The sequence below is a fragment of the Diadema antillarum genome, unplaced genomic scaffold (assembly GCF_040938485.1).
Source record: "Diadema antillarum isolate AM-2024a unplaced genomic scaffold, OU_Dant_1.0 scf00000071, whole genome shotgun sequence".
Lineage (NCBI taxonomy): Eukaryota > Metazoa > Echinodermata > Echinoidea > Diadematoida > Diadematidae > Diadema > Diadema antillarum.
Window position 1 is genome coordinate 1,075,982 of NW_027270960.1, and position 114,019 is coordinate 1,190,000.

Consider the following 114,019-nt stretch of genomic DNA (forward strand, 5'->3'; position numbering starts at 1 on the left):
GTAAGAAGAACAAACAGATCCTGTTTTATGAAGAACGAATGATTGACACGATTATAAACAGTTTAAAAGTAGTCATTAGCCTCTAATAATCATGCAGTTGATCATTGTGCCTGTGATACTCCAGTTGCAATCAACATTTCTTGAACAGTGCAATGCTTTGAACTTCATTCATTTATGCACAAAAAAAAATTAGTGGAGCACCATTTTATGCTGGAATATAATCTATTCAGAGAAATGCATGAGAAGGAGTGGTTTATCAAAAGATGTACGGAAGTGTGTGTTCATCGAATATATGCCAGGTTTTTTGATTGAGAAAACTAGCAAACATTGGCATCTATCTGTCTTGGAAGGCAACAATGTTGTGCCTGGTGTGGCCAATCTGTTATTGATTTGCTTCACCAAGCAGGCCAATCCTCAAGCAACCGCCCAATTATCAAGCAGCAGACCCTGTTGCTGGTGCTGCAGGTGACATCAGGGTCTTGGTTTCTTGGGGCCACTTAGCTTGCTGGTGTCACTATAACCACATTTCCTCCCACCTGGCCTCTATCTATCTCTCCCCAGCCAGGGTCCCTGTTCTAGTGAGGACTTGCTGTTTTGAAACAGGAATGATGACATTCACTGCTTCTTGTAGATAAGTGATATTTCAATGAGTTCTGCAACATTTTGGTATCATAGGGCTCGCCTTCTAGCCAGAGTCAGTTTGAACAAAGCTGCTGCTAATAAATGCACATAGTTAGATATTCTTCTTTGTCAGTTTGTTTCTAGTGGACTATGCATCCCAGTTGCACGTACATACATACATACAATGTATGTGTCGAAAGATACATGGAAAATGAAAAAGGTATTCAGTGTTTGTGATAAAGTTTGTTTGAGTCTGTTGCCTGATTGCCTTATACTTTAAAAGTGATTTCTTAATCAACCCTCTTTATTCCAGGAGTCTAGCTTGTACATGTCAAGCCAATCAAGAACATTCCAGGTTGGTGTTGCCATATTTGACTGGTGTCAGGTCTTGCAGTAGTCACAAAGATGCTGTGGCTTCTCTTCAGGAATGTGAAGGTATCTTGGTCTAGTGGGTTGCAAACTATGGTTTCAATCAATAAGGTTCTAGGTTCAAGCCTTCCAGTAGCACTGGTATCCATGAGTATGACACTTTATCCAAACTCCCCTCTTTGCAGGTGTGTAAATTGGTACCTGGTAGGAGAGTGAATGTCATTGTATTTGGATTAGTCTGTGTAGGCTTGAGAGTAGTAGCTTGACTGGGATGTTCTGTTTGCCTGTAAATTTACTGTAGAAATGTCAGGTGGTACCAAGGTTGGAGTTTCATAATGATAATACTACCTAATGTGTGCTTCTGTAGTGTGCAGTTATCAGTCCATGTCAATAGGCATACAGTGACTACAACAATGCAAATTCAACTATAATTGGTGTGTACAGAGTGCATTAACATGAGAGAATGCCTTCTTTGGGACATGCAGTTTGATGAGTTACATAGTGTGAGAAAAGTGTGATGATTGGACCTTAAAGAATTCCACATCATCCTGCAAATGTAAGGGATAGGCATTATGTCCATGGATAGGATCAATGCCACTGCAAGAAAAAGGTTGCAGAAAAGATTGTCATGAAAGTCATATACTGGTAGATATACAAGCATTTATAAGCCTTTTTGGTGTATGAAGTCATACATGCCTGCATGTAAAGAATGTCGAAGTGTCAAGGAAAGTTTACTCTTTATGCCTGCTGTAATTCATGCTTGTAACTTCTGTAAAGTAAAACAGTATGAATATAAATGCAACTCATGAGGAGGAATAAAAAAATTAGTGCAACCTTGTGTCATTGCCATGATATCTCTAACTAGCAAAACATTACACTTTTGTCTCTACATGACACCAAGACAAATACTAGCATGATTTGATTTTTCACTTTCGTTAGGTCACATCATTTGAAAGGTGAATGCTGCTGAACATCAAGGTTTTTCTGTCATGTGTTACCTTGTGGGATTATATATAGCTATTACTCACGTAACATGCTGAATGATTTTTCCAAATGCTGCCCTCACTTGTGCTTCTCATTTAAACATCTTGCAATCAATGAAAGGACCAGGTATTTAGTAGCTCCATATTGAGAGTGCCAATGTGTTTTTATTCTTTGTGTATTTACTTCCTGTCAGCACAGTGTAAATATGAATCTGAACAACAAGAAAAATTGTGCTGTGTGATATTAATATATCATGATGCTTGGTCTCTCCCTCTACCCTTTTAAATCATATATATCTTTTCATGAAAAGAATAGTTTTCCAGTCTGCTGCACAGCTCAAGGCTTTACTTCAAAGTAATGAAATTCTTGCATTAATTTGCTTTTGTTGTTACTGATTGACAAATGGCACTTTACACTGATGTAGGGCAATGTGTCAATCGGTTGCAAAGGCTTTTCTTGTGTCAAGCCAGTGTGGCGTATACATTGAAAGTACGCTATCTGTTATCCCATTGTGTCTTACTTCCATTATCACTAAGTAATACCATCACTGCACTGAATTCATCTTAGTAGAATCAAACACAAATAATTGCAACGTACGGTTGATTTGTCATTTTCAAGCTATCATGCATAGCAATTGCTCTCTTCCTATGGTAGCCCCATATACTAGAAGAAAAGTGATTAGAGGGGCTCTCAATTCATTGTATCCTATTTCTAAAAATTACACAGTATGAAAGCTTGAATGTGCAACAGTATATGTAAGACAATGCAGTGCGCATATGTATGAAGTCTTTTGGATGTAGAAACTGTTTTGCCATTTACTGACATTTTGAATGAATGGTGTCAAATTAAATTATTTTCTTATCAGAGTTATGCTGTGGTTGATTCATTCCAGCAGCTGCAAGATACAGACACACATACCCAACCCACACTCCTACCCGCACAAATGTTTTGATATGGATTAATCTTTTAAAAAGATTAACCCATCAACCATAAAAATATACTTACTTCCAAAAGAAGGAAGAAAACATTTCCCTTGTCCTATAAATATATTTTTTGCAGTTATTAGTTTTATCACTATTGTTTCTCTATTGTTTTGAGAATTAAGAAACTGCTACACATGGCTACATGCATGGGCATATGTGACCCTGCACCTCAAAACAAACAAAAAGTCGCCAGATATGAATTTTTAGGTAAGACCATATTCTGAAAGAGCAAACTTTAAGCTTTAAAATGATGTATAACTCAAATCAAATGGACTCTCCTAACCTATATAAATATTGGAAAGAAAGCACAAACTCAGGAAAAGTGTGAACTGAGAAAAGAGTCTCTGAAGTACAGTGTCTATTCAAGCGCTTAATCTTTACCAAACCGTGCTGGCTGTGCGATGAATGGGACAAAAAACAGGAAGTAAACCACCAGAGTAACAACAATGAAGGAATTATCAGATTAAACTAAAATTAAGCATGCCTCATTAACACATTCTGTCCATAATTAATGCTAACTTTCAAAGCAGTAGCACTATCCTTTCAAAAGTAATTAGAGTTGAAAGTGAAGAGTGTGGACAAGGTTTTTCAGAAATGAAAAAGGGATTCTAAAGACACACCTAATCACACTATTCTACCAAAAGTGTTCGAGATAAACTGCAAAAAAAAAACACACTTTCCTGCCCGTTTTATAATATCAAATTCAAGCATAATGTAAAAGAAGACCGGCTAGAAGTTCGGCTAGGTTGACCCATTTCACTTATTTTCAGTCCTCATGCAAAATCAGTGTGTGCGACTTTATGTTCGTTTTGAGGTGCACGGTCACATATGAAAGCTTATATAAAAAGGAATTACTGTCTGTAATGTATGATAATATGTAGCAGTTACAAAGTCTAATTACTGTATAGGGCAAAAGTAAGATCCAAATACACTTGTCAAAAAGCAGTGTGGTTTTTAAATTGTCAAACTTGCAAAGTTAAAATTATCACTCACAACCCACCATAATCTGTACAGTACATCTTCAGTATGTTGTTTTGTAACATACTGCTCATAAATGATTTTTTTTTTTTTTTGTATACGACTGATGTATTGTTATAATAATAGGTAAATTATATCTTACAGAAAATGACCAAGTTCTCTATGCCTGTATGTGAGGTTGTTTCTAAAATTGTCAAGTTTGTATCTGGTTACTGTAAAAGGGGATATTTTCGTGAGACTAATTTTTCACACTTGGCTGGGTAAGATGAATTACTGGAACATATGGCATGCAAAAAAAAAATTGTATGCTTTTATATTTGCTTCTGGTTGTGTGAAATGTGCAAAAATTTCCACTTTTACAGTATGTTTTGCTTCTTTATCTTTAAAATAAGTGCTTGCAATTCTTTATATTTCAAACAGGGTACATTAGCAGATGAGTGAGGTATCAGTGTATTTCAGAAGATTAGCTTGTGAGTACATTACTCTCCATGCTCTTGTGATGACAGATTGATAACATTGTCTTTACTATGTTATTGATTGACAAATACTAAAAGCCATGTTGTAATTCTAATGACTCTGTTTCTGTTTTAATCTGAAAAAAAAAAACTGTTACCATGTATCAAAAAAGCTATCATCTGCTCCCCTTCTGTTAAATGTAGTTCAATGTGTATACCTTCATTACAGTCAATGCAGGTAAATGCTGAAAAGTTGATTTAGTTGTAATACATTTGATACATCATTTGAGGCTGTTAAAGCTAACTGCAGTTTCATGCTTTCTAGCCATATGTTTCATTATGTTCAAAACTGTATAGAAAGTGGTGTAAAGTTGTTCACAACTAAGATGTTTGTTGTGACCTAATTGTTTATAGGATATAGACAAGCTGCAGTCCCTTTGTCAAAAACCCACTTATGAAGGAGACGAGTTTTAAATGTGAAGGAAGTACTTTGTGATACCTGTGGGATTTTATTACCTGCTTGGTACAATATGAAGCTCATATTTTTACTGACAGCATGCAAAACAAAAACAAAAACAAACTATATTGCTGTAAAGGTGTCAGTTGTACAAGGATCAGTAATTCTGGATTTCTCATTTTCACTTCTTAAACAGCAGAGTAATTCAAAAGCAGCCATTACTTTTCCCTTAACCAGAGTGAAAGTGACATTTTATTGAGAGATTCTGTAAAGCACAAGTCCCTTTTAATGCATGAAACTCGATTGCAAAACCCCGAACTAGTCAATGCACTTTCATACAAACTATGACAAGCTTTTTAGTGTAATGAGTGGAAAGTTTGAGCCAGGGGGGAATTCGCTTTTGACAGTTGTCTTCATATTTTCTTGTGTTGCTCCAACATACTTCATGATTTAAAAAAAGAAAGAAATCTATTTATGGTACATATTTATGGAACATATTCGTGGTATGGCATGGTATGGTTTTTTCATATTTTGTTATTTGAATCATAAAATGAGCATGAGTACATGATGGCATGTGCCCCAAATGAGTGGCTCGTATTTTCATTATCATCATAAGAATTACTGTCATTACCATACAGTATATCTCAGATGAAAGAAACAACAACAATAACAACAATTATTTTCAAGCACCCAGGTTAGTGTCAATCATGAATAGAGAGTCACATGGCTATTATCTCTGTTCATTATTTGTGGTACAGTCAAACCTGTCTAGGTTACCACCTGCTTTATGCAGCCACCTCAAATACCCTAGAAATAGGTTATGTGTTAGAGCACAGCTGCTTCCTGTCTCACGTGGCCCGCTGTAGACTTTTTTTTCTCTCTCATGTGGGCAACAGTTTACTATGTAAAGCAGCCACAGACTCCAGATTGAGACCTATTTGTCAGTAGAATTGTTAACTGTTCTTTCTGAGTTTCACGTAACGGCCAATTTGTTATTAGAAATTAAATGAATTAGATGTGAAACATTTTGTTATGCTCAACTTCTGACATGGGTAATGTAGTCACATCTTATGATCGACTTTCTGTTGTCATCATGTACTGGACACATGGTTTCAGATTAGGATAAATTGGTTGCCAACCTGTCTGTGGCAGTCACCTCTCTATAAAGGCCCCCTTTTGTGTGGACTGTAAGTGGTTGCGGTATGAAGATTTTATTCTGTCAACGTAGAGAGTTGTGCTGGATAATTAGAATCAAGGTATTTAGTCAAATGCAATCTGTGTTGCCTTTGTCCATACACAATCAGAGGCAGCGATGATCTCATGTGACTGTTATATCCCAAGTGTGGCTATTTCAAAGGCTTGATTTTTATTTGCTTTGAACCACATGCTGCTTGCTTCCTAATTCCAGTTCCAACTAAGTTGTTATTGGTATTTCATAGTTTACAGTTAATATCAAGCATGTTCTTTTTATAGATATTGGTCTCGTATGTACACTGTTTCTACTTCTCCAATACCAGCCTCAGTGAAAACTCTTGATCTTCTTTCCTGAGGCTAGTTCTTTTTACAACCACTTCAATGTGTATTTGCATAATTGTGAACACTACATTCCAGTAAAAGTCATACATTGCTCAAATACCACTGCTTAGAACAAATGTTTTGTTTTGTTTTTGCTTCTGTGGAAGTAGATTTATACTATTTTTCAGTGGCTACTGATGGCAATAAGAGGATATATGTATACAATATATAAATACATCTTTGGAAATTATGATACTATTTTTGTGTGCATAGTGACTGAAAGGAATAGTTGGTGGTAAGTATTCTAGCATTTAGAATTCAGAAGATGTACAGAGACTTAGGTAAAAACACACTAATATTGAATTGTTTTATTCAGTTTCTTTTTGTAAAGCACTTTTAGATGGCGATAGCTTAAAAATCATTTGTAGTTTAAGAGAGTGATCCATTTTCTTGGACATATTGAAGGCTGATACAATATAATGAGTGAGAACTAATGCCTATTATTTCTGTTATTGGATACTATCTGCAATGAGTAAGTCTCCCTGGTTTGGGAATCTGTCTACAGACTAGGGATTGTGGTTGGTATGTACAGTCTTCTTTAAGTAACTATTAATATTTCACAAAATTCATATAAAATGATTCCACAAATCAGACTAACAAAGCCTCAGAGAATTGTTGGTAATATAACTTAAAAGAAAATGATGCAATTTCCCCCAAACAGTGAATAACTTGTGTATATATCAGGTATCCTGAAGTGTTTGAGCTAGCAAATATTACAACTTGCTGCAGATTATCAATGTGCTAAAGATTTTCCACATGAATATTAGTTCCAAGTGCTTTGACCTCTTGCATGGTTCCAAAGAGAAGTTGTGCCATAATTAAACTTTTAGAAGAAGAAAAAAAAAACAACAACAACAACAACAAAACACCGAAAGCTTCACAACGTTGTTTCTGTTGGTTTCCCGGTACATGTTAAAGTCTCCGTCTGGACTGTCTCAGTGATGTACCCCTCGAAACCTGCAGTAAGAAATAGCATCATAACATTTGATACTTCTATTTGAAAGGAATGCATCAATGGTGAAAATCATAGTGTACTTTCTTGTTCTCACTCTCAACAGGACCCCTTAAGCTTATAAACATTTCTACCTGATTCATCACAGTTTGATATCAACCGAATTTTTCATGATTATATTTAGTATTCATTTTTCTTTCTCGATATCTATATCCAAATATGCTCCTAACTTGAAACCACTTGTGCTTCTTTAGAAGCCCAGGAATTTGTTTTTGTCATTTGAAAAGTGTGTATGTTCTTTGTTTCAACCTATATACAACATTCAGGGGCGGATCCAGGAATTCTGTAAAGGGGGGCGTGACTAATATTTCTGGTGCCACTTCCGGGTTTCATTTCATTGTTTTTCTTTTTATTTCTTTTGTTTTTTACGAAAAATAAAGGGGGGGGGGTGTGCGCCAGTTGCGCCCCCCTCTGGATCCGCCACTGACATTTCTATGCCCTGAGAAGCTACTGAAACTCATAATGTTGTATAAATGCTTTGCCCTAAGCAAGGGCTTATGAAAAAAAAAAATCTTTGCATTTTGAAGTAAGAAATGTATTTGGTCTTCTCAATCTGATTTATTTTTGTATCTTGATGTGAAATGATAATCATATAGTTACCATGTTAATGCCACTTATTGTGTGAAGACAAGTAGGGTGTAGCACTATAAGGTGCTCATTCTCATATTAGCTTGTTGTGACTATGGTCGTGACACAAAACCATATCTGGAAATTTGCGACCTTGAAATTCTACAAGTCTTAAGCACTCCTATATAGCATTCATAGAATGTTTCAAAATCTTATATCCACATTGCTGAACATGATAATATGAAATTGCCCCCATGTTCTGATGGTAGGTTTTGTGTGAATCTAACTATTATCACCTGTAAGACATCTTCACATATAACTTTGTATGACCACTGTGTAATATGAATTGTTCTACTACTCAGACTGATATCATTTCAATATAACTACATATTGCCTGCGAGTGCAGATGGAAAGAAGGGAATATATACTCACACACGTACATGTAGGGTGTATATATGTATGCTTGTACATACATACATACATATTCCCTATTTGCATGATAATTCATGTGATAATGATGGTGTTTGAAGGAAAAGAAAATATTTTGACTCTTAAGGCAAAGGAAATGGGTGAGCAGCTGATTTGGCACTATTCCAGCGGTGTTACAGATATCAGTGGATTTTTGTATAGTGACAGTTAAATGATCATTATCAATTATTTCTTTAACTTCCAGTCGTGTTCACTGTTGCCACGTAGCCTCATTGTTGGATTTTGCTGGCCAAGCAGTGAACTACACAACTTCAGTAAATTGTATTTCATCCAAAGCAGGTATTACTTTTGTTTTGTTTTTGTTTTTTTCAACTAAAAACAAAAGTGTTCCATTTGACCCTAATCAAAATGTTTTGCCATTGCTTTGCATGAAGCATGATCTCATCTTTTTGCCTTATAAGCAGTGTTTGTCATCTTAAGTACTATAACTTTCTTTTGAAAGTGATAAACATGTTTGCTGTGCATGTGTGGAAAAACCCACAAAAACACTGCAATGGTGTCCATAACATACTGTCTTGTAAATACTTGCTTGATTTTGCTCAACACTTTGTTTCTGACAGTCTGAGCAAGTTAACACCAAAGGGTAGCATTTTCTTTGTGGAATTGTGTAGAATGTATTTATGAAGGCAATATACTGACTTAGTCATTTGCAGAAAAAACGTGCCTTGTACCTGTGATGATTTGTAGTATATAAGGTATGCTTTAGTCCCATGAGAATCAAATCAGTTGTTAGGAGAGAGAGAGAGAGAGGTGCAGGGTTATAATGAGATGAGAATGTGAGGACTCTTCTTTTGTCTGTGCATGCAATATGTGTGTGTGTGTGTGTCGTGTGTTCATGAGATGAAACATACCATGACCAATTAGGCGTCATGTTATAAACATGTTTCAATCCTCTTTCATTCCTAATCCCAATCCATAACTAAAATTAAAAGGATCTGACAATGCCAGAAATTTGACGTGTAAAATTCAAATGATCGGACTTTCCTGTAGTGTGCGGTGAGCTTATAACAAGTTTAAACTTCCCGGGTTTAGCGTAGTAATGATATTTCTTTTTTCAAACTTCTAGATCTAAACAGACATTCTGTCACCAACAAAAACTACTACTTAGTTCCTTTACCATTTCTGATAGTCACACAATGAAATTTCGTTCCGATCCGGTCACAACTTTTCATTATTATTATTATTATTATTATTATTATTATTATTATTATTATTATTTTATTATTATCATTATTATCATCATTGTTAATATTATCAATCTTATTATCGTTGTTATTTATTTATTTATTTATTCATTCATTATTCATTCGGCTTGCAATCACAAATATCAACAATAATACATAATCAAAACATATATACAATGAGGAGTTATGGGTGCGCCAGGTTGTGCAGCCTGGGTCTGCATAAATTTGCTTACAATTACGCCCAGACAAACATTACAAGCACAGTAGCAAACCAACGCCGACGAAAATATGAAGTCCGATTGAAGAAAAAAAGAAAAAAAAAAGCTGCCGTAAAATATTTCTTCAAACTGGAACCAAACAAGAATACGGATCTTTATAATGCATGTCGATACTCGTCATCACTCACGGATCTCATAATCATGGAATACAGAGTAGGCCTATCCTCTTTCATTCGAAAGTACATTCCTATAACTACAACCAAACTTTGCATGCTTTGATCTTTTCTCAAGCAGAATCACTGTTCTGCAACCTCTCAAAGAAGAACGTTTCCGAACGTTTTTCGTTAATCCGGATATGAAATAAGTTTCTTTGCTCCGATAAGGTTTATCAATCCTAAAATGAAATGAGTTTCGCTATTCAGAATGTTCTTTCATCCGGAACGTTCGGTATTCCGAAGGTTCATCACTCTGAAACTGAAGTAAAGGAAAGGTTCGTTTATCTGAAAACTAAAAGAAGGTGCGCACTAACCTTCGTTCGAAATTACGACCCTTATTTCATTCTCGGGTTAACGAACTTTCTAAATAACGAAACTTATTTCATTTTCTGATTGACGTACCTTCGGAATAACTAATCTTATTTCATTTTCGGATAACGAATCTTTGAAATAACGAATCTTTTTCTTTCCAATTAACGAACCTTTGGAATAACGAACTGTAACCGAAGGAAAATAAACTCCAGACTTCTGTAGTTCACCTTTTAACACTCGCTAAAAGTAAGAAAAATAATAAAATCACATTTCGCCACTGGCAAAGTCTCTTCACTGACTTCTGCAGGTCCCAGTTATAGACCCCCAAAATTCTTTTGCTCATACATCATGCTGCTGCTCATCTTCCGTGATTATACGAGTAAATCAATCATTAAGGTGTGAATTTTCTTCAATTTGTCTCCCCTACAAATGAAATTTGTGGGATTGCAACTGCTTATCTATAATGTAACAAACGTGTCTGAAAAAAAGGAACCACGGGACTCGAACCTGTTGCAAACTGCTTAAGATGACAGGTTCGAGTCCCGTGGTTTTTTTCCCCCGACATGTTTGTTAAGTTATAGATGAGCAGTCACGATCTTTATACAAATTTCATTAGTAGAGGGAGATAAAGTGAAGAAAATTTACACTTTAATCTTCACCCCGCTGCTTACTATTCTCTAGCTTTAAATCAATCATATTGCAATCATGTTTATCTCCTCAAGACTATTCTCCAAATTAAAATTTTAAACCTACTTATTCAATGTTTAATTATCCATGCCTTCATATAAATGCATGTATAGGCCTACAGGAATAGCTGCCATTATCAGTATCATTATCATAATTATTAAAGGATGGTGTGTCAGGATATTTGCAACAGAAGACGGACCCGTCGTCATTCGCTAATGCATTTTCATTAGTTTGTGGATGCATTTAAACTCAAGATGTCGCCATGTATAGGCCTATAGTACTGGAGAATCCAGTAAGTCGTGGTTTTAGCTTGTGAATATCCTGGAGATCACATGGAACAGAAAAGGCAAGCTCATTCGCCTACAATGGTCTAATTATTCCATCAAGACATTAAAGAAGCATAAATTAATACCTCGCTAAACGTGCCATGGGTGATCAAGGCGTTGGTCTTGTATCCTGACAGACGCATCACGGAGGTGTCTGCCTCTTGTTTCAGAGCGAGAAACCAGGACGAGCTATAGACATAATATACATATATATATATATATATATATATATATATATATATATATATATATATATATATTGTGACTCATCTTTTACCACACTATACTTAACTGCGATCTTCCCCAAACAAACATTATGTATTAGGTATATGCAGAAAGATTTTGAAAACACTCGTGAAACGTTAGAGGAAATCGAATACTAGTAATCCGTTCAAAACTTATGAGGTTTTTAGTTGATTACACGTGCTATCCTCTACAGATGAAAATATACAATTCGTGATGTCATGTAGTAAAAAGAAAGAAAAAAAACTTTCAGTAAAAAGTACACATTTCATTGGCTTGTTGCTGTGATGATGTAAAGGTAAACAATGCCTTCTGACTTATGGAGGAAAATATAAAATGCGACAGTAGAATGCCGTCTGCCGCTGCACTCGATTGCGCGGTCGCCCCTTGCATCGCCGTTTTCCGATCGTACAGAATCAAATAAGTAGGGAGGAGTGCATGGAATATCAAACCCCACGTATAAACCTAAAACATATATAAGGCCTGACAAATTTAATCATTTCAGACCTTCTGATGAAGCCCAGGGAGGTGGTTGAACCATTCCGGATAGGCTGCCATCAGATAAGATCGAACAAGTTCCAATTAAGCTGAGGTGTACTGGTCCAACAGAGACAAGCAAGGACTTTCAAACAACCTATTTTTAACCTTCAGATTGGTTTACCGCAGTTAAACCAGAAGTTTGAACCAGCTTCATTCTTACCAGTCAAGTCGGAAAGGGGGAATCCCGTGGATTCGACAGCGACATTGATTGGTCAAGAGTCAGGAAAGTAAGGAAGACAGTGGTCAAAGCAGTCATATAATAAAAACGTTATGTTTGAGAAAGCCAAACAAACTCTAAAAGCCATTCAACGTTCCATCAACCGGCGTAGAGATAAATTTTGCTGCAGTTCCAGTTTTGCTAACTTCTCATTTTCATTATATACCCACCACGATGACAGAATTTCCTTCATGTTTCTTGGTGATTCGAAAGATAACATACAAAGCATAATAGAAGCATTTTAGAGGGGAAACATCCAGCTAGTATTAAGAATCGAGATCAGATGGTAGAGCGACAATGGCCCACAGCTCAATAAGCAAACCCTTAAAGGACGTTGTAGAATCTCTCATTATAGCATTATCGTGCTAAGGCTGCTGCAGTGTGCATCACTAAACTAAACTTGTTCGAACAGAAACAGTACAATGTATTTAAAAAGATAGACGGACAGACAAGACCCGAGCATGGTGCCGAGAAAACCCTATATCTTCAAGCAACTCCTAAAGCAGTTTCTCTCTCCTGCATGCAGAAACAAACAAAAATAAACGACATTGTACTCGCGGAGATACGAGTCTCCCATCAAAAATGACCGACTTTAACCGACGGGCAGAGACACGTTGATCATCATTACCGCCATCAATTCTGCCCCTATACTGTTATACCAGGGAAATCACATAGGAGGTCATACCCCGAGAACATGAGTTATGATGATAAAGGTAAAAAAAAACAAAATAAAACAAAACAAACCACCCCAGAAGCTAAGGACATTTTAATGTCCTGAAATCTAGGAAGCAAAACAAAGAAGATCACGCATACCACGCCAGGAGATGACGATCATTATGGCGGTTCACTCAACAACCAGACATTGAGACATGGATTAGCACAAACTAACAATCGCACATCTAAAATAGGGTAAACACATTTAAAAAGGCAAACAAGGAATACATGCATTTGGTGTTTAAAAGAAGGGAAATATAGGTCGTATAATCTATAAAAAAGACGACGGATGGGCGGTGACACGACATTTTGCTCCTGCAACAATTTTGTTCCGATCTTATTTTCTCTATCTTAAAAGGTTGTGATAGGGTTTTAGGTGTAGTTTGATGTGAGGATAAGGATTAGGTATTGGGTAGAATTAATGTTTGGCTTTAACGTGCAAATATTTCATGGGAGCAAATGTCGCAGGAACAAATGTCATGGAACCATTATAGGCACACGTCTTTCTGTATTATACTGAACAAGAGTCTCCATCACTGGGTCTCCATCAAAGAGATGTTTCTCCTCCCCACCACTCGGGAAAATCTCTGTGGTCTCCATTATGATAATGTGCATGCTGCCCTCTACGATTTATATTTTTGATTTTTCTAAACATCACTGCTGATTCTGGGGGTTGGGTGTGAATTGTCATTTTTCTTCCTATCTAGTCCACATCGGCCTAAGACAGGTGATCTTTTGATGCCTTTACTGACGTGAATTCATCAAAATACAGAAGCAAGATAATTAGTGTGGTCGTTTAAAAGATGTCAGATATTTCCAGAGGGAGGTAATGTTTATGTTTGCAGACAGAACAGCTCCATCTGACGCCAGATGGCCACCATCATTATTTTGTTACATCAAGTTTTATCCATAGCAAATTATTTTGCCCATTAATATGGTTTTGATTACATTAAAATCAATTGCATAATAAAATGTAATAATTTAAATTTTATTAAGGTAAAAAAAATCATAAAAACTATTTTGGGGATATAAAAAGATATCATAAATATTTGATCACTGCAGAGGGGTGACTAATAAAGTTGGCAATCAATGAAATACTGCCTGCGATGTGGACATGGCGACGCTTCGACTGGAGTCCGTGACCATTATTTTTGCCTTAAAAATAATCCTTTTTGGTAAGTATTCTACAAGTGCGTGTGTTTTTCCGTTGATTTGTATTTTTTGGCAATGTCAGTCCATGGAGAGTAGTTATTTTGTCTTGATCATGAAAATGATAGTTGTTTTTACGAACACTGTTGCATGCATTTGTACAATACTGTGGTATTACAGCTGAAGTTCTAACAGTACCGTACTACTAGCTCGATGCAGGTGAAACGCACCGGATCGTAGGCCGTGCCTGCCCGCTACAAAAGTTATTCATTACGCCGACGCCACACAGCTAGCTGCTGCTGCGCTGCTGCTATGTCTACGAGCTACGGCTCCGCTTTGCGCTGATGAGAACTAGGGTTTAACTCCCCCCTCTTTCCTTAATTCCTTTAACTTTGGTTTGCAGTGTACAAATGACTTCTGTCACCCCTTAGCATGACACACTTGTAGGTGGTCTATTAATTATTCAGAACATGTGCATGTGGGTGTAATTTAGTTGGTTTGTGATGTTCTGCATTTGTGCGAGTGCATACGTGTGGAAGATGAGAAAAATTGTGTTACTGTTACTGTTTGGTTAGGTCACCTGTGTGGAAACCACGCTCAAAGGATCAGGAGAGGAGTGCCTGACTGAGTGATATGATGCTGTATTTGTTACTCTGCGATAATTACAAATACCGGGACACCTTTTTGTCTAATTAGGCCTAATTATATTTTTTAATTGATTTCAGTTTTGGTTACTGAAAAATGGGTGAAGTAATTTTTAGTGCTTTATGCATACAATACCCTAGCCCCGGAGACCGCGCCGCCAGGCGCGGTCCTGGCGGCTTCCCCGCAGTTTCGCTTATGTGAGAATATTATAGCTCCCCTATTGCCACATGCGGCGACTTCACAAATAAACAATAACTAAATTTCGATAATGAACACAGTAACAATCAAAATTGAAGTATAGATTACTTCATTGGCTTAGTTCTTCTCACCAATTCATCTGGAAACTGCAAAATTTTCCACATTTTTTAGGAGTAAGTGACCTGCCCCAGTGAGGAGAGCCTTGCTGCCATTTTGAATGTGTATCCATTTGCACGCATCTACGCATGTAGCAAGTAATACGTAGCCTTTTGTCAAGGCCCTCTCGCTGTATGGTGTGGAGAGCCCAGCCGAGTGGGGTAGTGCTGTGCGCTCGGATGGACTAGCTTCGCTCGTCCGTTCGCTCTTCCGTTACAGCGAGAGGGCCTTGACAAAAGGCTAGCAATACAGTTCAAGTAAATAAAATAACAACAACAACAACGTATTCTGTGCGCTTGTGCAAGTGATTGTGAATTCTGTGAACATCGGTGAGCTGCTTATAAGACATCATTTTGTGCATCACAAGCAATGAAATGCATCAAACAGTCGCCGATGATAGTCATTTAGGTTTCATCCACCCATGTAAGCATTCCTAGTAGTTTCTGTTGAAAAATTAAGGAAATATAGCGCCGCAAAGGCACCCGTTTGTTCAACATGAAGATCTGAATGGGAGCACGGCGCAGCCGCCACACTGCGTGTGGCGGCTGTCGCAGTTAACAATACCCATGCAAGACAATTTTATTGTGTTTTAAAACTATGCTTCTCATCTTAACACAACAGTAAATTAATGGTAATGCATCAGCCATCAAATACAGTGTAAATCCTGTGATTATTATTTTTTTTCTCTCGCGGGTTACACTGCTAAACAGTACAAATACTATAAAATGAGGAATGTTCGCGTGCATTTTGATTTCGTGAGCGCCAAGATTTGTGAAATTAAAATGTATGACCAAGCGTTGTGGGACCGGACACGTACATCGAGTCACTTTGAAGGGGAAATCCAACGATTTAGCAGGTTAATTTTCACGCCGTTTTCAGAGTATGTTGTCTAGTATATGAGGAGTCTATCAAGTCTTTGAGGTAAAGGGTGCATATTCTATGTAAAATAGGTAAGTTTTCACGCGCGAACGTAAGTGTCCGGAAACACAACCCCCCATCATACATGAAAGTTCTTGTCTACACTAAGTATATGCATTGAACGCCAGTGGCAATTCACAAAAATTCCATGCCACAAAAAAGGCTATTGGCTCCAATTCGCGAAAATTTCATGCCGCGAATACATGTACGTACCGTATTTCATGTTTTACAGTACACTGTAAAAGTGGGTGTTTTTGCAGACAGTACCAACAGTATACTGTAAAAGTGGATACTTTTGCAGGAGTAATATTTTGCACTGGGCTGGGTAAGATGAATTTTGTGTGTTTTTTAACATCAGAGATAGCATGCTGCCCAGCAGTTTATATCCTTTACCATGCATTTTCACGTCTGGCATATACCGTATTAAAAAATGGCCATGATTGTACAAAACTACTCCTTGAGGCATTGGTAAGATATGATCCAAATTGAAAATAATATGCAAAAGGTATCAAATGAAAGAAGGTATTTTACGCTATAGTTTCACTCGAACAGAATTCCAGTCAGTGATTAAAGTGTAGAAAATGTAAAATAAAAGGTTAACAGGGTGACACTCTGAGCTTTTGTGTCTTGTTGCATGTTGGTGTCCTTTTGGACTTACCTTGTACACGTAAGCACTTTCGATCGTGCTGAACAGGATTGTGCAATTGTCTTTAAACTTTTTTTTTGTAGATTACCCCCCATTACACAGTAATTACACTGTGATTCTACTGCTGTTGACCCCAGCGAACCCTATGGGCTTGATGTTGTGTGTTTTCTTACTTAACTACGTACATGTACAAAATGTCCATGCCCTGCAATTTTGTGACTGTGGAGCGAATTTCAGTGCAACCGCGATGAATCAAAGTACGAATATGCGGGGTCAATGGGCAACACATGCAATAATGAACGTACCTTGTACGTTGTTACATACAAATACATAATTTTAGGCTCTAGATGCAGCACTCACAGCAAATGCAGTTATAGCTTTCAAGCTGTGTTGTAAATGCACACATTTATTGTACCGTATGTGACTTGCCTTTGCATCAGGAGATTGTGAACCTTGGCAACCATGCGCAAATTAATGCTCGCCTCTGCTGGTCCATGCTCTCGGCTAGCTGTGAAAAGAAATGCGCCCATTTTATGCACTTCTGGAATGGGAAACTTTCATTAGCATTGAGCTGCAAAAATTTTGAAATAATTCCATAATTGCCAAATTGCGGCATATGTTCAAGCATCCTATATGGACTAAAATAGTCACTTTGATGATATTGAATTATTGTCCAAAATCATAACATTTTTAGAGAAGATGTATTGATTATGTAATGATAATGACAATTATTACTACTATTATTGTCATACTACATTACACATCTGACAGAGTTGAATTGGCATATAATAGGGTCGTTATCGTGGGTCACTAAAATTTGGCAATCATGATAGCTGTATGCAACTGTACATCTCAAGGAAACAAGGCGGCACTACAAAATGCAGTAACTTTGTTTACTTGGTACCCCAGGTTATGGCTTGCAGCATCATACTGTATAGCACTGTAAAAGTGGATATTTTCATGCAAGTAATTTTTCGCACTCAGCTGGGTATTAAAGATTAATTTTGTGTGTTTGTAATTTCGCGGAATCAGAACATTAACTGCTGGAACACGCGTATGGTATGTCATGCAAAAATATTCGCAAAATTCCCACTTTTACAGTACATTGTACATCGTATCTTTCATGAGGATTTTATTTTTGTGAATTTTGTGAGTCAGGTGCTGATCACTAATTTAAAAACTCATGAGAATACTGACTCTGACCCCAACTCGAATGTGATGTGCACACATACATTTCTCCATTTGCAGTCGCAAATTTAACCACAAGCAGAATTGTCGGGAAGTCTCAATTTGTGAAATATTAGACTCGCTAAATACATGTATATGGCGTGCATAGTATATTCAAGCTGATCTACCTACTTTTAAGGAATATTCATGATAAGTTCCTCTTAAAGTATGTGACACAGCTTAACTGCTTTGTCTGTATGTTGAGCAGGACACATTTCTAATCAGATATTTGTATAAACTAAGATACTGTAAGAATTAATCGTACTGGAGAAAAAAGATTTAATATTGAATATGGATTAGGTGTAGCCTGTTCCCATTCATGGAAACTGCATGTAGGAAAGAATCCTTCTATATCTTACAAGTACAGTAGGATTCATTGCTGAACAATCCATCATGTGGTCCACCAGCATGATGAGACCCCCATGTCCAAGGCACTTACTTTGGCCTACCACAATACAACTTGCACCCCAAAACTAGAACACTTTGCAAAGCACATTGCAAAACAACCCACATACATTGCTGATTGTAGTTATGATGCATTCGAAATTCAGTCTGCTGCCTACATTAAAAATGTGTACTGTACATGTACCTGTAGCTGTGAGGACAAATAATGCAACAAAGAGATTACTTCTTGTTTTTGTTCTATGTTTAGTAAAATATGATATTTTTTAGAGACTTTACAAAACCAAGCTTTCCTGTCAAAACTTTTCATGTATATATATATTTTATATTTACAGGTGTATATGAACATACAACTTGTATAATAATTTATACTACATACACTGTGCTGTACAATGTCTTTATGCACAAGTACGTAATATGTAGCATTGGCTTGTTGGTGATATCGAAGTGTGTGAAAGGATTGATGTAATATCACTCACTCATGTGACATTCACTCTGTACATTCAGGGTGCTACATAACTTTATTTATCTACTTGCCCGGTCAGGCAAGCAGGTTTCCAAATTTGCTGCAAAACACTTGCCCGAACATGAATTTGACTTGCCCGAAAAAAAAATCCAAAATATAAGGAAATCATATAGAAAAACATGTGCTAGTCAAGGGCCTAATAAAACACAATCAGTGGAATAAACAGCACACATTGATTGGCACGCCTAAACACAATGGAGTAACAAACTCTGTCCGATCTTGAAAGTGATGCCATCACATTGCATTGTGGCTTCTTCACGTACATGTATGTGTTGGAAAGTTGCTGAAATGAAATATAAAGTGTGTTGCATCAGTAAACTGCCAATATCTTTGGGTATCTGTGTGGTTGACTTTGTGGGTATGTTGGGGGGAATAAGTGAAAAACAGGTGGCTTCAAAACTTTTTGCTTGCCCAATTCGGGCAAGCATTTGTTCTTATTGTTCAAAAATGCTTGCCCGAATTTGATTTTCACTTGCCCTGGGCAATCGGGCAAGTGCTTATATGTAGCACCCTGACATTGTACACTATTAACTGAATACTTAACTGTCGTTGCAGCAATACTGAAATGCAAGAAATAGGTGGATTCTGTGATGCATGCATTGTTCAACCAAGGAGCGGTATATTGCAAACTACATTGTAACTTCCAAATAATGAAACAAAATGATGAGTGGCATATTGACATGACTGATTGATAATGAAATACTTGCACGGCTAAAAGGTGGGAGTGTAGGTACCGGTAATTAAATTGGTACTTACAGTATTATTTTGAATGGAAAATTTAACATTTATTTTGATTTGCTGTTTTATACTAAGATTGAGTCAGTGATGTGAACAAAGCAGTAAATGCGTGCAGACAACTGTGCTGTGCTGTTCAAAGTTAAACTCTGTTTTACTTATAAATTGTACATATTGTACTAGTCACGGCGTGTACAGTAGTCATTTTCAATGTTTAATTTCTCAGTGAAAATAGTTTTTAAAATTTGGTAACCATACTGTTTAGAGTCTTACCTACATTGTACATGCAGAAGATTTTTGTCTGCGTTGCAGATTGTCCAGAAATATTTTATGATGTGCTTCTCTCACAAAAGATGGATTGAATAGAATGTTTGTCAATATTATGGATGGGTTTCCGTTAATGTTCAAATGGTGCGTGGGCTTATGTAAATTTTGCAACTTCTTGTGAAAGTGCGTGTGTGTACCATCATCACTACCTGTGCCAGGCACGGTTCTGGCTGAAGTGCTCTATCCCTTAGCATATATTGTATTGTATTGTAGAGCCTTGTTTGTTAGGTTAGGGTAGTGACGCAGTATGAGGAGGACAGGTGTTCTGCAACAGAGCATGAAGCAAATCCTGGTTGAGTGATGCTGGGAGGGAAAAGTGGGACAACAGGAAGTGTGGGGAAGGGGATACGGGCAGAACAGGAAAAGGGGGAGATCTGTGGGCCATCCATCCTGGGGTCAAAGGCAAAGCTGTGTGGTGATGTGAGCTTTTTGTCACCCATCAGTTCCACCAGGAACAGAGAGAGAGTCCGGCAGGCCAGGCTCATTCAGTGGGCCCAGTCTTCAAAGAATGAATTCATACCAGATCATACAGGTTGCATAGCCTGATAAAGAGCTGATAAAAAAGGGAAATTCATTTTTGATCTGCACTCCAAGCCACATTATGAATGTTTCATTGGTAGGCTGTTACAATACCTTCAGACTTGTAGGAGGAGACCACAAAAACACATGCATTTCAGCTAAAGAGGTACAGCCCGCTGTTTCCTGTATTTAGTATCACAATGATTGGGTTCTTCCCAATCCCTGCTAGCAGTCATTCCCTGGAATTATTGATCAACAATATGTAGAACAATACCATTTTGAATGTGATTGGTGAAAAACTTTACTTTACATCTGTATGTGTTTGAATGAAAGTGTACAGTTGTATGATGTCCCAGTGTCTTCAACTGATTGAATTTGCCATACTCTATTCCACAAGTTCATGTATGTACATTGTAGGCTAATACTGTAATGTAGGGCCTAATTATAGATGTGGTAGCAGGATTGAAAAATACAGATTTACAAGTGTTTGATATCAGCAACAAATTGTGTGTACAGCTGTAGTTGTCTATGTGAAGATCCAGAAACTGCATTGTTACTGTACTGTAGCTTGTATGCCTTGCGTACAGTAGACGATTAATATACAAAGTTACATTTTACATGTAGGTATCAAGCAGCAGGTGAACATGAAGTAAGCAAGTTGCAAAGGAACTGAGTAACACACAATCTTATCCCGTGTGCAGCGGTTCCTGTACAGTCCATCTCTGAACTTCCAGCATATTTATTTAGAAAAAAAGAATAGATGATTACAGTCTAAAACCTTATCAAATGAACTGGGTTTTTTGGGGGTTGTTTTGATTTTTGTTTTTTAAAGATACAGGTAACAGGCTGAGCCACCTCAATACCTTATGCAGGGAAAATTTGATGTCTCGGTCAAGCACTTTCCATGACCATTAGAAAGTACTGTCTTCTTTATATCCCATCACCATACAACTTTGTATGTAGTGCTGACTTTGTGAAATGGATGAAAACCCATACACACTTTAACAACACCACAAGAATTGAGTAAGTCTCTGTAGTTTTATGATTATTATGAGAAGAAAAGTTATTAAGAAGCTGATTTATTCTGAGCCCAGAATTGTGATGATAGAATCATCAACACTTATAATCTATTTTGCAATATAAGTTAATCAAACCAGTCCCACACCTATTCACTGTATGTTCATTTTTCTTTCTAATTGTCTGTAACTCATTTTATGTTTTTTTCACCAACCCAAAAGATGCAGTGTCTTAAGTGCAGTGCATACATCAATGTACATATTTGTCTAGTATTGATTTCATTTTTCACTTTAGCAGCTGCATTGGGCAGTATTGACATATGCAAAGTTGAAACATATTGTAAGCAAAATGTCAGATTACAGTTTCCAATTAGTACTTGCATAATTGTTGTTTTCCATTGACCAGTTGAAAATATGTTGAGTAATGATCTTGGTTGAAAACAGAAGCAACCTGACCTCTAACCTACACATTTTTGTGTGCCGATTTACATCCTTCCATTCTACGATGCTGGCATTTCAATCATGACAGGAAACAGGTGCCGCTCCTAGTCATCTCTTGTTAGACCCTGAGGGGGATATATGGCAAGGCACATGTGTCCTCTTATGAACTGGATGTCTGCATTGTCTATGAACCCTTTCACACTCAAATTAAGAGTGGTCTCCTTAGGAATCAACTCAGGGATTTAGTAGAAGTATGCAAGGGCAAGTTTAGACACTTCCTTCCACCCAGTGCTCCCTCAGCTACCCTGACAAGAATGTAGGATTATCTCTTTTAGCGTCTCTGTGTGTAACCTCTAAAGGAAGAGATTTGCTGCCTAGATTACAAGGTACACTGTATGCCAGTCATATTTTATTAATGATGTCAGAGAAGAGTTTTTTGCCCAATACAGTCATGGTGCTATCAATTTTAAATCAAATCAGAGATAGGTGAATGACATTACTTTGTATCATGACAGAGACTCCAACCCCAAGCACCTTCTGATCTGGAGATTCTCCCGCCTGAAACCCCTAGAAAACGGGAGACTCCAAATGCGCACATCACGAGCACGAAGCGCACATCACGAGCACGAAGCGCGAAGTTCCTTGCGGCCAGGGTCCAGGGCACGCTTAAGGGCACTGGAAGCTCTAGGGTTCTAGATGCTCTCTCGTTTTATCTCAGGCTTTCAACATATGATGACACTAAGTAAGAAATCATTTCAAGCAGGAGACACAGAGCCAGGGCAGGAGAAATCAAATCTCAAGCGGGAGAACAGGAGATTTTGCAAAAATGTGCTTTCGGCGGGAGATCCGAAAGCGGGAGAGTTGGAGTCTCTGTCATGACATCATGAAGTAAAGATGAATGATATTGAATAACCAGATGTATTGTCTTGACAGTTTCTGTCCTTTGATCATCAAATTATTAGCATGATTCGTAGTCACAATCAAGTAATCATTTCCCTTAGTATGGTATTAATTCTCCCAAGGCACAGGACCCCTGAAATATTTCCAAATACTGCAAGCAGAGAGCTCTTGAAATCGTTTGTTTGTTTGTTTTTGACTGTATTCCTGTTAATCATGTACAGGACGTACTGATTATCATTGAGTCATACAGGTGAGTGTCTGTACCACTTTCATGTATAAACCACAAACTGAAGTCCTTGTTTCAGATTTAGTGTCACTTTGCTGAAGGAAGAGCCACTCATGACAAACCGTGCCAGCTGTAATCAGTGATGTTTATTACTGATCAGTTGCTTTTTATGTCATACATGTATGAAAATCTTAGGCTTTTGGTAATTCAGACAGCATGTCAATCTCATTACTAATTTTGAAAAATAAAAATATAACTGATATATCAGAGAAGATGATACTACAATGTAAGTATAGTGAAAGGAATGACTGAACAAGCAGGTCACACAGCAGGTATTCTTCAAAACCTCAGGTGTGTCGAAATCTTTCCTTCATTGTTGATATTTATGAATCAGTGTGTACAAAGTAGATGTGAACTTGTGATGGGAAAGAAAGTTGTGAAAATTTTGCTTACTAATATGTTCTTCAGTGATAACATTTGTACAGGTTTATTACAGGATACTGTGAGAGAGTGATAGAGTTTTACATTCAGATGTCACAGCGCTCCAACAAGTGGTGTTATTTGGATGTGACTATCCCTGTGGTGTCCAGTGTAATAGCCATCCAGAATACATGTAATAGCCATCAGTGGCACTCTGTCTTGATATAACCTAGTGAATGGGGCAGGGGAAGTGATGCACATAGGAAATGAGAGGCTGGGAGCTGCTCAATTAGCACTGTCCTTACCCAGCCACATTAACACGGCTCCAGTGAACAGACTCAATGGTAAGGCTTCGTGCTCAAAACAGCCGCCTTGCAGTCTGACTTAATGTCAGTTTCGGCTCGTGGCGCCATGAGAAGAGCCCAATCCAATGGGCATGTCTGACCTGCTTTCCCTCAATTAGATGAATTTTTAGTGACTGTTCATTGTATGCCAGAATTTCAAGCACATTGTCTGTCTGCAGGGCAACACAATGATTTCAGTCTTTTAAGAAATTGGAAATGAGAAACCAATGGTGTGCGCTGAACTGTAATTATCTCCTGGGAGTTCTTTCAATTATTTTGTTCCAAAATAGGGGTGACTATTTCTTATTTTTAATCTTCCACGTAGGAGGTATATGAAAGAATTCCATCACAATCCATCATCAAAATGAGATAAATGTCTTTTGCTGCATCGTCCAAATATTTTTTTTTTTTTTTTAAATTTCGAGTGGACTCAGTGAGGGCCATTCACACAGCCAGTAGAAAATTGTGATCATATGACAAAAATCGTGACATTTTGGTGAAAGTTGCCTGGAAACTTTGCCAAAAAGCCACTCAAAACATTGCCAAAACAATTACATAAGGGGAGTGTGATATTTGAAATTGACAATGAAGTTTGCAGTCACAGGCCTAATTTGTGGCATTTCTTCTATAATATTACTGTTTTGTACATACAACAATGCCATAAAATTCACTTTTTGTTTCTCCATAGAATATAGTGACTTCCTATTTGGGGAATTTTATTTTACACATCATTTTGACAGAGTGAGTCAAACCAACTCCCAATGTACAAATTACAAGTAATGATATACAATTTATGTTTGTTAATCTGTGCTCAGGTACGACAACTAAAGCAGTGGGCAGCATTCATAAGTATACATAAATGAAAGACAGCTGTTTGTGAGTTCTGACCCGAAGGACACCATGTGCTTCATAAATGTACAATGTAATTAAAATAATCATGACTAAATGTTTCTGAGTGTTTATGGCGATATGCTGCATTTGTTATGGCTACAATTAAAAATGACAATTTTTCAGGGTTGATTTGTATACACATTTTTCAAATTTTGTAGGATGTACAGTTGTATACTGTATCTCTACAGCCGAAGGGGTGAGGCTGTGGCTCCCTCCCTTCACCTTGTACATACATTGTACATACATTGTAGGCCTACATGAGTGCTAGTGGATCCATGATATCATTTATCAAATGTTTGTTGACATTTACAGCCCATTAGGCACACAAATTTGCTGAATGAATGCATTCATACCACTCTCTACAGGATGACTACTGGTATTTTTGTGATGTCTTCAGTCTCGCCAGCTCAGACCCAGGCCGCCCGGAAAATTGTCTCCCCTCTTCGCCTAGGTGGCTGCTATGAATGCTGATTCTAAGAGCCCTCACACACCATGGAAATATGTATTTCATTGTTCCCTTTGTATTCCACTGTACATAGGGAGACTCTGTGTTTATGCACCAATCTGTTTTCTTTTTGATACTGTGAACAACATTTCTGATGAAACCTGAAAAATATGAAGGTGCATGTGATCATGTAATGACATTTCATTGACTAATAATGACGGAAAATGATAAAGAGAACACATGATAGTGCTTTCAACTGTTATTATGCAGAATATTGATTGCTTACTTAAGAATCGTCAAGTGGGCAGTCATTCTCTCGAATTATTTTTCCAACCATGTAGGCATTTGAACAGAAAAAAAATCCAACTTAGTGATACTTGTCAGACACCCTTTTGAATAATTAGAATATTGCTGCCCATGAGCTGAAAAGAAAACAGCTGGTCATGCAGCGCGAATAGTTTTCTCCAGCTAAAGTCAAAATACTGTATGTACACTTCACAGACTTGGTTGTCTCTGCACATGTAGATACTCTTGTACACACATGTAGGAGTGCAATGCCCAGCGAAACAGATTTATAGTTTAGAATATACTGCCATGCCATATTCCAGTTGAGTTTAATAGACAAAAATCAGACAACCAGAATTGGTATTACATATGAGATACAAGTATCTATCTAAAGAAAGTTTAATACGATATAAAGTTTGGGGATAAATTCTGTCATGATGCAGTGTACTAGTCACTGCAACAATGTACTGTATGCAAATTGAATGGAGATAGAGATGTCCTACAATCTACTTGAACATGGAAATCAGTTGTGCTTAGATTGAGTATTTTTTTAATCCTATATCAATGCAAACAGTAAAATATACTGAAAATTAATAGAATTACTCAGAAATTATGTATAACAATTTGTATTATTCATAAACAAGCAAATATGATTATCAAACATAACAATGAAGGCCTTATAAAATAATATGCTAGTAGTGCTTGTAATAGGCCATTTTCATAATTAATATATTCAAATTTATGGATTTTTCATGGGGGGGGGGACAAAGAAATGAACTATTCCATTAACCTGCTAGAATCCAGTTTGCATGTATTACTTGTATGTTGGACAAGTCTGGGACAAGCTTTTAGGTTGTCAAGAACAAACTCTGTTTAAAAGATATTTATGCATAAGATTTGAATATGTTATGAAATCCACCTAGGCCTATTTCAAACTAAACATCTTTACCAAATCTACTGAATGGGGTCCAGGAAAAGCAAACAAAACAAAAACACCCCAAAACTTTAAATAGATTGTTGAGAGGAAACCAACCACTATTTTGTATCATCGAAATAGAGAATAGTGGTGATGGACTCTACCATTTATATTACATATATTAGTGGAAAATTGAGCAAAGAAAATGGGATTCCATCGGGATTCGAACCCGAGACCTCCGAATGCTAGCCCGGTGCTCTACCGACTGAGCTATAGAAAGCCCTAGTTCAGTGTTCGTCCCAGAATAAAGGTTTCTGGGACGAACACTGAACTAGGGCTTTCTATAGCTAAGTCAGTAGAGCACCGGGCTAGCATCCGGAGGTCTCTCGGGTTCGAATCCCGATGGAATTCCATTTTCTGTGCTCAATTTGCCACTAATAAATAATATTCATTTCTGGTCATTATTTTTTCCGTTTATTTATATTGCATGTGAGGTTTGATAAGTGAGAATTGATCTCATTCATGTTCTGTGTTTGTCAGAATAACATCCAATGCATCAAATAAGGAAAAGGAAATGAGGGAGGCATTTGTCAGACAACAGGCAAATTGTTTGCAAGCTGTGGAATCCAGAGGTGTGGTACATGTAGGGTCCATACACAGCTTCATGAAACAGTGTAAGTTTGGGTGCTCACAAGGAATAAAATTCAGGGACTTCAGTAAGCTGACGTTGAGGTTGTGTGTGATCAGTAGTTTCTTAAAAAGCCATGAAAATCCAGGGAAAGTTAGCATCATAAGAAATAATATCAAATGCATAATTTCTGTATGTTTAAGAGTTCAGTGAAAGCTGATACATAGCATTACATACTGAAAAAGGCTTAAAATAAGCAATCTGCATCAAATGATTACACTGCTCAGAGTACAAAGTTGCATTGCAGTCAGAATGCTAGAGCGTAGGAACACTGGATCTGACGATTCTGTCAAGCAATTGTCTCGACCTCTGATGGCATAGCAACGTAATTACTAGAGACCTTGCCCTTTGATATAATGGGACATCTGTAGTAGACCAAAAAAAAAAAGAAAGATGTTGTGTAGTATGGAGTGAAATTCAGTTTGACATTAATGCAGTCTTGGAATCTCTGAAGAAAGCCGATCCCGCGTCAGGGATAATTGGCTCAAACACTGGGATGTATACAGTGTGCAGTACATCTGTGAATAAAGCAGCCAATGATATTAAAAGTAAAAGCAAATGTGATAGCGTCGCCTTTCCTGTCTGCCTATCCTTGCATAGTATGCAAATCATGGCCTTTAATTAAAGAAGAGTGGGCTAATGGTCCCTTTCCTTTAGAACTTATAATCTAATGGAGCAGAGAGCATACATGTATCATGATTCATTTCTCCCAGGGCTGTCTGGATACACTGCCAGAAGAGGGTGATGAGAGCTCTGCACTTGTGATGAGCTTGGTGCATCTCTAGTCTCTATATTCCAGACTTACTTATCACTTTGTGACCACGAAGTCAAACAACAGAGTGACTTCAATGTTCAGCACAGAGTTGCCTGCAATGAAAGACACCCCAATCAAAATAAAAATGAGTTTGTTGTGGTGTAGGTGCATTAGGTTATGATGCTACATTGTATGTCTGAGAAAAACAGCCTCTCAAACTTACATTGTAAGCAGCTGTAGGAAGGAAATGGAATTCCAGTATGTAAGAAGTTTTAATCAAAGTGTGAGTGATTACTGGATATTTCAAGTTATTGCTGTGGCAGCACATATGCCTACAAATGTATATCCAAACACCCCTTGCTCACACTGTTACGACCAAAATCACTCCGAGAATGATCGCACAAAAGAAACAATCAACTGATGTTCAGGCGGTTTATTAACAGTGATATTGTAGGTACAGACTGGTAATCGGTTTCACATCAGTACAATAATGATCAATAGAAACAAATATAAGTCAGTAATGGAATCACTTACGTACGCATTACACGTAATATCCCTGGAAATGTCCAAATACGATGCTCGATGCACAAACGAATGATCCGCGATGCACCGATGAATGATTCCTCTGACGTAACTCCAGAGGCACAGGTTACGATAGTCCACGGTATAGATCCGGGGTAAAATCCACGATATACGTCCACGGCGAAACGTGCAGAGTCCAAATGTTGTGACGACCACATCCAGTTGATGCGTTGAATGATGATTCACTTATATTGTCCAGCTAGGAATCCAGCCCGTCACAGCTTTTCCGTAGCAATGTCCATTGACATAAAAATGGTGTCTATCCCCAATGAAGGCAAATTAATTATCTGCAGGCAAAATGTCTCCCAGGCCTTATCTCCACAAACATAACAGGTCAGCAGGTAACACAGGACTGACTATAACAAGTCGCTTCAGAGCCAGAAGTGACGTAACTCTCAGAGCAGAGGTGTTGGGTACTCTGCCTACTGCAGAATTTCTCTGGCTTATATACTATCCATTCACCCCCTTCTAGCACATTCTATAACTCTCTCCAACCTGCTAGCCAGTCTAAGTTCCAGGAAACCTGGATGACTCACTGCCTAACTATGTACAAAACATCATTGCCAAGAATAACTACCAATCACATTGGGCTACAGGGACAGTGCCTCACTCAGCCAAATATGTTAGCACTTCCCAGAACTTTCTGGAATGGGTGAAATCATTCTAGATTGAGTGAGCTATAATGTATTTCCTGCTACATGCATGTACTGTATAGCTACATTGTATACCACCTAGAAAATTCTCCACTTATCTGGTCAGCCTGTATGTACTGTATAATCTATACCACATAGAATGTTCTCCATTAATCTGGTCAACCTGTGTACATACACATTAAAACAACCACGCATACAGTACATCATACATATACACCTACTAGTGTGTACATTTGTGACACCATCCCCCATGGGAAAAAGAAAGCCTTGCCGTAGCAAGGGTTTCTTTTACCTTCACAATTTCTCATTATTATTTACAATGAATGTGAGGTAAAGTCCAAGTCAAGCAACAATAATCACATACTATCACATGCCTTTTGGATAGCTGTATTAATTCCATGTTCTCTTTCCATGGATACTATTTACAATGATATTGCTTGGATTCTCGGAACTTATACAATCATATCAAACTGTTTTGCACACATTAATGAATATGCTAAACACATACACTGGAAATGATTTGCGATGAAAGCTTTTCACCCTTAAATTCTACTGTGCTATCCTCTACTATGTCACACCAACTGACTTTCTGTCATAGCACTCTTTCAGCATATTGACATGACACATTCTCTGATCTTTGCGTCTGTCTGGCGTACTGATCACATAGTTCACATCATTGAGTTTCTTTTTGACACAGTATGGGCCACTGAACTTGGCTTTCAGTGGTTCACCTTGTATGGGCAGCAGTACAAGAACTTTGTCACCTGGTTTGAAGGTTCGGGCTTTGGCATTTTTGTCTGCCTTTGTCTTCATAGAGTCTTGTGACACTTTCAAGTGTTCCCTAGCTACCTCACAAGCCTTTGAAAGCCTTTCACGAAACTTTGACACGTAGTCAAGTAGGTGGACCTCATCATCCTCCGTCATGAATTTCTCTTTGATGAGCTTCAGTGGGCCCCTGACTTCATGACCGTACACCAACTCAAATGGGCTGAAACCCGTCGACTCGTTTGGGGAGTCCCTCGTTGCAAACAGCAGGAAAGGGATGCCCTTATCCCAATCCTCGGGATTCTCCTCACAAAATGCCCTGATCATTGTCTTTAGGGTCTGGTGGTAGCGCTCCAACGCACCTTGGGATTGGGGATGATAAGCTGACGACTTCAGCTGCTTCACACCCAAACGATACATCACCTCTTGAAATATGCCTGACTGCACTTCCTTGGGCAACCCATACCTAGTGAAAAACTGCACTAGAGCATCTACCACAGTCTTAGCAGTGATATTTCGCAATGGGATAGCCTCTGGAAACCGTGTGGACATATCCATGATTGTCAAGAGGTACTTATGACCCGACCTAGTCCTAGGCAAAGGTCCAACACAGTCAACTAGAACCCGACTGAATGGTTCTTCAAACGCAGGAATCGGAATCAATGGCGCCGGTTTCACTGAATGCTGTGGTTTACCAGCCACCTGACATGTGTGACAAGTCTTACAAAACTCAGCCACATCCACATTCAACCCTGGCCAATAGAAATGCCTCATGATCCGATCCTTTGTCTTTCTGACGCCTAAATGGCCGCCAACTGGTAACTCGTGAGCAATCCTCAAGATCTCACCGCGATAACAGGGAGGGACAACAACTTGATGGACCACCGTCCAATCCTCATCAGCTGGCCTATGGGGAGGTCTCCACTTCCTCATCAAAATGCCATCTTTGACATAATAGCACTCAGGGACCTTTTCAGCCTCAGCCTCAGAACACGCCGTCTGAGACAAGCCTTTCAACTCAGAGTCTGCCTGCTGTGCTTCAACCAAGGAAGACTTGCTAAACAGCCCATCACTGTTAGCCTCGGAGCCTAATACAGCAACCCCATCATTCAAATCCTTAAAAAAGGTTTCTGCCAACCAAACACCGGAATTCTCCTCCACATCAATATAATCCGCATCATCTTGAACAGCTCTACGAGCCTGAGACCTAGTCACAACACAATCTGGGAAAATCCCAGGAAATTCCTCCTGCAACTGCTCAGTTTCAGCAACCACCACTGGTTTATCCGAAACAACTGGAGACGCAACCACCTTGTCCCCAGCCAAGTCATTCCCCAACAAAAAGTCAATGCCTGCCATGGGCAACTCAGGAACAACTCCAACAGTAACAGGACCAGAAACTAGGTCACACTTCAAATCCACTCTATACAGTGGCACTGACATATAACTGCCATCAACAGTCTGAATCAAGACTTTTGCATTCACTGCACTATCTGGTGGAAAAATCATACCACCATCCACCATCAACGACTGAGAGGCCCCCGTATCCCGCAGGATGACCACTGGCTTACCTGCCTCACCAGAAGTACATGGGGTCACCTCACCATCAAACAAAAAGCTACGATAGCTCTCATCCACCTGTTTCAGCCTATCTTTGAATTTGGGAGACTGACTTTCAATGGCCTGTGTTTCACTGAACGGGACACTGTTTTCGGGTAGGACACTTTTTGACATAACAAATCCCAAGTCCTTCTTTGTTTTGTTTTGCAACTTCCAACACTGTGACTTTACATGCCCTGTCTTGTTACAGTGAAAACATTTGATGACATTTGCACTTGTACTGGACCCTTTGTCAGATTGAGGCTTTGGTGCCGATGAAGTTTCAGAACTCGTGCCTTTTTCAGGACCAGCATTCTTTGGATTGCTCAACTGATTTTTGTCTCTCTTGATTCCAGAGAAATTCCTGAAAGGTGGTCTGTTGTCATTTCTGTGGGTCAGCTCATACTCATCAGCCATCAAGGCTGCTTTATGCAAACTTGTCACTTTGTGATCATCCAAATGTGACCTCACACTGAAAGCAACACTCTTTTTGAATTCTTCCAAAAAAACAACCTCACATAGGTTATCAAAGTCCTGATCCACTTTCAGGGACCTGTACCACCTATCAAACATCATTTCTTTTTCACGAGCAAACTCAACATGTGTCTGGCCTGGTTTTCGGTACGAATTTCTGAACTTGTATCTGTACGCCTCTGGCACCAACTCATAAGCATTCAACACTGCTTTCTTGACTGTAGCATAGTCACGTGATTGCTCTTCAGAGAGAGATGAGTACACATCGGCTGCTTTGCCGACAAACACACTTTGAAGGAGGAAGGGCCAAAATTCCTGTGGCCAGTTCAAACTGTTAGCCACCTTCTCAAATGACACAAAATATGCATCAACTCTGTTTTCTTCAAACTTCGGCACCAATCGAATGTTCTTGGCCAAATCAAATTCAGAGGGAGCCCTTTCACGATTTCCAACAGTCTGTGCATGAGTCAATTCCATCTCACGCAACTTCATTTGCTGCTCCATTTCGAATTTCCTCATTTCCATTTCTCTTTGTTTTTCCCTTTCCTGCATTTCCATTTCCCTAGCCCTTTGCTCTCTTTCTGATCTCATCTTCTCTTTCTCTATTTCCAATCTAGCAAGCTCAAGCCTTGTCTGATCAGAAATTTGAGCTCGATCTTGAATGTCAATTTCTTCTTTGAGCTCCATGTGACCAGCTACTAAGTCAAGGATCTCTGCCTTTCTTACACCTTGTGGAACATCAACATTTAAATGCTGTGCAACAGCGGTCAAATCACATTTGCGTAACCTTTGCAAATCTTTGAGGGACAAATCTGTCCTCTGAACAAATGCCTGAACGTCCATTGTACTGACTGACATTGTCACACTGTAATACACACAATATGCAATTCAACAACCAAGTCAACCGGTATTTTGTCTGTACCAATATTCTGGATTCCGGAACGTTCCAAATTCTAAGTTTTGGCTTAAATTCACTTCTCGGACACAAGCCCCCAATTTTGTTACGACCAAAATCACTCCGAGAATGATCGCACAAAAGAAACAATCAACTGATGTTCAGGCGGTTTATTAACAGTGATATTGTAGGTACAGACTGGTAATCGGTTTCACATCAGTACAATAATGATCAATAGAAACAAATATAAGTCAGTAATGGAATCACTTACGTACGCATTACACGTAATATCCCTGGAAATGTCCAAATACGATGCTCGATGCACAAACGAATGATCCGCGATGCACCGATGAATGATTCCTCTGACGTAACTCCAGAGGCACAGGTTACGATAGTCCACGGTATAGATCCGGGGTAAAATCCACGATATACGTCCACGGCGAAACGTGCAGAGTCCAAATGTTGTGACGACCACATCCAGTTGATGCGTTGAATGATGATTCACTTATATTGTCCAGCTAGGAATCCAGCCCGTCACAGCTTTTCCGTAGCAATGTCCATTGACATAAAAATGGTGTCTATCCCCAATGAAGGCAAATTAATTATCTGCAGGCAAAATGTCTCCCAGGCCTTATCTCCACAAACATAACAGGTCAGCAGGTAACACAGGACTGACTATAACAAGTCGCTTCAGAGCCAGAAGTGACGTAACTCTCAGAGCAGAGGTGTTGGGTACTCTGCCTACTGCAGAATTTCTCTGGCTTATATACTATCCATTCACCCCCTTCTAGCACATTCTATAACTCTCTCCAACCTGCTAGCCAGTCTAAGTTCCAGGAAACCTGGATGACTCACTGCCTAACTATGTACAAAACATCATTGCCAAGAATAACTACCAATCACATTGGGCTACAGGGACAGTGCCTCACTCAGCCAAGTATGTTAGCACTTCCCAGAACTTTCTGGAATGGGTGAAATCATTCTAGATTGAGTGAGCTATAATGTATTTCCTGCTACATGCATGTACTGTATAGCTGCATTGTATACCACCTAGAAAATTCTCCACTTATCTGGTCAGCCTGTATGTACTGTATAATCTATACCACATAGAATGTTCTCCATTAATCTGGTCAACCTGTGTACATACACATTAAAACAACCACGCATACAGTACATCATACATATACACCTACTAGTGTGTACATTTGTGACAACACTTTGTGGAGATACATTGTACAACAACTCCCCAACGCTAGTGTTGGCACTCAAATAATTATATGATGTGTTATGGGTTGGCATTTGGTTCCACGGTATAAATAGAGTTATGTAACATCAGTGGGCAGAAGAACATTTTTTGCAGTCTGACAGGTGTATGGGGAGTGAAAATAGCCATTTACCTGATGTATAGAGGGCGCTGTGTTCTTTTTGGTGATAGGTTGATGCTACACCTTTTTGAGGCAGTCCCTGGGCACTGTCCCGCCTCCCTGGTCTCACCTTCCATCACAGGACCAAAGAGGACCGAAATGAGAGCTGGGCTGGGAGTGTGTGCACAGGTGGTGCCTGGAATCAGGAATTAGGTCATGTTTGGTCTGCAAACTCAGCACCATAAGCCTCTCTCTTGATGGAAGTTATGTTTTTGTTCTATCTCCATGGGTCTGTGTCAGTATGTTTTTAGCACCACATGAACCAGTTCCAACAGTTAAAAGATCCCTCTTTCATCCCAACTGTCAGTAGAGGTCTTTTTCCTCCGCCTGCATAAGTTTTCCTTATCCACACCGTTTGCTTGGGCATAGCTTTGGCAATTAATGGGGCCAAGCTTAGGCCTGTTTCTGTTCTCACTGGCTTTTTGGAGAGTGGGCTGTTGACCCCAATGGTACATGTAGTCTGGGATCACCAGCACCACACTCACGTGAGACTGGCAGTGAAAAAAAAAAATATGTCAAAAGCATTCATGCAGCATGGTAGTAAAGCATAACAACAACAACAACAGCAACAATCAAAGAACTAGGGTTGCCATCTCATTGTAGTTTTCTGACCTATTTTCAATCATTCATTGATGAATGGGTCATTATAAATCTGAAGAAGTAAAATAAGTAGACCTATTACAATTCATTGCAGGTGAATTGTAATGAATGACTTGTGGAATTTGCTAAGTTTGCACATTTTTGCATGAAGGTTGAGAGAACCAGAATAATGTTATGTTTAACCAGTTAATTTTCTCAAAGAAGCTGTAAATGTTGATTTTCTGTGTTACGTTTCTATTCATTGGATGGTTTTGAAAAGCCCTTGACCAACAGTGTTTCTGTGCATTATAACATTTTGCTGAGAGAACGAAAAGTAATTTGTGTGACTCCCTGTAACATTGCAGTGCCGCATGACTGGTGCATTGTCACTCTGCCATTATTATTTTTCCATGCCATGCGTTGCCACAGCATGATTGTCACAAACATATGTGCTCATAGCCACAGCAAGGTTGAATCAGAGCTTGGAAAAGTTTCAGGGGGCCTGGCTAGCAAGTGTTACATGTGACTCACTCTCACAATGGTCGTATGACAAGGTTTTATTAATGTTACTCCTTGGAAGTTTTCTTTGATAACGTAAGGAGGAAATTAAATCCCACATCACATAGATGAGTCCCATGTTCCTTGTGAAGAAGTAAATAGATAAGTGTTAAAATATGTCAATGAGAAATATATCTTTGACTGTTGCTTGAAAAAAATAATCTGTTGTTTATACAAGTCTTTAAAAATTGTGAAATATGTATACCTATGAGGATAGTAGAATGATATGTAAATTTTATTATTTCTTGGCATTTGATCATAAAGTAAGAAACACATACATGTACATGTGGTATAAAGTAGGTTCTTGGGGAAAAGAATGGGCTCTAGCGTAGAATGTAGGTGCAATAATAAGTTGGGATGAAAGCTCTTCATTTTGAAGAGTTTTCTCTTAATGAGCAAGGCACAAAGATGAGGAATCTCCATGGAATGTTTATTGGTTCAGTGTTTGGTCAAATCTCTGTCAAATACTTCTGTCAATACACACAAGATATAAACTCTTTCGCATACACAGCCCAACACAAACAGAGAGCTGAAATGGGGGTTAACAGAAGGGACCAAAAAAAAAAGAGGAAAAAAAAAGAAAGAAGAGAAAGCCTGAAAGGAAGGGAAAGAGGGGACAAGTTTGGGATGTTGAAATCTAGGCTTTAATGTGTTTGCAGGACCTTACATGGGTCTTTATATGGGCCACAATCATCAAATTTGAACTTGTTTGTCTGAAATTCTCATATTTTCCTCACACCTTGCCAGTTGGACTCCTGTGCAAATTAGCAAACTTGGCATTGCCCCATTTTTGTGGGTATAGATAGTCTTTGAAACAGACCAGTTCTGCAAATTTTGTTCTAGAAAGCTTACAGTAGGATCATCTACAAGATAGGAGTGATGACATAAAAGCATCTTTATGATAAATGTTGTGTGATGAACTGCAAGTTCACTATTAAACACTCCAGATTGAAAACACTCCTATATTTTTTCTGAAATAAAAAAAAAAATGCTCAGAAAGAACTCTACTTGGCAGTTATGACCTTCTGTAAATGTTAGAATGTAAACCACTAACCAGCCAATCTCTTTGTTATCATGCGAGTTGAGCATTTGGCTCCTAATAGAACACTCAAGCTAGGAGGAAAAGTCAAAAGCCTTTGGCAAGAGACTAGTGGTGCATAGTCTGCCGTAGGAAGGAGCTGTTTAACACCTAATTTCTTGCGTGTGAAAGCACCCAACATGCACCACTCTTTGCTGTGATACCTGGAAGTCTTGTCGTATTTGCTGTGCCTGTCCGCTGGGGCGCTGGTTGTTTTCTAGTGGGGGATGTCGAAGTTACTTGTGTTTTGTTTTGTCACAAGTGCAATCGCTATTGAAGGACTTGTTTGTGAAGATTAACGTTTGTGTTTCCTGTTCTGCATCATGAGTTTATCAGATCATCTTGGGAAAAGTGAGTTTGATAATTTTGTACAAATATGTATGTTTCCTGTTCATCGTTCTTTCCTTTGTTGAGAATGTGAAGTTGTATTTGGTGTGAATATGATAGACATGTAACTTCAACGGGAATGTGCTTTATGGTAGAAATTTGTGTACATTTGTACCTGTGTCGGAAATCATTTTCTATTTCGTGTCTACAATCAAAGTGATACTGAAGTGTCCTCAATCAACTTTATGCTTATATTACACAAATATTCAGTTGATCATGTTCATGGAATGTAATTTCTGTTTGCATCACTAGTAACATCTGCTTTATGTCGAATGGCCCATAATTTCTGATAGAACTTGAGAGATTTGATGCAGGACTACTCTGTTCACTAAATGTACCATCTACTGCACAGTAGCATTAAAATTCTGACATGCAAGTGCATTGTCAAGGGAGATGTTGGTGGAGTAGTTTGTTACAAGGAAATATCAAAAGTGTTGAGTAGATATGACATGAGGAAAACATAATTTAAAGGAAACTCAGAAGACAGTCCAAATTAATCTACAAAGGTACAAAGTGTGTACATTGTATGAGCTGTTACAGGTTAAGAATCATTGTCAACTGTTTTATGACATAAGACCAGTTTTCAGCAATATTTTCATATTCCCTTTCCAATTATCATAAGTATAAAAGGTAATGATTTTTATAGTGTCTCTATATTATTTTCTTTCTTGACAGCACAATTAAGGAAACCCACTAATATTGCACATCATTCATGATATTAACCAGTTGCAATGTTTGTCAAAAGTCAGTTTGAGGAAGAATTTTCCATTCTTTCAAGCTAGGTATTTGTCAGTTTGGTCTTTTGTTTTTCATCTCGTCAGAATGTTACAACATTTGTATGCAAACCTACTTGCAGTACTGGGTGTTATAAATCTGCACGAAAGTCTGGGGTCCCAGTAATACAGAACAAAACGAAACAAATACATGGAATAGCCCTTGTACTGTACAGTACATCATGTACAGTGTACCTATATAGCCTACAGCAAGTTGACAATGTCCCATTGTCCAGTTTGTTGCCAAGTTCAGACAAAGGGCAGAGGAGATCCTTGTTTTTTAAAGGAATGTAAAATCCTTCTGTCTTCCTGTACCCAACCACTGGGATTTTGGTAAGTCCTGTTAAAGAAGCCTGATTATAAATAGTTTGTCGACATTCCTGTGAAGACTGCTAGAACCCTGAATACTTGTGCCATTCCTACTGTACATGTACATAAAGTGGTGTCAACAGGGTGCTTGTATGTGGAACACGTATTGCTGTATAATTATTAATTTTTTTTTTAATTTGTAAATTGCAATGATTGTCATAATGTATATGTAGGCTTACAGACTATGCATGTACCTACCATTTTACAGTACTTACACGAACTTTTACCGATACATGTACATGTAGTAGTCATGGTTTTAATGACGATGGTTTAATGATAATGCTGACCATTTGTGACAAAATCACCATATGGGAATATAAAACAACAACAAAAAGAAGCAAAGTGATTTATCTTTTATTGTAAGATTTACAAATGTATTTATTCATGTTATACGTTGTAGTCCAGGTGCTAAATTGCATATAACTTTACAAAATAAATAATCATGCGCAAGAGATCTGATGCCTATACCGTAACAAAAGTAAGAAAACTTAAATGAATTCAAAGTAATCATTTATATACCTGTAAATCGTGATAATAAGAGTTTTTTTTCATGAAATAATGCAAGGGAATAGAACTTTACGAGGATTTAGTTGTAGCATATACTTGAACATTTCTTATTTTGAGCATGGGATCAGGATTTGATCATATACAAATATCAAGATAATGAAGAGCAGCTAAAGCTCAGGGGATTAGTTGTTGTTCCTTTGTAGCATCAGCAGGGTTCTTGTATGTGAAACACATAATTACAGAATTATATCTCCGCCAAGGTAGGAAGTTATGTTTTTGTCAGCATTGGTTTGTCTTCTTGCAAAATAACTAAAATAGTTGTGAGTGGATTTTGATGAAACTTACAGGAAAAGTCAATAATGACACAAGGAACAAATAATTTCATTTTGGTATAGTGATCTGGGAATTTTTATGAATTTTTGAAGGATTTAAAAAAAAAAAATTTGGAAATACAATTTGCTTGATCAATGAACTTGGGAGTTAGAGCTGAGCGTGTTTGAGGTTTGCATATGCATGCTCTGCTCGAGGAGCCGTGCAGCTAGCAGGAAGCTGCTGAGGTAAACACTCTTAATCCTTTTTTTTTTCTTTTCTTTTTTATTGCTATCATCGTGAAATTGGGCAATTTTAAGCATGCATGCATTGGTGGAAATGAGCTGCTTGGCGGCAGTCTGCGCTCCCTTAGTGCTTTTTTAGTTTTATTATTTGTTCATATTTTATTTTTGTAAATGACAATGATTGCTGTTCTATATATTTTTCCATACTTAATATAAACTTTTACTGATAATTGTATAGTAATGGTTTTAGTGACCATGATTTAATGATAATATTGACCATTTATGATGATATTATCACAGACTCTCTGTTGGCTAGTAGGCTATGGGCACTTTATCCTCACTGCCCAGTCCTTCTATAAAGGGGAGTTAAAGCCATCCAGTTGTAGATTGCTTATTGTAGACACTTCTGTGTTTCCTTAATGGCCACGCAAAATAAAGTTAAACACACTTAATCATACAATGTATGGCAAATTCTCAATCATTATTGCATTAATAGGAGATATCAATCTAAAACACAAGTGCTCAGCAGATGTGTACCCACAGTGGGCACAAAAAACGAGCCCATTGTGATCCACTCGGGGGGGGGGGGGGGGGGGGGGAAGAAAGAGGCAATATTCCAGATCAATGATGAGGGATGGTAGTCAGTCAATATTTCATGGTTTTATGACTGCTTAATTGAGTGATTGTTGGGCATTGGACACATTTACCCCACCCAGACTCACAAGAGCTTGATGATAAACAAAGCACCATGATGAATGAGAAAGGATGGACTGCAATTATACATTGTATACCACAGCATTGCTTCACTGCCACTGTTTGTTTTATTCTGTTTTATTTTTTGAGCAAAGCCATGGTATCGTGCAGGATGTTATTACAGTATGCATTAAAGATACCCTGTAATTGATAAAGTTAGGCACAAACAACCTTTTCATTTTTTTCTTTGTTGGAAATGATGGAAAAATATATGCTGAATTGTGAAGTACGCCAGCATATCCAGCATACTTGATAGTGAAGTTGTTTCGTAGTGTCTGATAGACTAAACTCTGCTTGGACTTCTTGTGTGGTATTTCAAGGGGAGGGACAATTTGAATGTTATACCTATGCATACTTAATTAATATTTTCACTAGTCCTTTATTCCATGCCGACAAAATGAACATCAGGTCTCTAATTAGGCCAAAGATATATCCTACAGTGTGTTCATGTACATTTGCATATCCAATGCAATTATGAGCTCTGTATCGCCCTTTACCCACCTCCTAATCTGTCTATGATGAAGGTTCTACTGTAATACCATCTGTGACTCAAAATGCCCTTCAACTTATAATCCTGTTTTTCCTAATTGGAATGATGGGGAGGGAGTCTTAAAGGGATTGTACAGTTATGGTTGAGACCTAATTTCATGTTTCTAACATTTGTTGGTGAGATAATGAGAAACCTCTTATAAAATGTGAAAGAGCATGTAATTCTATGAGGAATTCAACGTTTATTTGATGAAAATTGGTTTTGAAATGGCTGAGATATCAAAAAAGACCGATTCTAACAAAGTGTGGGACCCACACTTTATCACAATCGCTTTGTTTTACTTTGTTTTTGGATGTTTCAGTCCTTCCAAACCCGATTTTCATCAAATAAACTTTGAATTCCTCTTGAAATGGTATGCTCTGTACTATATCATGAGTGTTTTCTTGGTATCATGCAAAAAGTTAAAAGCCCAATTCTCATCTTTACCAAAACTGTACTATCCCTTTAAACTAAGATTAACTCACCATGATTCAAGGTAGAAATTGTTCTTTTTTAGGAAACCCTATTGCAACTATTTTTTTGTGATCTGTTGTGTAGTGTTTGTAGTGTGAGGAATTGAAAAACTGTCACAAGGCACTGTATTAAAGCTAACTCAGAGTTTGAACGTACGATTGTACGTGTATGTAAAGTACAGTTTTGTAAAGCATCATCAGTGCCTACATTTTGGTTTTCAAAGTACTACACTTGTAGCATAAATTATTTCCAGTCTGGCTGTTTGAATTTCATTGTCGAAATTGTCATACATTGTATATTTTTAAAAGAGAATCATTACTGCAAATAAGAGCTACAATGTAAATCTCCATGCCTATAGATGCAATCTAATCTTTAAAAGGTTGGTAGGAGAGAACAGGTACATTTTTCATAAGCCATCATTCCTCTGCGTTCACATCCCATCTGCCCCCTCCCCAAACATTGAATATCTGTCAACATTCTGAAGCACTTAAACAGTGTCTAATTCATTAAGTGAAAGCTTCGCCAAAGTTTGCTGGTTAATAACCCCACATCCACTCGCCCAGGATTGGGAGATCTTACATTGGCTTGTGATTGTCCTTGGTTGTATAAGAATGGACTATTGATCCCTTCCTTTTTTAGATGCAGGAGACTGAAGAACTCTATGTGTGGTTGTGCATGATGGCTTCAAGAATTTAGAGACATTCAAGATTCCCATTAACCCTTTCTGTGTGGAGAATTTTGGTTAGTGTATCCTATGCTAAGGGGTTTCCTGTGTCAAGCAGCACTCAAAGCACATAACGGGATAAAAAAGTTGCTGTATCGTGTGTGTGTCAACACTGCAAAGTAGACAAAAATTCCATTACATTTTAACCCGTTTACTAGTAGGATGGACTGATTTTGCTGCAACATGCATTTCCCATAAACACCTGCCCGAGTATATTTGGGACTAGTTTTCATCAGGTGAAGAACTCACATGCTGTTTTGAAAAAAAGGTGTAAGTAACTGTCTCTCACAGATCCTGATGGGCAATAGGCAAAGTTACTAAACACATTCAAATGTATAAATCTGACATGTACATTAATACTTACTGTACATGTAAGGCCCCTGAGCACTTGATTATTTCCTTACAAAGCTACAACTCTTTCATTTAAAAAAAAAAAAAGGCATGCGAAGTACTAAACTGTGTCGCATAAGAACAAGCAAATTTAACAGCTCTAAACGAAATTGCTATGGGAAACTAGACAATAAAGGTAGACTCTCGGAAAGTAATGTGATTATTTGTTGTAATACAAAATAAGAAAAATGTGTGCATAGTATGACATAATTACTCTGTATAGTGCATTTGGGTGTGTATTGAATGCTTTCATATTTTGCATTGAGTTTCGTAGTAATCCCAAGTCCTACTAAGCCAGGCATACTCTGCTATCCTTTCTTTGTAGTTTGCAGAGGTCCATTTCAATTCTTGATACTCACTTGCTTCAGTGTCTTCACTTATCTAATCTAGCCAAGCCCAGGAGGTATGAAGAGTGTACCTGAGCAAAAGCTGACCAAAGGCTGAGCAAAATTAGTATTGTTGTAATGAAATCCTGACCATAATTCATGGAAGTCATTATTCGAAAATGTATAATATTCCTTATAACACAAGAATGATGCTCTACCAGCTTGAGTAAAGATGCCAAATTCTTAGCATGAAATTTCTGATGTGTTGATGATTATGAAAGATTCAAGTCTTAAAGTTCATTTATACCCATACTAATTCTTACTGGTATTAAGTGTTAATTTATGTATTCATAACAAAGTTTTTGTAATTGTTAGGCCACTTATCCAAGTATTAATTTAAAAAAACTGACTTGGATATGTGAATAAACAGCCATTCTCAACAAACTTTTCCTGATTTTCCTGCTCACCCTATAGTTTACTGAGGTCTTTAAAGATGTGTTTATCAAACCATTCATCCATTCATACACCATACTACTCCTTCAGGTCTACACCTGGTCCTCCCCTCTCCCCACCTTGTTTTCTTTCCCTCCTTGTCTGCTAAGCAGGGTGTGGTCGATATCTCGTGAGTAGCAGACACTTTGGCACTACTATTGTATTAAAATAGCATTGTTCTATTCTCCTTGGGCCTGCTTCCAAGAATGGGTCCTTTACCTTCATTTCAAGCATTTGTATTTATTGTTGCATTTTACATTAAGCCTATGTACCTGAATACTGTACTTGCATCATAGTGAAGTCATGAGGGGGAGTGTTTGTCCCCACAAAAGAGGAGACAGCCACCAACCCCCCCCCCCCATCACATTTAAGGCTATAAAAAAGGGAAAAGTCATATTAAGTTGGATTTCACTGAATAAGAATTGAAGAATTTTTTTTGAATGTCATGTGTACCTTACACTGAAAATGCAAGTGAGAAAAGGGGCTGAGGATAGTTCTGGATTTAGGATAGTGCAGGGCTATATTGTATGGGACTAAAAAAAACCAAGTGAGAAAGGGGCTCAAGACTGTACATCTGTGTTTACCAGCCATATTGATGAGGAAGAGATGTCTAAAAATGTGGTAGAAATAGAAGTCCCCCTCTTGGCCCAAACTAAAACCTGCCTCACCTTCTCATGCAAACAATGGCACAGCTCTTTCCCTATCACACCGCATCACAATGGTAGTGATGCTGCGCCCTTTGAAGCGTGCAGATTATACAGACGTCATTAAGACCCTTATGTCGGGTAGCTGTCAGCAATTGACCACTGCTCTTGTGACATCAGGGATGAGGCTGGAGAGGCGTGTGACCCAGAAAGAGCCCAAGGATTTAGAGATAGGCCACTGGTGAACGTTCTTCATGCATCTGTCTCTGCTAACACTCAATTCTGTTTTGAAACTCTCTGTCACATAAGTGCTGCATCACTTCTGCTATTTCAGTTGACAAACTATGAGAGGAAGAACGTGGCTAAGAGAAAAATGGAGAGACAAAAATAGACCCACAGCTCGTGCTGACACAAAGGCCAGTACTTCAGTAGCTCCAGCATTGTATCTGGTTTCTCCAAGAACTGAATTATGTCCTTGTTGAGAAATGCTATTCCTGCACAGAAGATCTTTATACCTACAAGTGGCGAAAGTATTCATCTCTGTGATCCAGAGCAAAGTAAACTATAATATTTAGGTTGCCTACTGCATATAATGCTTTTGAACCACTTTCCCTTGGATGGCATGCTATTGCTCATGTTTCCATCAGCTTGAGCACTGCACAAAGCCCTGTGGATTTCTTCCCACGTGCACAGACAAGCTGGATCACATGGTTGTGAGGCATACGAGCTGACAAGAATCTGGTTTGCATTGGCCTGAGACTCTTCTTATGTCACCATTGCTGTGAGGGACTGCTTTGTTTAGGATAGTGGTTTGAATAAGTGTGAGTTACATCATATTATATTAGCTATATTATCTCTCTCTCCTTTCTGTGATGGGAGAACATTTTTTATGCAGTTTGATGTTAGACGAAGTGCGTGGTTTCTTTACTGAGCTGGCATGTAAGTGGGACCAATTGTCTTACTATTGTGTTTCAATATTTATTTGTTCTATGACTGTTTATGTATAATACCACACCAGAGACAGGAATTCCATTAAATCTTATTTTCATATGCATAGAGAAATCCTTTGTTGATACGTTGTTGAGAGATTGTCTTCTGCCTTGAATAATGCAGATGTTTAATGCAGTTGTGTTTGATGTTCTTTTTATAGCGAAATGCAACTTGCTATTTTTGCCATTTTCTGTTCTCTAAGCAGTTATTTGTGGCTATTGTGGAAGTTGCATTAACCTTGTGCATACTGATTTAGCATGCATGGCCATCTTATAAGACGAACCTGAAATTCAAGATCATGTTTAGCTCTGGTTCAGTCGCATTATCACACAAACAGTCATTTCAGCGGAATGGAAATGATCCTGGATTTGTCATTCTGTAAGAGGGAAATCCCTAGCGTCCAGGGAAAGGATTATTTCTAGCAGATTTTCTTAGCAGAGCTCTGTCGCTCTGGCTTACAAGCTGCATGCCAAACCAGACAATCATTTGCTGTGTTTACTTCCTGTAGCCCCTCTCACAGTCATTTATAACTCCATGGTTGTTAATATATGAACTGAAGTTCTAGACAACATGCTTAAAGGGGAAGCAGCCTTTGCTTAGCAAAGAACAGTAAGGGCCTGACAGATGGCAGTATGTGTACATTTTGCCTACAATCTTTCTTACATTTTCCAAGAGATTTGCCTTTGTAAGCATGCCTTAGACTGTCATCAATGTAGAAGATTTCTGCATAGGTGTGAGTGCTCCTTTTTTTTTCAGGGGGGGGGGGATGATAAGTATGGTGCACAGTGTATCAATAACTTTGTAAGATGGTATCTTTCTAGCACTCTCTGAATAACTTGAGCTGTCATGAATGTGCAGATAGAGAAATGCACAGTACATGGCATGCACAGAAATACATGTTCAACTATGTGCAGAAATTACCAGTAACACTAATGATATTCTGAAAACCCACAATTTAATAGTTGAAGTCCTTGGTATGATAATGTATCGCTGTTATTTGGACAGGTTTCACATCAAGCACATGCAGGAATTTGCCCCAAGCAAACCTGTATACCTTTTATGTGTAATTTATTTACTAATTACTAGACACATACACACCATTGTTTACCAGTATAGAGCGGGGGAAAAAATGAAAACAACTCCATGAAAAGAACATATGAAGAATATTGTTGGATTATGACCAGGAGAGAAATAATTTCAGCTGTTTCTTGATCTTCATTAATAAACATGCATGAATACTGTCGCTTCTGTATAGTTACTTGCATGAAGAAAGATTGACTCCTCAGAAATTATGTAAGAGAACAACTCTATTTTACTGTTGTAAATATTTCTGCAAGAAATCATAGAGCTAAGCAAACAAAAATCTGCCAGTGATGATATGACTTTGGACATGTCATATTTTCACAGGATCACTGAGATAATCTGACAGGCTTTAGTACATCTTTAAAGGTTGTTGTTTGCTGCTTCTGTTGTTGTGCTGTGGTTAAGGGGGGAGGGGTGGCATGAGATTTTCCACTTTTAGAGGAATGTGATAGGAAATGAGAGTCGACAGTTTTGGCGTGGCTGCAAGCATCCTGGACTCATTTGCAAGTTGCACAGCAGTTGCTGTAACAGTCAAGAGAGTTTGAAGGGGACTTTACTCATAAAGTGAAAGGATAATGTAAAATGTTTTGTAACCTATTGCGACTGACAATATTTCTATGGGCATTTCCACGGTAACTCACGTTACATTTTGAACTCAAAATTAGGTTGTTGAGATCAATATCCTTAAAACCTAATTAGTGATATGAGTTACTATATGCGAATGAGTATCATGCACCTCCATCCTACCTCACAGCAACATTACATCCACAGACTCTTATGAGAACTATGAGAAAAAACACTACAAATGTCGGTAACTCACGTTACATAATTTGGACATGCAAAAATTTGGCATGTCTTATATTCAAAAGTTTCCTCAAACAAGAAACAGAGGGACTTTAAAGTCTATTGTGTTAAAGTCATGGACTAACAACATACATCACCGAGTATGGTAAAAATTCAAATTGTCTTACATTCTCCAGGTATCGTCATGTGAAGCGGTAACTCACGTTACGGTAACTCACGTTACAGTTTGTCCACATGATCACAAGACGATTTTTTGTCTTAATAATCCAAAGAAAACTTACCAAGACAACTTTTTTTTTCACAAACAAACTCCATGAATAAAGAATCTAAATTGATTTGAACATTGATCTGACAGTAATTGATCCCATTTTATCCATGAGATTACCAAAAGGCAGGAAACTTTACATTTAGAATACCAACTTGAAGATGAATTTCATTTTTAATTGAGTCGTTTTCCAAGCTTTCATTTGTACTGAGACAAAAATTGTATTCAACAAAATGATATGAAACAGAGTCTATTTCATTATAAATTACACTCTTTTCCAGTTAACAAATGCATCAGAAATTGAGGATTTAATTGAGAATTTGATTTGATTGTTTTTTTTTATTTTACTAGATTTAAATGGATTTCAGGCTATCTAGATAAAACAAGTCATTCATAAACTATTCCATTTAATACACTGAGTCACGAGACTAGAGACCTGTACATGTACATGTAGTCTGTGGAGAGTTTAAAGGTTCAGAAATGAAATATTTCAATAAATCTTTTATCTTTTAAACAATGCAATTTATATTCCAATTATTTGATAATTGTTTGATTCACTCAATAATCAATTGTTTGTATGTTTGATTTGTTTACAAATTCTTATACGAAACTGGTACAGAAATTAGACTTGAATTACAGAAACTGCAGATAGATTTTAGCAATCTGCTACCAGTATTGATCAGTTTAATAAAACATGTTCATAAATATTTTAGCCTTAAAAAACAATGACTTTGGTCTATGAAATGTCAAGTAGCCATTATTTAAATTGTACATACATGTAAAAAGTAAATACCAGTATTTTCTAGAGTAATCAAGCAGACTGAAGCAGTAAATCCCAATGAAAAACATGAATAGTAAATATTTTGTGATCAGGAGGCTAACTATTAATATCACAAAATGTTGATAGTTTGCTTTAAGGTACATGACTGTCCAGCTCTTAAAGAAAATGTCTGATAATGAGGTTCACATTCAACAAGTTTTTGGTAATAGATCAGCATGTAAAGTAAATTATAGTAAACATGGAAAAGTTTCATTGTAGGATTTTGCAACAATATAGCTAAAACCTCAGAGTAGAATAGTATAAAACACATAAGCGTGTCAAATTCACAATGTTCAGTTCTCAGAAAAAACAGCAGGAAGCGAGCTCCAATCTTAAAATTCTGTTTATACATGTAAATGTTTCAGCCTCATAAACAATGGCTTTGGTCTATACAGGTACATGTAGGTATAAACTATGAAATGTCAAATAGTAATCACTTGAATTACAAAAACAAGAACTTTTTAAGAGTAATCATGCAGTGATTATCCCAATCAGGAGGCTATTAATAGTTATCACAAAATTTTGATAATTTGCTGGAACAAGGTCCATGCAGCTTTAGAAGAAATGCCTTTTAACAACTTTCATAACAGATCAGTATGTGTCCTGCACTGTAATATTATATAGTAAATATGGAACAGTTTCTTTCAGAAGTTAACATGTGATGAACATGTGTAATTAATACATTGTACATGTAGACCAGTTGGTTTGGTGATAGAGAGAGACCAAGAGAATAACAATCTACTGGAAATAGAATCTTAATACAAGAGTTCAGTAATCATGTACTCATTGGTTACTTACAATCACAACCTTCATATCATTTCTTGGTATTAAAGAAAAATCATGTCGGTAACTCACGTTACATTGTGGTAACTCACGTTACATGGTAACTCACGTTACAATTTCAAGACCTCTGTTATGAGAATTTGAAGCAAAGACTATAAGTCCCATCATATTTCTTGGATGTGTGCTGCATAGTTATTTGATAATCCAAAATACCATGTTTTAGTTGGGCATAGTAAAATTGCTAGGTTAAAAAGTTCATGTTTCGGTAACTCACGTTACAGCAGCTTCTCGAGCTATGTAAGAGCACGCTGGTGTCCGAAGTACATATCTTATATCGAGGTCTCCACTTCATTTTCTGCTAGATTAATATATTTTTGATTTGTAAAACCAAGCAAAGTTTGATTTGAGCCTCAAATATAAAAAATAATCACAAAGAGCAACAAAAATGCATTTTTAGGGATTTTTAGGTCAAAAAATGCTTTCTGGCTTCAAAAGGAATAAAAATGCACAAAAGAGAACTTTTCTTAAAGGTAAAGTTGGTTTCACACACTTCAAACTATGGCTAACAAAGTAAGATTATCAGTTGTCCTGAAATATGCGGGTAAAATTTTGGTGGTCATGTCGCACAACTCACGGAAATGCCCCTATACCTCTTCAGGATGACGTAAAGCGAGTTTTTATCAAGGAAGTTGCATCAGAAATTCAAATGTAATTTAAAGCTCATTTTCTGTGAGGATGGAAAGGGAATGTTCAGAAATATAGTGTAGAGCTTGCCAAATCTACCTTTCTGGAAATTTTGCATGTTAAAGGGACTGGGGAGGAGTGTTGGAACCCAAAATGCAAAAGTGCTATTTCATGAAGTGAAACAGGCAAAAACAAGGACCAATGCCTATGAAAGGACTAAGCAATGAAAAAGAATCGATGAAAAATACGGCATTATGAAGATATCTATGATTTTTTGAAGAGCGTTACATGTAACGCTTGTCAAAATCACGGGGGATCGGCTTAGAGGCTCTCCGTTCAAGTGTTGTTTTTTCCTCCCTCTTTTGTCCGATTTTGGCACAGCGTTAATGTATTGCCTTCTCCTCGGCGAAAAGCAAGCCCAAGATATCGCCGCGATTGCGAGGCGAAACCCGGGTGCCTGTTCACTGGCTAGCGAGCGTTATCGGTGCATTTCCCGGGATCCGCCCGGCAGCTAGCTAGCACGGGTCCGCTTGAACTCTGATCTGCTGGCTGCGTATAAATACCATCCACACTAACAATGGAGCCGCAGGAGGAGAGCGAGAGATCTGTCTCCAAGAAGAGGAAGACCATGAAAACCAGTGACAGAGTATGGAGATGGTGACAGAAAAATAAAATGTAGAGTCCCAATTCCCCTCAAGACACTAGAAGATAAGGGGCTGAACGACAGAGATGTCATTTCACTTCGGCTGGATCGGTAATAAATTTGTGAAACTCGGAAGACCTCATACTTCAGAGTTCAGTGTGAGTAGGACCTATAACAACTGTTACAGTGTTAGTGTTGTTAGTGTAACATTAATTGATAGAGATGTCACTTAGAGGATCTACACACACTATTGAGTATTGGCCTACTATTTAGTAATACTGATAGTAGGCCTAGATTAGTAATTTTGTTAGGTGTCCTATCCCCTATGCCACACCCTAACATTTTTCTATTAAACTAAAAGATATACTTATAGGCCTATCAGAGTTTGCCTGAGATTTTACTCACATATGTGGAGAAAGGGTACATGCAGATTCACAAAAAGGTGTATTCAGAATGCGATTGAGGTATGGTAGGTATCCTAGACCTATGTATTTTGAGACCCATAATTTAATGACATGAAAGTAGAATAGGGCAACATAATCCAGAATACGGTAAAATAGGAATTCGCGTATCTACATGCAAAACACTTTATTAGCGTGCCATTTCTTAATGTTAACAGCGATTTATGTGTAATTAATAGAGAAGCACATTTCAAAAAGGAGAAATGTTGAGCCAAATTTGGGATGTCATTCATATGCAAAAAAATTTCCAGTTATGGTAACTATACACAGCCCAGTCGCTGTACGTACGTAGCGACAGGATTCGCACAGTGTACTTACAGCGTGTACATGGTCGGGCTACAGCTATAAAATGGCAGAGAAAAAGGGCCTAGGACTAGGAGTGGTAGACGCTGTAAGTACGCTGTGCGAATCCTGTCGCTATGTACCTACGTACAGCAACTGGGCTGTGTATAGTTACCATAACTGGAAATTTTTTTGCCTATGAATTACATCCCAAATTTGGCTCAACATTTCTCCTTTTTGAAATATGCTTCTCTATTACACATAAATCGCTGTTCACAGTAAGAAATGGCACGCTATTTGTGTTTTGCATGAAAATATGCGAATTCCTATTTTACCGTATTCTGGATTATGTTGCCCTATTCTACCTTCATGTCAAATTATGGGTCTCAAAATGTCGAAATAAGAAAGTTACGACACTCATCAGAACTGACGTTTGTTACAAATTGGCGATAGGCGAGAAATCCAATTTTACGAAACGACACTGAATGAATGAAAGTGTCAGCGAATCTGGTAACTCTCGGTTTTTACAAAATACTTTGTGGCTGACTCAACTGTGTATATGTTGTCATCACAGCTATGATCGGACCAAAAACGTGAATTCACATGTTTGGTAAGGTACCTTGTTATTGTCTCCGGTACACATGGCATTGCAAAAATGTTGATTGAAGTGTATCTATTGTGCGTACATACATAAGTGGCTAATGGCGTATATGCATTGTAGCGCAGTTCACTCAGTCTCTATAGTGTAGTGGTTAATGGTGTATGCTTTGTAGCACAGTAGGTGCTAATTGTTGAGAAAGGTCTGTCAGATATTATTGTGGGTATCTTTTGTAGGGCAACAGCCAGCATCGCATTCAAGGACCATCCTGACTAGGCAGCTCAGTGAAGCCAGTGACAGCCCCTCTGGTCAGTTGAGACCAGCCCTCCCAGCTACCCAGCTTGATGAAGCCAGTGAAATTCCCTCTCGTCAGTTTTGACCAGCTACCCAGCTCGGTGAAGCCAGTGACATCCCCTCTCATCAATTGAGACCAGCCCTCCTAGCTTACCAGCTTGATGAAGCCAGTGACATTCCCTCTCGTCAGTTTCGACCAGCTACAATGTAGCCTATACCCGGCTTGGTGAAGCCAGTGATGTCCCCTCTCATCAGTCGAGACCAGCCCTCCCAGCTTGATGAAGCCAGTGACATCCCCTCTTGCCCATTGAGACCAGCCCTTCCGTCGGTACAAAAGGTTTGTACAAACTAACTTTAATTACCTGGTACTATTTTAATACACCTAGATCCAACAACTGTTTTGAACCTGCAAATGAAAGTTAATTTGATATTTAGTACACAAAACATCAATAAATTGTTAGATAACTCTGTGTTCTCAAACGATGCTGTTCTTATTCTTGCTGTAATTTAACTTATAACATTTTTTTTTTTTTAAAACCCAAAGCTGTGGTAGTGGTTAATAAGATTATGGTTGTCTTGATCATTACTTTTAGGGTTACAAGTTACATAGTTTGTACATTGCAGCCACATATAGGCCTACTATATGATTGTATGTGGAATTATACAGACCCCCAAATCCCTTGCATGTGGCTGGATTGAAAGACATCATAGGCCCGATGTGAGGTTGTATACACAACATATAAATAAATAGGGCCTACTTTGTAGATGGGTAATTCCATGAAGTTGGGGCAGTGTCCATGTATGTAGCATCGTGATATTGACAAAATACATGTCAGCATAACTCAATATCAATTATGCTATACATTTATTGTTTGTAGGCTTTACATTTGCATTGAGGCCACACATTTTCCTGGAAATTTTGTGCCATTCAGACTCAATTTTAATGAAGTTATTAAACAATATGTAACACTGTGTCCTGGAGCATCATGACATGTCCACGTAGCATCGTGATATTTTAAAATTTGGTCCAAAGAGACAAATTATGGCAATGAGCTTGACCAAAATTTGATGCAATATGCATATTTACAAGGTATGAATAAGATAGCTAAATATCTCAAATTTCCTGTACACAGTTTCAATTTTAAAAGAAAATTACAAAATGTATCACGATGCTATGCGGTGTCCTTTTTTGTGTAAAACTGTGGAAAGGAGAGTTAAGATATTTAGCTATCTGACTAATCTAGTAATTATGCATATTATATCAAATTTTGGTCAAGCTAATTGCCTTAATTTGTCTTTTAGGACCAAATGTTTACTATCACGATGCTACATGGACACGTCACGATGCTACAGGACACCATTACATATCGTTTTAATAATTTCATCAAAATTGAGTCGGAATGGCACAAAATTTCCAGGAAAATGTATGGTCTCAATACAACTGCAAAGCCTATAAACAATACATGTATAGCATAATTAGTATTGAGTTATGCTAAAATGTCACACTTCGTGCCCCAACTTCACAGAATTACCCAGATGCACAATGAGAGGCTGAGGTCATCCCGACGTCATGTGCAGTGTCAACTCATCAAAAATTTGGCTAGGGTCTCTGTAGGTCTTATTTTCCTTTTTGCTATTTAAGTTCTACAGTAGACAGTCTATTTCTAACATATTTCATGGAGTTTTCTCTGTTGCATGTATGTGAGCACTACAAGATAAAGCTACCTGGTAGACTCTACACTGAAATACATGGGATAGCAAGTTCTGTGACTAAATTTACAGATTGGTGAAGAACTAACGGGACTATCCTAATTGTAAGTCAGTGTTAATGCCTTTCATTGTGTCTGATATACAGATGAACTCCAGTCCAGATGCCCCTGTGAAATGGAAAAAGGACAAGTTCATGAATGCCGTTGCCTTCTCCAATTAGTTGTGGAGGAAAATGCTACTCTGAGGAAAGGACTTGGGTCAAATTGAAGTGGATCAAAACCTGGTGAGAGTGCTGACAGATATTGATTTTATCAGAGCCTGGGCAGATGTAAGGAGATAACAGGTTACTGTAAAAGTGGATATTTTAGCGCGACTAATTTTTTGCGGTCGGCGGGGTAAGAAGAGTTTCGCATGTTTATAGTTCCGCGGAATCAAGACATCAACTACTTGAACAAATGGCGAGCAAAAATATTCGCATGCTTTTATTTTCGCGCTAGTTTCGGCTTACGCGAAATGCGTGAAAATGTCAACCAACACCGCAAGAAATTTCCACTTTTACAGTAGATGATGAAGACGTCCCTTTGGCATGCATATTAGGGAATTTTTATGTAAATATCATAAATAAAATGAGCTATTTTCATTGGACTTTCAGCATATAACATAATTGCTTTCATCAGTACTAAACTTGTCATTGCTTGAATGATAGTCTTTAAAGAGAATATTTACTATGTGTATTACTGAATAGTTAATTGAGTCTATATGAGTAGTAAAATAATTTTTCATTGTAAATGTGTAGTAGTTACTTTATTACCAACATTCAGTCATTAGATGAGAGATCAATAGAATGTGCTTGTTGGCCTCTATTGCAGTGGAACAGCTAGCATCACATCCAAGTGCCATCACAGATATCCAGGTTGTTGAAGCCAGTGACACCCCCTCTCGCCAAATAAGACTGCCTCTTCTAGGCTACGCAGCTCGGTGAGACCTGTGACGTCCATCTCGCCAGTGGAAACCAGCCCTCTCTGCCACCAAGCTCAGTGAATCCAGTGACATCCCCTCTCATCAATCAGAACCAGCCCTCCCAACTACTTAGCTCCATGAAGCCAGTGACATCCCCTCTCATGTTCTTCTTTGTGGCTGGCAAATGTTTGAAAACTGAACTTGGATGACTTCAATATCATAATTATGTTGAGTGCATCCAAGTGATGGCAATGATAATAGCTCTGACACCAGTTCTTCCTGTAAGCCTACTGTCAATTTATGCCTTCATTGTGTATTATAGCAAAAGACATGTTAGTAATGAAAAAGCTGCACCTTTGTACCAGGATTGTTGGGGATTCTGATAAATGCACATTGAACATGAATAACATCAATTCCAATCATAGACTACATTCATGTGATGGCAGTGATAACTGATATGACACTACATTTATATCTCTGAACTCTCTATTTCTGTCTTTCCTGTGAGGTAACAACAAACATGTTAGTACTCAAATGTGTGAATCAGAATGAAACAGTGAATTGATTGCCTGGAAAATTTGTTCTTGCCCCATGTAGCAAGTAGGGAAAATAAATCCTGTAAACTCCTAAACTGCATGTGCATTAAACTGTTACTGGAAACTGAAAGGGCTGCAATATCCAGGCACAAAGTGTTTTGTCCTTTTTTTTTTCATTTGGTCTTTTTTCCCCCTGTGTTTCCCAGGTGTTTCAGAGGTGAAAAACTACAATTACTCCGTTACGATAAAATATTGCATCAGTGTTTTAAAGTGAACTTAAGCAGGGCTGTCATGCACAACAGTGTACATCACTGAAGGGCCTTTCACACATTTCATTATTGCTCTAATTATTATTATTATTACTACTACTACTATTGTTGTTGTTGCTAATTTTTTATTACTATCATCTTCATAATGATTATTATCCTCATCATTTATGTGATCACTGATATCATGCCATGTGTTACATTCAAGTGGCACAGCAGGTCCTACACAGTAGCATTGTCCATCAGCATTTTGGAAGACACTTTTTCAGCACAAAATTTTGTGATAACTCTATCAAATCACATTATTATGAGGACAATATTTTTGTGGTAAATGGAGTTTGTGCCCTTGTAATATTCATTGCATCTATATTTTGTGGCCAAAAAAAAAAAAAAGAAGTATGAATTTTGATAAACAAATGTGTTGGAAGTGCTTCAAACAAGATGTTCAGTTTTCATTCACATAGATATAAAAATACATTGTAATATACATTTTGGTAGGTCCCTACATGATGTTCTACTGATATAATTGTATATGCTCAAACCCTAAACCAATTGTGTTTTGACAATGCAATATGTAGAAGGTCTCCACACTGAAATAGTATAGTGTTCTTTGTACTTGAAGTCATTAACCCTGTGACATTGATTCTTGGACTTTCACTTCAATATTTTTTCCCTGCAAATGTGCAAGTTATTTGAAAGTGGTTGCATTTGTAAGGTTCTTTAATTTACATGTTATAGTATTATTATCATAATTGTTCAATATGATAGGAGTATAATGTGTAGATGCCCAAATTGACTAATGACAGAATGCTGAGCAGTTTCTTTTTTCTTTTTTTTTTCTGCAAATGATTACCTTACCTGTGTCAATTGGCAATCTTTGCTTTACAACTATTTCTATTATGACATTTTATATTTAAAAGATATAGGCCTACATGCAAGTAGCCAGCACAGATTTGTTATCTCTACATTGTATATCACATCACATTACTGTGAGAGCAGTTTCTAAATACATGTAGCACATTTGCAATTAGAACCTGTGCTCATGATGCAACACCAAATGCAAATATACATGCAAAGATAAAAGAAAATGTAAGGTCAGTGTACCCTGGTACACACAACTTCTAATGTAGGTCCCATGTACACATGCAATTTATATGTGCACATGAAATTTGTATTTATGCATGGTAGTATAATGTAAGTGTAGGGATTTATTTTGAACCTTTTATTATAAGTGTATCCCCCCTTCTGTTATTACAGGTACCACCCCTCTACACATAGATACGTCAACCCACACATACAGTAGTACCGGTATTCACATCCACAGGCATCCACACACCCCACCTACAATTGTATCACAGACACACCACATATCACATGACATTTTCCACTCTTTCACTTCTCACCCATTGTTCCCTGTAATACTGAAATCATGCCTAAATCACCCAAGCCTGCACATCATTTACATATTATTATGAATATTTAGTTTTAACCTTTGTTTCTTTATTTGCATGTTCTGTTATGTTGATTTTGTGTATGCATGAATATTTATGTAACAACCCACATTTACATGTAAACCCATGCCAAATTATGTGAAGAATAAACTGGCTACAAGTTAGTTAGCCAGGGGACTCCTTCCAAGTAACACATGTGTGCTGCCCTAGTTTGCTTTTAGTGTGATGAGTGCTAGAGAGCTAAGTGAACCCTAGCCCTACATAAGTAATGTGTTAGATTTAAATTCACTGAAATATCACAACAAGATATTACCTGTGTATACAGGCCTAATTGTTAAGCATCAATTTACCAATGAGAAAAAAATGTGTTTGGATGATAGAAACCTAATCAGGGTTCTAGATAAAAACTGAGTGAATGTTGTTGACCTATGTGGAAATAATTGACTTGAACAGATTATTCCTTGTGTCTTGATTTTCTCCTTGTATAGGTGAACAAGACATTGCATCATGCATGGTTGCATTGTACAATGTGTATGATAAATAGGAAAATGTATAAGATAGCCTCAGAAATTGTTGGATTGGTTATTAGACTATTACAGGTATCACATTATTCAGTCTAGAAGACTGAAAATGATCTGATCCCCAACATTTTTGTGTGTATCTGTGAAATAATTCCAATTAACCCTATTTATACAGAAAATAGGTAGGCCTAAGCCATACCAATGACCAACTTTCTAACCTACAGTGTAGTATGTGCATGTGTCAATTGTGAAGAAAATCATCCACAATAAATGTTACAACTATTAAAGTCACATGAAATTACGAATACATGACAAGTTGTACCGGTAATAAAAATGAACTATTGGTTAGTTCCAATGCAAGTTTAGATATAACATTGTACCGGATACTTCGAATTCTCTGGCCTACTCGGTACTTGTGTTTCAAATCTTTGAAGAAAAAAAAAATGGGTTTGCCATGAAGATTGCATTGAATTGCATGTACATGTAATAACACAACCCGTTTGTGTTTCATGTAATAATTACATGAATTGTAAATTATTGTAAATTGAGATTTCGTTGATTTTTTTTTCTACGTAGCCCGACCAGACGCCGTGCGAAGCACGGCAGTTACTGCGTACATGGTACCGACCTAGCGCTGGGCCGGCTGTGTCCGTCCTTACCCGGAAAAGTTTCTATGTACGTACACACACAGCCCAGTCGCTGTACATATAGCCCGCCCGGCGTCTGGTCGGGCTACGTATTACTGTACCGCATTCACCTATCCCGCTTTCGGTACTTCTCAACGAAGAATCTTGTAATAAATGGAGTTTGATGGCTTTTAGAATACGTAGCCTACCAAGTCTTCCGACGATAGAACTAGCTCTCATAACATCTTGGAAGAAGGACATGTGAATCAGAGAAGGAGGAGTCCTTTGATTTTAGGTTAGCGCTCTCATCAAATGAAAACACGCAAGATCGTACAGCAGCTCGAGCTTAGAAGCACTAGCACTGGACACTGTGTATGATGATGCGAGTTATGGCAAGTGAAGTGCGGCCAGCGCTCGCCGCGCCCATAGGCACAGCCAGCCGTAGAGCTAGCCACAATTGCTCTACGTATAACTACTAGTAGTTCCGCAGCTCACTCGGCATGTTGGCTTGATTTCGCTGTAAGTTGGCTTGATGTTCGCAGTCAACAAGCAGTATTCTGCAATTCAAATACGTATCGCCATCGTATCGAAGGGTCTTTTTCCAGAAAAGTATGTTTTGTTTTTCGCTTTTTAAAACATTTGAGAAGATTCCGATTTCCAAGATATTTTCACACATGTTAAGTTACATATCTACCTTTCATTTTATACCCAAAGCACCTTCTCTTTCGCATGTTTTGCACAACTGAACACTCATCCCCAGTCCCTTTAATACCACAATGTACATGTATCTATTTATGGGACAGAAGTGAAAGGAAAATATTTTAGGATCACAGATCAACAAGTGACTCTCTGTAGTGTGTATGTGTGATACATAATGTAGATGGGAATCTGAATGTAGCGTTGGAAACAGGCTGTGCTACTTTGTATGTTCTGTTCAATAAATGCTTTATATGTTGTATGAAACACAGGCTTGAGTGTTTGGTTTTTCCTGACATTCATGTTGTGAATTGCTGCATTGTATTCTTTTGCATGATGATTATTTGATATTTTTTCAAAAGCAATAAAACTTAGATTGCTGTCGATATTGTTGAAAAGTACTGTTTTTGTCAGTATTGGTCAGGAGAACAAGCTGGCACAACAATGCAGGTTGTCCAGTGAAGGAGAACTGGATGGACAATAATTGCTCAGTATGTTTACTAGTCTGATACTAACATTCATCATTATGGAATGTTCTTCTTTTGTGTGTATACCGGTATGTGTTTATGCACAAAGTTCTTTTTTTTAATGGTATTTTTGCCTGTTGCATAACAGTAAGTGCTTGAAGCGCCCTCTTTTGCTTATAGGCAGCAAGTTGTCATGTCACAGACATTGCTTCAGACAGGTATTGTGTGCCCAGAGAGAAGAGGTAGCTTCCTTTGACTGGTTTCTTGAGAATTGCTAGTGACATCACATGAAGTTTACATTCTGTAACCCTCCACCCACACACATATACACACACATACACCAGGAAAAAAAAAGAGAAAATCAGTCAAAGATGCACTTTTTTGTGCTGTTTCAGATTTGGGTTGGATTTTTCTTGGCACAAATGTAATTTCAGATGCAGTTATTCTATCATGCGTTTCTCTGGTGTACGTCGGGACCGGCGGTTGTCCGGATAATCGATTTGGCCAGATAAGAGAGATGTGCTCAAATACAGCTCTTTCTAGCATATCATGGTAGGGGTGTACACATGTTACTACCAATTCACTGATATTATGATTATCTTTATGGCATTGTCATGTTGCATATTTCATAAATCGATAAGGAAATAAAATGAACTATATGTTGAATATCCCTTCATGTATTATTTGTTTGATATTGACTGATAGTGAGATCGATATTATGACTTGTCAAATACTGCCGCTGCATTGTACAGTAACCACTGCTGTACACTTGGTGCCAGTGACAAGCATCTCACGGACTGTTACACTGCGATGAATGGAATATGTCCTGTTGTGTATTCGCATAATAATGGTTTAACATGTATGTTTTGAGTGAGATTTGGCACCGAAAACATGTGAAAACATAAAAATAAAATGTCAGCCAGTTGACGTCCCGATAACAAAGAATTCGGATAATCGATTGCGGGATAATTGCAATCTTACTGTATTACATACGAATGTATGTGCAGAATGGCAAAAAGTAATACTTTACATTCTTTTCACATTCTACTTAATGCCTTGGTTCACATTATTTCTTGACTGTGGAACATCATGAATACATGGGGAAGTTAGACAGAAATTACACAGTGATCGTGCAGTTCTCACAGAACGAATATTCCACCTCCGAATGAAAATGACACAAAAAGTAAACAAAAAACAAAAAACTAAAGGGCCAGATCTGGCATAAAGCACTTATCACTGGTTTCATTTCTTTCTTTGTTTTTGCTCTCCTTCAGTGTCGACAATGCGAGCCAGCCAAGACATGTACGTAGCAGATGTACCCAACAAGAACACGTCCATCCAGTGCCGATGTGACCACCTAAGCTGTGAGGGGACAAACATGTGCACAGCTGCCAGGAAATGCTTCACCTCCATATCTTCCGACGAGAATGGCCGCATCTCAAGAAGATGGGTTAGTTAGCTGATGGCGCTTTCCCCAGGCAGGGAATAGTGTAGCTACAGGATAAAGGGAACCGTAAATTATGTAGTAAATATTCAAGTCCAAATTTTCTTGAGGAAATTCAATTTAGTAAAGGAAATTTCAGTGTGAAAAGAGCTTAAGGCGTAATCATGCATCAATAAAGGGTTGAATAAATCATGATATACTGTCTGATTTGATTACACTGCTATTTGTGACCAAATCCATCTAAATTTAATATGAATTGATATTGATTATTTGAACTATCTTAAAATCACATGTGAAAAAAAAGTTTCACAGTGTATTTGAAGGTCTATAAACAATTTGCTTAATGAAATATATGATGAATTCAGCAGAGCTAGGGAATGAATAAATTATTTCCCTATGGCTCCATACACATGGCATAATTCTGATGACCACCTGCCTTCAAGAGTTATCTTGGATATTTAGTGGATTAGTAAAGCCACTATGATGTGAGATTGATAAGTAGCATGTTTACAGACATTCAAACAGAAAACAACCCATAATGGCACCTAGAATCAAGTTTGGAAACACTTTCTGAAAATTACAGATTTGGTGTTTTATTAGCAAAGAGCAGTGGAAATTTCCCACTTTTAGATGGAAACAGCACAACCAAAGTGTAGAAGTAACTCAAATTACAAAATGAAATACTACTTTACTTGGTTTCATTCAAGGTGGATGAAGCTGTGAAATTATGCAGAGAAGGCACATATAAGTGGGTATGTGATTTCAACAAGTAAGAAAAGTATACAAGATTTTAGTTACTTTTTGTAGTTACTAATTCAAAATTTTGACGGTATGTAGAGAAGTGACTGGAACATGTTGAGTCTATTACTGTGACACTCCAGGGCTGTCTGAACACGGAGGCAGAGGTGAGGATGAACTGTCAGGTGGAGTCTACCAGTGATATGTCTATCATCTGCTGCAGTGAGCCATTCTGCAACGATGAGATCAATCCAACTTTCTTGCCAACAGCTACATCACGCATCACAGGAGGTAAAATACACAGACAAAAGAGAATCACAGGGGGAAAAATATATAGCAAATTCAGAAAAACAGGGAAACTGACCAGAAATATATAATATGAATGAATATTTACAAAAAGAATTCATAATGAGAAAAAGCACAGGTCAGGTCAAATTTTCTGTTGTACATGTACTGTGAAGTGGAAAAGAGATTTGCATTCTGTAAAAGATAATCCTCTGTCTTGAAAAACTCAATGAGTATCCTCTTCTGGAATTCAGAATGTGAAAATGAATTTTTTCTTTCTAAACTCTCTTTCTCACTAACAGGTAATAGCAAGAAAACAATATTAATTGTATCTGTGCACTGCATTGCAGTCAAGGCCAGTTTGTCCATTTTGTAGACTCACAATGTGATGTATATTACATCTAAATGTTACCTTTACAGGACTTTGGATCACATATTTGTCTACTTCTGATTTCATCTATCAACAAAAAACTAAGAACTTTGATGTACAGGTAGAACTACAGCTGTAGACGATACAATTGAGATGGAGATTTAAGAGTAGATATGCATGTATTCAAAATTTGATTTATATTGAAAGAAGGGTTTGGGATATTGATATTTTGAGTATGAGAGAAATACGATGAATAAACGAAATGGATTAGAGCTACATGATTATAAAGGCAATGAATCTTGTACAATATGTTCACTTCAGTAGTGTACTCAATGCTGACAGAGCAATTTCATCACTGATTTGTCTTGACTGATTGTAGATGTACGAGTGAATAGAAATCTTGGAGGTTCAATAGACTGTCTATGAACTCCATACCCCTATGTGAATTAAAATACTTGTCTGCAAGCAAGCTCAGAGACATTTTAATTGGCTTTAATGCAACAAGGCCCTGCTGTGAGGCATTGCTGATTAAATTGTTATGATGTCACTTGATGTCCAATTATAACAGTACTGAGCACTGAACTAGAATTAACCTAATCAATATGTAGTTGAAATATATAAGGCCAATTTTCCCTTCAATAGGTCATACTGAGAAATCCTTAGCATTTTTAGACCGACTCTTATGACTGATTAAATTTTAAAGAATGTTTACAGTAGTCAAATATCAGCCATTCATACATTTCTACAGACACTATGCCATCTCTGACTGTGACTGAGTAGCGCCGCTTTCTAAGGAGTGCAGTATACTGTAAAAGAAAACAAAGTGGATCTATACATTCCCTACAGAAGTGCCATCTCGATAATTAATGAATCATTTATTAGTCTGTTACTTTTCTTCTTGTTTTGTAATTTTCAGCCCTTGTACAGCATATTAGTTTCATATCTACACTGTCTGCCTCCAAAAATGTCCTGGTAGTTTCTTAAATTTCCCTCAATGGATTAGCTGTGGTTGTGAACTTTTAAGTTTTATATGAATTTGTTTTACTTGCAATATACTTCTGTGTATGAGTTAATGATGTGCTGTATTAATGCCTGCGCAACAAACTATCCCTTGCCTACTTGCCAAAGTGAATTAGAGAATTATCAATCTTGCAGTTTGTTCAAAGGAAAGATGTTTATTCACAGTCATAGCATATTGACATGGGTTGGAAATATGATTCATTGGAATGTGTCCGCACTCCGGAATCACATTTGAGAAGAGGATGGATAGAGCTATATGACAAGACAAACTTTTCTCACCTCATGAATCATGAGGGAGGCAGACACATCGATGCAGACCAATAAATCTTGGTGAGGGGTGGGGACTGTTGCCGTGGAGCTCCATAATCTATACCAAGCAACCAGATCCATCATTTGCCACATTGTACTGTCAATGTAGCACACCCTACACTTTCCTACTCTCCACTTACGGTGTCAATAGGATACATTCGTGTGTCAGCTCTGCTTCCAAGGTTACTCTCTCTCTAACAGCCGAAATCTAAAGAGAGGAGGGGGATGGGTTGTACGTGTATGTTGGTGGGTCAAGAATTGACAGGGAAGATAAACTTGTGATTACACTCCATAGTCAATTGATAAAATGCATTGGTGAGATTGCAGGGAAGGAGATTTTGGAACTTCTATGCTACATACATTGCTGCATTATGATATCTCAAAATTTCTGGTAAAAAGAACTTTGCATCAATGCCAGCGTGCCAAATCATTTTGTGAGAATGGATTTCCTCTTCTTTGTACATGTGTTAGTAGTGACAATATCTCTTTGTAAATTTTATTTGTTCCATCAGCAGTATGTACTGTACATACACTTCTTGCATGCCCCTCGCATAAAATTGTACACACACACACACATATATATATATATATATATATATATATATATATATATATATATATATATATATATATGTGTATTTGATTTGAAAAAAAAAAAAAACTTTGATTTGAGCAGTAAGTGTTTCGGGTTGGTTTTTGTTTGTTTGTTGTTGTGTTTTTTTAATGGGGTCTAAAAAGTTCTTTCATGTCTCAATGTGCACATCCAACACATTTAAAAAGCAGCAGCATGTGTCAGAAAAGCTCTTTAAAGGGACACAGTCCTCACGAAATTTAAAAAAATATGTTGTTGTTGGTACCTCCAATGAACTACTTTCACCAAAAACAAACTTTAAAATCACCAAATAAGCTCGTACATTTTGGTTGAAAAAGTGTGACTCTGCATGGTGAATATGCTAATGAGCAAGTCTTGGCGGAGAGTCATACGTCGTCGATGCACAACTCTTCCCAGCCGTGTTCTGCTCGTTATCCGTACGCTCCCTAGTTTACCCGGATGCATGAAGACGTCGGTGGCTACTCCGACTCGTATTTGACATTGTTTCTACGTTGTGTGTGTGTGTGTGTGTGTGTGTGTGTTTGTGTGTGTGTGTATGTATTGTGTATTATATTCGCACGTGTGGACGGTACAACTAGATGATAGATCTACGGTAGATACGCGTACGCACCCCGTACGCGGTTTGCCCTTCGCACTTTTCCAGTCTCAAGCGCAGCTGCAGCCCTACCTGTCGCCGCTCATGCATGTTCTATATGTAGTACGTACAGAGTGTACATATTTGTAGGTAGAAACGATTCTACACAGGCCTGCTAGTACACTACAGGGGCGACCGCATTCAGCGTCGTCTGGTCAGGCTATCTTACATCAGTAGTTTTGCTCGAATCGTGCGGAAAATTTCCCAGGAAAATCCTTTTTTCCGTCCCAGACCAACAAAAGTATCATGAAAGGTGAGCTGTGTGGCTGGGAAATATCGGTACAACGATGCCGAACATAAGAAACTTAGGGCCTACAAAATCTCGAAATCGTGTTGTGACCTACCTGTGCGTGGACAATTTGTGAAGCGATGTTTTTACGTGGACCGGCAGGCTGTGGCCCTCGGTTATAAACCGAGAAAACTCCTGAAACCAGATGCAATCCTGACCATTTGCTCACATGAGTTATAAAACAGAAATACCTCGAGCATCAACTTCGAAGAAAACCGAGGGAAAAAAGCGTAGAGAGGTAAGGAAAGTGGCTAGCTATGTTTAATTTACCGTGGGCCTGCAGCCGGGGTTGGACTGCAGTACAGTGCCACTGAGCTAGCTGCTGCCAGTGCCGACTGGACATGCACGGCAAAGTGGAGCGAAATCATATCCCTACGACCCCCTGTGTTTACCCTTCCCGGCTCACGTCATATTTTTTTTTTCGAGGAAAGGCGATTATCTGACTACTTACAGAAATATTGAGATACAAACAATATTTTCTTTGAAGAATTCGACTCTCTCATGCACAGGTTATCTTCGGTTTGAATGCCAAAATCGACTGGACGGAGTCGATCGAGTGTACTGTGTATTGGTATGGTAAGGATTTGCGCGCGAGAGTGGTTTCTACGCTAAGAAGTATGCAACACGGACGGAAGCTAGAAAACGACCGTGCCTATTTGATGTCAAGTTCATGGTATATTTGGTTTAAAAATACATATAAATTTATGTTTACAATATTAATTTTTCGTAAATTATATATATCTACGCTTGAAATATTTTGTTTGAAATCATAAAACCACAAACTTTCACATTATATGATGAAATTGCAACTAATCATTTGAACACTTAAATTGGTTTTAGAGGCATGGCTGTCAACTTGGTGAGTAGGGCATGCACTACGTAGAATCTTTTTGCCGGCTCTTTCATGATCGCTTGCAGGAATTATTTTTCAAAAATCGCGTACGGAGACAATTTTTGATGTCCAAGCGTATAAATTGGTGAAAGTTTATATTTTTTACTCTTCTTAATTATCAGTACAGTGAAAATCTCAGGACTGCTTCCCTTTAAGGATCATTTATAAATATCTGATGAGGTTGTTCCATTAGTCAGCTTTTTAGAGCATTCTTCCTCCCCCCCCCCAAAAAAAAGAAAAGAAAAGAAATTGAAGCTACCACCATGCCCTTGTGTTCATTCATCACCATGCATCATCATATTAGAAAGTGCACACGAAAGAAAATGCCAAGTATCAACAAAGTAATGCTTTAAAACCTTGAAAACTTAAGGAGTACATATTTTATTTGAAAAGGGATGCTTAAAATAAAATGTTTGAAGTGAAAAAAAAAGATCTATGCAGTATTAAGAGATTTGGAGGAGACAATAGACACAAGTTACATACACACACACACACACACACACTCACTCACTCATGAGCATTATACAGAAAAGTAAGCAGATTTTTTTTTTTTTTCATGTTGTATGTTTTAGTATCTGTGCACTGTGGCTACTCTTGGACTCAAGAGATTGACATTGGAATGGGAAGATGACTGTGATTGTCCAATAGGGAACATACAAAGTATAGAACTTTGAAAGTCAGCTCTCAATGCTGATACACACGTACAAGTCTGTTCTTGGATAATCCAACATTCTTGGGTGGATTAAGTTCTGCACTGTATGTTTCTTTTTCTTTTCTGTGGTCAGGTAATGTCAGATTACATTGTAAGTCTCTACACTGCTGCCTTTGTTGAGGAAACAATCTTTCATGGATTCTGGGCCCCATTTCATAAAAAGATGTTAGGATGGCAACTCTCGCTGGAATGGCAACTTCCAATAGCAACAGCCAATCAGGAAGCTGGATTCTCATCGTTACCATGACAATTGCCATTCTAGCAAGAGTTGCTATCATATCAGCTTTTTATGAAACGGGGCCCTGGTGTAGCATGTTCTCTGACAGGAAATCGTGTTGACTAATGTACCTCAAGAATTGTAAAATAACTGGAATAAAGAGGTACTTTGGCTTTCTGGTTTTGAACCATAAATTAAATGGAGTATTATTGCAGTTACATTTGTCGTTTTCATGTCAAAATAAGATCATAAACCGATTTCTTGCTACTTTGTAAACATTTTCAAAGTAGTTTTCCACCAACCTGCAAAGAGATATCAAGGAAGAAACAGGGGAAAATGTCAATTCAGAAACATTCAAGTTCCTACACATTGATATCTACCAAGTCATAGATGGCAGTGAATTGATGGTAGTGGAACTCCACTCTGTAATATCTGATGTAGTATGAAAATCAATACAACTGATTTTTGCTATGTTATCTTTCCTGTCCAAAATATTCCATAAATGAAACTGAAAACCTTGATTTCCCTTTTCTGACTCATAAATGTAGAACATTATATCAAAAAGTTGAAGTTCGGGTCAGAAAAAAATGCCAGTATTGTTGATTTTGTTGCCTGTGAAATGAAAATGTGGTCTTTTGTAGGTAGTTACATTTTATAGTAATAAACATAAATCACAGCACCAGATTCCCCAATAAGTAAACTAGTAAGAACCCAGCCTTGAGGCTGTGCTTTAACAGACAGCGGCTAAGAGTAGATAGTGGATTCCACTTGAGAGCCATGAATCTTTCATGCTGTCCTGTGGTCTAGAGACATAATAGCTTTTCTAACAGACTCAAAGATCCAGTGGAATATTTAACCGTTTTCTTTAAAGTGGGTGTTCGTTGCCACGTTCCAGCCTTTACTTGTTGGAGTATTGATGTTAAAGAAAAGCTATGCATATAGAGCATACATATTGTGGTGATAAGACCACAAACTATCAATCCGGAGGTGTGAGTCCCCCAGCTGCAGTGGTTGTGCCCCCTTAGGCAAGGCACTTTATCCTCACTACCTATAGTCCTTAGGAGGGGACTTTGAGCCAAACAGTCCCATATTTTACTTTCTTGTACAAGTATTCATTGCTTTCATAGCAGCCATGTAAAAACATATCAAAATGCAATTCATTTCAAGTGCAGTATCACCAGTTACTCTGTATAGTAAGTATCCTTCCAATATCCAGAGTTGGATTTTATGCAGTTGTACTGTATATGATAATCAGATATGTTCATGCTTCCTTCACCTTATGTTTGAAAGCACTTTCGATTAACTTTTACTTCATGTATTCAGATATGATTTGACTCATGTTATAAACCTAGTTGTAATTCTTGTGAAACGTCTTGAGATTTATGGCTATTAAAGTCACTTAAACAGTATATAACATTGTGATTTGATAGGTGCACCTGAAAACCTTTAAATGCAGAAATTTTGCCATTATGAGTAACAAAACTACAAAGATTCATATAATCTAGTGAGCTATTTATTCCAAAATGCATTATGATTTTCCAGGGAAGCCACAATATCAAAGATATCTTCCTTTTGGGTTATACCTTGAAATGTTGTATTAAAAACCCATTAGGAATCATAGCAAAAATCTGTAGGAAGATAAGTAGCTAGCTGCTATTCACGTACATTGTAGTCCATGTCTAGTGGAAGAAATGTTTACTTGAAATCAGTATTATTATGTCTTCTCAAAGTGTTGGGAATTGTTTTCAGAAAATATTCAGAGGAAATCAATATTGAAGTGCTTTCAAGACATAATGGAAATAATCAAATGAAAGTCATTATTTTTGCTACACCCGTACAGTCTGTTTTTTTCTTGACTATTCTGTGCTCCCTAATGACTATTGATTTGATGGGAGCAGGTATTGCAAATTTTCTCATGATCAATCACATCACATTAAAGTGACTGATTGCTATTAAATATGTGAATAGTTCGTGATAGATTATATTCCAACATCCTGACAGTCCCCCAAATTTCAGTCAAATTTGATTTCTTATTCTGCTGTCTACAGGTTTTTCATACTTCCGCCCCAAAGGATGCTGTACATTTGTATGTCTGTCCGTTCGTCTGTCCCATCTCATTGTCATGATTTAAGAAAAGCTACTCAGTGGATTTGCTTGGTACCCAGCCCGAGTATGCAACTTGGGGTGTGAATGTAGAGATTCAATTTTGGGCAATTATCCCTCTAATAGGAAATCAAAGATCACTTAACTGTTCCTACAAATAGGGCACTTTCCAGCTGTATCTTCATCTAACAATGGCAATTGTTCAAATGATTTTGTAGAAGTTGTAGAAATAAATTGACAGTTATTCCTATAAAATGATAGTGGTGAAAGGTCCAAGGTCACTGTGCTTTTGCCAAAAAGTCATTACTTCAGTTGTAAATTAGTAAAGATGTACAGTTTGTAACTTGGTTGACAGGTCAGAAATAGACTCATAATGATAGTGGTGAGAGATGAAAGATTAAATTACTGTCACCCTGGACTGTTAGTTTTGCCCTTCAGGATTTAGGAAACATATAATTGTATACATCTCTTGAGAAAAACTGATTCATCAGAACTGAAAGTGATGACCTAAGAACTATCGTTACCTTGCCAGTCCTTTCATGTTATGATAACCTCAGTTTTCACTCAGTTGTGGAGCTTAGTATTTTCTTTAATGCAATAGGAATACACAATTAAGTTCCTGAGAATTTCAAATGATATTAAAGAAAAAAAAAAGTTTCATCTGTCCTACCCAAATTTGAATGACCCTAAAAGTATGTGATATATCATGTGTGTATGTACCAGAGGCTCATGACGGACAAATCTTTATAGTGGAGAGAAGAGAGCTTGAAAAATGCTGTCCATGTTCACATAATATGTGAGTCATGAACAGTCCATTTCTGCATCAGACCCCCCTAATTTTACTGATCTTGGCCACTGCCTTTAAGTGAAAATAGATTGAAATTCAGAGAACACTTTGTTTCATTGTCAAATTATAGCTGTCGATTCGAACTTTGCCATTTTGTTCTGGTGCCAGCTGCTACTTGAAACTTGAGATGACTTTCTGTGAAAATTTGGAGTGCTTGCAAAAATACAGCTACTACCTTTAATGAAAAGGAGATTCCTGACTTAAATCTCGGCGGACGGTTGCCATGGTGATCTACTGAAGAAGCCAATGAGAGCGAAAGAGCTCCCAAAGTGAGGGGGGGATGGAAATGGGTCAGGTCTGCTGTGGAATGAGGTATTAATGGCAACGGCTCCACTTGGGGGTTAGAATCATTGGGTAGATTCGTGGGGAGAAAACAACTTGTTTGTGTTTTTGTTTTGTTTTCCGCTTGTGAAGGCGTTTTCATTTCTTTCTCATATGAGTGACTCACTGTAGATGCCAGATTACAACATGTAGGTCCTATATGGAGACAGAAAGATGTGATTTGCTTCTTACCATTCCCTTTCCTCCTCCAGAAAACACAAGCAAAGTAATCCTGAAGAATGTGATCTGAGATCCATTCTGGTCAGTGCAGCTGCAGGAACAGTTTGCATTGATTCAGTAGATTGGACGTCACTGTGGTTATATGTGTTTTGAATGTCAAGAATTATGATTCCCAGTTACTTGGCAAGGTACTGGATAGGGAATGCACCTCTTCTTCCTCCAAATTGCAGAGCCCATAATTGTTTGTCATCGTTCATGAATGTGAGAAAGGTCTAGAAGTGGAGAATACTGTATGCTTCGTTTTCTTTATCTAGTGTTATCTATTGGGACTGAAATCCCTCTCCCAGGCTGATGTGGAAAATGACCCCAAATGATTTAGTACTCTTTTGAAGTTCTGAGCATCCAGATTGAGAGTGGTATTCTATTTTTTTTTTTGTCAATTTTTATTTTTTTCATTACCTTGACTATCCCCAGCTTACTTGCTAGACTGATATGGAAAACTAACATGCCCCATCACAAGGTGTTTTTAACTGTTCTGCACGATTTCCAACCAAATGCAAATGATTACTATAGTAGTGCTTACCAGTGCCAGAAGCAAGAGCATGTATGTAGAAAAAAACAAACAGCATATTTGAAGCTGCCCCAACCACCTACCAGGTACTAGAGTGACCCATTTACATTGGGACGTAGACCACTTCAGGACTGCTTCTGAAGTACTCTAGCTGCCAGTGTAAAAGGGGTATAGGCCAATTTGAGCTGATGTTGAAGAGCTGTGACGACTGTGCTGACCCCATTGGCTTTTTCCAATCAATTGATCAGCTGCTGAACTGGGCGCTCCCTGGATGGTGGGTATCAGGAGCACATTACCCTCCACAGATTGTGCTTACTCATCCATTTGGTCCCATCTTTACAAATTTGGTGTGACAAATTGATAGAATACGCCCTGAAGCTGAAGAGAAGTTTATTAATGGATCAAGATTGAGCTTCGCTGTTTGCTCACCTCAGTCACCTAGACTCTCTATCTGTGGGGAATTCATGAAATTCTGTGTATTGATGTAGTAGTTGGAACATGCATGTATTTGATTTTCTTGTAACCTCAAACAGCTTGTGCTCATATGATGCACACTAATGCATGCAATTGAAATCAGGTATTGGGATGTGTGCGTGTGTGAGTGCATTTTGATAAACTCTTAGTTTGACAGTGCTTTATTCCCGCTGTGTTAAAGTTAACAAATTTATTACATGTGCAGTGATGGGATTGGTGGTTCGTTCATTCAGTCTTTCTCTAGATTAATTTTCCCTATGATTTCTTGCTCAATCACCACAAAATTTTATCTGTATACTTTAATATATGTACACATAGTTTAATGCTAAGAGGTGAATACCAAAAGCCACTTTCTGTAAGCCCTTTGTGAAGATTAGATTTGCTTTGAAGCCTCTGCTTGGAAAGGATGTTGGCAGCATTTTTTTTTTTCAGGTTGTTTGCCCAGCTGTATATTCATCGCATCTATCCATTTTTTCTTTTCTTTCTTTCTTTATGTAACAACACTACTCCAGGAATTCTGGAATTCAATCATTAGTTTACCCACCATCATACTTGTATACATCTTTGTGTGCTTTAAATGAAAGAGTATGATACATTATTTGGTCCCTTTGTGATGTTCCCTTTGAAGAAAAACCCGCTTTCCATCTTCAATTTTGATCATGATAAATTGGCATGTGGTAAGATTAAGCAACAGATCAATAAAAGTTAAAAGTAAATCAGACCAGAAATCGATATATTGAATTTTCGCATGTCATTGCTTCACCAGATGCCAATTGAAGGACAAGTTCACCTTCATAGACATGTGGGTTGAGTGAATGCAGCAATAAAGTAGACGACATCAGTGAGAGTTTGAGAAAAATTGGACAATCCGTTCAAAAGTTATGAATTTTTGAAGTTTCTGCTCAGTCACGGCTGGATGAAAAGACTACTATAGCTTGTGATGTCACATGTGTACAATGATATAAACAAAGAATAAAGAAAAATCAGCATATTTCCATTTTTCTCGCATAACAAAAGAACACTCGACTTCACTCTTTCAGAAGGCAGGGGGAATCCGTATGTACATGAAGGTGGACTTGTCCCTAAATGTGTCAAGCTCTGTGTAGTTATTTTGGTTTGGTTTATTTGTACATTCAAACAAACAAAAAATTATACTAATTTGAACTAAAATTCCAAAAATGCAAATAATGACAAATGCAATTATTAGAATTTTCAACAAAGTGTTACACAATAAGAAAAACATGAGTAATGATATTGCACAATAAACATATACAAAACATGCAAATAAGATAAGAAATACATAGTATAAAGTATTCATTTTTTCACTTCATGAGAGAAATTTGAACGGAGAAGATCACCATTGTGAGTGGTCAGGCTGGAAATGGATGGGGCCCTCATAAAAAAACAAATAAAACAAAGCAAAACAAAATTTAACAAAACTCTGGATTTATAAGCTAGCTATAATGACTCACATACTTTTTTACTTATTTTTCATTTGTGAGTAATCATTAAAATAAACTGTGTGTGTGTGTGTGTGTGTGGAGTGTGAGTATAAAAACAAATGGAAGAATTGCTCAGCAGTGACATTACAATTACCTTTATTTATCTGATTTTCATATAGAGTTTTTACTAAGTAACTGCAATTGAATTTAGGGTATAGGCCTACTAGCAACAATAGATATGGAAATGCTACTGTAAAATGAGGAATGTTCGCGTGCATTTTAATTTCGTGAATTTCGCGAGCGCCAAAATTCGCGAAATTAAAATGCACGCAAAAGTTCTTGCCTACACAATATGCATTGGATGCTAGTGGCAATTCGCGAAAAATTCATGCTGCGAGAAAGGCCATGGGCTCCAATTCTCGAAATTTTCATGCCGCGAATATATCGTGTTTTACAGTATATACAGTTGATATTTATCACTATTGTGTTGTTCAAGGAAACCCACACTTTCAAATACTTTATAAAAAACATGAAACTGAAACACAGGCTTTTTCCTTTCAGGCTCTCCTTAATATGCTCTGCTCTCAATATGCCTCATTCCACAGACTCCAAGTTACTTTTTGTTATAATTTGCACTCAAGTATACTCATATTCCAGGTGCTCTTGGTCCTCAGTGTACAGTAAATTATAGATAGCTCTGTGTTCAGTGCACTCCTGAACATTTTGTTGTAAAGTGTAGGTTTACACTGTGCTCTAACTGTGAGATAGCCATGATAAGTGTTAGTGTTAAGAATGATAGGCTGCTAAATTTGATCAGTAAGTGTTCTCTCTCATTTTGTTCCTATGCAAGCTTAACAAGATAGTTTTTATTCAGTACATGTTTTTGTCATTGACAAGGCAGACCAATGAAGGGAATAGTCATTCTATGATTCATAGTACAGGAAATATTCTTACTGACAAGTTTATAGGGTTGTCTGTCTTAACCTGCCATGTACTCGATTCCCTGCCATCAATAATTCTACCTGCTACACTTCTTGCCTGCTTGGTGGCATTGAAACAGTTGATGTTGATTTATGTAAAATGCAAGCTGTGATCATGGAATTTTTTTTTTTAAAGTTCTATGTCTGTTTTCTTTAATCCACTGTAGAAACGTGCTTTGAAGAAGTAGTGTGTTGTGACATTTGTACTCCTCTGCACATTTAGAAATGTTCTTGCAAAATATCAATTCCAGTGGCCTTCAGCGATGGATGTGCGACACAGATGCAATTCTTCAAGATGAAAACTTAAATGCAGTAGGGGTGTATGGGTGTGGGTTGGTTGACTTTGATGAGGGCTGATGACGCTAGTGGTACCAGGAGACATCTAAGGAGACAGGGTTCACAAAGGGTCACGTCTGATACTAATTACCCCGCCATAATTGATCCTGTCATGAGGCTGAATCACATATCTTCCAGTGGGGGGCAGAGGAGAGAGAGACGAGTGAGACGCTCCCATGCAGTCCTCTCATCGCCAGAGAATCTCTTTCAATGTTTGCTGAGTCTTGGTTGTGACAGCATGCCCCTTTGTTGAAGTCAGGGTCAGAAGATATTAATTAATTGGTTCAATCAGGGAATATGGGGGAACAGGCATTCTCCTATAACGTTGATATCAGTTGGCAAAGTTCTGTGTTATCAGCATGAGATCAGTTTTTTTTTTTTTTTTTTTCCCGTCTGGCCGGCAATGTGATCAGAGTTGATAATAGATATTTTGACCCAAGCTGTACAGTGTATATCTAATGCTGTGCACAGTACTTAACAGTTAATTTTTGCATTTATATTATTGTAATAAGTAATGACATAATCTCAAATGATCTGGGCATGGGTGATAAATTTGCATCAGTTATGTTATGAAATCATAGTGGGCAACAGATCTTTGTTGAATATTTGCACTAGTACAATATATCCAATATTCAGTTGAGGGTTTTTTCATGTTTTGTTTCGTCTCTTAGTCTTAATCTTTTAACTCTTTTCTGTTTTGGTCTGATGTCTTTCTATAAATTTCAAACAAACTGATATCTAACATATATTGGCAGTTTTTGCTGCCAGTAGAGAAATGAAATTATCTCAAGCATCACTCATTGGACTTCAATCCATTGTGAGAATAATGGCATTTCTTCTAATAAGTTTGAAAGATGAGGATAATTAACAATTTTCTATTTTGCATATTCGTACAAAATAATATTCTTGCTGAAAATGACCCAACGAGATTATGTGCATTATATAATTCATCCCCTCCCACCAAAATATTATAGAACTGCTTCTCACTACATACAATTTACTCCCTGCATTTGGAAAAAAACATGACAATACTATCATAATACAAATTGAATATGTGATATCTTTGCATGTTAGTGCAGTATTGTAGCTAGCCTTTGTCACAGACTTGCTCTCTTTGTAATTACAAGAGAAATGAGCAGAGTGTCATGATGCCAGACAGAGGCAAGTCCCAGTATCAAGTGGTTATCACATTGGCTTAGAGACTAGGTGGTGACCTGGTGGTGACTCCAGTCTCACTGGTCATAGAGTGGTCATGAAAACATCTCCTTAGTCATGGCCAAATTGGGGAGAGTAATTATGTCTGTGCGGTCTCTGAGACATCTCTGCAACAAGGTGTAGATGTCATGGCGATGTTGCAGCAATGTTTCTGTAACTTCCTGGTAAATAAGTTGTCACCTTGTTTAAAGACTTGTCAGACGTCGACCTGGAGTCGCCTTTTTGGTGGGAGCATAAGCCATTTCTTGGTCTTTAGAGTCACACGAGTCACAGTGACTGATCAATCGTGGCAGTTGTGGCAAAGTCTCCTCCAGTAGATACAGTAGGCTCGTAAAGGAGCCTTTTGAGACTTCTCCATATATCTCTTATGCCTTTGAATTACCAAATTTGCTACAAGCAGTTCATAGCAAAAATCACAGCTGATCAGCAGAGCTTCATTTGGCAAAATTTATGCATATATTCAGTTCGCACTGACAGCCGATGGCGAATCTGGAAATTTCAGTGACCACACTAATCAACTGAATTATTCAGGAGGAGTGGTGCTTTCCCTGGATCATTAAGTGTAATTACACTTGCAGATCTCAAAAGTCCCTCGCACTGATGCGCTCACTATCAGCTTCATGATAGCGTGCACTGGCAACAGTGTGAGGGCCTTGAAAAAGCCTATATTGTGACCTGCTACAGTATGATGAAATGCAGGGGTATCAGCAGTGACTGTTTCATTTGTGATACTGATGCGAGGGAAAGGATCTGCCAGCACTTCCCTGAGGAGCTCTGATGTTTGCTAGCTGTGATGGATCACGGATCATCAGCCAAGATTTGCAGAGGACTCCGAGATCCGGCCGAACTAAGCTGCTCTGTGATTAATGCCTTTGCCAAGAGACATGCCTGTGAATTCCTCACTTTTCTCCTGCCATGTCCACATGTGCCTGATGGCCTTTGCTCCATAATCCAGTCAGTTCTAGGCTGTGACAGTGACCTAAAGCCAAAACCTCAAATGAATCTCATTCTGATGAACATGTCATGTTTAGCTTTGAGTTGCCACACTTTAAAAAAAAATCTAAACAGCACAAGACATATTGTTTGTGACATGCTTAAAGGCAAAATGAATGCACATAATGTGAATTATAATGGCCATATACAATATTGTACATGTAGGCCCTACATATGTACAGGTGTCATATTTTTCCAAAGGAAATCAGCATTTGTATGAAGAACTTAACTGTTAGTCATTTATAAATCCTCAATATGGCTGTATTAACAATTCAACAAGATAAAAAATCAGACATTTGCTTGTGCCGGATTAGTTACAGGGGATGGCTAGTAACTGATCAGTGGGAATCTGGGAATGCTGGGGGATGATTGTTCCAATCCTTGTGGGATTCATTTAAGAGTACATTATATATCTATTGTTGTGTGAAAATTATTTGCTTCAGAATGATCTCATATTCAAGTAATGTGCAGTTTGATGTTTCCAGGTTAGCATGCCTGTACAGTGTCGGGGCGATCATTAGCGGGCCATAACGATCGCCCCCCACACTGTACAGGCATGCTAACCTGGAAACATCAAACTGCACATTACTTGAATATGAGATCATTCTGAAGCAAATAATTTTCACACAACAATAGATATATAATGTACTCTTAAATGAATCCCACAAGGATCGGAACAATCATCCCCCAGCATTCCCACTGATTCCCACTGATCAGTTACTAGCTATACCCTTTAAATATGACAGTTTTTGTGTCTGATTGTATTTGAGTTCAATCAGCATTTCGCATTCTGGCATGCATGTGTTTGTGCATGCTGTTGATGAAAGTCTGTTAGTAAGACTAGCTCCATACCAATCTAGCATATTCCTGTCATCCTTCGAAGGAAATCAGAGTATTGTATGATAATGACATGATGTAATCTCAGTTCTCATCTCAGCTGCAGTAAAGGGATGTGCAGGATATTTTGAGGGCATGTGAAGTCCACCCCCTCAGGAAAAGAAAAGAAAAAATGGGGGGGGGGGGGGGGGGGAAATGAGAGATTTAAAGGTATTATTTACCAGTGGGAGCAGTGATTTAAAAAAAAAGAAGTATTGTTCACATTTTATGTGTTTAATAATACTTAACATTGATTATACTGATTAACATTTTACATTAGTTGTTTATATCCCTAACTCACATTCTAGAATTATTTTGAAGCACTAAAGCTGGGCTTTTGTTTATCTACAAACGGTAAATAATGCCTTTATGTCCACATTATTTCATGATAGTTTTTTTTTTTTTTTTGTACAAGGCTTCTCTCCTCTTTCCTGTCTGAAGAGGTTGCCTATGTAGTATGACAATGCTCAGTTTCTTGCTGTACTCACGGAACCACTTAGTAGCTCCATGCTGTACTTTAAAGGGATAGTACAGTATTGGTGGAGATGAGAATTGGGCTTTTAGCTTTTTGCGAGATACCAAGAAAACACTTATGAAATAGTACAGAGCATACCACTTTAAGAGGAATTCAAAGTTTATATGATGAAAATCGTGTTTGGAATGACTGAAACATCCAAAAACAAAGTAAGCAAAGCGATCAGAAAAAAAGTGTGGGTCCCATACATGTACTTACTAGAATTGCTCTATTTGGATATCTCAGCCATTTCAAAACCAATTTTCATCAAATAAACATTGAAATCCTCATGGAATTACATGCTCTTTCATATTTCATAACAGGTTTCTCATTATCTCACCCAAAAATGTTTGAAACCTGAAATTAGGTCTCAACCGAAACTTATACGATTCCTTTAAGAATATGTGTAGTTAGTACTGTAGTTGTAGCTCTCACTTGACTTGTCAGCCATTTTCCTGTAAAATTCACCTGTCTTGACATGGCAGTTTCATGTGTCAAATCTTAGCAAAAAACTGCTTTCTAGTTTTTGTTTTAAAGAAATGAACTGTACTCATTGACTCCCATTTTGTTTGATTACTCTGCTTTAATTTGTAATAAGTATTGAGACTTATAACTTGCAAATGTTAGTAAAAATGACATTAAAAGTTTCCCATGCAGCAAATAAGACATGTATATAATCTGCATTCTATAGTTGTATTTAGACTTAGATTTCTTTACCATGCTGTCCGCTATCCTTATTGCTGTCTTTGAAATCTTGGCATGGATGGTGCTGAAGGCAATGCATGATTTTTGCAATGCTTACTGCTATGCAACTGCTAGAGTATGAATGGTCCAAGCAAGTGTGGAAGTGCAGACTACTCCTGGCTAGGTTGGATTGACTGCAAGGATAAGGAGTGATCAACATGTTTACATCAAGAAGGGAATCTTGTGACTTGAGTTATATTGTTGTTGACTTCACTCTTAAATAGCTCCCTTGAAATAGGGCCCAGTCATGCAGACAGATGTGTAGATTTGATTAAATGACCATGACTTGAGTCTACTTCCTGCATTTCATAGTTGATTAAACTTTCAAATTGCCAAAGGAAAACATATTTTTTCTTGTCTAAAGAGTGTACCGATAAACATGAAAAGTTGATCTTTCCATACTGCCTTTGATTAAATGTATCTGAAAGGTCTAACCAAACTATTAAATTCAAGATTATTTTTCCTTGCTTGGTACTTTGTAGATCATGCATACTCTGCAAAAAAAGACTGTAATTCAAATCTGTTGCACTGTACAGTGCAGATATGACATTCCATCCAGTCTTTTTGGAATTAGATGATGTGATGTCATTTACAAATTATTTCGTTCCATTTTATAGCACATTATTTAGGGCATGTATTTTCAAATAAAACCTGATCTCTGCTTCCCGGGTTGATCTGCGCAAAGCAGCTGTGCGGTGACAACACTCAGATTGTGATTTGATGATGGTTAGATAAACGTGGAACTACGAGAATCGCATTTCAAACCACGTTTGCAAACGCTATTCCAAACATACTTTTGTAAACATGATTCTCTCACTTGAGTTAGATAAGCTCAGCCTTAGTCACATTCGAAGTGCTAGGCTATGAGGATAAAGTGCCTTGCCCCTAGTGGCATGACCCCTGCAGGCATGGGACTTGAACCAGGGATCTTGTGATTGATAGTTCATAACCATATCCAATGAGCCACAGCAGCTCCTGTACTTGTACATTCGGTTCCACCAGTTATCTTATAAATACAGTCTTACATTGTGTCACTTGCACGACACTTGCTGACAGAAAGATTCTGGAGCCTATCACTGAACACTATTCCAGCTGCTAAAATTAGACTCAAAGTCTTAATAATGTACTCTAAGGACAGTAGGTGCGACTTGTGCATAGTGACAAATTATCTTGCCCAAATCGTCAAGGTTCCATTAAATAACCAGTCACTGAAACTTGTGTGGAACTATATATTTGCTGTCCTATTAGGAGCACTTCTTGTAACTTGCTCTCCAACTTTGAAACTGAGGTGGATGTCTATGAACTGAGCTGTACATGTATGTCTATGGTGTAATGGGCTAGTGCAGGCAAGGGGCTTCATCTTTCTATTACCTGACCCCACAGTCTTTCCTCCTTTGCCCTTCCTTTTAAAGAGAAAGTATTTTTTTCATGAATGACTTCCAATTTTCACCACCTCCGAGGAAGTCAGCAGCCAGGGTACATGCATCGAAGCAGCGCTGCAATAGAAAAGAAAACATGTTGACAATGAGATCTAATGAGACGGAGATGAGTTTATGAGTTACCTCAGTGGCCAGCCACTCCAGGCCAAATAAACCTGATGTGGCAATGATTGCCTTCATTTCCACGCAATCTTCAAGCTACTCTCCAAGGGCATTCTCCCCAGTAGCCATAGAAAGGGGAAAAGTGCTCCCGAAGTTAATGTCATTGGCACTCTTCTGTGTGGGTTGAAAGTACTCATACAAAGACATTGATCTGTTGTAGTTGATCTATATCAGCTGAATGTAGGCCAGCATTAATGAAGGTGGATTTTATAGTGTTTTTCCAAGTTTGTGTAAGTTGCTAAAGAGCATGAATTAGAGGCAACAATGTTGTACTTCATAGAGTTCATTCATTAAAGTCTCTCTGAAGAATTCATCAAAGACTTGTGCTTGCTTCATCTCACTGTCCTGTAATGTGCATGATGAGAAACTATACATGTTTATTAGGAGTCTGACAACAAGAAGAGACTGCTTGTGCCTTGAAAGAGTTTTTTTTTTTTTCTATCTCTGTCGCTCTTGCCGTAAGCTTTATGTTGCCTGCCTGGCAGAAGGGCCCTAAGGCTTTTACGTGCCCCCCCCCCCCCCCCAAAAAAAAAGAAGAAGTATTTACATCATATGAAAAGCTTTCAAAACTCTGCTGAATTATGTCACAAACCAAAATCCAATTTTGAGGTTGAATTTCATGCTAGAGCCCTTCCACTGGGCAGGTGACAATATGTGATGATCCTTTTATATCAATTTACCTTTTTTTCGTCAGAAATGAATTAATGTAAAATCAAAAGTTGCCTTTGAAGTGATATGCGCTTGTTGCATATTTTCAGAGTGCTATTTGAGTGTCTTTATCTAGTCTCATATGATAAGGAAATCAAAAAATTCTGGACAAATTGTTTCCCTTTTGTTCTTCAGATTTTGGTCAGAAAGTGCCCTACAACCTGACATATACCATCCTTGGTGTGGTGGGACCACTGGTCATCTGTTTCATCTGTCTGGCCATCGCTTTCTACTGCTTTCGACGTCTGCACCGCCAGCGCATGTCTGAACTGAACCACCAGGAGGCGCAATATCGTCATGCCTACGACATTCGAGCGGTGCCTGCTGGCGACAGCACCCTTAAGGTGAGTGACCCTGTGTGGTGCAGCAGAACTGAATGTGCAGGGGGAAAAAATCAAACTTGCGCATAAATACATTAGCAGGAATTTCATATTTCTGTAGACATCATTCATTTCTTGACATACTCATGCACAATCTTTGTCACACTGTATTCATTTGTAGACTGTATGTGTTTTTTCTTAGCCACAAGATGAGGCTTCCACAGTGTTCTTTTTGCTTTGTTGAATAAGGGAAGGGGGATTCACTTTAAAGGCGAGGTTGTTAGTGATATATGAAAACAAAACAGCATGTCTCTATAAATATATCAGCAATGTTGTAAAGGCATCTATCAAAGTTATGACAGAGTACAATATTGGTTGATATCAGAGTCATCTATTGTGATCTCCTGCGAGGACCTCTGATGTGATATTTTTGTAGTGTCCTTTTGTCCCTGTGTACTTGCATTCCTCATCGGGATTGTTTACAAAAGACTAAAATATGATTTGTCATGAATTGATATGGTGGTTTAAGCTCCCAGCATCATGGAAGATAAGTTATTGAATGATATCTCTGAGATGGAGAATCAGTGTGGTATTTAAGCCATCACAAATAGTTCTGTAGGAATTAGCATCCTCTGCCTTGCAGGATTTCATGTTTTATGCATAATATCCATACAATATCTAGAAAAGAGCAAAGAACATGAAATGACAATCTTAGATTTCTTCTTGAGTATGGTGAATTAGTATCTGCAGATGACATTAAAGTTGTGCTGTCTAGGTCCAGTTATGTTATCACAAAATTCATTAATTCAATTTATGATTAATATTGAAGTACATCTGCACCCCTTCATTAGTTCTGTAGTACATATTATGTGAATTCATTCAATGAATAAGATGAGCATCCAAACAATTAGAAGCTATAACAATTATTCTGTCATGGATGTTAAGTATGTTATATCACTCTTTGTTAGTCGTACCATTGCAACTCATCCAACGCTAACGGTCGCGAGATACAAGGGCCCCAAAAGTTCTAAGATGTTTTATTACACCAAAGCTAATTTTCCACGTGCTGCAATGTACCATTTAATTTGTGTTGTTCCCTTCCAGGATGTAAGTGTACAAGTTTATTGCAAGGTCATAGATTGGGTGTTCTTTGTGTGATGCAGATACATCAGATTCAGCAGGTCATATCCAATATCACTTCACAGTTTGAAAACTCATAAGAATTCATGTCAGACTGTCAGTTTCTGAAAATAGAAGTGATATTGAGCCGCAAAGTCCAACTTCCTCTCATTATTCTTGAGGGATTTTGAATAACAAGTGATATATCCAAAGGAAATGAAGAAAAGAGTGAGAGAGAGAGACATAAAAGATGTCTATGTCTATCCCGCTCAGAATGAAATGCTTTGCTGTGTCAGAACATTATTTATATCGAAAAGTGTTTGTGAACGATGATTCAGTAATCCAAGTGAGAGCTCTTTATTAGCTTTTAATGGTATATCTGACAATTCATGCAATTTGCTGATACATTTTGTATACACTTAGAGTTAATTAAGTGTTTTATATCTCAGTGTTCCACTAGCATTGTATACCCTGGTACCGATTATTTATATTTTCTCAGTTTAGATTAAATGAATTACCTCAAATATTTTGCTAATTGTCGAATTCTCCCTTGCCTCAAATCTACCTTACAAACATTTCTCAAAATTTGCAAATTTGATTCTTCTTTTTTTTTAATATATATCTTACAGGACCTGTTTGATCATTCCAACACATCTGGAAGTGGATCTGGTCTACCCTACTTGGTACAAAGGACAGTAGCCAGGCAAATCAACCTGGTGCAACAAGTTGGTAAGGAGTCTCATCTACTAAATTTATCCTCTGGAAACCAAAAGAGAATGCAGCATCAATCTAGGAAATCCACCTGCATGGGGGAGGAGGATATTCCTTCCTCTGTCAGCTCTATTTTGTCATGAGCAATGCATCTCAATTGTTATTGTCCTATACTATTTCCCAGGTCTCATTTTGCTCCTCTGAAATACTTTCCTCTGTTGCAGTTTTAGCTTATGTGAGTCAAGGGCTCTTGCAAACTATTGTGAAATCTTTTCGTCCATTTTCTATCATTCATTGCGGGCTTTGTGTCTTACATAGCTTTTCACATGTTCAGCTCCATTATCAAAACCTGCCTTCTGAATTCAACCCAAACTTCACAACAGGAGACAAACTTCAAAACCGTCATAGGAGCCAAAGGAGGACCTGGGGCCTACCTATGTGAATTTCATACCTCACCTTTTCTTGATTCAGAAGTTGCACAGTCAAGTCACACTCTAAAGTAGATTTTTTTTTCTTGAGAAATAAAATGAAATTGCATAATCATAAAATTTAGGTAATGACATTTCATCAAGATGCAGTAGCATCAAAGTGGGAATTTCGAAGTTTTGAGCTCAGATGAGCAGTTTATTTGGTGTAGGCTCTTGACATGTGGTCAGACCAAATGGTGAAGACTGCAGTCAATATGTGGGATGTAGGGTATTTAAACAGACTGCATTTCTTCCTTTGTGTTCTACATATCAATCTTCCGCAGAATATGCAGTTATTCAAATATGAATGTTGTCTGTGAGTAGGTAGATATAAACCACAATAGTTCCGTTCAGACGAGGATCCTTAACTTCGAGAATAAGCTAATAGTTTAGTATGGGGCGCCAAGTGTCTCATGATCTCTTTCGTCATGAAATTGGTCATTTCGTCATGAAATGACAATTTCGTCAACGAAATACCAATTTTGTTGATGAAATTGTCATTCTGTTGACGAAATTGTCATTTCATTGACATAATTGTTTTGTTGACAAAATTGTCATTTCGTGATGAAATGACCGATTTCGTGACGAAAGAGACCATGAGACACTTGGCACCTCATACTTAACTGAGAAGTTATCCTCGAAGTTAAGGATCACCTTCTGAATGTAAGTATAGACTTTGTAATGAGATTGGTATTTTTTTCTTGCAGGCAAGGGAAGGTATGGAGAAGTTTGGATGGGTACATGGCAAGGAGACACAATAGCCATTAAAATCTTCAGCTCTATTGACGAGAAGTCCTGGTTTCGAGAGACCGAGATCTACAATACAGTCATGCTGCGCCATGAGAACATCCTGGCTTTTTTCGCTTCCGACATGACGTCGCGCCAGTCCTGCACCCAGCTCTGGCTCATCATGGAATACCACGAACGAGGCTCTCTCTATGACTACCTGAACCGTCATGTGCTCGATGCCAGGCAGATGTGCCGCCTTGCTCTGACGGCTTGCAGTGGCCTTGTTCACCTACATACGGAGATCACATGCAACAACAGCAAGCCTGCAATTGCACACAGAGACATTAAGTCCAAGAATATCCTGGTCAAAAGGAACTTAACATGCTGCATTGCCGACCTTGGCCTTGCCGTCATGCACACACAAAAGGACGATCATATTGACATGGGCACAAATACCCGAGTGGGCACCAAGCGATACATGGCCCCTGAGCTCCTGGATGAGACAATGAACATTCGCTGCTTTGAGTCCTTCAAGCGAGTCGATGTGTATGCATTTGGATTGGTGCTCTGGGAGATTGCCCGGAGATGTGAAGTTGGAGGTTTGTGGTTCACTCCTTCTAAAGCCCGCCTCACACTATACGATCAGACTGGTCACACGACTCTAGGGCATAAGACCAGTCGCGCGGCTTGACACTGCACACTATACAATCAGACTACACAACTAGGCTTACGACCGTTCTGGCTTCAGTACATTTTATCAATTTTGTTGACTATAAAAGTGCCTGCAGTGCACATTGCATGCACTTTTTTGCTTTTTGCGTAATACTGTATTGTGATTGGCTGAAAGCCCATGACCGGTCTTGGTAATTTGATGTGTTAAATCTCTACGACTGGCACTAATACCCAGTTGCACTACTGGAAACTAGCAAAGCTGGTGACGTCACACTTCTGGTCTTAAAGTTGTTTGACCAGTCTGATCGTATAGTGTCTAGCAGGCTGTAGTATACAAGTGTAGATACCGTTGTGCTGCTTTCCTGAACTTTTATACCTTGTTGTATGCCAATAAAGTGTATTGGCATACAGTGTAGCAAACCGTGAAAGCGTGGCATAAATATTCCAATTTGTTTGCTCTTTGTAGAGGGAGAGGATCATGCCTTGTGCAAGACTTGCCCGAGTCTTTAAAAGATATTATCGGATGTAACTTTGTTGTACCTCTCTGCAAAGCTTGTGAAAAATATTGATGGGCGTTTTCAACATAGAAATAGATATTCCCCTGCTCATGCGCTCAAGAGATGTATCAAGAAAAAGTACATGTACATCAGAGCATTGATAATGGAAAAGTGCCACATTTCTAAAAACAAAATATGAGGAACCACATATCTAGGTTTTACAGTTACTTTCGTCATTCAACTACCAACCATTGAGTTTATATTCCATTATGTGTACACCATGATAACATTTGTATACATGGTCACTTTTTCTTTTTCCAACTAGTCACACAGAAAACTGTCTTTTGACTTGTTTGCTGTTGAGCTTAAATGACTTCGGTAGGAATGGGGCTGAAAATTTTTTTTCAAGGTTGTCGCAATTACTTTATTTTTGATAAGCTTGAATGTACTGTACAGCATTATTTGCAACACAATTTTGCTCCAAGCATATGGAAATCTAAGGATCTGAGGAACTAAATGCAAGAGATTTTGTTTGTCTTGGAAGTGATGTGCACAACAACTAGAAATTTAATGCAGCATTGACAAATAAAATCTCATTTAAATTTTTCCAAACAAACAGGATTGAGAATGCCATTTGACAGCATTGGCATTATGTAACATGGTAAATTTGGCTTTGCTACATAATATTTTTTTGGATAGTTAAACAGCTGTCAAATTTACACTGTTCACAAGAGACCAAAATGTTAATTTGTTTGAGTTCAAGAGTTGCAGCACTCATGACCACTTCTATGAAAGAAAGAAGGAATGCAAAGGTTCTTGACATAGGATATTTCTGCAGTTACTCATTTATTTATATGGGGCAGTAAATGTTCTCCAGAAGGCACCAAAGGTTTTCATTAAGTTGTGCATTATATTTTTGTTTCTTTGACATGCAGGTATGGTAGCAGACTACAAGCCTCCATTCTTTGAATATGTGCCAAGTGACCCCAGCTTTGACGACATGCGAAAGGTCGTTTGCATTGAGAAACTCCGACCAAATATTCCCAATCGGTGGACAAACAATACAGTGAGTTTCAACTTGGGTTAAGATTGTTCACTTGTCACTTTGGTGTGATGAACATACAGTTGTGTGGCAGAATGCTGCTTTTTGTTGTAGTGAAGATTGCTCATTTTCAGTCATAACTAGTGCTTAAGGGGTCAAGTGTAATATATCTGAAACCCATCGAGAAGCATCCAGACCAATCATCTCATCCAGAACCATATACTTTTACCGGGTATTCATTTTGGCAGCTTCTTCAAAAGATTTATTTATCTTATGACTGCTGTAGCTAGGTGATGCAGTTCGAAATACGTGGCAAATACAGCTTCAAACCCATTCGAGCTCATGACATTGATCATATTGTAACAGACCAGATAGGCAGAAAGAATATGTAATTGCTTTCATGTAGAAGAAAAATGTGAAGGGCTGTGTATAGTGAACTACTTGCTACTTGTAGAGAGATTATCTTTGTATTGTTTGCTGTTTATTCAAATATTCAGGAGGAAAAAAGGAACCATGCATTGGAGCTAGAATAAAGGTTGATGAGGAATTGTGATATAATAATGATAATAATAAGAATAATAATAATGATGATGATGATGATGATGACAATGATAATAATAACTAGAGAAGCACCGCTGATCTTGTTCTTCTGTAGAGATGAGTGATTTCCACCCATACGAAAATTGATCGATTTTCCAATACAGAAGCCTTTTGTCACATGATCAACTTTCAGCTGCGTGGCGTGCCTCGCCCTAGCAGAAACTAGAGCATGCACTTTAGTGCATGTATGCAAACCTCAAAAAATGTGCAGTTTAAATTCCCAAATTCATTGTCTTTTCCTGCCAAAATGTTGAAAATTTTAATAAAATCCATAAGAATTCCCGGATCACTACCATAATTAGATTATCTGTTATTTGTGTCATTCTCAACCTTTTCTGTAAGTTTCATCCAAATCCGTTTACAACTCTTTGAGTTATTTTGTACATGGCAAACAAAAAACCAAACAAACAAACATTATCAAACACACAAATGCTGATGAAAACATAACCTCCTCCCTCGCGGAGGTAATAAGGATAATGATGATGATGATGATGATGATGATGATGATGATGATGATGATGATGATGATGATGATGATAAAAATTTTTATATTTGATGTATTAAACCAAATGTCGCTTCCTTTTCATCCTGGAATCACTCTTTCAGGTGCTGACATCTATGGCCAAACTGATGAAGGAGTGTTGGGTCCATTCAACCTCAGCCAGACACACTTCACTCAGAGTGAAGAAGACTCTTATGAAGATCTCTGAAACGTGCCCAGCATCTCCAGACCCATACCACTGGGACAAAATCATCGCTTGAGGGTTGCAAACTCTAGTAGCTAGCTTAGTGTTGAAGAGTAGGCTCTGTCTGCCACCTCAGGCCAGAGAGCTTGTAAACTTTTACTGTCGCCGTCTGACATACCACCAGGGATGTCACAGAAGTCCGGCTGTAATTTGCCGAGTGTCATATGATGAATGGAAAAGACTCTAGATTGGTGCTTGGTTTGTGTCTGGTTACTTTGACTGGGGCAGCCAAGCAGATCACGTGTTGAGCTGAATGATGTGCTAGGATCAGACTGTCTGGAGTGGAAGAATGAAGTCTCATGCAAGGGTTGCTCTAGCTTGTCCTCTGCACCCTTGGCATCTGGATGTTCTCCTTCCACTGTGATGCAAAACATGACATGGATAAGAAGTGGCTATGGATTGTTTTGCCTGCTGCTCAGATTGTTGCTCCTACTAACAGTAAAATATTGGTTTTTTGCTCAATAGTATTGACATGCATTCAATAGTATAATTTCTTATTGAATGTGACTGTGTCTATACTTGACATCCAAGACCAAAATATGTCTGAAGTGTAACACAGGACCATAATTAAAGAAGGCTCCAAGATTGGCACTCAATATATACATATTTAAAATGATGCCCCTCCTCCCCCCCCCCCCCCCCCCCCAACCAAAAAAAAAAAAAAAAAAAAAAAAATTTCATATCTTCCAAAGAGAAATGATGAGTAACTAACTTAGTTAAAATGCAACAAAGATTTCAACACTTGCTTTACAGACATGTTCTACCACCAGTTTGTCAGGCAGAAAAGGGTCGTTATTTTCACTGTGCCTGCCAAGATGTGTCTGACTGGCCCTCCTGTGACAGACTCTTTGACAGTGTAACTAGACTTAACACAGGGTGCTTGGTCTCTTACCAAAACTCCCCTACAAAGCCATAATGGCAGCCAACACTCATCAGTGTACTGTACATTCCTTTGAACTGTTATGTGGACAAGTGTGTATATGCATGTATTCATGTCTGCAGTGCAAAAGCAGGTTAATATCATAGATGGAAGAGGCTGAGAAGACACTGTACATAGCTACTGAAAAGAATCAATGAGAGTTTTAAAGTTTGCTTGAAATTATGGTAAAAAGCTCACTGGCTGGTGTGTTAGAAGTCTGTGGCAACATATTGCTGAATGTTATTGGAATTAATCATGTTCATTGAAGTTTGCCAGTTGGTCTACCGTGGGACATCATATACACAGCATAACTCTCAGCGAGGATATGAGCTGTGAAAGTAATTCATAATCCTGTTGTAGTTTGTAATATATATTTCTAGGTATTGCCTATGAGAAATACTGCCGAAGTAATGTTAAGAATTACCTCATACCTTCGAGTCTAAGTGTATCTTTCTGACTGTATTGGAACCCAAGGACAGTTTCGATTATGATTAGAGAAATCGCTATTTCTAATCAAAATACCTTTGAAGGATCTCCTCAAATCTCACATAATTTTTATGTTCTTCGTATGTATCCAAAGTAATGCTGAAGTCGTATGAGTCTACAAATTCTTCCATAGCCATCAGTATGTACATACATTGCTATTTGGCTTAGGTTCTGATTTGTTTTTGTTTAATTTTGTTGTAGTTGATCATGCATTTTATAATTCAGTATTTTATAGAAGTATTTACTTTTTAAGAAATTATACTCATGAAAATAATTGTGCAAAATGTATTTTTATAATTGGATCTTTTAAATCCTCTTCTGTAGTTTTAGTTATGTCAGCATGTTCGGTTTTCGTACAGTAAGTCAGAAAGTTGTTAAACTCGTATGCACAAAGTCAATGTTCTTGTCATCCTTTTGTTTCTGCCTCATCTCAGTCACTGTCTGCCAATGTTGGCTTACATCGTCACAGAAAGAACAGGTTTTATTCTGCCAGGTCTCACTTTTGTCTGTGTAGCAATTAATATGTGATCGTGTTTGCATGTTCTGATGAAGATATAAAGTTTTTGCTTGTTTTGTGGGTCTTTTGCTTTTGTCTCTTTCGGGGGAAATGCCCAGTCTTTTTTTTATTAGAGACACTACTTTCCTACATGCAGAGATGCCAACTGCTGTCTTTTTTTTCCCAAACATACTGCAGGTTTCATGGAAAATACTTTTTTCCTCAAGTGTTGTTAGTACATATACAGTACGTGTCGTATCTATTCCAGAAAAAATAAAAAATACTGTTCTTTTCACCAAAAATACACCTTTTCAGTCCTTAGAATACTGCAATGTTCTCTTATACAAGGTTGGCATCCTTGTATTATGTGAAACTTCATCATATTCCATGAAATAGCAAAAATGTGAAAATCAGTGTGGATATAGAATTAAACTGATGCCTAGAAAATACTTTTGAGCATGTTTCTGGACCTCTATTTTGTTTTTGTTTTGGATTTTTTTTACTTCTATTTGCAAGAACTATTCCTTAGTCCTTGATCTTTAGCATCAGGAATGTGTGCTTGTCTCCACATTGATTTCAATGTCGTGCTTCAAATGATCTTAGTTTTTTCTGTGTCAGTAAAGTGCCGTGAAAACTTCAGTCCTGCACCATCACAGCACATCTTGGATAGGATGGTGAGCGTGTTAACATGGAATTGTATTAATTCAATGAAACTCTCATATGTAATGCACATTCTGTGTGGACATGGTGGAACAAATCATGTTACCAATGAAAAACTAATACCCCACCTTGCTTCAGCTTTTATTTATTTATCTTTTTATGGGGAGGGGGGTAATAAATGTGGGTCATTTTCAAGAAATCTGTCACAAGATCTTGATACAATTTGTAGGTAGTAAATTACCATGCATTCATTCAAAAAATGTAAGCTACCATACTACATTAATAAAGCTAAAGTTGTTGATACATTACAAGAGTATCTTGATGTATAACATGTTGATAAACCTAAAATCATTTGCTGGAAAATTATATATCATTAAAATATAAAGTTGATAATGTAAAATTTTGATCTTATGTGACACATAACTTCTTGCTTATTTTGTGCATTTGTGTGCTTGTGTGTCACTGCAACATGCAGTGTTACATTGTTACAGAGTTATGGCAGTTACAGGCACATTATGTATGCTCTTTGAAGTACCCTTGTCTTGATTTTAAAGAAATGAAACTGTATTTTCCACGAAATAGAACAAAGTGAGAGATGTGGAAGCCAGTCAGCTGCTCAGGAGAGTCATAGCACAAAGCTCCCCCACACTCATCTCTATGGTAGTAGTCCCGTTGAGGTGGTATTTGAATTGTTTGTGCTTTTTGATGGTGTATATGAATATAGATGGTGTATATGAAAATAGCTACTTATTGTAGGTATAGATGAAGTAAACAACTGCTGAGAGTCGATGGGATTAATATATAAAGCACAACTTGTATTGAGAATAATATTGCTTGAAACTTACTTCTGAAGAAGACTGACAATTCTTAATGAATTGGTTGAGTGCTCTCTCTGTATCGTCAAATTGGGATGGTACAGCATCGTGTTGCTGTCTGCACAGGGTGTCCAGTCCTAGCTCTTTATCCTTAAGTCAGTCATACACACAAAGATAGAGTTAAATGACTGCAGATCAAAATTTGTTACACTGATGTTAATGAACTGTGCAGATGTTATACTGTTGGCCTCTTGAAGCTTTTTTTCCTTTTAACTCCTTGTCCGTGCTTCATCAAACATAAAACAGGATTTGTGAAGTCAAGGACATGAAACAGATTATTAGTGTTGTCCAGTTTCCCAAAAAGTGGAAAGTTAGAGAGACAGAGCAACACTTTTTTGACAATTAATGATTCACAAGACCCCTTCAATAAACCTTGATGTATTAATGAATGCTCTACATGGTATACATGTACAGTATACACTATTTTGAAACCTAGGCTCATCACAATAAAAATAATGGTATATTGCAACTTTTGAATCCAGGTCTACTATACATTAAGCTGGAAATTTGGTGTTAAATGTTGCTGAGCACTCATAACAGATAGGAAGCACAGCGTAGATGTTGTGTTGATCTGTAATCAGTGATATGTGTATGTATGAAGTGAAGAAAACATGTTGCTACAAGAGGTGGCAGATTATGCCTAGAAATAGTGTACCAGAGAACACATGGTACCAAGTGTCCACAAAAAGAAGAAAAAACGAAAAAAGTTGAACCTGAGTCAGACAGTAAAATAATTATGTCATTTTTGGACAATAGTGTCTGTCATAAGGGAGTCAGTTTATGATAAATGTTTTGCTCTGTATTTTTTGTTGATTATTGATCAATTTGATTGATTCACAACTCCATTCTGCCAAAGGCAGGCAGGCAGCCAAACCCAGGCCTGATTCTCCAGCAAATCTTAGAATGAAGTCGAGTTGGCAAATCCAGTCACATACCTTATTACATGGCAGATTTTATGTCTGACATAGTTTTGGATCACACACAAAAAAGTTCTCCACAGAACACCAAGAGCCCATATAAAGTCTGTGTTGAGGTATAGGATGTTTTGTCAATATTGCAATTAGTGTTTGCCCATGCCAAAGCCAAATGGCGCACACAGATATACAATGTGACTGACAGCAGGAATAGCATGCTGCCATTTGTTTGTACATCCTATTGGGACAGGAGAGTGATGACAGTTGTCACTTTTTAATAAAACAATGCTATCCATCATGAAGTAATGCCACTCATACTGTGACAATTATGAAGTGGTGGCTCTTCACACAGCACACTTCTGCCTTCACAGTCAATACAGCGGTCGTGAAACCTTTTGACTCAGTGGAAAAGAATGGTCTTCAAAGCAACCTGCTCTTGTGGACGGAGATTTGTGAATCTGCTAGATTATTGTGATTTATTTACATTTTTATGATTATGTTATGGTCACATCAAATAATGTGTAAATGGAGCACTGTATATTTTGTGCCTTTCTTTTTGAACAGTAATTCTTTGTTCTCCACAGTAATAGCAATCGTGGATTCCCCCCCCCCCCCTTTTTTTTTGGCATAAATCTGATTATTGTGTGACACCTGCTTTTCTAGATCCAAAACTAATAGAGCCCAAGTTGATGAAGTACTGTAAGTGCCTTGGTCAGTAAAGGATAACATTGTTCATTGATGGTCACAAGATGGTCACAGACGGGGTGAAAAAGAGTGGGGGAGGGTCACTGACAATGACAATATTCACAATCTCTTGCTCTCATTATGATGCATGCCTATTCTTCAGCCAAACTTTGTTAGAACCATCCAAAGAATACAAGAATCCATTTTGTTGATTTGCATGTTTTGAAATTGGAATTCTTACGAGTGAGAAAGAGTAGAGTGTTTCTGTTGAAGTAATACAGGGCCTTCACAGTAAGCATCAAACTTTTCATCATTTGTTAATTACTGATATTATTCTTTGATTATATATTGTGATTGCACAAACAAGGAATACTTGGAACTTTGAATTACATAAGGCTGTGAAAATACAGTGTAGCAATCTTTTAATTTGTGAGTGACGAATTTGCTCTCACAGTTATGGTGTGATGAGATTGAAAATTAGCTTTGATATGTGGTGTAATAATTCTTAGTAATACTTTTATTTTCAGAATTGTATTTGGTAAACTTTTAAGATGAAGAAATTGTAGTAAGTGCTCCTGTGCAATTGTTGGTCAGCTTTGTTTTGTCATAAAAATCATGAAGTTACATACCCTTTTGATAACTTCCAATCATTTATACCTTCTGGTAAGCACCAGCATACCAATTTGACCTAGATAAGTTGTGTTTCTGTTATTAAGGAGTCATATTTTGTTATAAAGCATATATGAATGTAAATAATGTTACTGATACTAAAGAGTTGTTCATACAATTGATATTTGTATAATACATAACAATGTAAATGGTCTCTTTCAATAACATTTGTTTTTCTACATATTCTGAAATTTAATTTTCTTTTCCAAACATTAAAGGCTATGTAGATACGATATGTATTTGTCAGAGAATTATGTGTCGTTTCAAATGTTGGATTGATTGTGTATGCGTTATGACAATACACACACACATACACACTTTTTTTTCCCAATAATCTTTATTTATTGACATTCAAATCAGTACAGATATAATATCATCAGCTGATACCATTGTACAAACAGAAAAATCACACATTTTTGACACAAATGATATACCTTTCTTGCATGATACATGCACACACGCACACACACACACACACACACACACTCAAGAGCAAGACTAATCAACACAGATCATGACTGATAATGTGAGTATTCATTTGTAAGCATTGGACCCATTGACCTTTGATACTTTACATAAATCAATGCAAACACTGTATGCAGGGGGAGGGAAGGGGATAAGACTAAGCATTGTTTCATCTTGTTATGATAGAGTAGCCAAAAACTAACATTCTTTATACTAAATAATAGTTTGTAGTATAAACGCCTCAACTCGCAAAAGTGTCGTTGGTATAGATTTCTGTAAGCACATTATTTTAACCCCTAGTCTCCAGATAAACAAAAACATGGAGAAATCATTACAGCACATATCATGTTGTGTAAATGATATTACTGTATGACAAAAATAGGAACCCAAAACTGAAACAAAATTAAGATATAGAAAGTAGAAACAAGTGATGTTATTGTAATGCCTTACGGGACAAATATTATTCTAAGATGGATTTCCCCAAAATTATAGTGAGCTGAAGATTTTCTGAACAAAGTGAAAGAAGTTCAGTAAATGATAGCCAGATGAATATGAACACTGCCGGTGTTATATTACACATTATGATGAGGAACTGCATCGACATATTCTCTTGGTTTTGTCAAAGTGCAAACATGTACTAATCTAGGGTTAACTTAAAGTTCCCCTGAACTCAAGGTCCAGGTGAACTTCCTGTACAGGAATCCTTGAAATGATTATGTATGACGAATTGTTAGTCTTTTTTTCCCCTTTTTTAATGCAGTTTTCTCTTTCTGCGCCCACTATACTCCGCCTGTGTAAAAGCAACAAAACAACAGCAAGAAGAACAACAAAACTCTCTTGCCTTTCGTGATATTTTGAATCGTAAAGTCAGCTGGAATACAGTCAAACCTGCCCCAGCGGCCACCTGTCGGATACGACCACTACAATTTCCCCTCCAGAGAAACCATGTTTAAAGACCCTGTCTATAACGGTCATTTCCTTTTTCTCTCTTAGGTGGCCGCTATGAGCAGTTTTTACTATATTATTTGTCATAATGCCAAATTGTTATCCAATGTACCTCTAACTGGTGCACAAACGCATGATAACACGACAGGTCTCATGGAGGCGACCATTTCTGTAATCATGTTTCTTTTCCTTCACATTCTAGTATCAAACAATTTTATGCACCTGCCCCTCCATTTTCAATTTTCTTGAGCAGGAATTCACTGTAGCATTCATCGGATGTTGTTACGTATAGATAGGGCAAGCTTTGATTGTTACGGCAATCTTTTGTGAACAAAGCATGCATAAAATTTAGATAGGTAGTCCTATACAGAGACGGTGTATTACATGGAGGAAACGTCGATTGATTGATGATAGTCTCTGTCAAAAACTGTTCCGGGTTGAGCTTTTGGCAAGAAACCTTCACTTCATAAGATATGTGTTTTTATAATGACCTGCTGTACCTGGGGTTAAGGCAAGGTGCGTACAATTATGTATTGTTATGCTTATTTCACCTGACTTCACTTTAGACTGAAAATAAAATCAATTGATTCAGTACATGTAAGTGTCATACGTCGTAACGTTTTAATTTAAAATCAAGTTATGAATTTGTGATGAGTAGACTCATTCACATCAGCGGAAGTCACATGGGATTTAATGTGACAAGAAAAAAGTCACGGGGCCTTTAAACCAGACTGGAAAGATAACTGGCAAAATTCCTGGGGTTGCGATAATCCCGAACAATCTTGAGAGGCACTCAAGTATCTACTAGTATGTCCACCTGATAAAAGTCGTTGACAAAGCGAGGAGGCTATCCGTACTCTGTTCATAACGTGTCTGTGACAAGACTGCAGTTATAAGCTGGCGATAGTAAAACAAGTAAGATCCCATCGACATAAAAAGTTAAGACCCTGATGGCTTCTGAGAGATGGTAAGTATAGGCTAACTTTTAGTTTTATGTCTGTTGACCGCCATGGTTCAGTAAAGAATGGATGCGTAATTTTTAGGTCCTTTATTGTTGGCAGTCTGGTCTGAAGGCGAAGACAAACCATATGATTATCATACACTTCTACGCCCTTTTCTTCGTTGTTTTGTCAGTCCAGGCAATGCCAGTCCTGAATGATTCACTAGAGGACGGCTGCGTGATCGAACGAGGCTACGAGTATGACCAGGAGTTGACAGCGAACTCGGTGAGTGAAGGTCCTGAGGATGAAGGGTCGAGTGGGAAGGCCAGGGTTGACAAAGACATCGACCAGGACTTCTACCAGAGATCTATCGAACGCAGAGAGAGTGGAGATGACTTCCCCTCAAAAACGAGTACTGGTAAGTTTAAGTGTTTCCCGTTTTCTAATTGTCCAGATCTAGGCCTAGTTCTAGTTAATCTTATTTTTTGTATTCAGTTTCTAAGTTAATTTTGATATACAGCGTGTCCCAGAAAAAAAAACGAAACCGAGATTCCATGCAACTTTTTACTCTCGAAATCATACATTTTCTTGTGTGAGATATACATCAATGGAAAGATAGACTTTTCTTCTTTCATTTTGATGTATACAACGTTCATGCATAACTGAGTTATAGAACAATGAACAGCAGTGCTACCAAATTTTCATTTGCACGCGCAAATGGTGACTTTAAGTGAATTTTTCAGACTTTTAACGTTACGTTTTCGAAAAACAAAGTTCATTAGCGAAATATTCATATTTTCTTCTTGCATATGAGTCCTAACGCGTCAAATATGAATAACGCGTGCTTGAGAAAAATTTGCATGAAAACATGCTTCATTTCTACCGATTCTACGGATAGTCGAAAAACAAGCATTCAGCTCCCCCGACTTAGCATTAGACAATGGGCTCATCTGCACCATTGAATTCACACAAAACAACCACAGTGCTACAGTGAATGTTGTTCGGGGGGGGGGGGGATATTTACAGAGAATGCTGTATGAGACGGAAAGCCCTTTGTTGTCATTTATTTAGAATAAGCTATGAGACATAATCAGCATTATTGAAGGCTAATATCGTGAGTATGCTCAGGTTGCACGCAGTCCAATGGCTGTGGGAATCAACATTACAACAATGATACACCTTTGAAGGCTTCCGTGGTGGTAGAACGTTGGGTGGTAGAAGGCTTCACGGTGCACCACGTATTCTTTCTGGAGTATGTGAGTGGCCCTGAAAAGGGCCTACCCAATCCCGACGTTTCGGAAAGCATGTTCTCGCCGTTCTCAAGGCATGAGAACGGCGAGAACATGCTTGCCGAAACGTCGGGATTGGGTAGGCCCTTTTCAGGGCCACTCACATACTCCAGAAAGAATACGTGGTGCACCGTGAAGCCTTCTACCACCCAACAATGATACACATTTTATGATTTTATACCTCAAACTTATTTCACTGTTTTCATTCCTCTCTACATTTCCCTCACTTGTGGTTAGTCCTTCATCACTGACAGGGTTTTGAGGTTTTCGAAGGAGGAGGTGAAGTAGAAAGAGAGGGTACATCACATTTATTTATCACTGAACTTGCGCTTCTGACATTTCAAAGGTGCAAGTGCCGGACAGAAAGTCGTCTTTTTTTCGGGGTGGGGGACTCGGAAGGTTTTTTCGGTCCGTTTATCCCACCCCACCTTCCCAAACATTCCGCTGATGAACACCCTTTGCTCTGTAGTTAGCTGGATGGTCAGGCAAGCTCATGATCATGTGCTAATTTAAGACCCTATTCACAACCGAACCGTCAGTAACAATCTCTTTTACCCCCTCCCTTCATGTTTGTGTAAATTAATTGAAGCATGAAGGTCATTGTTATCTGCCAAGTTAGGCATGTCGGGAAAGCTAATGGCTCCTTGTTTATCCATCTATCTGGGTAAAATAGAAGCATATTTTCAAATTAAGTTTTCTCGAGCAGGCGTTGATCATTTTCGAGGCGTGGGATATCATATGAAAGGAAAAAGAACGGATATTAAGGCTATGATTTTATTTTTTTTGCAAAAGATTGCTGAAAAAGTCTGAAAAACTCATTCAAAGTCAATATTTGCTCGTGCAAATGAAAATTTAGTAGCACTGCTGTCTATTGTTCTAACTCAGTCATGCACGAATTTGAAACAATGAGTTGTGCATCAAATGAAAGAAGATAAGTATCTTTCAATCCATGTACAACTCATAAAGCAAATATGTGATTATGATCGCAAAGAATTGCAATGAAACTCGGTTTCGTTTTTTCTGGGACACGCTGTATATCATCTTAATCTTACTGTATTTTTGTATGCAGCTTTGTATGTCCTATTTTGTGTTGTTTGTATGCAGGAGCCCTTTGGAAATGGGGTACTCTGTGAAAACAAAATGGAATAAATGAATAGATGAATTAATGACACATAGTGACATAAGATACAGTAATTTGATGCATAAAGTCATTTGATGCAAGAGGATGTGATTTACTGTATCTTATGTCACTATGTGCCATTAAAAATAAATAACTTTAGTATACCAACTCGTGTACGCGTCAGTTTGAGAAGTGATAACAAACTCCTTCGGTTCTTCTATAATATGCATCTGCTGTTTCAAACAAAGCCCCTATCGTTAGGGCAATAGATTTGAAGGGATACCAGAGATGCCAATCTGCCAATCCAAGGTCAATGACTGCCAATGACAATGAGGAAAGATGCCATGGCTGGTAGACATTTCTGTTGTTATCCTGCAAACAATGCCAATCTTAATTCTCCAACCATTCACGTAAAGAGCCGCGATCACTCTAGGCGTTTTCACATCAGCCCGATGTTTCGAAAAAAAGGTGTTATTTTCAGAATCTTGAGCTTGGATTTTCATAACCCGATGACGAAATAGCGCGCTATTTGATAATGTGAATTTAAATCAGCCCATTAATTTGTTCGCTAAGCTCGCCCCCACTTTTTTTTTTTTTGCATAATACATAAGGAATACATAGGGTCTAACCACTTGCCTCCCCCCTCCCCTTTGGTTAATGTTGTTTTGCTTGTTATATTAGGCGATGTCAATTGGAAGGCGAAAGCAAGTTGTACAAGACGGCTTTGTTAAGGATGTTGTTGTTGTTGTTGCTTGCAAGCTGAAGAAACCCGGAAGTGGCACCAGAAATGATAAACTGCTCCCCCCCCCCACTTTTAAAAGCGTGGCGCCTGCCGTGATGTTTGAAATTCATGTCAGCCTACTACCCATCATTGCAGTAATATTCCTAAACTTTTGCAAACGCCACGAAATTATGCATTGTCCCAACATCGTGTATGAAATCTTTCGGTAATACACCTCAAGAGCTTTTCACAAAAGGAAATTAATGACTAACACCATGTCACTCGCGTACGCAATCCTTTTGTACTGAGAATAACGGTAGATTTCTTTTTCGGGGTCAGAATAAATTCACGGGAAATCTATAGTATCGCTCCACCTTCTCTCATAAAGAAGTTTCCAATTTTATCATTCCGAGGAAAGATCTAAATTATCTACTCCTAAGATATACTGCCTTCATACTCCCATGTATGTATTTCACATTCGGACACATCATGCACTTCTACACGGTCAAGCTTATTTCCTGATCGTATGAAAATTACTTTCTACCCGGAAGTAACTTTACCACCACGCCAGTTGGCAAGTAAACGAGTAAGACCATTATCTTAAAATGAATTACGGAAGTCAAGGAAGGGAAAAATACCTAGGCACATGACTATAGGGTAAACTCTCGATACAGTAAGGCATAACAACAAACCGATGTCATCTTTCATTACGTGATCCTACTATTCTTGTCGTTTTACCAGACGCTGCATGTTCTGTGTATTTCACTAGCGTCTTCCCTTGATAAATGGATGAGTAAAAGTTAAGACGTTCCAAACAGTGGCTTAGCTTCGGTGCTGAGAAGACAATCAACATCTGCTAATCCATGCAGGAAAAAGTCAACTTTGGACACTTATTTTCTGTCTTATATCTTTGATTGAAAGCGAAAAATGTCCATCACACTCTCCGACAGGCACAGCCCGAGTATAAGTCATAAGCCTCTACTTGGTATGTACTACTTTCCGTTACGCAGCATTACGATATATTATTACCATAAGATGCTGATGTATTTGTATTTGTATAATTTTTACGAAAAAAAAATAAAGAAAGATACTAAGTGGATGTTGTGTTCGCGATGAAAAATACGAAGACTTATTAGGCAAGTCTATACTTTCCCACACTTAATGAAGACCTAGAAGGGCCGAATTAACCAGAAAAAAAACCAAACAAAGCAAGAACAAAAGCGTGAACTAAGGGTCAAACCCTTTTAGTAATGGATGGTTTCAAGGCACACCTTGTATTCTTTCTTGGATGTGGGTGTGGTCCTGAATGGGACCTACTCACTCGTAACGTTTCCAGAAAGCACGTTCCCGCTCTCCTCAACCTTCAAAACATACCTTGAGGAAGCCTGAAACGTTCCTCAAAGTAAATAATTTTCATGGAAGATTTTATATCCGTTCGCGCCGGTGACAAATCTTACTTTTAGATACTTGGCTGCTTTGGCATCATATCACGAACACAGTATTAATCTGCAAAATGTCTTGTGATTTTTAAAGGTTTCATGGTGCGTTTTCTTCTAGTGATGACAGTTTATGTCAGGTCGGTGCAAGCTGCTGAATTGAAACTATTTACTGTATAAAGCATTGACAAACACTGGCCGAGGGAATCATGCGAGATACTAACATTTGTTGAAAAAAAATCTCCTAAATTGTTAATAGCCCTACATAATAAGAATGATGTTAAAGGAATACTCTATTCTCTTCTTCTTCTTCAGACAGCGCCGACAAAACGATATCTCTGGTATGTTTCTCAGTTCGGGAGGATCGTCTCTGGAAAACAGCCAGAGTCCTCGGCTATGTCTCCGCTGCGCTCCTCATCATCCTAGGTATCTTTTGTTTTGGTAAGTAAATGTTGTTAACTTTTGTTTTTTCGTCTTGTTCAGAATTCTTCATCTCCCTGAATAAACTGACAATTTGATTAGCCGAAACCCTCATGTAGAACATCATAGCGTCATGGAACAAAGGTTTGTGTGAGTTTGAATGTATCTTTTTTACTACTGTGGTTATCCCATTTCGAATACTGTAAAGTTACGACGAAAATTTATACGAAAAATCAAATTGAATGAAAGAGGTTCAATTCTGATCAAGTACATAAATCAGAGACAGTGTTAAAACGAAGAAATGGACAAAGAGATAGGAATAACCAGGGAGGTGGAAACTTTTCTCACTTGGAGAACCAAACAAAGTGATGCTAAGATGGGCTCATTCTCTAGAAGCAACGAGTTTGTTGTAAGCGTGCACCCCCCCCCCCAAAAAAAAAAAAATAATAATAAGGCAAAACAGGCAGAGGTAGATCAGTGTGCATAAGACGTTAGCAAGAATCTTTTTCTTTTTTAAATCACCGGCGAACAAAAAATGACACCCACGAACAGTTGACATCGCTTGCGAATCCCGCCGCAGGTTTGGCAATCTTTCGCAGACTAAAATACGAATGTTGGACTTGCCCATTTCTTCGACATTCGCACCCTGCACATATTGTTAGTGTGCTCCGTGAAATTAGCCTTTAAGGTGTATCGGGTGCAAAAATAATCGTGATCTCATCAAAGTAACATGACATATTATGAGCAACATATTGTTTAAGTATCGATTACACTCATACTGCATTGTATATTTTACCAAATGCACCATTTAACTCAATTCCTGTTCCTCAGTATTGTGGACAGGTTTTAATCATGCCCGCGTGGCGGAAGCGAGACAAATTCGTCACTTTTACGTCTTCAACAATTAGATGTACTCTCTTAACTTTCCACACCTTCGAACTCCGATCACCAAACTCACATCGCAGGTACATAACCTAAAGATGGCGGTCAGGTTTGAATATGGGTGCAGTCCGACAAGTTCAAAGGCCAAAATTTAATTAACTTTCCCTGCACTGTACTAACAGTATTATGGTGTACTCTCAAAAGCTTCCACAGCATTGAGCTATGACCGCCAAATTCACCTCACAAGTAGGCTACATCACCTAAAGATGTCATTCATGTTCGAATATTTGCGAATGCCGATAAGGTCAAAGGTTAAAATGCCACTTTTTGATGAACTTTTTTTCGGAACTTTTATGCGTCATTGCAGCTGGCTGGTATATCACATATAGGAATTGCAATTGATTCATGTTCTCCATTTTTCAAATCTTTCCCCGTGTCCATGGAAGCCGGAATGTTTAAACCCTAAAATTATATAGTACTTAAGTAGTCATGTCATTATCACTCCCATGTCAAAATTGCTATTAGAGCAACTGCTATAGTGTGCAGCATGTGGTTACTTGTTCTCATTTTATCACACACATAAATACATGTGAGAAGAATCTTCTGTGCCCCGAGTAATAGTCATTCTCTTGTTTATCCTTGCTTTTGGTCTTAATTGTACCCGTGCTTCTCATTCTGTTCCCCTCACTAGGCTTTTGTTGGGACCTACACTCAACAAGCTTTGCTTTTAGTAGGTTCCATCGTATTTCTCTTCGCATCCTTTACTTTGATTGAAAATAACACATCGACCGTTATGTATTACTTCTGTATTCCTATTTCTTCATGTATCCAAGCTGGACATTCTGTATTATATTTTGTTATATACCATGTATTTTCCATCGAGAAATACGAAAATAAATTGAAATTGAAATTGAAATTGGATTTGAATAAGCGCCATATATTCAGTGTGCTCTCAACAACTTTCCTCAGCTTTGATCTATGACCACAAAACGCACACCACAAGTACATCACCTAAAGATCGAATTTCGAATATTGGTTAAGTCGTACAAGGTCCGAGGTCAAAAGGTCAACGATTTTGCAGTAAATAATACTATAATCTAAAACCATGTGCGTGCGGACGAGATATTGCTTGTCGTATACGCCGTGTTAAACAAGGTGTGTTTTTTGTTTTCAATTTTATTTGAAAATATGAGCCAGCATCAAATATTACTCATTAAAATATAAAACGCCAACGTATTCGATATATACAGTTGCAAAGCACGTCATTCTTTTTGCTTGTTTGTTACAAACGGTTGCACAAAGGAAACCTTGCGAGAAATAACAAGAACAAATACCGGTTCTTAATTCCATGCGACTTTTTCTGTAAATATTACATTTAGGCTCCTCCTGCATTGGGATAACTTTCTGCATTTTTGGACAAAATTCACTGTTAAAGTTTCTGGAATATTTGCATCAGCGTAACCACATTCATCTCACTTTGTTTGCATTGTACAGTTGAATCCAAGAGATCAAGAAGTGCTTCTGCTTTTGCATTCGCAGTGAGTATTGTCTATAGAGGAGTCATGTCCCACGAACTCGACACCCACGAGTCATACTGCCCAAGAGCTAGATACTGAAGAAACGTCTATGAGTCATACACCGACGAGTTATATATTATACAAGACATACAGCCTACGTGGTGTAAGTCGGTTTCATGGGCCTTTTTTGCCCAGTGTCGAGCTCATGGGTTCTATTAGATTAGTGTCGATCTGGTGCACCGTATGGCCCATGGGCCTATTTACTGATGTCGAGCTCATGGACCTTCTGCACTTACCGGGGTATGATTCGTGAACTGTATAACTCGTGAGCTGTATGACTCGTGGATTGTATGACTCGTGGGCTGTATGACTTATATGAGCTTTATAACTAGTGAGCTGTACGACTTGTTGACGTCGAGTTTGTGAGATGCACACATTCACAACCCGATGGCTGTATGACACGTGAGGTGTATGACTTGTTGGTGTCGAACTCGTGATGTGAGGTTACTACTTTGAGTAAATTGTGATGACTACTCAGAGAGTGAAACTGTACTTGATAAAGTAGGCCTACTATGGCAGCTTACCGCAACAATCGAAAGACATGACGAAACTGCAATCGCGTTGTCTGTCTGCCTATCGAATTTTGGCGGCTGCAAACATTATTGGAGGTAGACTATAATACATACATATGTACTCAAGCGATACGTTTGCATGATATCTATCGAGTTGTATTTGTCGCTCTGCAACAATAGGTCTGATAGGGATCATCTTCTTCTATCTTGGTGTCCTGTATCAGCGAAGTCAAACAGAGGTTGCCAAACGCAATCGCCTCCATGCAAACATCACGGTGATAATTAGTAACATAATGATGTCGTTTCGTTTTTTATTCATCCTATAAGCTTCTTAAAGTGACTGCAGAGTAGATAGGTGACCCTTTGACCCATTTATTCAATGCGACTTTGTAAAAGTGTATTATTCTACAAGATTTTGATACAGCAAAATTACTTCATTTTACGTAAGGGAATCTTCTGATTGATATTGATAATTTTAGACCAATTTCAGTGCTATACCTGCCTTGTCCCCCCCCCCCCAAAAAAAAAAAAAATGGAGAGAGCAATACATGATCAACTTCATGCATATTCAAATGTTAATAAACTCCTTGCAAATTGTCAATCAGGGTTTACACCATCTTGTTCTACTTCTACATGTTTATTTGAAATTACAGATCATTTGTGTGTTAGAATAGACCACAAACCTGTTACTGGAGGTATTTTTTTATATCTACGCAAGACCTTTGATATAATTCCACAACAACAAATGTATTCTTGCAAAATTTCAGTAGTATGTTGTTAAAGGGAAAGGATCCGACTGGATGAAATGCTACTTGAGAAACAGGAGGCAATTTTGTTACAGTGAATAATTGCTCTAGTGAATTTTGAAGCTCAAATAAGGTATCTCGCATGGATCTATATCAGGACCATTGATATTTTTGACTTTTTATTAGTGGTAGGCGTAATAGATTTAAAGTAGATTTAAAAAGTGATGCAAAGCCCTATTATTGATTCAATTGATTTATAACAGTGCTATATATCCATGTATCTACGTGTACTTATTTACCATTAACCCACTTTCCATGTCTGTAGTTTACAATGTTGCTTATAAGTGTTATGTGTTTTGTATTTTCACGTAGAACGATGTTTATTGTAACTACATGGCACCTTTGCTGAACAGGCCAACCCTGCAGTATAAAATAGATAAAAATAAAATAAACGAGCATACTACACACATCTACATGTCCAGTTAGTTCGAGATGGCCAACTCTAATGAAATCAAGGGGCTGTTGCATTAACTGTTTACCTGAGAAAAACTCGGGTTGATTTTTAACAGAGTTTTCTGTAATAAAGTTTATTGTAGTCCAGCGATTGATACTTTATGATAATGATGCAATAAAAATAATGTATTAGATATCCCTGCCAGAAACATGTTGTTTATGTTAGTGGGTATGAAACGTCTTTGTACCGCTTCCATACATTTAGCCTTGAAGATGTACAGGTGAATGTTATCATACTGTTATATTGAAGAGTTGTAAAAGTTCAAATGGGAGTTCACATTGTATAGACTCTTTAGTTTGCCACGACGGCCTCGCTTGGATAAGCGATTAGAAACAAAAAGTAAAAATAATGTAAATAAGTTGAATTTCCGTTTGTTTCTACTTTTTAATACGACGAACACAGAACAAAAACTACATTGATCTATTTTTATTGGCTGTTAGTGCACAAAAATTGTCACCAGGATGATCGAGAGAGATTGGCAGTATATAGGGATGTCTAATTCCGGTACTTCGCGACTTTCGTTAATGCGTTATTTCATGCGATATTTAGTCAATTTTTCTACTTGCTAAATGCAATCGAAATGTGAAAGCAATTCTACATAATTACATTAGAAGGTTAATCTGAGAAAATCAATAGCTCTGTTATGTCACGAGATTCCGTAGTTGGTTGGAAGTGAAAAGGCGAAGAAATCTCACAAATTATCTATGGCAGCGAGATGTGAGTGGGCGAAGTTGCCTTTTACCATGCCACATCAACACCGACAGGGAAGAAACATCTGCGTCGCAAAGACAAATCAACTCGCAGACCATTCCAGTCTTTGTTCGAGATTGGGCTGATGAACAATAATCAACATCCAGGGTCATGGTACTAGCTTTCCGAAGTTTTTCTTTCTGTTTTGAGGGAGAAACCACGTTTACCCATCAGCGCGCCAGTCAATTGAAACAAACAAACAAACAAACAAACAAACAAACAAACAAACAAACAAACTAGAGAGGGGCCGTCAAAGGCGGCAGACCCACGCCTAAGTACAAAGTCGGGGTAAACATAATGTGCATTCGGTCATCTACCAGAATTCGGCCACTTAATTGCCAGTGTGCTTTATCACCAGCCAGTGAGTTCTACCAAAGATCGTACACTGAAGTGTACGATCTTTGGTTCTACAGTCACATCACACGCAAATCACATCATTACACATACGGTATTAACACTCATTCACGTACAGGAAAGTCCTTAAGTCTCCTCCAAAAATCCATCGAAAATCCCAAATTCCACCGTCAAAAGTGCAGAATCGGAACTTTTCCAAGCGCGCGCGAATTAAGTCCAGTTTTAAGAGTATTGTCTACACGACGGGTCGCGGAAAAAGCGCTAAAAATCGAGAAATACGCCGTTTTCTTACGGGATATTTTGATTATAGCAAGCCGAGAGTGTGATGATATCAAAGGTCGTATGAGTGTACGATCTTTGATGGTATCCACAAAAGCAAAAAAGAAAAACAAAATTTACGTACCCCCTAGGCAATTACCCCTCTATGAAATAGTGTCTACGGGAATTATTCAATGCAAGGGTTGAATGCAAATGTCTACTGCACCAGTATTCGGCCACCAACGAGCGCCGCAACGTCCCCGGTGCAATTTTGCACCAACAGTGTAGAGCGCGATGCATTTTCAGCGGCCTTGCACACGGATTGACATTGAGCACGCATATCGTGCAGTGTGACTGCGACCGAGCAAAATGCTCCTCTAACGAAAAAAACAATCAATGTTAATTTGAAAAATCATCAAATATCAAAGGTCGTATGAGTGTACGATTTTTGATGGTATCCACAAAAGCAAAAAAGAAAAACAAAATTTACGTACCCCCTAGGCAATTACCCCTATGAAATAGTGTCTACGGGAATTATTCAATGCAAGGGTTGAATGCAAATGTCTACTGCACCAGTATTCGGCCACCAACGAGCGCCGCAACGTCCCCGGTGCAATTTTGCACCAACAGTGTAGAGCGCGATGCATTTTCAGCGGCCTTGCACACGCATTGACATTGAGCACGCATATCGTGCAGTGTGACTGCGACCGAGCAAAATGCTCCTCCAACGAAAAAAACAATCAATGTTAATTTGAAAAATCATCAAATATCAAAGGTCGTATGAGTGTACGATCTTTGATGGTATCCACAAAAGCAAAAAAGAAAAACAAAATTTACGTACCCCCTAGGCAATTACCCCTATGATTAGTGTCTACGGGAATTATTCAATGCAAGGGTTGAATGCAAATGTCTACTGCACCAGTATTCGGCTACCAACGAGCGCCGCAACGTCCCCGGTGCAATTTTGCACCAACAGTGTAGAGCGCGATGCATTTTCAGCGGCCTTGCACACGCATTGACATTGAGCACGCATATCGTGCAGTGTGACTGCGACCGAGCAAAATGCTCCTCTAACGAAAAAAACAATCAATGTTAATTTGAAAAATCATCAAAATACGGGCCAGTTTGTGATGACGGAGAACGAACTTTCATAAATCTAGAAGGACATAGTCCCTCAAATAGGCCTAAACGTAAATTTCGGAATTCTTACGAACATTTGAGCAGCGAAGTCGGATCGTTGGGGAGTTTATGTGTTCGTATGGTAGCGGAAAATCGCAAAGTGAGAAACGGGAAATTTTCGGAATGGTCACTATACCATGGGGTCAAAACTTCAAGGTCACACAGAATTTGCAAGGGTCAACCGATTATCACCAAAATCTAATCGATTCTTTCCTGTCATTATCCAAACATTCCCTGAACATTTCGTGCAAATCCGTTTACCCGTTCTCTTGTTATCTTGTACACAAACAAACAAACAAACAAACAGACAAACAAACAAACATACAAACAAACAAACAAACAAACAAACAAACAAACAAACAAACAAACAAAAAACAAAAAAACAAACAAACAAACAAACAAACAAACAAACATACGGAACCCTTTACATAACCCCCTGCCGATTTTCATCGGCGTGGGTAACAAACACAAATAGGTATATAGTTTGATAACCAGTGACTTCCGATAATAGTTTGATAATACTATTCACTGTCGATCCATCGAAGTAAGATCTTTCATGTATGCATAAGACACCCGGAGATACTTATAGTACTCTCAAATCTCATGTCTGCTCACATACGCGCTGTTTCAGAGAATGTCATTTCACTGTATATCTTGCGCCTTGTTGCAGTTAACATTCAAGTCATGATTAATGAATGGGCAAGTTTTTTTTTTCTATAGAGCCTTTATAAAGTGCTTTTGACGATAGGAATCTATTCACGGTTGTCTGGGGTTCTTCAGATGGGACTGATGGATGCAAACTCTCGCCAGTCCCACGCGTGGTAGAGGCAACCACAAAGACTATGTCCCTATACGGGAAAAAGTGAATTAGCGGATCAATCAATCCATTATTGAGAGTAACGAAGCAAATTCTAATTATGTCCATTCCCTTTTCTTGCAGTTAAGCTGTTTTTTGGATGCGTCCGGTGCTGTAGTGGTTATTTGGAGATCTTTCGTATCTGAGACAGGGGAAAAGGCCATTCTCAGAGAACTGCAGTGAGTTTCTATCTATAAATTCTTCTATTTATTTGCTGATTATTCAACTATGCCCAAAGCAAGTATAAACAGAAAGCAGTTGTTATCGTACATAATATTAATGTTTTGATGGAATAAAATCAATGAAATTGGCATTTTGCAGTTAGAAAAAAAGGCGTGCAGTTTATCATTGTTCTTGTCACAACTTATTGAATATAGATGATTTTACATGTACTATGATTACAAATGATTCTGGACTCCACAGAGTGCTCCTCAATGTAAAGATAATTTATCCAATTCGTCTAATCATTGAATGCTTTCAAAATGTCTACCACCAAACGGATCTCTGTTTTGCATAGCATTTAAGATATCAATCATTTTGAATGCTAAGCGAATGGTTTTTCCTGAAGCAACGACCATTTAAAAAACCTGAGTGTTCGTTACTTATAATCTGAGAAAAACCTTTTCTAAGTTTAACACGAGCCAGTGATTCGTAATCTGAATTTTAAACAAATAATGGTCTTCATGTTTTCAGAAACAAAGAGTCTTGTTCTTTAATCAGGATAAAATTAAAGTCAAAGATACATATTTTCCGACTGAAAAAAGTAAATATAACTATTCAACAGATATTTTCTTGAATCTTTAAGAGAGATGTTCTAAAACTCAACTGAGAAACCATTCAGAACCGTTGTGTATTATTATCCTTAAACATCTTAGACACATCTAGACACTCCTGCCATGTTATCGAACCTTCTTATCTATCCTTGATACTTTTTGACATTTTTATATCGTTCCAAGGGGAATCCCCAGAGAGTCATGGAACCTTTATATTATCTCCTGATATTTCAAACTACAACGTAGTATGAAATAATGTTTTTTGTAGAATTGCCTTTGTCCTGCTTTTTTTAATCATAAATCTGCGCAACTTTGGCTCTGTCTCCACCGCCTCTTATACTTTCGACCCCCCCCCCCCCGGAAAAATCCTAATGTGAAGAGATGTTCAGTCATTTTGCCCCCCATCATAATCTTTTACGAGCTACATATCCGAAATACTAATACCGAAATGAGGTTGAGTAATATATATATAATATATATTGCACCACATCACCTTCTTTATCAATACATATCCGAAATAATAACGGCTATACGTTTTAGCACTTGACTTGGACGGAAAGCAAATAATTTAGATTATCATTAATGTCGCCTACATTAAGACCTGTAAATCGTTAAAGTGAAATGCCGGTTTAAAATCTTATTATAGTTTCCTTTTACAGTTCATGAGTTCACGAGTTCAAAAGCTCTGACTCAGTGACATTCGCGAATTTTAGTTAGGCGATCAAACAAACTCCGTATGCGAGGAAATATTGCGCTCTGTATGCACCAGTGGTATCAAGAAGTATCTTGTCAAAGTAAAGTCAAATCCTAAAGAACAACTGTGCATACCTTCGTAGCTGCATGGGTCCCAAAGAGCGTCTTAAAGACAAATGCTAGTGCTCTTTATAGGCGATCCGTCTATCAACTCGAAGACAGTCAAAATTATGTGTTATGTTTCAGAGCTCAGCTGATCATGGGAATCTTGTTCTGGTTGGCTGCATTGTTCATCCTCGTTAGGTCTCTGATCTATCTCAGTGACTACGATCGTGGAGATGACGAAGAGGTACTAACCTTTTTCATTAAAAGTTTGTTTAGTTATAGCGCATGATTGACAGGATGTATTTTCTTGCTTTGTTTATATCTTTATGAGTGGGGAAGGTTGATATAAACGCAAGTATTAAAAGATTCAATCCAATGCTCATTCAACCTATATCCGCATTTATAACCCGTCATTGATTGTCAATCTTGAAGTGTAACTTAGCGATCTTCACAAATGAACAACCTAAAAGAGTCGTAAAGACGATAACTATATATCATGGCGAAGTTTGCAGAGAAGTTCGTAGAGAGGTCCTCTGTATCGGATTAGGATAGGAATTGGGGCATTGATGTCAACATGCTGGTGTCTATGCGGCAGCTATAGCTGCTGATATGTACATGCAGCATTTTCAGCTTTTTGTAGCTTTTTAAGTTTATGACTTTCTAGATTAAAGAAGATTAATTAAGATGTCACATGATTCCTTCAGGAAAGGCACAGTTTGTTGGTTGAGGGGCAAACAAAGAAGTCAAGAAACCACCTTCTTCGCCACCCAAATGAATTGCCAAATGCTCCCTTAAGGAACTACATAAAACACGTATGAACAAGTCAAAATGTAGTTTTCGCTATGTACGCACAAACCTCACAAAAATAAATGGAGTCCGTCTGGAACTCAATAAACGGACACTTCTTGCATGTTTAACAATTTGGTGAGGCAATATCCCCTTCCACTCCCCCACTCCTACCCCGCTCACTTGTGACTACTGTTCTTATAATGTATTCAACACTTGCCCCTATTTTGATACTCTTACTGAATTATTATACTTGTAACAATAAAATGGCATGTGTTGTTGTTGTTGTTGCAACTATTACTCGTTTCTGTAAGCGCTATATTAGCAAGTATTTGTTCTATAATAATAATTATGATAACTTCTATGACAAGCCGTACAATAATTAGCTGCTGTCAATATGGCTCCAGCCACTATACTACTACGACTGATTCCAATAGGATACATCCGCACTTAATGATACACCTTTTTCAAATCATGACTAATTCTTCTATTACTCTATTATTGTATCGATTATCAAAACAAGATAACTCGCTATGGTGATTTCGTTTCTGTTGCTTGACAGAGTGAATTACTGTACATTCTACTCGGAATCGGATGTGGTCTCCAGTTCCTCTGTTTCATTTTGAAGACTCCTCTTGCCGTTCTCCTCCACAGCCCGGCACTGGTAGCCGACGGTTTGTCACATTCCCTTCTTTATGACCAGTACTGCCCATGTTAAAGGATCACTCCTAGCAGTGAATTATCTATTCATTACACAATATTACATCTTTATGATAGTCACAAGTATTTTGCGACAGAAGAATATCTAAAGGGAAAAAAAAACTGCCTCCGAAGTCTTCAAAATATTCTCTTCAAATCTGGAGAATTCAATGACTAATATCATCACAAAAGTCGAGAACTGTTTAATATCAAACCTTGCGCATGCTTCCGTTTCATAATGCTTTTCACGTTGAGAGGAAATAGCAAAATTTAAATGAAGCAGTAAATAGCTGCTGCTTTTTTTCATAGAGGAATTGGAGATGTAAAGGTCAAGCTATATAAAGCCCAAACTCTCAAAACGTTGTTGGCTGTATATTTTTATCCAGGAGTAAACAGGTGTATGTCCTACAAAGTATCGATTATATCAGTATATAAGGTAACAGACAACTGTAAGGAATGCAACCAAATTATGGTATGTTTTAGTACTGTTGTATTAATCAGACACCCAACGCATCTAAAGATTAAAGATTAGGGAGAGAGTCTCATGGAGTACCATCCATAGGGTATACCTACCTTAGAGCAATTTTATTAATTACGATATTTTCGTGTCAAGGAACTCTGACATAAAATAGATGTATTCAATGGAGAGAACAAAAATCTCAAGTGTGATTCAAATCATTGATTGAACCACTTTCTATACCGTTTTACTTTTAGACTCGTTCTTGAATAGAGCGTATCATGTATTGGCTGATATCGCCTGTACCATAAAGTAGACTCCACAACCAAAGTCTGCCAAAGCACTATTGCGCCTCCATCGGCAAATATCTTGCAGCTATTGTAAATCCCCCGAATTGACTGAACCAGGAAAGCAATCTCCGAGAATTCAATGCCAAAATAGTATTGGATTAAGTACCAGTGAAAAGGAGTCTGTATAGATGGGAAATTGCAATAGATGTAAACAAAAAACAACAAAACAAAGCGATATCAATTACCGAACATAGCTGAGGGCGATAATTTGTGTGTGTGTGTGTGTGCGTGTGTGCAAATTTAACATAATATTTTGCGTATTTGACAGCTGTAATTTTGGGTATAATGCCGATCATAGGAAACTTTTTTTTTTAACACCAACCTAGAGACTGAGGTTTATCATTTGTGAGAATTTGCTTTATAATTATGTAAATCTGGTTACAGAAATGTGACAACCACTAAGTATATAACGAAACATTATGCTAAAAATTACCATTACGGATTTTGTAATCATTTTCCTCGACATTCACACTGCATAATCATATCAATTTTCAAATTAAATTACTTGTCAAACCATGTGATACAAGTTTTATCTGTGTATGTTTTTTGTGTGTGCATCATTCTAAATATTTTCGTGTATGCCTTAATGCCTCAATGACGGTAAAATTAAAAAGAAATAAAAATAAGAAATCCAATTTTATATTATTGTCTTCTTTGCATAGTAGGTAAAGAGTTTGTGATGTCACCATTTATGAGTGCTGAGAAAGACATTCAGAATGTATATTTTGCATTGCTAATCATCATTTGTACAACTGACTTTATTTTATCACTTTTTGTAGTAATATCATAATTCCAATAATTGTTTCTACAATGACAATTATCTTCTGTGTTATTACCATTCTTGATTAATATTGGTACAGGAGGATGAGTATTACAATGATCATCGTTGTTGCTGTAACACTTGTCCTTGTTTAATGTCATTGCAGGAGTGAATTCTTTGGCTGCTTGTTTGCTAGCCGCTGCGAGTATCATCGTCAACGTTATAGGCATCACCTCCCCAAGACTGGCCATCGGTGACAAAGTAGTGGGCGTGGTCATAAGCTTCTTCATCGCCGGCTATGGATCGTTGTGAGCACAAATTACCTGGAGCATTATACAAACCACTGCTATCTTTTTCGTCTGTTTTAGAAATAATTTTACTATCTGTTACTAATTTGTCTTTCATATTTTTTTTTTATTTGTTTGGACATTTTCTGCACAAGTGCATCTTTCCTAGTTAACATTTTCAACCCAAATGGTGTGACTATACAATATAATATAATATAATAAAGTAGTTTTATTTGTCATTATTTTACAAACTATGTACAGTGTAGTTGTTTCACAACGCTTATATTATAACATTGTCTATATATAGCACTACTGTTGTACAAACACTCTACATCAACTAAATGTCTGTATAATTGTATTTACCCAAAACCATTTCAAAACCAAAAGCAAATACATCTTATTTAACTTACAAATGATGTGTTTTTGTGATTTGTGTTTTTGTGATATGCAATTACGAAAACACATTAACTGTACCGAAGAGACCGTAACATGAAGATGAACCCCCTCACAGTACTACATGTAGTCCGCAGTACCTCATTGGCATGAACAGTGTCCCACCTACGTCAACGTCAGTAAAGTTTTTATCTTTCTTAGGAACAAACGCCTTCTAATCCTATACTTATATACAGATGTGCGTTATTCAATCGTGTTCGTGTTTTCTGATCACCTCTATAGTTCCCTTTGGTTACATTGCATTCGAACAATTCTGACGTTTATTTTACGAATTGGATTACGAAGTTGCTTTAATCTTGATATGTAAGATTATCGTAGCTGATCATGAGTCTACGTAAGTCGATACAGGGCATGTCTTGTGATATGTTGCATGGTTTTCTGTGCGGATCACGTGGACAAGATTCGAAAAATAGCATTAAAAATATGATGAGAAAATGAACAAGGAAGTTGTCATGAGAATAACCGCAGCTCTATGTACTGAATGTTTTTGATGGAAGGACACTCCTAGCTTCAATTAATTTCCAAGAATTCACGGCCAGGTGAGGTCGTTGACACATTCATCACAAGACCGAAAGTTAAACTCCACCCCCACCCCCGCCTCCCCCAATATATATATATAGATATATATATATATATATATATATATATATATATAATATAAACATATAATTAATTGATCATATATATATATATATATATATATATATATATGTATACATATATATATATTATATATATACATATAATTAATTAATCATTTATATATATATCTATATTTACATATAATTATGCATATAATTCTGTTCATATTATCAAAAAAGATTAGATAAAAAATTGAAGTGGTTCAGTAATATTGAGTTTTGTCGAGTCATGAGATCTATGCAGAATCAACTGTAAAAGCTTGCTTAGATCGACTGTCATTTTCATAAGAAATTTCGTTTGTTTTTGTTTCAAGTCTTTTCTACAGAGTGTGGGCACAGCTTTTGAAGATGGACGACACACATGTGTTTTGCTGTCCACCAAGCTGCTTTCGATCAAGCGATGCAGAAAAACAACATTTGCTGGCATCACAAGACGACCAGAGACAGAAACATGGAGCCTAGAAACAAAACTGTATCGTAATGACTGATTGGTCACGCTTTTATACATCCCCTTTAGTGTGACCTTGTATCATAAAACCAATAGAGTCGCCAGTATCGCTTGAAGGTCGAATTCTGGAAGAGGAGAAACTCTAACAGCACAATGGATGACCCTAATCTACCGAGATC

The 114,019-nt window shown here is 37.8% G+C and overlaps 2 protein-coding genes and 1 long non-coding RNA gene across 4 annotated transcripts; all 3 read left to right on the forward strand.

Annotated features, from left to right (window-relative positions):
- Nucleotides 1-14,243: 14,243 nt before the first annotated feature.
- On the forward strand, nucleotides 14,244-87,245 carry LOC139717018 (activin receptor type-1-like). 2 transcript variants are annotated; one of them, XM_071628536.1, is made up of 8 exons: nucleotides 14,244-14,321; nucleotides 59,664-59,839; nucleotides 60,715-60,862; nucleotides 79,953-80,161; nucleotides 81,886-81,985; nucleotides 83,142-83,762; nucleotides 85,268-85,398; nucleotides 86,581-87,245. In XM_071628536.1, exons 1-8 carry the CDS (start codon nucleotides 14,261-14,263, stop codon nucleotides 86,734-86,736), a joined length of 1,602 nt encoding a protein of 533 aa, XP_071484637.1. In that variant the 5' UTR covers nucleotides 14,244-14,260; the 3' UTR covers nucleotides 86,737-87,245. The 2 variants fall into 2 exon arrangements, with proteins under 2 accessions (XP_071484637.1, XP_071484638.1); XM_071628537.1 differs by lacking the exon at nucleotides 14,244-14,321 and adding an exon at nucleotides 36,389-36,878.
- On the forward strand, nucleotides 50,837-54,934 carry LOC139717019 (uncharacterized). The gene is made up of 3 exons (XR_011709938.1): nucleotides 50,837-51,493; nucleotides 53,012-53,149; nucleotides 53,736-54,934. It is a non-coding gene; the product is annotated as an uncharacterized lncRNA (long non-coding RNA).
- A 7,730-nt stretch (nucleotides 87,246-94,975) lies between the features above and the next one.
- On the forward strand, nucleotides 94,976-112,323 carry LOC139716964 (transmembrane protein 163a-like). The gene is made up of 7 exons (XM_071628488.1): nucleotides 94,976-95,192; nucleotides 99,656-99,781; nucleotides 102,137-102,180; nucleotides 107,473-107,567; nucleotides 109,101-109,203; nucleotides 110,308-110,419; nucleotides 112,178-112,323. Exons 1-7 carry the CDS (start codon nucleotides 94,976-94,978, stop codon nucleotides 112,321-112,323), a joined length of 843 nt encoding a protein of 280 aa, XP_071484589.1.
- The last annotated feature ends 1,696 nt before the right edge of the window (nucleotides 112,324-114,019 follow it).

Excerpts from the sequence above, each read along its gene's own strand:
- LOC139717018 (XM_071628536.1), top strand. The coding sequence starts at position 14,261 with ATGGCGACGCTTCGACTGGAGTCCGTGACCATTATTTTTGCCTTAAAA. Across the intron at positions 60,863-79,952 it reads TACATCACGCATCACAGGAG|ATTTTGGTCAGAAAGTGCCC; the intron begins GTAAAATACACA and ends TTTGTTCTTCAG. Across the intron at positions 80,162-81,885 it reads CTGGCGACAGCACCCTTAAG|GACCTGTTTGATCATTCCAA; the intron begins GTGAGTGACCCT and ends TATATCTTACAG.
- LOC139716964 (XM_071628488.1), top strand. The coding sequence starts at position 94,976 with ATGCCAGTCCTGAATGATTCACTAGAGGACGGCTGCGTGATCGAACGA. Across the intron at positions 99,782-102,136 it reads CCTAGGTATCTTTTGTTTTG|TTGAATCCAAGAGATCAAGA; the intron begins GTAAGTAAATGT and ends TGCATTGTACAG. Across the intron at positions 107,568-109,100 it reads GCCATTCTCAGAGAACTGCA|AGCTCAGCTGATCATGGGAA; the intron begins GTGAGTTTCTAT and ends GTTATGTTTCAG.